This window comes from Castor canadensis, chromosome 8 (genome assembly GCF_047511655.1).
Source record: "Castor canadensis chromosome 8, mCasCan1.hap1v2, whole genome shotgun sequence".
In the NCBI taxonomy this organism is placed as follows: Eukaryota; Metazoa; Chordata; class Mammalia; order Rodentia; family Castoridae; genus Castor; species Castor canadensis.
In genome coordinates, this window is record NC_133393.1 from 19032974 (window position 1) to 19154869 (window position 121896).

The 121896-nt window shown below is 48.3% G+C and overlaps 4 protein-coding genes across 19 annotated transcripts; 1 reads left to right on the forward strand and 3 right to left on the reverse strand.

The window, feature by feature from the left end:
* Positions 1–8753: 8753 nt before the first annotated feature.
* Fgd2 (FYVE, RhoGEF and PH domain containing 2) lies at positions 8754–30684 on the reverse strand. 5 transcript variants are annotated; one of them, XM_074082309.1, is made up of 16 exons: positions 30264–30671; positions 27358–27589; positions 26098–26175; positions 25371–25519; positions 23925–24081; positions 23637–23775; positions 23107–23165; positions 22761–22907; positions 22494–22586; positions 18603–18682; positions 18491–18521; positions 17972–18064; positions 17362–17493; positions 14599–14745; positions 14114–14260; positions 8756–13750 (listed from the first exon to the last, which is right to left on the reverse strand). In XM_074082309.1, the coding sequence occupies exons 1-16, from the start codon at positions 30443–30445 to the stop codon at positions 13535–13537; spliced, it is 2082 nt and encodes a 693-aa protein (XP_073938410.1). In that variant the 5' UTR covers positions 30446–30671; the 3' UTR covers positions 8756–13534. The 5 variants fall into 5 exon arrangements, with proteins under 5 accessions (XP_073938409.1, XP_073938408.1, XP_073938410.1 ...); XM_020170513.2 differs by having other exon boundaries at positions 8758–13750; positions 30378–30662; XM_074082308.1 differs by having other exon boundaries at positions 8754–13750; positions 18491–18682; positions 23107–23162; positions 30264–30684.
* Positions 30685–39990: 9306 nt separating this feature from the next.
* Mtch1 (mitochondrial carrier 1) lies at positions 39991–56305 on the forward strand. Of its 3 annotated transcripts, none has more exons than XM_020170508.2 (12): positions 39991–40326; positions 43800–43884; positions 46598–46704; positions 47000–47077; positions 47399–47456; positions 47767–47818; positions 49123–49182; positions 51915–52059; positions 53817–53864; positions 54042–54109; positions 54348–54423; positions 55503–56305. In XM_020170508.2, the coding sequence occupies exons 1-12, from the start codon at positions 40006–40008 to the stop codon at positions 55572–55574; spliced, it is 1170 nt and encodes a 389-aa protein (XP_020026097.1). In that variant the 5' UTR covers positions 39991–40005; the 3' UTR covers positions 55575–56305. The 3 variants fall into 3 exon arrangements, with proteins under 3 accessions (XP_020026097.1, XP_020026098.1, XP_073938417.1); XM_020170509.2 differs by having other exon boundaries at positions 51915–52008; XM_074082316.1 differs by lacking the exon at positions 39991–40326 and adding an exon at positions 41544–41567.
* A 3030-nt stretch (positions 56306–59335) lies between these two features.
* Positions 59336–68429, reverse strand: Pi16 (peptidase inhibitor 16). Of its 5 annotated transcripts, none has more exons than XM_074082313.1 (7): positions 67906–68427; positions 64725–64946; positions 62852–62961; positions 62480–62568; positions 61248–61913; positions 60899–61041; positions 59336–59579 (listed from the first exon to the last, which is right to left on the reverse strand). In XM_074082313.1, exons 1-6 carry the CDS (start codon positions 68074–68076, stop codon positions 60926–60928), a joined length of 1374 nt encoding a protein of 457 aa, XP_073938414.1. In that variant the 5' UTR covers positions 68077–68427; the 3' UTR covers positions 59336–59579; positions 60899–60925. The 5 variants fall into 5 exon arrangements, with proteins under 5 accessions (XP_073938414.1, XP_073938413.1, XP_020026100.2 ...); XM_074082312.1 differs by having other exon boundaries at positions 60909–61041; positions 67906–68426; XM_020170511.2 differs by lacking the exon at positions 59336–59579 and adding an exon at positions 60087–60522.
* Positions 68430–82198: 13769 nt separating this feature from the next.
* C8H6orf89 (chromosome 8 C6orf89 homolog) lies at positions 82199–120524 on the reverse strand. 6 transcript variants are annotated; one of them, XM_020170504.2, is made up of 9 exons: positions 120386–120524; positions 114097–114308; positions 109406–109613; positions 108528–108741; positions 95043–95197; positions 94788–94927; positions 93558–93687; positions 90565–90688; positions 82199–87373 (listed from the first exon to the last, which is right to left on the reverse strand). In XM_020170504.2, exons 3-9 carry the CDS (start codon positions 109592–109594, stop codon positions 87279–87281), a joined length of 1047 nt encoding a protein of 348 aa, XP_020026093.1. In that variant the 5' UTR covers positions 109595–109613; positions 114097–114308; positions 120386–120524; the 3' UTR covers positions 82199–87278. The 6 variants fall into 6 exon arrangements, with proteins under 6 accessions (XP_020026093.1, XP_020026089.1, XP_020026090.1 ...); XM_020170500.2 differs by having other exon boundaries at positions 114097–114186; positions 120386–120509; XM_020170501.2 differs by having other exon boundaries at positions 82199–87426; positions 114097–114186; positions 120386–120509.
* Between the last annotated feature and the right edge of the window lie 1372 nt (positions 120525–121896).

Sequence of the window (121896 nt, forward strand, 5' to 3'; positions counted from 1 at the left end):
CGAGAAATGTGGGAGGGGCTGACGGGACGCAGGGATCCTGGGCGAGGGTGGGACATCCTAGGGATGGCGTAATGCTACCTGGACAGGGCGGTGGCAGCACTTGGCGTCTGCTTACTCAGGTTCCCTGCAGCCCCTCGAGCCAGCCTCTAGCGACCTTGGCCTGTGAAGGACATTGCTCCCAAAGAACCTTCCTGGCATGGTGCGTGGGAGGAAAGACAGGCCAGGGTTCCTTTTCAAGTCATCTCAGCTGGAAATACTAAATGGCCCGTTAGGCACGTTTTGAGGTGGCATGCATCCCACTCCTCCAGCACTGCACGAGCTCCGCACAGGGGAAGGACAAGGCTGGTGCTCAGTCAAAGCCAGCTCTTGATTTTGTTCCCAGAGAAAAGAAATCTGGACATTTCTCTGGTGGACAGAGAGGGTGAGGAGAGTTCAGAGGCAGAGGAGGCCCCAGCCCGGCAGTCTCTGTTCCTGTCCTGGCAGTAGCAACAGGAATGGGGTGACCAGGCCAAGGCCAGGGTCAGACAGGGGCACAGGGGGAGAGTGCCTTTACCCTTTAACCTGCAGAAGCTCACTGTTGCCACAGGCCCCAATCCAGGTGGCCGGCAGCCCAGGACAGAGCGAGGACAGGACAGGCAGAAGAAAAGTGGGCAAAGTGCCTTGGCTGAGAAGTTGGTGGTCCAGGCGAAGGTCAAGACATGGCTGTGTGAGGCAAGGCAGCCAGCCATCTTGGTCCCCTGAAAACGCCAGGCTCCATGTCACACCTGTGTGTCTGGTGAGCATTTAACAGCAGCTCTTTGATGGCGGATTAGGGGCCGAAGGGGGTGATTTGCCAATGCTCATGTTCGCCAATTTCTGTGGTGTAAATACATCCACTGTGGTCAATTTCAGAAGTGGGTCCTGGAAGCCAGCTCCAGAGGAGGGATGGGCAGCTGCAAGGTGAGGACAAAGGTGTGGGGTCATGGACAGAGTTAGGGAGCCTATGCCCTGGATCCTGCAACGCAGAGAGTCACTATACGACCTCAGACACATGGTGTCACCTCAACAGAAGAGAAGAGGACCTGGTGTGCCTGGGACTGGCAGATCTAGCGTGATCCAGACCAGGTCTCCAGTGAGGAACGGCTGCGGCCTGGCCCTGGACACAGCAGTGAAGAGGCCCTGTCCTCCGGAACTTGCATTTTTAGTGGTAGAGACAGATCCTAATTAAATAACAAACACAGATCAAGCAGCGTACTGTCCAAGTCAGGGAACAGAGAGTGGCAAAGGGTGCTTGCTAGGAAAGGTAGCACCTTTCGAGGCAGAGGCTGAGTGAAGGGGGGGGTGCACTATGCAGATTTCTGGGGGAAGAGCGTCCAGGCTGAAAGAGCAGCAGATACAAAGGTCCTGAGGTGAGCATGCACTGAGGGAGAAAGGATGGGACAAGGAGAGGCATCCAGGGGCCAGATCACAAAGGGCCCTGTGGACTGTGAGAGGGAGGACCTCTAACCTTGATGCCTCCAGAGTGTAGGGAGCTGGCCACTGGATGGCATTTCAGATTTAAAAAGAACTGTGTTTCATGAAAGGGCAAATGAATTGAACAGGTAGTCCTAAAGGAAGAAGTACAAGCGGTTAATAAAGACATGAAGCAATATTTGACATCCTTAGCTATAATGGAAATGCAAATCAAAACCACACTGCGATTCCATTTCACCCCAGTCAGAATGGCTGTCATCTAGAAAACAAACAACAAATGCTGGTGGGAGGGGATGGAGGGGAAACCCTTATTCACTGTTGGTGGGAATGTAAATGAGTGCAGCCTCTATGGAAATCAGTGTGGAGGTTCCTCAAAAGACTAAAAATAGAACCAGCATATGACCCTGCTGCATCACTTCTGGGCACACACTTGAAGAAATGTAAGTCAGCACACAAGACAGACGCCTGCCCACTCACATTTATAGCAGCACTGTCAGCCAAGCTGCAAAGCCGCCCAGGTGCCCATCCACCAACCAATGGACTAAGAAAATGTGGGGTAAATTACATGGAGTATTACTCAGCCATAAAGAAGGGTGGAGTCATGTCTTTTGCAGGAAAACGGATGGAACTGGAGATCATCACATTAAGTGAAATAAGCCAAACTGACAAAGACAAATATCTCATGTCTTTCTCCTATGTGGAATCTAGTCCTTATAAAAATGAATGACAGGAGTGTAAAACGGGGACTGTCTGGGGGTATGAATGATTGGGGAGGGGTGATTGCAGACTATACACTGTATAAAATGTATGGAAATTGCTTAAAAAGGGAGAGGGACGAGATAGAGTAATAGAGGGGAGAATCTGATCAAACTATGTTACATGCATGTATGGAAACATCGCAAGGAAACCCCTTTGTGCAATTAGCATATGCTAATAAAAACACAATAAAAAACGCACAAGGGAGTGTGCGAACAACGGCACGCAGGGGGCGCGCGGGGCGGGGGACGCGCGGGGCGGGGGGCAGCTGCGGTGATCGGCTCGGACCGCGCTGCCTGCTGTGGGACCCGCGCTGCGGGACTCGGGCAGGCTGGGTGCTGCCCTCGCTTTACCTTCTTTGGTTTTCACGCCAAGCCCTGCACCGGCTTTGCTCTGCCAAGTGGCGGTGAGCAAGTGGCGGTTCACAGGGTGAGGTGACAGTGGCCAGGGTCCCTCAGCGACACACAGCACAGCTGCAGGAGGCGTCAGACTTCAGCACGTGCAGGTGCAGCAGGTGCTTCGACGTCGCCGCTCAGAGTATAGTCGCTCTTTAAGCCACTTACTTCCTAATATTCATAATTTTGGGGCGCGGTACTGGAGTTTGAACTCAGGCGCTCTACCACTTGAGCCACTCTGCCAGCCCCTTTTGTGTTAGGGTTTTGTTTTTGTTTTTGTTTTTCCAGTACTGGGGTTTGAACTCAGGGCCTACACCTTGAGCCACTCCACCAGCCCTTTTTCTGTGAAGGATTTTTTTCGAGATGGGGTCTCTTGAACTATTTGCCCAGGCAAATCCTCCTGATCTCTGCCTCCTGAGTAGCTAGGATTACAGGTGTGAGCCACTGGTGCCGGGCTATACTCATAAAATCTTAAAGGGTTGGGAGCACTACACACTCGCCAGAAAACCTAAATTTTATAAACAACAGTGTGTGGTGGTGCATACCTGTAATCCCAAATCCCAGCACTCAGGAGACTGAGGCAGGAGGATGGATAGGTCAAGGCTAGTCTGTGCTACAGTGAGGTCTTGCCTCAAAAAAAAAAGAAAAAATAGGGGTTGGAGGTGTGGTTCAAGTGGAAGAGCACCTACTTTGCAAGTTCAAACCCCAGTCTCACAAAAAAAAAAAAAAAAAAAAAACAAAGTTGCCTGTGGTTCATACCCGTAATCCTAGCTACTCAGGAGGCAGAGAACAGGAGGATCACAATTCAAAGCCAGCCTGGGCAAATAGTTTGTGAGACCCCCATCTCGAAAAAACCCATCGCAAAAAAAGGCTGGTGGAGTGGCTCAAGGTGAAGGCCCTGAGTTCAAGCCCCAATACTGCAAAAAATATATAAATGAATAAAAATTAAAAATAAGAAACAAAACAAAAAATCTGACCACATCAAATGCTGTGTGCAGCAGCACCACTGAGACACTGCTGGTGGAATGCAAAATGCTTCCCGGTGTGAGGAGCAGTTTGGTAATTTTTGTTTTAGAGTTTCTTTGAGACAGGGTCTCGCTATGTAGCTCTGGATGACCTTGAACTCATGATCCTCCTGCCTCTGCCTCCAGAATGCTGGGATTATAGGTGTGCATCACCACACGTGGCTTGAGCTTGGAACTTTTTGATAAAATTAGCCATACATTCACTATCTAACCCACTGACCCGATTCTAGGTGTTTATCCTAGAGAAAAGAAAATGTATGCTCACAGAAAAACCCAGACATGGATATCTACGGCTCAAAGCAGCACTATTCATTGCCCCACATGGAAATAACCAGTGTCCCTCAGCTGGCAAATGGACAGACAAGCGGTGGTGGCCCACTGAGGAAGGGGGAAAACACTGAGCCCTGACTCACAGAGTTTACACTGGAGTCTCAAATTCTCAGATGCCCCACGGTGAGCAAGGGAAGCCAGGCTCAAACGCCACCATGTCATACACGTGACACCTGGCAGGGCCAAATTACAGGTCAGAAAACAGGTCAAGAGTTGCCAGAGGCAAGAGCTGGAGCCAGCCACAAAGGTTGGCATGGAGGACTTGGGAGGAGAGGGTGCTGCTGGCATCTATGACTCCCGCATCCCCCAAATCTATGGAGCCACGCTAGAGAGGGTGGGTTTTATTTCCTATGAGTTGCAGCTCACAACACAGAGGTTGTATGGCCCCCCCTTTCCTCTCCCCTACTCTCTTACACCTCATTTAGCTGTGTATCGAGGCCCCCTCTGCATTCCCTGCCCGTGTAGGCTTGGCCCCCTGAAAGAGCTTGGGGAGCAGCCCTGAGTCACTGGGCTGCCAGGCCCAGCCTGGGGACTCTGATGGAATGGATGGAGACCATAGCTGGGCAGTAGGATTTTCCCAAGGGTCCTAGAGGCCCTGGTTCCCAAAGAACAGAACTATGATTTATTCAGTTTTGTATCCCCCGATAATAAATGTCTGTGTTGCAGCAAGTGGAGGCGGACAGCAGTGTGACTGCATTTGTGTAACCACAAATGCCTGCCAGGCAGTGACCACTTATTCATTCAGTCCCCAGGGAGGTAGGACCACGTGAGGAAACTCAGTGAGTACTCAAGAGTCTTGGGCACAAGGACACCGCCAGTAATTGGCAGGGCTGTCCTCTAACCACTGGGATGTGCTGCCCCCTAGCGCCGGCTGGGGCCACACCTTGGAATCAGACCCGTCTGGCATGAGTCGGAGGTCATTACTGACAGGTTGGTGACCTTGGACAGGTTAGCTCACCTTGCTTGGTTTCACCTTCCTTCTATGTTGGCTCCAGACCCTGGATTGCTGGGGACACCTCCAGTCCTTTACAGGGAAGGACTTTTGGTAGTGAAAATCAGCAGCTCTCAGAGTCTCCCTGCCCACTGAGCCCAGCTCAGGGTGCCTGGTGTCATTGGAGGGAGAGAATCCAGGCCAAGGTGTTCCAGTCACTCAGCCCAACCTGAACCCCAGTGCCCTCTGCGCTCACACTTGCCCCAACCCCCCATCCAGGGAACATGACCTCTGGCCCAAGCTGTGGTGCATGCTCAGTGACAGGTCAGGTCCAGGGAAGGAAGCAGGGCAGGCAAGTCTTCCTTGGTTCCTTCCCTTATTTCCCCCTGAACATGGAAAAGGCCTTTTTCCCCTCTCGGGATTGTGGTAGTGATACATGGTGGCCACGCACAGTGGTGCATGCCTGTAATCCCAGCACCCAGGAGGCTGAAGCAGGAGGATCATGAGTTCCAGGCCAGCCTGGGCTACATAGTGAGAACCTATCTCAAAAAAGCCAAATGAAAAAGGGCTTGGGGTGTAGCTCAGTGTACAGTGGCTGCCTAGCATGTGCCAGGCCCTAGCTTTGATCCCCAGAACACAAATTAAAAAAAAAAAAAAAAAAAGGAATACCTAATGCTGAAAAAAAAAAAGTAAATCCCATGGAAGCCTAAAGAAGAAAGCAAGGCGACCGCTGAGGGTGCCGTGTGTCCCTTTAGATGAGGCGGATGTAAAAGGGGAGACCCCAGGGCAGGAGTGCTGACTATTCTGTGCTCCCCCACACTGCGTGGCCACAGCAAGTTACTCAGCCACCCACACGTCAGTACCCACTCCCCCACATCTGTGATCAGAGAGTCACACAGCATCTGTTCCCGCACGATAGGAAGGATTAAATGGAATTATCTTCACCAAGGTCTGAACACGGCGCCTGGCACACAGTACCTGTTCAAAAATGTCAGCTCCTTCTGCGGTAATCTAGAATACCATAGTGTCTTCCCACGCCCTGCATTCAGCTCAAAGGCTTTTGTGGTGGTTGTTTGTTTGTGGCGCTGGGAATGGAACCCAGGGCCTCACAAACGCTGGGCGGCACCCCAGCCCCAAGATCTAAGACTTGCTGTTGAGTATTTCCATAGCTCTGCATGGAGGCACATGAGTTTATCTAATGCGCTCCTGTGGATGGGTCTCTCTCTCTCTCTCTCTCTACTTTCTTCTTTCTTTTTCTTTTTCTTTTCTTTTCTTTTTTTCAGTACTGGGGCTTGAACTCAGTGCATACAACTTGAGCCACTCCACCAGCCCTTTTTTTTGTGATTTTTTTTTTTTCAAGATAAGGTCTCATGAACTATTTGCCTAGGCTGGCTTCAAACCATGATCCTCCTGATCTCTGCCTCCTGAGTAGCTAGGATTACAGGCGTGAGACACCAGTACCTTTCTCTCTCTCTTTCTTTCTCTTTCTTTTTTTTCTGTCTCTCTCTTTCCTTCCTTCCTTCCTTCCTTCTTTCTTTCGATGTACTGGGGTTTGAACTCAGGGCCTCACACTTGCTAGGCAGGTGCTCTCCCACTTAAGCCACTCCACCAGCCCTAGCCTCCACACCCCCCTCCCTTTTTTAGCAAGGGTTTTTTTTCAAAATAGGGTCTATTTGCTCAGGCTGGCTTTGAACCTCAATCCCCCTGATCTCTGCTTCGTGAGCAGCTGAGATTACAGGCATGAGCCCCTGGCGCCCAGCTCAGGTATACCTTTATTAAATGAGTCTCTTTTTGGTGGATGCCCATGCCATTTCCAATGTGGGAGCCATTGTAGAAAAGGTGCAAAAACACCCATACACAAGTCTGTGGCACCTGCCTATTTCCTGGGGGTGAATTTTCAGAATTGTAACTACAGGTCAAAGGAATGCAGGTGGAAAGCCAGGGGGCTCATGGTGAGGATGCTGGGTGCGCAGGACCCCTTCTTTCTGTGTCATTCACACTTGAATCTCTCCAATTGGATGGCAGCTCCCACGTTTACCACCCCAGCCCAGCGCTGCTCCCTGAGCTCAGATACCCAGGCCCTTGCTGGCTGTGAGCGGGCTCCTCAGCTGTGTCTTGTCCACCTCAGAGTTCCATTGTGTGCTGCCCCAGCCTGCTCCTTCCATCTGTCCATCTGTCATCTTGCCTCTGTCAGGGCAGCTCCATCCTCCCTGTGCTTGGGACAGAGGTGTCTCACCACGTTCATTTCACACCACCTTCCAAATAAACTCCTGTTTCAGGCCCTTTGCTCCCTCCACTGCCATAACCTTGGTCATAGCCACCATCTCTCTCACCTGGATGGTTACCACAGTCTCTTACCTGCTCCATTCTCACCTCCTTTCAGTTTGTCTCAACAAGAGGGGTGTGTGTGTGTGTGTGTGTGTGTTCCCTCCAGCCCACCCCAAGTGCTGCCCCTGTGGACTCCCTCCTGCTCACTTTGCTCCTGCCACTCAAACCTCCTCTCACTGTTCTTTTCATGGACCAGACAGACTCTACCTCAGGACCTTTGCACCACTGCTTCATCCACCTGGTGCACTGCTCCTCCAGTATCTGCATAGCTCCCTCCCTTTTTCACTGAGGTTATTTTTTCAAACATCAATTTCTTAATGAAGCCTTCCTTAATTTGCCTTTTGCTCCCTCCTCCCGGCCTCCACCTCTACTCCCTTTCTCACTTTTTTTCTCTTCTGCTGCTGGGATGATCCCCTGTCCCAGTTTGCCTGGAATGGAGGGGCTTCCTGGGCTTAGTGTGCTTAGTTTTAAAACTAGGAAAGCACAGGATGGTTGATTACTTTACTTAAGCAGTCACCATTCTGGTATGCTCTATATTTTATTTGTTTTCTTAACTGTCTCCCCACTAGAATATAAAGTTCATAAGGGCACAAATGCCTGTCTGTCTGTCTTGTTCACCACTGCAACTCCAGTACAGGAGCAACATTTGGCTCCTGGTAGATGCTCAATGTTTGTTGACTGAATGAGCAATGGAAGGAACTCAATTCATGGCCAGCCTGGTCCTCAGAGAGGCTGTGCCAATGAGGTTTTGTTAGGCCTTTAAAAACACCCTACAAGAGGGGAGTGGCCTCAGGTTCAAGGCAGGTAGATGCTGGGTGGGCAATAGGCAGACACCTGTAACCTGTCTCTTTGTATTGCATCAAGGTAGAACCTGTCAAAAGGAACACTGAGGGTGTCCTCCTCCCCAGGAGGGGGCCACTGTTGACCACTGCCACCCCCTGGTGGTCTGTCAGGGAAAAGCAGCATCTTCCACCAGTTGGTGGGGAGCAAGTGCCCCACTTCTCCCACCTTCTCTCACCTGTCTTCCTCTCTCTCTCTCCTACCTTTTCCTCTCCCACTCTCCTCCCCTCTCTTTGCCTTATTCTTCTGCTCCCTGATGCAAGAACTTGACTTAAGTCTGCTGGGTTAAAACCTGGCTCTGGCATCTGCCAGCTGTGTGACCTCAGGTGAATAACTCAGTCGTGTCCTCCTCTGGAACATGGGGATTGTGACTTGTGATGATAAAAGAGATAATGCACATAGGACAGCTGGCAGTACCTGGCCCGATAGCGTTCACTGTCATCCCTGCTATCACGCCTGGCACCAGGCAGGTGCTCAGTCATGGGTCGCTTGCTTTCTGTCTTCCCCAGACTGCACATCAGAGTCCTCAAAATACCTGTGCACTCCGTGTGTGGCACACGCCTGTGATCCCGGCACTCAGGAGGGTGAGGCAGGAGGATCAGGACTTCTAGGCCAGTCCAGGGTATAGAGCAAGACAAAAAGGAAGAGAAGGAAGGAAGGAAGGAAAGGAGGGAGGGAGGAAGGGAGACAGAAAGAAAAGAGAGAGAAATAGAAAGTGTTGCGGGAAAATCACCAGCCAGCGAGAACAAGACAAACCCAGGTAGATGGAGGAAAGGAAGGTTTATTACGCTAGCGGGCTAGCACCCAGATATCTCCAAAAATGGCACCAGCCCGGGCTCAGGGTGGTTGGGGTTTTTATATCCAGGAAAGCAGCAGCAAGCAAGCTGGGAGTGCAGAAGCAGACCTGGCAGTTAGCTGTTCAAGGTTACAATAGATCATGTCAGCACACCTGGGGACAAAGGCCATCTGCAGTTTCTGGTGGGATAGCTGGATGCAGGGGCTCAGCAAGGGGGAAGGGCTTTACTCGTCTTTGATCCTCTCCCCGGCTTTGATCTCTCTCTGGGTTTCCTTATCATTCCCTCCTCTTCTCCATCATAATAGGGAAGTCATCTAGGGGCAGTCTTTGGTACTGTCTCACTGACTGTAACTTAACAGTGTCCATCCGGTTGCGAATGAACCTGGCGAGGTTTATCACACAAGGCCCTAGGAGCAATGGTAAGAGTAACACAGTGAGTGGGTCCAGCTTCTCCGCCCCGCCCCGTACTCCAAAATGTTTCCCGGTTTTTTGCCTTGATTCTTTCTAGCAACTGGCGAGCATCTTCTCTCACTATCCCTGGCTGGTTTGCAAAGAAGCAACATTCCTCCCCTAAAAACATGCAAATTCCTCCTTTTCCCATAGTAATGAGGTCTAGGCCCAGGCGATTTTGCAAGACCACAGCTGTTAATGAGTCTAACTGATTTTGCAGGGTGACAATGCTCTGTTGTACTAATCCTAAATCCTCATGGATTTGTTCCGATAGCTGGCTATGCTGGACTTGTTGGAGACCAATGGCAGTAGGCCCCCATGGCCGTTGCTCCTGTTAGGGCGACTCCCTGAAGTACCGGGAGGAGGACGGGTTCCCATCAGAAGCGGGTCCGACCGTCAGTCTGCTAGTTCAGGTTCTGAGCAACCTCAATCCCAGAAAGTATGTCCAGGTCTGGGACTAGGAAAACTAAGGCACAGTCCCCCCTGGATAACAGGTATGGATCCCGCTCTGGCAGGCAAAGTAAGTTCCGTTGGGCGCCTTGGCTCCTTTTACCAAATTAGTGTAGTTTTTCCTTTTGTCAAAGCATTTAGTTTCTCCAACTACTTGGACAGCCGGGCCCGTGAGGCAGGTATTGTCATGCTGGGTAGAGTTGTCCAGGCCTAGCCTATGTACTTCTGATATGTTAGCCAGGCCACCCCGGCATATGACATTTGACTGGCCCTCAGGCAAATCCAACAGTCTTTACCTAGTTCAGGGTCTGCTTGCTGTATTAGTTGATGGCTGCTGTTTGTTAGGGCCATCATCTTAATGAGAGGGGTGTCAGGGCATAATGGGGGCCAATTAGTTCCATCCAAGGAAGGAGGAAGGATGGCCCCTGCACCCAGGGGTCCAGGGAGTTGGCTTTACTGACTGAGAGAGAGTCATTTGCTGCTTTAATCTCAAGTCTAAGGGTCTTTAAGAACGCTTGACTTTCCCAATTACGTTCGAGGGACCATCCCAGTCCAAAGACCCTAGTTCCCCATCGTTGGGGTTCATCTATTGTTAACTGGAAGAGTTCTCCTTTCCCTTGCCTTGTTCCTTAGCTCGCTCCTCTTTGTTGCTTGAGGATAGCCTCTGAATAGTGACACCCGGGCATTTGGTGGTGCCCCCTCCCAAGCCCCCGAGGAGGCAAAATCAACACATGACCATATTGTAAAAAGGACCATGAGGGTCCCCCAGTCATTCCAGGTCTGTGGTATTCGGCCATACACATTGGATAAGCAATCTTTGACTTGGCCACAGCAGACCAGGGTGGTGGGCCCTAAGTGAGCTGTTGCTCTGACTTCCAAGCTTAGGCAGTACCTAAATAAGACACCACAGGGCCCGACAAAGCACAAGTGATGCAGTTAATTAATGTTGTTCCCTCTTGTCCTTCCCAAGAGTCCGGCCTCCCATACTAGCTTATGGAGGATCCCAGTAGGGCCTGGAGGCCTCACGTGGGAGTCAGTCATTATGATCACAGTTGTCAGTAGGATCAGTAGGTCTCATTGGAGCTTCCTCGGGTCAAGGTCAGTTTTAATGGCTGGTCTCGATTGGCTTGAGATCTCCACCCCTGGCCTGGATCCTCTGCTGGCTTAGCATGTGTGTGATGGATCCACGGCTTTCGTCCTGCAAACTGAAGGAGTAGTTAGAATGACTTGGTAAGGTCCCTCCCATCAGGGGTCTAGACCCCCTCTTCTGGACAAGTAGTGGGGGCCTGGGCTCCTGCCCTGGGTTGTGTTGGGTACAGCACAGGCAAGACTTGCTGGCCAACTGAGTTAGAGTCGCCAATTGTGGAATGGGTAGATATTTTTGTAACAATCCCTGTAGGGAGGTTTTGCCCAAATGGGTGATGTCATGTGCCAGCCTTACCAGGCCTGCAGCTGCCTTTTCCAGCATTAGGCTCCTTCCCTCCAGGGTGATGAACAAGACTTCTGAGTTTTCTTTAGCACCTGTGTTATGGGCCTGTTCTCTTTCTTGTGGTCTGTACTCTGACTGGTCCAGGAGGACAGAGAGGGCAAAGCATACTTTGGCTGAAGTAGCATCGTTTTCTTGGACTTTTTTTTGAGAGAGGTACTTCCTTTGCTGTCCTATCTGCCAGTCCATTTTCCTGGCTGATCTTGTCTGGTCAGTTAGTATGGGCCGGATGGTCGATGACTGCAATGGCTCGGGGTTTCCAGACTGCCTCTAACAGTTGCAGGATTTGCTGGCTGTTTTTGATTTCCTTACCTCCAGACATCAGAAGGCCTCTTTGTAAATGGCCCCGTGGATATGTAAGGTGACAAAGGCATAACGGGAGTCAGTGTAGATATTGGCTCTCCTCCCGTCTGCTATGGTGAGGGCCTGGGTAAGGGAATATAATTCTGCCCATTGAGCTGACCAGTGGTCTGGCAGCCACCCATGTTCCACAACTTGTGTGATGGTGGTCACTCCATACCCTGTCCTGTATCCTCCTTGTAGGCTCCAACTTCCATCAGTGAAGAGCTCCAGATCAGCAGTGTCCACTAAGTCAGGCTGGGAAGAGAAGACCTCACCTAAAACTTCCTCACAGGAATTTTTCCCTTCTCTTCTGGTAAATATGTGGTTAGATTGAGAGTCCTCACTGCTTTGACTCGTATCCAGGGGTTTTCACCCGATAAAGCCTGATATCTGGCCACTCGTTCCCTGTCATCCACTGACTGGCGGTGCTGTTGAGCAGAGGTTACTTGGTGGGGACCCAGAGCGTGATGTTTTATCCCAGGGTCAGTTTATCTGCTTCTTGTATTAAGAGGACTGTCGCTGCCAGTGCCTGGAGGCATGGGGGCCAACCTGAGGCCACAGAGTCTAGCTTCTTGGACAGGTAGGCTACCGGTCGGTTCCTTGGCCCCAGTAACTGGGTCAGGACACCTAATCCTACACCTCCCTCCTCATGGACGTAGAGGTGGAAGCGGCGAGTGACATCACAGGGCCAGGGCTGGTGGCTGTGCGTGATGTTGGCTAGGAGCTCTATCACAGCTTGTGGCTCATATGAGTATGCGGGGTGTGCTGTCGCCAGTTCAGGAGGTTGGTGGTGGTGAATGGCTGATACACATATTGCATGGGTACAGCCACATATGACCCATTTGCCTGGCGTAGTGGTGGCCCAGGAGCCTGACGGAGGGAGCATAGCACCACTGCTTACTTGTCAGCCTCCCAGAATTTGGTGACCTTCCCCAGTAGTTCATCTCTTCTTGTGAGGTCACTGGAGGCAAAGGGGGTTATAATGAGGAAACCGCTGAGTAACATGGGTGGGGGTCCAGGACCAATGTTCCCTCCTTTCCATTGGAGTCCCCTGCATTGGACTCAGACCTCGGGGAGGCCAGAGTGGCTGAGCACACTGGAAGGACATATGGTGGCTGATCTGATGACTCAGGTTCTGAGGTGTGGTGGACCTCAAATTTCTTTTCTTTTACTTTGCCATTAACCAAAATGGCTGTGTGCCTCTGGGGGGCATGAAAACAGAGCCAGTCAGGCCAGCAGGCGGCCAGGATGTACCAGGAGTCGATGTAAAGAAACTGGTCTGGATGGCCGGGGTCTCCGAAGACTATGTTCCTCACGTGGGCGGTAATAGCCACATCTAGGGTGACCTCTGCTGGCCATCCTGCATTAAAGGCAGGCCATTCCACTTCACAGAATCTCCAAAGCTTGGCCAGTTTCATCTTAACCCCATAGTCACGTGAACAGCCTTCCCTAAAGTTAGCAAGGACAGTCTGGAGCACTGCCAGGCGCTCCCAGGGGAGCCCGTTTTATATGTGCCTAATAATTGCCGATGCCACAAGACAAGCAAAGGAGGGGGTGCCTCCCAGTGAGGCCACACAGACGCTCACCTGGTTACAACTCCAAACAATGAGGTTGAGTGTGACTTAGCCATAGTGGGTTCAGCCCGACAGGGTGACTTACGATCAGGTGCTAGCCCAATCCCACCATAGACCATAAATCGCAGGATGAGCTGACTCAGACTCCGTAGGCTTCAGGGGACCTTAAGGGTGCCCAGCAGTGGAGCCACAGATTCGAGCTTGAAATGCCAGCGAGTCAAGCCACTCACTCACACACCATTCACTCAGAGTTTAAAACAATCAGTCCCTATTTATTTCCCCTAAAATCCTGGCTTGCTCCAAACTCAGTTGACTGGAATCACATCGGTCCCAGAGGAAGGGGCTGAGTAACAGGGGATGAGTAAGCAGCTGGCATGGCTCAGTCTGACAGGTCCCCGAGGTCCGGCTCCCCGGGGATCCAGCCACTGGCTGCCCGCTCCACAGCCTTCACCCAGCGGCCCCTCAGCTCCTCCGTCTCTGCCTTAAAGGTGTAGAGCTGGCCCGACTGCTGCAGCTGGAAGACCCGTGAGTCCCCCTGGGTCCCAGAAGTCACTTGGTAACCCAGCAGGGGGATGGAGGTGTAGGCCCGCGTGTCCTGGGGGAGGAGAGAGCAGTGGGCCTCTGTCCCCCCCATTTTGGCCACTTCACCCCAAACAGTCACGTTGAAAGTAAGAGTCACACACTTCTGCTCACAACCCAAACCCCTGTGAAGGAGATGGGCTGGCAGAGGCTGGAGAGGAAGTGGGGGAGACTCAGCCTCCCTGGAGGCTGAAGCAGCTGGGAGCTGCCCCTGGCCCAGCTCCGAAACTCACTGACCTCCAACTTGAAGGCACCTTGTCCTCACTGGGCGTCAGTCTCCTTGTCTGCCACACTGAGCTAACGACAGTCACCCCAACCCCTCTTTCTTCCCCCACACTGTAGAAGGGGCAAGGCTGGGTAAGGCAGGTGGCAGCAGTACCTGAGGGGCACCATAGATGTAGAGCACCAGGGGGTCATCACGGGGGATCACACACCAGCCCCGGGCGCCACTCTTGCCCCACTTGTCACCAGTCAGCTGCAGGAAGCTGCACAGCAGACTCTGGTCAGGCCCCGCGGAGGCCCCCTTCTGAAAGCAGAAAGGGGGACAGAAGACAGAGTATCCACAGTGCATGGGGGAGACCATGGGATATGAACTGGAACTGTCCAGAGGGACTGTGCTAGATGGGGATGCAGAGCGGGGGTGGAAAAGCCTGGATGACAGCCTGCAGCCAAAAGTTGCTTCTGTGTGGTGACAAGCCCTATGCTGTGTGGGCTGTGGGCAGAGAGGAGGGAGTGGGAGGGAAAGAGTGACCATGGTGGCTTGCCTCTCAGCACCTAGGACAGAGCCAGCTTGGGTGTGCACCCAGTCCACACTCCCTGAATGGAAGAATGGTGACAGATGATGGCCATGGTGGAGCCCCTCACCTCCAGGATGCCCCTCCTCTTGTCCTCCTTGTCCTCGGGGAGCACGCTTCCCGTGAGGAATGTGTAGCAGGTGAGGCAGACACGGTTGGTTCTGTTGTCATCATATTTCAGCTCGGCACGGTAGTCAGAGCACCTGGCACAGACCACCTGGGACGGGCAGGAAAGACATGGAGCCTGTGGTGAGACATACGTGCCCTGCGTGGGTAAGTGGGTGTGAGAGCACACTGTGGGGAGGGAGGGAGGGAGGAAGCCTGGTGACAGCATTGGACACAGGGTGGGCTGGTCCCCACAGTCCAGGCCCTGACTGCTTCCTTCACAGCCCCTTCCTTGGGGCTGGGCCCTGGGGGACTTGCGCCGGACAGACCCTAGCAGTCCACCCACCTTTCCCAGCTCCCTCTGCCAGGCCACAACCTGACTCCCCAGGGCTGTGTCAGTGCAGGGCAGGATGGCCCAGAGGGGGCAGTGACTCGCCAAGCCACACAGCTAAGTGGCAGCACAGCCCTGCCACTAATGGGGTGTCTTTAATGTCCCATGGTGTTCTAGACTTTATGCAAATTTGGCATCTGCTCCATGGCAGGGCATTGTAATACAAACACAATAGGGAGACATGTCCAGAGGACCCTGTGCCAGGAGGAGCCCCCAGCCCACCGTGGGAAGCCCCCATAGGCGGGATTGTGCTGGCAAGATGCGTAGAGCACGAGGAGGTGAAGGCAGGAACATGGGGTGCTGCCAGGCATGATGTCGAGGATGATTGGTGCATCTTGGGCAGCACAGGAGGAGGTGGGTGCAGAAGGGTGAGAGAGACAGGCAGAGGGAGCAGGTGCCAAGTACAGCAGCTCAGGGACTCACCTAGGTCCCCACCCAGCACCCTACCTGCCCCGCCCTGCCAGGGTGCCCTCCTGGCAGGCGAAGGAGACAGAAACTGGCATCTGGGCCACCGAAAGAATGATTCACCACCTCCCAAGCCCAGAGATGTGCACGGGCATGAGAAACCCCAGGCTAAGGGTGACCCACAAGGTCCCACAGGGAGCATTTTATTTTTTTATTAAAAAGTTTAAATTGTTTAATATAACTAGCTAATATTTATTTCTTCTTCCACTAACTCTTTCTCTCTCTTTCTCTCTGTCTCCCTCCCCCTCTCTCTGTGATTTTATGAGACAGGGTCTTGCTATGGCCCAGGCTGTCCTTGAACTTGAAATTCTCCTGCCTTGGCCTTTCCAGCACTGTGAGAGTGCACAACCACTCCAGGCTTCTACCAACTTTTAATTTTGTAATTTTTTGTGTGTGTGGTACTGGGGCTTGAACTCAGAACCTACACCTTCAGCCACTCCACCAGCCCAATTTTTTGTGAAAGGGTTTTTCGAGATAGGGTCTCGCAAACTATTTGCCCAGGTTGGCTTCAAACCTTAATCCTCCTGATCTCTGCCTCCTGAGTAGCTAGGATTACAGGCGTGAGCCGCCAGCGCCAGGCAGTTTTGGAATATCTCAAGTGTACAGGTGAATCAAAAGAGTCATATGGTGCCTCTCACCAAATTCTCCAACTGTAAACACTTTTGCCACATTTGCTTTCTCTCTCTCTCTGTCTATATATGCATATGCATATTTTATTCTGAACCATTCGATTATAAATTAGTCATCATGACACCTCACCCTTAAATTTGCAGCTGGCATTTTTAAGAACAAGGCATTTTCCTACCTGTCCACGTCTTGGTGACACATGGGAAACTTAACATCGAGACAAAATCATTATGTGATTATTCAAATCACATTTCCCTCAGTGGGCCCAATAAGGGTCTTGGTGACTTTGTTCCCTCGTCCCATCCAAGATCCAAGCAAGGATGATGTATTTCATTTAGTTGTCAGGATACTTTCTCAAGCTGTGGGGCAGGTACCTGGGTGTGACTATTATTTGTGTCTGTTTTTATTCTGTCACTATTTTTAATAAGTTTCTTTTTTGTCTGTACTGGGGATTGAACTCAGGGCAAGTGCTCAGCCATTTAAGCCACACCCCTGTTCTTTGCTTTTAATTTGTTTTTCAGATAGTTGTCTCAGGCTTTTGCCTGGGCCGGCCTCCAACCATGATCTCCCCACCTCCCAACTGCTGGGATGACAGGTGTGTGCCACAGAGAATACTGCCCCTCAGTGCAGTAGGGGCTGAAAGTGGCCTCTGGTGACAGGGGGACAAAAGGAGCAGACCTAACCTAGTGAGGAGGAAGGATGAGGAAGAGAGTATGGAGGAGCCTTCCTTCTTCCTCTAAACCTCTCTCCCACCTGGAAACCCAGGTGAGCAGATGCAGGCCTGCCCCAGGCAGGCAAAGTTAGCCTTAGAACCTCCATGTGTCAGTGAGCTGAGGGCCTGCAAGGAAGAGGAAGGTGACAGGATGTGTAGTGGGTTGGGGGCTGGCGAGGTCAGGGACAGTATGTTCCACCCTGGGACAGAGACCATCTTCTAGCTCTGGGCCTGGGGCCTGGGGCAGTGGTCAGAAGGCTGGTAAACGAAGGCCAGCCTGAGGGGGTCTGTTTACCTCTGTGAGCCTTGTTTTCCCATCTGTAAAATGGGAAAACAGCAGCCCTGGCCTCAGAGGTGTGCAGTGAGGCCAATGGAGGCCACGCCCACTTGGGCTGAAGCCAAGCAAGTGCCCAACGTGGCTGGGCAGCTCTGGTTGAAGCTGGCAGTGCTGGAAGGCGGGTAAGCAGGGCCTGAGCCCGGGAAGTGCAGGCCGGGGTGGGACAGGCAGAGGCAGGGCTCCCTGCAGCACTCACATAGCCACAGGCCCGGCAGTGGTGGCGACGGCGGGTCAGGGCGTTGAAGGTCTCCTGGCAACGCATACACATGGTCACCATCTTGTCGCGAACCCACTGCGGGGCCCGGAGGCCCAACTCCTCGGACTGCAGCTGTGAGTGGAGGCAGAGCTGGCTAAGGAGTGGAACATTGTGGCCTCCACCCAGCTGCATGGGACAGAGGGTCTGTGTGCTGGGCTTCCCTGGGCTTGCCACGCAAAACTGAGTGAGTTACTAATATTCTCATTCTACAGTTGAGAGGTCAAGTGACTACGCACAGTCACCCAGCAAGCCAGAGTTCAGAGCCCACATCTGACTCAAGTCCAACCCCGCCCACCTTCCACCTTCCCTGGTCTCCTTGCTCAGATGATTTCGAATGCAACACCTCATGCCTGGCCACCGCAGCCACCACTACGGAGATCCCAATTACATGGGACTGTGTTGCCCATCGGGGCTCTAAAGACAGATCAGTCACTACCTAGGGCAACACTGGGTGGAAATGCTCCCCAGTCCCTCCACACCCTCCTGGTGGGGGACACTGTGGTCCCTGAATTCAAGCCTGGATTATGAGAGGGGGCAGAGACTTCCTTACCTCCTGCTCCTGCACGTCTCCCTCAGGCCCCTGGGCTGCAGCCTTGAAGGTTTCATTCCGCTTCTCGATCTGGTCGATGGCTGCCTGGCAGGCCTGTGGTGGAGGTGAGGGGTAAGAATGGGGCTGAGGGGGTGGGCTTCTCATCTGTGCACCAACCATGCAATCAACAAACACTGCTAAAAGCCTGTCCTTGCCCTGGATTCTAAACACACTCATGCTGATTTAAGGAAGGAGAAACCATTAGCCCCAGATTACAAATGTAAAAATGGAGGCTCAGAGAGGTTAAGTGACTTGCCCTAGGTAGCCCAGTTAAGCAGTGAAAAGTGGCAAGCCTTGAACCCAGGGCTGACGCCAAACTACAAGACAGCAGCACCTTAGGAAGAGCAGGGAACAGGCGTGGCAGAGTCACACACACAGACGTGCACACACATGCACATTGCACACATGCGTGCAGGATGCACAACCCCTTCCTCCCCTCCACCTACTATGCTGGGGTCAGAATCCCAGAGTGTCCCATACCTGCATCCAGGAAATCATTTCCTCCTGGGACCTGTGGGAAGGAAAGTGAGCCCAGGGGCCGAGGGCTGCTGCCCAGTTCCCGCCTGCCCATCGGCCCCAGCCCGAGGCCCACCTGGCCTGCAGCTCCAGCGTGCGCTGCTTCCCTGACACCAGGAAGGAGTGTGGGAACTCGGCGTCAGTCAACTCACGCACCTGCCAGCGAGGAGGAAACTGGCTCAGCCCATCACACAGGCTGTGGGCTGAAGCCATGTGGATGGCGCCCAGGGGAAGTCCTGGGAGCCAAGCCCATGTCCCCCTGCTGCAGCCCTGTGTGAGGTGGAGGGCACAACCAGAGGCTGGAGCCGGACTCAGGTGGGAGAGCTCCTGCCCAGCAACCAGAAGTCCTGGCTTCCCACCCGAAAAGAAAATCGGATCTCACAGCTAGAAGAGTGAGTGAGGGTGTACTGTACCATTTTCCTGGGTTAAAAATGTCCCTAATAACAAGCTAAAGACAGCTGGGAGTGGTGTGCACTAGAAAGACTGAGGCAGGAAGATCAGAAGTTCTAGGCTGGCCTGGGCTAAGTTGTAGAACTAATCTAAAACAAACACCCCCCCCAAAAAAAAAAGTGAAAGAAAGAAAATCATCTTCACAGCAATCTTGGAAGGCAGTTATTATCATCCTTGTTTAGGAGACAAGGACATGGAGGCTCAGAGAGGGCAAGACACTTGCCTGAGCTCACCAGCATTTAAAGGGCAACATAAGGATTCCAGCACAGAGCACACAACCACAGAGGCCCTTCCAGAAGGAAGGACTAGCTCCCAGGGTCATGGACAGAGGAGGAGGATGTATCTGTGGTCAAGCTGTAGAGGAGGTGGCAGGCCACCCAGACAGCATGCAAAGGTCTGGTCCCCTCACACATGGGCTCAGTGGCCACAGAGCTCCCAGACAGGTGCTCCCTTGGCAAGTCTGTGCACTGTCTGGGGGAAGCCTGGGCCGACCGCACTCTGGGATGGAGGAGATAGATGTTCTTTGACCCTTAACCTTGAGGACTGAGCCCCGTGAGCACACAGAGCCTCTGGCTCCCAGTTAGATTTCAGGAGGACAGTGCCTGCAGCTCTTCTGTGCCAGGTCTCAAACCGGTCAGGGCTCTCCAGGTCTGGGTCAGCCCTGAGCCCTGCTGGTCCACACCCTGCCTTTGTGCTCCTTGGCAAAAGACAGGCATCCTCAAAATGCTTTTCTGACATCTGTTGGCTAACTGGCAGAATAGCCAGATTTTGTTAGAAAAAGACATTTGACTGCCATCTGCTGGACAATCCTCGCTCTAAATACACAACTGTGATACTGTATCATGGTCAGCTAATCTGCAGTCCGCTGTGGATGGCACACTTTCAGATGAGGTATCCTTGTGCAGCACACGACCTGCACAGCTGTACATGGAGTCCCTGCAGGAACCCACATCCCTTCTTTCTTTGCAGTGGGTCCTGTGCAGAATGGCAAACTTTAAGATCAGGTGAGACTGTAGGGAGAGTCACCTGATGAATGAAGCCTCCCTCACACCCAGAAACGAGGAGGCCAAGGGGCCTGAGCCCCATAAAAACAACTGTGGCAGTCAAAACAGTTGCCTTCCAAACCTCAGTCGGAATATGGCTCCCGCACAGACACCAAGCTTTGCGCAGCTCTGCACCTGCCATGCCTGTGCTGTGTGGCCACTAGCTTATGAGATTTGCTCACCTGGTGACAGATGGCCAGGACCATGACGTGCACACACTCTCAGCGCCTGGTGTGCCTGTTTCTCTGCACAGTATCTCCTTGATGCTGCGGATGAGCCAAGGCCTTGTGCCTGTTAAGCACAGGCTCGAGCACCGAGCCACCGCCAGCCTCTGCGTGTCTCTGGGTCTATTTCTTGGCTTTCTCTCTGTCACTCTCTGTTTTGTTTCTAGGCCTGAGTCTCTGCCCCTCATCTGTCTCCAATTCTCAGTCTGAGGCTCTCTGTCTACCTCCTGGTTTTGCTCACCAAGGACCTCTCAGAGACACGCTGCACACCCCTGGCCTGTTGGACATTCTGGCCTTGCAGGATAGAAGTTAGATGCTCCAGGTGGGGCTGCACTCCTAAGAGACCTCCATCAGCTTGGGGGGGGCCTGAGCCGTGAACCCCCAAGTGGTACTCATGGTCTCCATAGGCCTTCCTCATGGGCAGGCTGTGCCCACTCCAGGCCGCCCCACTCAGAAGCAGGGCAGGGCTCCCCGTGGTCTCCTGGGACCAGGGGTTCCAGAGCAGGGTGCCAGCAGCTCCCTCCTGGGCTGATCTGGCTGGGGGCAATAGGGATGGGCAATGGGGGAGAATGGGAGGGAGAAGGACAATGAGAGGCCAGACCAGACCCCTGCTGTTCCAGCCCTGCCCTCAGGACACACTGTCTCAGAGCCTTGGAGAAGGCTGTATTTGTCTGCACCCTGATTTAGGCACTCAAACCAGGGGCTGTGGTGAGCCTCCCAAGCAAGCCACTTAAAACTTGGTTTTCCCATTCTTTCAAGTGTGGTTAGGGATGAATGGATGGATAGATAGGTGACAGACAGACAGGAAAGCTTACACACAGACCCAGCACAACAGTCTTTTCCAGTCCCATGCGCAGAGCCAACAACCGAGAACCATCTACTCTACCCCAACGTCACTGTCTATCCTCAGGGGTGCCATGCAGCAAGGCGGGGGTGCTCTCTGTGCCAAGTGCAACAAACTCTAGGATCTGGGTTAAAAAGTAAAGCACAGAGGGCTGGTGGAGTGGCTCAAGTGGTAGACCACCTGCCTAGCAAACGTAGCACCTGAGTTCCAATCCCAGTACTGCCCCCCCAAAAAAAGCAAAACACAGAGCCTGGGGAGTGGGAGAGAGGGGGGGAGGGGGAGGAGACATGGTCCAATAGATGTATACACATATAAATTAATGCATAAACAATAAAAAAATGCAGAACCTGTGTCCACTGTACTGCTGTTTAGGGCACAGGGAGGAAACGATTGTGAAGACCACAGTGGGAGGCTCACAGGAGCAAAGGCCGCCTTCAGGAAGGGGAATAAGGACCATGTGGTGTCCCATGCCTGTCATCCCAGCTATATGGGAAGCATAAATAAGAGGGTTGTAGTCTAGAACCCCCAGCCATAAACACAAGTCATTAGAAGAACAACTAAAGCAAAAAGGGCTGGCAGAGTGGCTCAAGTGTAGAGCACCCGTCTAGCAAGTGTGAAGCCCTGAGTTCAAACCCTCCTAGCTCCCTTTGAAAAAAGAGGAAGTATGGGTGGGGAAGAAGGAGATGAGGAGGAAGGGAGGAGACTGTTCACTGTCTATGTTTTTATGTTGCTGGATTTCGGAATATGTAATATCTATATTGTTCAGTAATAAAATTATTTTTAAAAGATAAAAAGTAAATTGGCCAGGGATGAGAATGGCTCCATCACAGGGCTGTCACCAGCATCCCACAGATGGTACAGGCCCCAGTCTGTGTGGCTGCCCAGTCACTGGGCTTCCTGATGGGGTGCTGGCCCCACATTTCACTGGCTGGGGCCACACCGAGCCAGCAGCTGAGCCACACCGCAGCCCTTTCCTCTTCAGATACGAGTGGTCAGTGCACCTGCAGCACTAGCACCGCCCCACACACACACACACACTCCTGGGGGGCCTGGAAAGGTAGGACCCCAGGGCTGAGCTGTAGCTCCATTGCAGAGCACCTGACCCACCTAAACCAACTTACTCAAACCTGACGTCAACCTACTCGAGGCTGGCCTACCCATCCCAATTGAGCAGCAGTGTGGACGGCAGGGAAAGGCGAGCAGGGCCCCCTGGGTCGTGCATTGCCCCACAGAGCAGGCCAGGCCTGTGAGAGGGGAAGGGCCCGGCAGGTCCACCCTGCCCAGCCATGCCCACCTTCCGCTCTCCTGCCGAGATCCTGCTTCTGTCCCTCCTGCTACTGCCCGCCCTTGAGCCTACCCTGGATGAAGCCCAGAGGGGCGCGGGGAGGGGGAGGCGGGGGCCTCACCTTCATGCCGGCCACATCGATGCGGGTCCGCACCTGGAAGCGCGCGCCCATCTGAATGACCCTGGGCACACAGTACAGCAGCATGTTGTTGAACTGAAGGGGACATGAGCGTGAGTGTGGGCGGCAGCCAGGACAGTGGCCCAGGGGCTTCCCGGGCTGGGCTGCCCGCCACGGATCACCCTCTCCTCTGGCCACATTTACTGCCCCTCCTGGAACACCAGCCAGAGTCCTGGCTTCCCTCCTCTGTGGACGCCCAGCAGCTCCTACCAAGAAAAGGTACCGCTCTATGGGGTCGCTGCGGCGGAAGGATATCTTGAGCACGGGGCCCTCGCGGAGCAGTGTGTTGGAGGGGTCCACTATGTTGGCCTCCAGGCCCAGGCGCTGGTACACCTCCCACAGGTCCTGCAGCCGCTCCTGGGGACGGGGTACAGCCTCAGCCCAAGCAGGGCAGGGCCCTCTGCTCCGGGAAGGCGTGCTTTGTGGGGACAGGGACAAGGACACACACAGGAGCGTGGCTGTGGGACAGGTGCCCTGGGCAAGATCAGTGGATATATGGACCCAGCGACTAGCTAGGGGAGGCCGAGGCCGGTGGGAGGAGGGCTGGGCCGCTCACCATCTCCTTGATGGCTGCGTTTGAGTGCTGAGCGGCGGAGAAGATCATGTCGAGCGCTTCTGACAATGAGACAGGGCTGGAGTTATGCCCGGAAACTCTGGGGCAGATGGCTGGGGGAGGGGGGCCTTCAGACTTGACAAAATGGCCTCAGGACCTGCTGCAACTGCCCCAGAGCTGTCCTACCTGTGCAGCCCGTACGTGGGTGTTTGGATGGTGGGAACCACACAGGGTGGGAAGATTGGAAGCCATTTGGCTTCAATGACTCACTTGTCCCTGAACAAAGTCAGATCTAGAGGGCCTGCCATCCTACAGGCATGGGTTCAAATCCCAGCCCTGTTCCTTTCTGGTTGTGTGATCTTGAGCAAGTCACCTAATCTCTGTAGCCCTGATGTCCTCTGTAAACAGTGGCTGGGGTGTGGGTAACGTCTATGAAGCGCCAGCCATTGATACTGATGACCAATGGCTGTCCTAATCATTTGGGGAAGTGCTCGGCTCTCCCCCGCCCCCTGGGACCCCAGAGGCGTCCTCACTCTGGGCATCTGCCCGATCCGGAGCCTGGGCTGGCAGCTTCTGGACGTATTCCTTGAGCAGCAGCTCATAGCGAGGGATTCTCTGCACAGGCTCGAGCATATGGTGCTGTAGGGTCAGGCTGCCTGAGGCCTCGCTGCTCTTGGGGAGGAACGGGGACAACAATGGGGGATGGTGAGAGTGGGAAAGTCAGGGGATGGGGCAGGGAGGTGGGCACTGGGACTGGAGATGCCCCAGATCATTTGGGGAAACTGAGCCGTCGCACTCAGGGCTGGTCGTGCAGCCCTCACCTGGATGCGGGCGATCACCTCCTGAAAAGGTGGAGACTTGTCAGTCCAGGCAGCCAGCAGCTCGGCAGCCCGCTCAAAGTTCTTGACGTACTCACTGTACATCTTCAGGAACGGGGCCAGTTTCTGGATCACATCCCCAATGCGGGGTGTGGCTGTCCTGCACAGGAGCACAAGGAATAACCCTCAGCCTGCTGACCTCCCCTCCTGACTCCAGACATGAACTCCCAAAGCAGCCTTTCCGGTGCACTTGTGGGAGTAGCTATGGCAGGGTGTCACCCCATGTGCATGTGTCTCCCCTTTAGACTGAGCCTGAGGGCAGGTGCGAATCCACCCACTCTCTGCGTCCCCCCCAAAGCAGTGACAGGTGCTTGGTGATGCTTGATGCTCGATTACACAGCAATATAAGGCCACACACTGAGTGCCACGCTGTGCGTGTCTCTTCTGGTTCAGTTCCCACAACCCTGCAGTGGGATGGGCACTAGCCCATCTAGAGTTCAGTGGGATGGGCACTAGCCCATCTAGAGGTGCAGAGGGGTCAGAACGCATCCAAGGCAGGGCTGGGGTTTTTTCAAGCCCGGGACAGTGAGAAGCCCCATTCAGAGCTGGCCTCCTCAGCCTCATTTCCAGCCATGCCAAACACTTCAGCTCTATGCCATCAGCAACCCACTTAGCCTCTCTGTACCCCGTATTTTTTCTTGAGGCAGAGTCTCATTATGTAGCCTAGGCTGACCTGGAACTTATGACCCTCCTGCCTTGACCTGTGGGTCACGGGTGTGCCCCACCACATGGTGGCTTGTACCCCAGTTTTCTACTCTGAAAAAAATGGGGATGATGGAAGGTGATCTTGTAGAGTTGTTCTTTCTCTTTTTTGAAAAACAATTATGAAAAATTTTAAGGTAACAAAGAATGTAACAATGGGCCTGCTGTATCCATCACTTACTGACATTGTTCTTTGTCAAAGAATGTTAAAGTCACACCAGATATCATGGCATTTCTTTGGAAAAATATATAAATCAGGTAATTTTATCATGAAACTCTTCAGTGGCCACCTCTGAAAATAAAGGTTTCTTGTGTGATGGTGATGTGATCAGCACGCAGCTGGCTGAACTGAAGACTGAGTGTGTTTAATAGGTACAGAGTCCAAGGCCAGGGAAAGTCAGCACTGGTGACTTTCACTGCCACCTTCAGTCCTCAGTCCAGCGGTGACCGGGCCCAGGACACAAAGACCACAAAGACACACACGCGCGCGCGCACACACACACACACACACACACACAGAGATATACATACTCTCTCTCTCTCTCTCTCTCTCTCTCTCTCTCTCTCAGCTTGTTCATCTAAGCCCCTGATGTGCAAGGGAACCAGCCCAGAAGGAAGCCTGTCCTGGCCACATGGCCCCCTCCCTTGGGCTGCCCCCCACCTTGGCCAGGGCTGCTGTGACCTCACCAGTCCTCCAGGCGCCGCTGTAGCTCTGGGAGGAAGAACTGGGAGTGGAACTGGTAGATGGAGGAGAGGTTGGAGAAGATGAGTCTGACCACGTCCTCGGGGAAGGCCTTGCTGCTGCGGGCCTCCCTCAGCAGCTCCTGGAAGAACACCTGCGGCCACCAGCCCGTCACTGTCACTGGCTGCCTCACAGGAGCCGCCTCACACCTGCCCATAGGGGATGACACAGCCCCAGGGGGGATGGGGCCTCCCAGGTTTACTGAGGACTTCACTTCCTTAATCCTTGCATCCCTGCAACATTCCCAAGGAGAGATAGACAGGCAAGAAAGATTGAGGTCTGGACTTTACAGATGGGCAGGCCCTACAGACACAAGGACTCGGCCAAGTCTCGAACTTGCCCAGGCAGAAGTCAGGTGCTGATGGCTCATGAGTTAACACTCCAGCCTTAGGGCTCCTTGTAAAGTGAGGGCCTCAGGGTCAGGATAACAGCTGAGGAGGTGGTGCTGGGCCTGGAGGCCTGGCTGGTCCACACTCTGCTGTTTGTGAGGCAGGCCAGAATGAGGGTGGAATGGGAAAGAAGCTAAGGCTTTACCCCGACCCCGTGAAGGGATTAATGGGACGAGGCTCCTGGAGTCAAGCCCAGGAGCGGCTCTGGTGAGGCAGAAGGGCAGCAGAGCAGGAGAGGGGAGACAATCGGGTGCTGGGACTGGGTGGGATTGTAGCCACTGGCCTGGTCCAGCAGGTGCAGACGCGCCACGTAGGCCTGCTCTGTTTCCAGAAGCTCCTGGACGATCCTCTTCTCAGGCTCCTGCCAGGTAAGGGAGGGGAAAAGGAAAGACTTTGGCTCTGTTTCCAAAGACACCCCAAGAAGCAGACCTCCTGATGTTCCTACTCTCCCTCAGTGCATCTGGGCTGACCCTGGACGGTTTTCACAGAGAATGGGCAGAGTGAGGCTGATCAGTTTTGAGGCCTGGCGGCTTCTCCCTGTGCTCTCTCAGGAGCAGGAGCCAGCTGCTGACGGAGGGACTTCATCCTCCCAAGAGGTAAGGCTGGAGAAAGAGGGGCTGGCCTGGGCCTTTAGGGAGGTAATTAAGGGTAAATGAGGTCATAAGGGTGGGACCCTAAACTAGTAGGATTGTCATCCTTATAAGAAGAGGAAGCAATGCCACGGGTACATGTGCTCAGGGGAAAAGCCATTGGAGAACACAGCAGGAAGGTGACCATCTACAGAGCCAGGAACAGAGGCCTTCCCAGAAACAAATCTGCAGACACCTTGATCTTGAACTTCCATCCTTGGGAATTATAACAAAATTAATTTCTGTTGTTTAAGTCACACAGTCTGTGGTATTTTGTCATGACCACCCCCAGCACACTCAGTGCAACTGAGACCAACAGGAAAGCTGTCCAGTAGCATCCCAGACAAGCCAATAAATAAATTGTTGCCTTAAGCCACTAGGTTTGGGGGTGGTCTATCATACAGAAATGGATAACAAAAACACACTGCTATGATCATCTTTTGTGAGGCACAGAGAGGTTAGAGTGACTCCTGAGGTTGCACAGCTGGTAAGAGGAAGAGCGATATGAGCCCAGGGACTGGCCATAGGGTGCACAGTTTCCTGGATCCTCACCCTTACACTGTACAGACCAGGAAATAAGCCCCAGAAAGTGGGTCACTATTTTGAGCTTGGGATTGGTGCTTCCTCCAGTGGGTAAACTGAGGCAAAGGGTAGCAGGTTCACAAGATGAAGATTTCCAAACTTCAAAAGCAAGTTCCTGAAGCCTCAAGTTCCTGGCCTACGAGACTCCTATGGTGAGGGATATGGGAACTAGTTTGGCTAGTGAGGCAGTGAAAGTCAATCAAAGGCTGCCGAAAGGGATAACCTAGCTTCTGGCAGGTCTCTAGATACACAGGACCCCCACCTGGGGGACTGCTGGCTTTGGCAAGGGAACATGGTGGGGAGGAGGTGGGGAAGAGGACTCCAGGTCCCACCTGTGTCTCTGGCCCCGGATGGGCCCCAAGCTGACAGGACTTCCTCCAGGCCCCACTAGACAATTTGTTCTTCAGAGAGCTGAGATACTGCCTGCTGACTGTCCTGGGTCCAGACCCCAGGGCCTCCCCACCGTGGGGCAACTCCCATGGCCCTGGGGACCCAGGAGGTCTGTGCTCAGGACTGTGATGTGTGTCCTCCAGCCAGTGGGCTTTGGATGGTGCTCCTGGATTCCTGAGGAGAATAAGGCAGACTTGAGGGTTTCCTTGGGGGGAACAGGGAGCACAATGTCATTTCCCTGTGGGGATTTGGGGTGCCTGGTGTGAATGACTGGTGTGCCAGTGGCCCCTGAGTGTCTGGCACTCTGTAGAAACTTGCCAAGTAAGACTTTCACCTTTCTCCCTAATCCCTTTCTTGGAGGGAACTCCAGGCTTCAAAATTAGTCAGTGTGAACTGTGTTTTATTCTCTGGGGAACTACATACTTCCCTGTTTAAAATGCCTCCATACCAATAAAATAAAATGTAGCAACTTCTAAACAACCCTATGGCTTCTTCCAGACCACCTCCACCTTGGACCCCACCCTGTTTTAATTTCTGTACCAGTAACATGCACTGAGGGAAGATGAGAGCCATGCTGTAATCTAAAGTGAGGGCAGAGCTGCTAGATCAGCATGCTGGCTAAATTCTGTAGCTAGCAGTGGTTTGGGCTGTGCCCATTCCCCTTGGGGTGGATAGTCTTTGTGGTGAGAGCCTAGGACAGGCATTCTTTATGAGAAAGCCAGGTGGGGGGAATGGAGAGCCAGACAGGTGCAAAGCATCCAAAATTCTAAGGGAGAGGATTTTGTTACTCTCATTTTGCAGTTCTGAAAACTGAGCTGCAGAGGGACAAGAAACTTGTGGCCTGAAGTGCTGTAAGGGGGATTCATGTTAGGCAGCCTGGCTCCTGAGTCTGCACTGGCTCCCAAGGTGCCTTTCCTCCTTCCGGTACGGGAGAAACAGGTCCAGAGAGTCAAAGCGATTGCCTCATATCACGCAGCTGGCTCATGGCTGGGTGAGCACTGGGCCCCAGCCCCAAGCTGCTGTCCCCGGGGCTCTGTCCCTGCTCCCTGGCACCCCAGAGCCTGGTTCCTCGGCCCGTGCCTCTGCAGCCCCATGGGAGAACTGAGTCTTGGGTTTTTTGTTGTACATTTGGTTTCAGGTTCTGCATTTCTCTCTCCAATGCACAACCAGCTTCTCTTTCCTCTCTGACCCTCAGTTTCACACCAGCTAAGGCGCTGAGGATCCCAAAGAGAAGCCCACGCCCAGGCAGCTGGCCTGGAGCCCCTCGCTCAGGACTGGTGTTCATCCTCTCGACAGTGTCCAAGCCGGTCCGAGGACCACTCCTCCTGCCAGGGTGTGGAGGTGCTCCACCCACATGTGCCTACTCCATGCCTGGCACACTGGGTGAGGTGGTGCTGGTGCCCCACACCTTACCCACAGGGGTGGTGGGCCAGGCTGGCGGGGTCTAGGAGCTGTCCTTGGTGCTGGATGGGATGACCTGGGCCAAGACCCCGGGAGGCGAAGGTTAACATCTCACTGCTCAGGAAGTTGAATTGCCCTTCCAGGTAGATCTGTGACACCTCCACGTGGAGGCACATGAGGGGCTTCACCTACCCTGCATGCTCCCAATACAGCACCTCGGATCCCGCAGGACAATTACTGTCCACAGCCTTGCAAAATGGTTAGCATCCAGGGACAGAATCCTTGCCCAGCATCCTTTCTGGGTCCTTCAGGGGCTGTACTGTGCCACCTCCAGGAGGAGGTGCTCTCTGCCCTCCCCCAGGGCTGAGGGGATTGATCGCTGCAGGTTACTGGTAGAGTCCTTTCTGGAAACTGTTCTCTCTGGAAGAGCTGCCTCACCCAACACCCAAATCTAACAACTGGTTCCCTGAGATAAAAGTACCCAGGGCTTTGGGACAGCTGAGGCACGACCCCTGGAACAGGAGGAAGCTCAACCTCTCCTTCTGCTCCACCCTGTGAAAGCCTGGGCTTAAATGTCTGCTGAGAAGGGTCACGTCACACACCCTATGATGGCCACAGTGACCCTCACACACCTGACCCGGCCTTTTCCCTCCCAGCATTGTCCCAAAGCACTTGGAATCCTTGCTTCTCAAAGTGTCCCTTTCTTCGCTGTAAGATGGGAGTAGAAACCAGGTGCAGTGGGTGTAATCCCAGCTACTAGAGAGTTGAAGACTGGGAGGATAGCAGTTCAAGGCCAGCCCAGACAAAAAGGTATTGAGACCCCCATCTCAACCAACAAACTAGGTGTGGTGGGACACATCTGTAATCCCAGCTATGAGGGAAGTGGAAGTAACAGGATCTTGGTTGGATGTCAGCCCTGGGCAAAAATGCAAGATCCTACCTTAAAAGTAACTAAAGCAATAAAGAGCTGGAGTGTGGTTCAAGTGGTACAGTGCCTACCCAGCAAGCATGAGTCCCTGAGTTCAAACCCCAGTACTGCAAAAGAAAAAAGGGAATCGAAATATAGCTCATGATTACATAAGGTAAGGAGAGAAAAGAACCGAGAATGGTGCCCATCTGTAGGTACAATGATCCTGGTTTGCCCACCATAGACCCAGCTGTACCTGAGCTCGGCTCCCCCCTAATTTTATTTTAATGGCATTCATTTTCAGTTTCGCTGTGCTCTGATTTGAATTATTAAATCTAGGCTTGGTAAGGATCAGCTATTATTTCTGCTCAGTGTTGGAGAAGCAGTGGGTGGAGTCTTGCCCACCCAGAGCCACGTGCACTGGGCTCTCCGAGACACCTGCTTTCTCTCACCCTGCCCAGCTCTACACCCAAATGGAACTCTTCTGTGCTGCAGGGAACCGGTGAGGGATGTGGGTGCAGCCCAGGTGGGAGAAGTTACCTGGGGCAGGACCCAGAGAAGGCGGTGTTCACAGTGAGCCCCAGGGGTTCCTGTGGCTGAGGAGCTGGAGGGCTGCCTGCCTCTGGTGACCCTTCCTTCCCAGCCACCTTGTACCTGCTGTTCTCAAGTACAGCCACCAGGTTGCACACGGACGCCAGCTGCTCCTCACCCGCAGACTCCATCGTGCAGGGTGTCCCTCAGCTATGCTGAAGCAGAGAGGGAGGCCTCGAGCCAGCACACTCAGCCACCCTGGCCTGGGGACACAGTCGGTTAGGACATTCTGGACTCTGCTCCCATCTTTCCTGAGGGCTTGGCAGGCCTGCTACTGGCTGCAGAGTGAAGAAAGAGGAAGTGGTCCCAGAGCCTGGGGAGGTAAAGGCCAGTTTCTCCCCACAGTGGGAGGAAGCTGCTTGGCCCCACCCACCCTCAAGGGGGCTGAACATTTGCTCCTGGAGACTCCCAGTTCTAGAAGCCACCTGCAAGGGCCAGGGGGCTCAAAGGTAGTTTCTGGAGCAGACCCTTGGCTGGCTTCTGTCCAGCCACACTTTCTCCCACTCAGGAGTTAGGGGTCTCTTTTTGGCCCCTTTTCCAGCATCTTCTTTTCTGCATCCGGCCCTGCTCACTGCTATAAGGGAACAGCTTCCTTTATTAAAAATAGATGACAACTCTGTGAAGGGCCAGAAAGGAGGGGCACTGTGGCATCCTCACCCCCTCATTGGTGACATCTTACTGGCTGTCTTCAGCCCCCGGGGAGGGTAGCTTCCTCTTTGAAACTCTGATGATAATAATAGCTAGCACACACACTTTTTAGTGCTTTGTGAGCCTTTTCTTGTTTCATCCTGCAATTGCCTTCAGAGGTGAGTCTTATTACCATCCCCACTTTCCACAAAAACAGAGGATCAGACAGATTAAGTAACTTGCCTATGGTTACCCAGGAAGAACACAGGAGAACTTAAGTTTCCAAAGAAAGCTAGCTAAGGTGTCCTACAATTTCAGCAAAGACATGCAGGGTATCTGGAGGACCACCTTTTTGCTGCTCAATCCGCACTCTGGGTAGTCTTTTCCTGATGTCTTCTGAGCCTCCTGGTCTCCCAGCCCTTTCAGAGCAAATGACTACTGCCTCTATTCCCCTCATTCAAGCCTGGCAGGCTGCTGGGTTCTGGTGGCATGCATCCTGAGTCAGGGCCCTCCAGTAAGCTTGTTCTTTGTCCTGGAGTGTAGGGGACCAAGCCTGAGTCATCCTGGTGTCTGAAGCGCCTGGTACAGCTTCGCACTGCAGTAGCTGTGAGCCCCAGGGCCTCCAGTCTAGCCCATGGCCGGGCACCCCAGGGCTTCACCACAGCTGTTTCTTCCACCAGAGGTCTGCCATCCCCAGTCCAAAATCCCATTGTTTTTGCTTTTTATTATGAAGAATTTAGGACATATGCAGAAGTAGACCAAAGAGTAGCATGTACTCCACGAACCCACAACCCAAACCCAGCCATGTGGTCATAGCCAGTCCCCTGTCCAACTGCAGCCGTGTCTACTGTCCTTTCTCTTGTCATTGTGAAGCAAATGCCAGACGTGTATATTTCAGTGTGTACCTAAAAGACAAGGACTTGTAAATAAATAAAATATAAATGTGTACATACTTGTAAATGTATACACATGCACATTTGTGATCACAATATTGCGTTACATTTTACGTGTGTTGTGTGCATGTGTATTATACCCTAAGAGACATTTTGTGATGATTCCTCAGTGTAACTAAGTATCTAGAAAATAGAGTGTCAATTCCTCATAAATGTCATCATTAAAAAAAAGAGTCAGGCTGGGAGTCAGTGGCTTATGCCTGTAATCCTAGCTACTCGGAGGCAGAGATTGGGAGGATGGTGGTTCAAAGCCAGCCCCGGGCAAATAGTTTGAGAGACCCTATCTTGAAAAATAGCCACCCCCCACACGCACAAAAAAAAAAGGCTGGTGGAGTGGCTCAAGTTGTAGAGTGCCTGCCTAGCATGAGGTCCTGAGTTCAAACCCCAGTACTGCTAAAAAAAAAAAATCAGGATCCAAATAAGGTCTACATGTTCCAATGAGTGGCCCTGTCCGTGAGTCATTCACCTTGTTCTTTTTGTCTTCCACACAATACTGTGTGATGGGACACTGGATGGCTGGCCCCATGAGTCCCCTGGCTGGGACTTTGCTCATTGCAGTGCTCTGTCCTGGGTTTCCCGATAGTGGTAGTTAGATCTGGAGCTGGACCAATCATCCTTAAGAGCCACTTCTTCCTGGATGCCCCTGGTCTGGAGTAGCCCCCACCTTCAGCCTCCCACCAGGCTAGAGGGAGGGTCTGGGTGCTGGGCACCTGTGCTTCCTGGCTGGTCCCTAGCACCATGTCCCCACACAGTGGAGCCTCCGAAAGGGTATGGAGTGCAATACACAGGTGCCACATCTTAAGTCCCAAAGGAATGTCTCATCTCCTTCTGCCTGCTAGGGCCTTCTTGAGCTTCCAAGGGTCTGGTCAGGGCCTGGAGGGGGACAGGGGACAAGGTACCATGTCCCAGGTCCTCCTTTACTCCCAAACCTGTTTCCAGCCTCAGATAAATACACAGCGCCTGTGACAGCCAGGCCTGTGACAGCCAGGCCTGTGAGGAGGGACATGTGGCTCCAGGGAAGGTGCAGGCAGCCAGCCAAAACCTGTCCCTCCCTGACCCTGTCCCTGCTGAAGTCCTTGTCTCCTCCCGCCCACAGGTGTTTGGGAGGCTCTGGTGGGGGCACTGTCAGGATGCTCACATGGTGGGCAGAGGCCACACAGACAGTGCCATTGTTGGGGGGCAAAGCAGCCAGTCCCTGGCCTTGAAGGGGGGCAGCTAGGAGAAAACCAGCCTTTCTCACAAACTGGTCCTGCCCAACTCCTCCTATTATAACCAGGATTTTTCTGCTCTGTTCCTCTGCCAGAAATTCAATCATTTCTTCTGAGAAGGCTCTGAGCTGCCTGCCGGCCTTCCCCGCTCAGCAGGTGTGGGCACCTCAGTATCTTCCTGATGTCACCTTTTCCAGGAACTTTCCTATAGTTTGGCTGCTGTATAGCCCTGGGTCTTTGTGTCATTGTCAATCTGGGAGGTGTTACTGTTCAGAGCTGCTCAGCCCTGGTTAACAGGATGGCAGAATCCACCTGTCTCCACTCTTGCTGCCCAGGTTAGGATCTGCTTGCTCTAAGACTGTAAAGATGGCACAGAGCCAGACCACAAGTGTGTGGCAGTCCTGACGTGGGTAGCTGGAGGACGTCAACCAGGCACATAAACAGCTTTTCTTCTTCAATCTGTGAACTATCTAGTTTCAAAGCTGACGTTAGCTGAGACTGGGCCAGGCTGTTGCCAGGCCCCGTGACCCTCCCCTTAGTAGGGAAGGACTCAAGGTCACCAGAGGAAGCTCCCAGGAAAGGCCCGGGGAGGCAGTCTGGGCACCCCAGTTGGAACAGCAGCACCCCAGTTGGCTGGACTAGCAGAGAACGTGCAGCCTGGGAGAAGCACGGGAAGACATTGTGTTTCCAAGGGAAGAGGGGACCTAGCAGGGCCAGGGCTGGTCCTGAGCATGGAGGTGCCAGAAGGGAGCCCATGAGGCAAAGCTGGATCCCAGGGAGGTGACAGGCTGTGTCTGGGAAAGCTTCAGAGTGTGAGCAAACAGCCAGCACGTGGGGTCATCACAGCCCAGAGCAGGCTCCTCTTATCTCCCACACAGAGTCTCAGGGAGAAATACGAGTGGCTTTGAAGAGAGTCACCAGGTTTGCAAGTGGAGGAAGAACAAATTGTTCCTGCATGGCCAGTAGGCAGCCTTTCTTCCATACCCCTCTGAACTGCGCCATCTCCTCCCTATCTTCCCACACAACAGCTAAAGCTATCCTTGGGCATTGTCCCCATAACACTCCATCTTTGTTACTAAGTCCTTCCTTTGTGGTCTTCATGGCCTCAGGGAGAAGCTATTAGGTAAGCAAGGCAGGAGGCCAACCAAAAGGCCAGTTTCTTTTCTCAGTGGCTGGAGCATAGCTCAGTGACAAGGCATGCTGAGTTCCATCCCCAGCCTCGAAGCCTATGTCTCTAACCCCTAGCTTCCTTCCCTGTCTCCTCCCTGCACGAATCTCACCTATCCTCAGTCCTTAAAGAACCTTGCTCATTCTTCTGTGTCCCCAAAATTTAGCACACAGCCTGCCACACAGCAAGCCCTCCACGAACCTTTCTCCAAACGGAGACAGGAAGTAATTGAAAAAGGTTCTCTTCCCTCCAACTCTTGCCCTCAACCTTGGCCTTCACCTTGACCAGGTCCCAGCAAACCTGAGAGCTCTGTTGCCTCTCCCAGGCCAGGATGGGCCCCTCAGGGATTACAAATGTTCTTCTGTTTTCTATCATTTCAAAACTCAGTGTTCCAGTGAGACACCACCCTCCCCTGCCATAGTCACAGTCCCCTGTGGGGCAAATCAGCCTCAGTTTCCTTTTTCAAGGGTCCCATCTTCTGTCTACATCAAGGGTATGCCTAGTTTATACCTCAATGGGTGTCTCAGCCAAGTCCGTCTGTAGCCAATGCCCAAGTCCTTGAGCTCATTCTGGCCCCTCTCCCTCTGACTTGGCTCCAGGGTGTGGCTTTCTTTTTGCCTTCCAACCTACCAAACCCCCACTTCAGGGCCTTTGCACTTACTATTCCACCTATCTAGAACTCTCTTCCTCCAAACATCTTCATGGCTTACCCTCTCCCCTCCTTCAAATCTTCACTTCAATATCACCATTTTACCAAAGTCTCTGCTACCCCTACAGACCCCATATGGCAAGATCACCACATCTGCAAAGTTCCCTCCCCAGGCCTGATTCTCATCTATTACTCTCACATGCATTGGCCTGCATTATTGTCTGTCATCTACACTAGACTACAGCTCCATGAGGCAGGCGTTTCTAACCGTTTGCTTATTGCTACCTTCCCAGCATTGACAGTCCTGCCATAAATACTGATTGCAGGAACACTGGCTGAAGGAAGTGGGGGATATCTCTGTCCCTCCTGAGCTCTCTCAGGGAAGAAGTTTTTTAATCCTTTGGTATTTCTAACATGCAGCCAAGAATGCCCTGGCTGGTTGGTAGTGGCCTTTGGTGTTCAGTGGGCACCCTAAGATACCAAATTTGGTGCCTCCAACCGTTGGCACATTCAAACACACACTCTCTCACACACACTTATGAAATTCACACCACACTAGTTCTCAGAGACAGCACGTCTAAACCAGGATTTACAAACTCAAATGCCAACTAGAAATCACACAGGTAACAAAACTGTTTGCTGGAAGTGTGTTGTAAAAACACAGACATTAGTTAGACATGGCAAAGAATGTCTGTAATCCCAGCCCTTAGGGGGGGCTGAAGCAGAAGGACTGAGAGTTTGAGTGAGGCCAACCTGGGATATATATTGAGACCTTGGCTCCAAAAGAAAAAAAGAAAAAAAAGTGAGGTGCAGAATCCATCATGACCTCACAGGAGCAGTTTTTGTCCTCTTATGACCTATTGGGACCTATTGTTTCCAAGAGGAGATGCAGGCTCTGTGATGCCAGATTTTCTTCTTTGTTCTCCCAAGAGAAATTCATAAAATAACTCAACTTTCATGAAAAATCTCAGTGCTATCAATAACTTGCTGAGCTCAGCTATACCCTCTTACAGTATTCCCTATGTTCTCTATAGGGCAAGGCCAGTTCCTTCCCAGCCAAGCTAACAGGAAACGGCTATTCTTTCCAGAGCCTAAGGACTACTCTTCCAGAACCACCAGGAATCCCTAAAATCCAGTCCTTACCAGCCCACCCTGCCCTCACCCAAGGCAAGCAGGTGAGCAGGTGAATAATAGCACAAACTAGAACATTCTCACCCAGACCTGAAAAGCAGGAGGCCTGAAATCAAACAAGCCCATCTGCTTTACACTGGGGATGGCTCTCTTCACGCCTGAAAAGCCTCCCCTGCTGAGGCCTGAGTTCTCGCCTTCAGATTCCCTTCTGACCTGGTGGGTACTGTTTTCTCCTTGCAACTAGTTCTTCACAGGATCGCAGAGACCTGGGTGCCCTATACACTTGTTCTCAAGATCTACAAGTCTTCTGTTTATCCTACTGCTTAGGGCCTATAGGACTGACTAAAGTTTTAATTCCTTAAGTGATGCTACCATAAATGTGTATTTTGTGTGTGTGTGTCTCTGTGTGTGTGTGTGTGTGTGTGTGTGTATGTGTGTGTGTGTGAGAGAGAGAGAGAGAGAGAGAGAGAGAGAGAGAGAGAGAGAGAGAGAGAGAGATGGGTTTTTTTCTAGATAGGCTCTTGTGAATTAATTGCCCAGGCTGGCTTCAAACCTTGATCCTTCTGATCTCTGCCTCCTGAATAGCTAGGATTATAGGCGTGAGTCATTGGTGCCCAGCTAACTGTGTATAATTTTTTTTAAGTAGTTTTGGCCAGGTATGATATGCATGCCTGAAATCCCAGCACTCAGGAATCTGAGAAAGAAGGATTTCAAGTTCCAGGTCAGTCTGGGCTAAATAGCAAGACCCTATCTCAAAACAAACAAGCAACAAAAACAAAACCCAAAATATTTCTGCTTATTTGTTCATTTCTGCTTATTCGTGCCTTGGTAGGCACTTGGGTTCCTACCAAGTGCCACGCTTGGGTTTCAACCAGGAATAGGACAGCCCCAGCTGTGCAGGAGCTTATAGACCAACAGAAGAGAATGACAAGAAAACAGGCAGCCCCAGTGCAGTGTGGTCAGGCTGTGAGGCAGATGGAGCTGAGCATAGTAGGACCACAGTGAGGGCACTAACCAGCCCAGAGCTGACTTCTCTATAATAGCTCTGCAGACGTGTGTCACATGGCTCAGTGAATGTTGAGCAAGAGTTCCTCTCATTCAGCTACTATAATTTTCACTTCTACACGTTGTTTGGTTCCTTTTCAAATATACCTGCTTTTTTTTTTTCATAACGTTCCATTCGTTTTTAAAGTGTTTCCTAAATAGCCAAGATGCCCCACTACTGACAAATGGATTAAGAAAATGTGGTATTTATACACAATGGAATTTTATGCAGCCATGAAGAAGAATGAAATGTTTATCATTCTCAGGTAAATGGATGGAACTGGAGAACATCATTCCGAGTGAGGTTAGCCTGGCCCAAAAGACCAAAAATCGTATGTTCTCCCTCATATGTGGACATTAGATCAAGGGCAAACACAACAAGGGGATTGGACTTTGATCACACAAAGGAGGTATAAGGATAGGTAAGACATCCAAAAAACTAGATAGCATTTGTTGCCCTTAACACAGAGAAACTAATGCAAACACTTTAAAGCGACAGAAGCCAATAGGAGAAGGGGACCAGGAACTAGAGAAAAGGTTAGTTTGAGAAGAATTAATTTAGAAGGTAACACATATGTACAGGAAAGCAATGCAAGTCAACTCCCTGTATTGCTATTCTTATCTCAACTAGCAAAAACCCTTGGTCCTTCCTATTATTGCTTATACTCTCTCTTCAACAAAATTAGAGATAAGGGCAAAATAGTTTCTGCCTGTAAGTGAGGGAGTGGGGGGAGAGGGAGGGGGTGGGGTGGTTCAGGGAGGGGGCAGGGGGAAGGGGGGAGAAATGACCCAAACATTGTATGTACATATGAACAAAAATAAATAAATAAATAAAATAAAAAAGTGTTTCCTAATCTTTATATTTGTCTTCATTTCAGATCACTTAATTCATCACTTAGAAACAATTTACTGATTACTTACTGTCTGTACATCCCTATACTTCATGCTGCAGAGATAAAAAATCCAGTGTATTCCTTGCCTGGAACCAGTTATACACAAGGTCCAGTGGTGAACAGTCAAGTTCAGAAGGAAACACAAGACAGTTGGAGAAAAATGGAGAGGAAAAGCCCAATGAAGGAAAACATTTGCATGAGGAAGTGTCAGAAAGGCAAGGTAAATCAGCCCTACCACCACCCTAAGCTGGAAACCTGTGACCTCTTCTCCTTGGTACTATTGCTATGCTATGAACTTGACCCTTATTGAAAAAGCCCAATTGATGACTCTTACTGAGAAAGCCAAATGAGAATCCAGGCAAAGGAAGCCCCTGAAAACACTCCTGAAGAGGGTGAGAGGCTTGATAAAGAAAAAGCTGTTTGAAGGAGTGTAAGGTACTGCCGAATTAAGACCACGCCACATGTGGAAAGGAAAGATTTATTAAGATCCAGACTGCATGGCTGCCCCCCCCCACCCCCAGGTCAGGGAGCAGTGACTTGGGTGAATTGGGTAGTGGGCTTTACAGGAGGGGCCAAGCCATGGTGGAGGGAGAGAGTCTCTGGTTTCTGATTATCTGCAATCACCAAATGGAACAGGTCGCCATGCGTGGCTTGGTGAGTAACTGGAAGTTCCTGAGTTGTTTTGCAAGCCGAGAAACAATCAGGCAGAGAGAAACTAGCAGTCATAAATCAGGGGGTCTGGTTTTAAGGTGTAGACTCAAGTCCTTCTGCCTGTGCCAAGAATGCCAGGGACCTAACAAGGAGAAAACAGTAAAATGGAAAAGTCAAGGGGGCTATGCAGTGATTTGACTTGGACAAGCCCGGGTTTGGAAGGCCAAGGTGAGGGGCAAAGGGATGGAGCCCACAGGCAGAGGAGGTGGCTGGTCTGTTTTAGACAGGAAAGTGTATACAGTACTTGTTCTCAATTGTGGCCAGAAGACAGTGGCTTTTAAGAGGTAAGGCAGGATGAGAACCCTAAGCGACCAGAGGACCCAGGTTGAAGACCTCTCAACAAAGAACCTAGTGACAGGATAAGTACAGGCAGTGATCAGGCCCCCCAAAGCTGTGTCCCTGCAGACTCCAGGATCCATCTAACAAACTTTTTATTGTGCACCCCATGTCTAGCGTGGCTGTTATGGGTGTTGTAGGGATAGAGCACCAGGACAAACAGGAACAGGACTCTTCCTATACTTTCCTTGCAGGATTCTTGTGAGGACTATAGTTAACACATTTAAAGCACTTTTTTTTTGGAAAGCGCTTAAAAAAATGCCTGGCATAGAAAAGTGCAATTTGAAGGCTATTTACCTATTTCTTGTATCAAATACGGGCCCCTAGCACCGCATCTGCCGTGCTCACGTGGAAGGGCTGATTAAAACCCTTCAGAGCTGGTGAGGGAAATGTGCAAACCACTTTGGAACAGAACAGATTTTATAACCAGGACTGTAAGGCTGCCATCTGGGGAGGGTGCACGCTGGGGGCTCCGCATCGCGGTCCAGGGGACAACAGAAGGGTATCTGGACCAGAAGCCGAGACCTGACCAGGAGGCCCGACTCCCACGAAGGCCGCGGTGACCCGGATCTGGGCCGCAAAGGGGCGGGCCCAGTGCTGCGGAGAAACTCCCGAAGCCAGGGAGGGGGCTTGCTAGGGCCTTAGACCATATTGGGGGCGTCTGGCTGCCTGGACCAACGAGCCCCGCCCCTTCTGGGACTCCCAGGGGGAGCGCCCGGGCCTGCGATGAGCTCCACAGCTCCGGGGCCCGCATCTCCGATCACTCCCGATCACCCACCCCCAAGCCTGAAGCCCCGCAATTCGATCGGCCTCTGTCTCCGCCCGGGGGCCACGTCCGGCGCGCACCATCCTTCGTGCCACGCTCCTGCCCTCCCCCGCGGGCGCAAGTGGTGCGGTCCGGCCCCGCCCCTGCCGCCACGAGGGGCGTGGCTACCACCACGTGATGGGGAGTGACCTCGCCGCCCGGCGCCATGGGGGCTTCGGACCCGGAAGTGGCGCCCTGGGCTCGCGGCGGTGCCGCGGGGATGGCGGGAGCCGGAGCAGGAGCAGGAGCTCGCGGCGGAGCGGCGGCGGGGGTCGAGGCCCGGGCTCGCGATCCGCCGCCCGCACACCGCGCACACCCGCGCCACCCTCGGCCTGCAGCGCAGCCTTCGGCCCGCAGGATGGACGGCGCGTCCGGGGGCCTGGGCTCCGGGGACAACGCCCCGACCACCGAGGCTCTTTTCGTGGCGCTGGGCGCGGGCGTGACGGCACTCAGCCACCCCCTCCTCTACGTGAAGCTGCTTATCCAGGTGAGGGGCCAGGAGCACCGCAGGAAGACGGCAGCCTAATGTGAAGGTTGTGACAGGCCGGTGAATTGGGGCCGGTTGGGGGGTGAGACCGATGGCGACGGATTTGGAGAGATGATGAGGACGATGGATTAGGGGGATCGAAGTGATGGGAGAGCAGGGAAGCGGTGAGAAGTTTGGGGGTACAGGGGCCGGGGTGCAGGAAAGGGAGCGACAGACCTGAGCGACAGATTGGGGGGAGGAAGGAACTAGGGATTTGGGGAGGGGTGCAGGAGACGGGGTGATAGGATGGAGAGACACGCTTGGGAGATGAGGGGAATCGATGGACGACGGATTTGGGGTAAGAAGTTACGTAACTTGGGGGGAGAGGCGAGAAGTTTTGGCGAATTGGAAGAGGGCTGGGGGAGCACATTTAAGTCAGGACAACGAGGGTTCTGGATTTATAAAGATGGATTTAAAAGCGGCTTTGGGGGACAAAGGAGTGGGCGCCAGGGTTAAAAATTTAGGAGGGATATAAGGGCATCAGACTCGGGGAGGAGAAGTAGGTACTGAATTTAGTGCGAAGGCAAAGAATTCAGCAGGAGAGAGCTATCGGCTTACAGAAGAGGGGGGCTCTGGGTTTGATGGCGACGACAGATTTGGTGGGAGGAGGGGTGACGCGTCTGCGGGGAGGGAAGCATGGGAACACGCGTTGGGGGAGTGGAGTGGTGGCTGAGTAGTTTCTGGAGAGGGAAGCCAGGAGGAGGCTTTTCGGAGGAAGGAGATGACGCATTTAGAGGAGAAAATGGGATTACATTGTGTGTAGGGGTGAAGGGGTCTGGGAGTGGTGGAATTGGGCGGAAGGAGCAGAGTAGACAGAAGGCAGGATAGGTAGGGACTGGTAAAAATTGAGACCTAGGTAGGGTGCCTCTGGACTGCAAGGATGCTTGGGCGCTTAACATGGTTGGTGGTGGCCAGCAATGCGGTATAGATGAGGTGGCCTGCTTGAGAAAGGCAGAGGCCTGTGTGGAGGTGTCCAGTGGCAGAATTAGGTGGGTGTGCCCGGGGTGGGAACAGTTTTGGTGGGCGTGGTTCAGGCTGGACTGATACCTGAAGATGTAGGCCAGAATTTTCCAGTTTAGAAAAGTAGAGGGTGGGAGGTGGAAATTGAAATGGAGACCCAGCAAGATTTGAGGTTTGATTTGAATTAAAGCAAAGTGGATGTCAGATTGTACTGTTTTTATGATGAACCAAGAGACTGTCAGGTATGTTTGGGATGAGAGGGCCTTCAGAACCGGAGTAATTGAAATCTGGGTATGAGGAGTGGGGTAATAGATTTTTGGATGTGACCACAAATATGACAAGGAATGAGGAGATTCGGTCAGGGGCATGGAGGTGCCTGATAAGAATCTAATTGTGACTGACATTTGGAAATGGCTGATGGGAAGGTGGAGACCACGACTGACATTTGGGTGGGATTTAGGAGCAAGGGGTGCTTTGCTTATAGGGTTAGGATTTGAAGCAATGGGGAAGATAGGTTTGGGAGACAAACAGGTGCTTTGGAGGTGCCTGAGGTGAGAAGTGAGGGTGCTGGGAGCTGATGGAGTGAGATTGAGTGAGGGCTGCATTTTAGGGTGACAGGTGAGAGAGACTCTGGGGTGGAGGCTGCTGGAGTGCCAGGAGTGGGTAGGCTCCATGTGAGGGCAGTGGGCTTCATCACTGGCACATTGATTTACAGGGTTGAAAAGAAAATTGAAATGTAGGAACTAGGGAATGAGGGAGCCCAAAGGGTGAGAACTAAATGATGGGTGGGAAAGGATGGTGTGCCCAGTGGGGGTGACAGCCAGTGCTGAGTGTAATACACTTCAGGGTGAGGTTTTTTGAGTACAACTTACTCTTGAGTAAGAGTGCAGTGCCTTAGATCTGGGAGTGTGGGTGTTGGTATTGGGGTGGTGGAGATTTTAAGGTATTGGACAGGCTCTGCCAGTGTCTGATACAGGGCCACAGTGCTGGTTGTGGTTAGGAAAAGTTTAGGGATACAGTTAGTGAGCATAGCTTGTGAACAAACAAAGTAAAGCTCGAATGGGAGCCAGAGTGTCTTCTTTGATACCAGAGTGGAAATTAAGAAGACAGACCATAGATTTGGAGTCCCTGGGGATGTGGGTGAAGTTGGAGTGGACAAGACTAGTGATTAGACTGGTAAGACAGCAAGAGCATAACCCTTAGTCCAGCTGGGAGCAAAAGCGCGGCTTTAAGAGGACAAATCTAAACACCAAACCCACAAGGGGAAAGGTCTAGAAGGGGAGAGAGAACTGCCTGCATCTGACTCTTCCTTTCCCTGCCTAGCTCCCCTGGGTGAGAGAGACAGAGACAGAGACAGACAGAGACACACACACAGAGAGGAGAGAGAGAGAGTGAGTGAGAGTGAGTGTGTGTGTGTGTTACTATTACTGGGGTTTGAACTCAGGGCCTCCAGCTTGGTAACCAGGCTCTCTACCAGTTGAGCCATGCCTCCAGGCCTCCCCCTTTTTAAAAAACAGTCTCCTTATTGTGGGGTTTTTTTTTTTTTTAATTTACAGTCAGTAACCTGTCATGTATCAGAATCATATCCACAAAGGACAACCTGAACTTTCAAACATTCTTACCTAACTTAGAGGAAGAAGAAAGGGCATGAACTTGAGCCGAAAAGTGCTCAAAGCCTATCTTAATGTGTTTGTGAGGCAGGGCTTCCCAACCTGCTGTTTGCTGACTTCTTCCTCTGCAGCTTTAAAGGGGGGTGCCCCTCTGATCAGAAGCTGGCCTGCTGTTAGGTTTTGGGGCAGGTGTCCTGCCCATTGCCAGGGGTGGGTGGACCTTCTTGCTCCCCGCTTAGGGATTGGTCTTCACACCTCGCCTCCTACCTAATAGCACAGAGAGTCCTCATTAATTGGCTGGCTCCTACCTAATAGCACAGAGAGTCCTCATTAATTGGCTGGCGTGGGTGTGACTGGCTCAGTCCTTTACCCACCTGCAGCTTTGACAAATACTTGGTTATAATCCACTTGTATGAAGCAAGAATGCTTGCAGCCCTGCTATGGACTGTTTGAGGTTAGAGCACAGTTGAGGTTGCATTTAAGAGCAAGTAGAATGGAGAAGACAGTTGCTAAGCCTGGGACTGGGGGGGATAGATGGGGAAGAGTTTGTAATAAGCTGGGTAAGACGTGTGACAGTGGAGGAACTTGGGGCTGGGTGACTTAGAGCTAAGCAGTCTGGAGCGTTTCTGCTGGGACCATCTGGGACTTGAAGGTACAGGTACTAGAGAGGATAGACTGTGGTCAGGGTGGGAGCTGGGTCTGAGCTTTGCCAATTGTGGGGAGAGCTCGCCATGCTGGGATGTTTGAATGGAGAGAAAGCAGCATTAGGATTGGAGGGGAAAGACTTAGAGGCCTGGGAGAGAGGGGACACAGTGACACTGAATCACCAGTGGAACCTTCCTTTTGTGTCTGTTAATTCTGAAGGTGGGTCATGAGCCGATGCCCCCCACCCTTGGGACCAATGTGCTGGGGAGGAAGGTCCTCTATCTGCCAAGCTTCTTCACCTACGGTGAGTGCGTGTCCCTGCCAGGAAGCCCACGCCACAGGCCGTAGCCCCAGGGAACTGCTGCACGCCTTGACACCCAGAGTTGGCACCTACCAAGGGAATTGAGATTGGTCATAGGCGGCAGGGTGGCGGGCAGGGACAGGTGAGCATTACAACTTTGGTCTAGAGCCCTGCCTGCAGCTGCCAGCCACCAACCCAGTCAGCAGGGGACAGACAGGTGCCTAAGAGAAGAGCCATTCCAGGGTACTAGTCCCTGTTGCGCCTGCCACCCCATGCTTTGCCTTCTGACCAGCTCTTCTGCTCTTTGCTACTCCAGCACGAGGTCTTGGCTGGCCCTCAGGCAGTGCCTTCTGTGCCACCTGGCTGTCCTATTTTCTCTGCATTCCCCGGCACAGCACCCACTCACTCTGGTGGCTCCAATCCACTGCTTATAGAGCTTCATGCAGAGTCGTAGCTTTGCTGCTTGTGTCCCTACTTAACCGTGAGCTCCGACAAGCACCCACCTTCTCTGGTCCTGCAGCTCCTTGTCTGTGAAATAAGGTCAGCTGCTCATGCCCAAGTCCTTCAAGTCCCCTCCTACTGGCTCTCCCTTCTGGGAGGTCTGTCCACCAGATGCCCGCCTCACTGTCTCCACTGCCCTCACCTGGCCCACAGGTGCCAGCTGGCCAGGGCCTTTTCTAGTCTACTATAGCTGTCTCTGGCCCAGTACCCACCCTTGCCAGGTGACCATGATGGCACTTCTATAAACATGCCCTTTATCTCCATGTTCACATTAGACTTGTCCACTTTTGGTCAGTCCAGCATGTTCTCTGAATAATGTGGGGCTTTGCCACCATGTCACCTTTTCCACTTTACACACTAATTGTTAGCAGAATCATATTTCTTTTCCAGTTTCATTCCCTCCCCCCAATAGATGAGTGCAGAGTTGGGCCAGGGAGAACATTGTTTTCTGGAGAAACGTGTTTGTGTTTGTTTATATTTTAAAATTGTGAGTGTAGAGGAGCGGAATCACAGAAGAAAAATGCCCAGCCTCGCACAGGGAAGCCAGTAGACAGAGGTAACATTAGGTGTGTGGGTAGCCAGGGCCGACGGCCGCCAGCCCCCACATCAGCGTTTCTCACGTCTGCTACATGTGCTGTGCGTTGACAGAGACCATCTGTACTCACGTCACACAGCCCTTCTGAAGGCTTCAAGATACAGCCATCTTGACCTCCATCTTAGGGCCAAAGAGGAAGTGAGTTCTGAGTGTCCCCCTGTTTCAGTCCACATATGAGCAGATGTCCATTGAACCTTCTGGACGCTGTAACCTGCTCTACAGACAGAACTATCTGGACAGACAATATCTTCTCCGTCCTCACATTGTGGGGATCACTACAGTTACCCTGCAGTTCTCTGTGTAAAAGCAAGACTTCCTCTGGGTTTCCAGGCCCTGCAGAAAGCCCTGGAAGTGATGGGACTCTGGCTAGCTCACAAGGGCCTCCGTAGACATTTCTGCATGTTTTCCTTTGCTCTCACTTGTCCATGTTTCATCTGTGAAATGGGAGAAGGAGGGGTCCTGGCTTCTTTTGTGCTGTGGGTGGAATGCAGTATTTTTCCCTCCCCTTTGCTGACTAGGATCACCCTCCTTCAGACAGAACCTTCCTCTGTCCATCTTTCATGTGGCGGCAGTCCCACTCCAGTGTCTCCTTACATTATAGCCCACCCCTCTCAGGAATCCACGTGTGCAGGTAGCAGGTGTGCCCCACCCGCCCAGTGGAGACCTTTCCTGGCTGTGATGTGGACTTGCTGGGCTGGCAGACATGTTGCAGAGAACAGGATGCATTTGCTTGTCACTACCTCTGTGTGGTGCTAGAGAGCTGACATCATGGGTCTGAAAGAGGGGGTACCCATTGTCCGACAGAATATTCTGCTAGCTTCCAGGCATGCATTTATAAAAACACATCACCTTTTAAACACTTTAAAATGTAAAATAAAAAGTTCTGGATGTTAGATGTTCCAATTAGATGTAAAGCACAATGGTGGGACATGAAAGTCTCGCTGGCAGGAAACCCTAGCGAGACCCACGCTCACCAGGCTGCTCTGGCTCTTGACCACCTAGGATCCTTGGGAGAATTGCCCATTGCTGCTTCTGTTTTAACCACTGATAAGTGCCAACAGGTGCCATGTGTCTTGAGAGCGGCACAGTAAGAGGGCAGATCTGTCTTGGTCATGGTGTGGTCAGAGGGCATTCTCAAGCCTATCCACACAGCCTCAACCCCCTTCCTTTTTTTTTTTTTTTTTTTTTTTTTTTTTTTAGTGATACTGGGGTTTGAACTTAGGGCCTGTACCATAAGCCACTCTGCCAGTCTTTTTTTGTGATGGTTTCTTTCGAGATAGGGTCTTGCAAACTGTTTGCCCAGATTGGCTTTGAACCGTGATCCTCCTGATCTTTGCCTCCTGAGTAGCTAGGATTATAGGCGTGAGCCACCGGCACCTGGTTTTGTTTTTGGTTGTTTTTTTTTTTTTTTAATGACAACAGAAACTGGTTTTGGATCAGCACTTAAGTTGCTGAGTTGAGAAACCACAGCTGAGTTTGCCAAGTAGCTTTGAAAGCTACAAAAGAAAAACGTATGAACTTGCTTATCAGAAAAATGTTCTGAAGGTTTTATGGAAAGAAACAAGCTAGATTAGCTTCGAGGCTCTAACGGATGCTCCCTCTACCTCTGCTCTCTTACAGCCAAATACATTGTGCAGGTGGATGGGAAGATAGGGCTGTTCCGGGGCCTGAGCCCCCGCCTGATGTCCAACGCCCTCTCTACTGTGACCCGAGGCAGCATGAAGAAGGTGAGCCTGGGGTTTCCCAAACTCTTACCTGCACCAGAGGCGGCCCGTGTACCCTGGTCCTGCTTCCCCCTTCTGGACCCCAGCGCCATGGCTGGGCTCCAGACTCTGGTGGCCAAACCCCCAGTCTTGTGCTTGGGAGCCCCCTGGCCCAGAGTCTTCCCTCTTGTCCAAGTTGGGACAGTGGCTGTCTCTCATCCTGCACTCCAGACCGAGAGTTACCTGAGTGTCCTTCAGAGTTACGTCTGAGAGGCTGGCGGTACTTTGCTCTCTGCCCACTTTGCGTTTTGTGTGTCAGGTTTTCCCTCCAGATGAAATCGAGCAGGTTTCCAACAAGGATGATATGAAGACCTCCCTGAAGAAAGTCGTGAAGGAGGTGTGTGTGTAGAGTTGGTGAGGAAGAAGGCCAAGTCTGGTTATTTCTCATCCTGAATTACACGGGTCTTTGTGCTTGCCCAGGTAGATGGTGTGTGGAAGGAGCCCCAGCCAGGACACCACAGGGGATCCCAGAAAGGGTCTGCTGCCCTGGGCCTGGCTGCCTTCCTGGGGGAGGAGGGCAGGAGCAAGGGGTGAACAGCACCCTTGGCCAACTGACCCTATGTGGAGTCAGTTTGAGTGACCCATGGGCGTGTAGCTCCCCATAAGAGCCTGTCCCAGATGTAGGCCTAAAGGCATCCCCACCTCTGCTCTCTTCTAGACGTCCTATGAGATGATGATGCAGTGTGTGTCACGCATGCTGGCACATCCCCTGCATGGTGAGCCGCCCGGGACACTGCCTTTGTGCCCTGAGTCCAGGGTGGGTGGGCAGGGTGTGGGATGGCCCTCCAGGCTATAGATGGGCAGTGGGAGGTGGTGGAGATGTAAGACTGGTCAGGGGTCCTTTCAAAGATGGTCCACTCTTTCCATGCAAAGGTGGGCTGCTGTGGTCCAGGGTTGAGAGGCCCATTCTCCTGGCCCTGACATGGCCTGTGTTGTATAGTGGCCTCTGCATTAGACACCCCATGGCCAGGCTGTCATGACATGACATGTCACCAAGTCACCTCTGTGTGTTTTCTCCTTCCCCAGTCATCTCAATGCGCTGTATGGTCCAGTTTGTCGGACGGGAGGCCAAGTACAGGTGGGTATTTATTCTTAGGACAGGCCACAGGGCCATGCCGGGTCAGTCGCTATACCTTTTCTGATCTCCTTCTATGATAGTTTGGCCTGCTGTCTCATATCAGAGGAATGTAGCAGTGTCTTCTGTGGTCGTGCCCAGGGGCATTTTCTCTTCTCCAGAACTGATTCTGCCCCTTAGGACTGAGCTGGGATCCCCTCCTGGACCCCCTACATTATGTCCTGATGGTTTCTGTGGCTTTTAGTTGTTCTAATCTGCTCAGTTGTCCACCTGTGAGCTTGGGGCTCATCTACTCACTTGTATGCCTCACTCCTAGATCTGCTGCTTTTTGAGGCACTATGTATTTCCTGTTCCTCTAAGGCTCCGTGCAGGACAGGTGGCAAGTCCTGGAGGCATGTGACCCAGGGACACATCTGAGTTACTCTTCTTCTCTGGTTATCATTTTCCAGGGTTAGCTGTTTTCTGCAGCTGTCCTGTGGTGTCACCGCTGTAAAAAGTTCAGCTGTTATGGTGCCTCATTTTGGGTTCACTCATGGGAGTTAGTGGCTTGTTGCTCTAGTCTTCCACCCCAGCAATGACTATGCAGCTGGAACCACATGGGACTGTTGTGAGAAGAGTAGTGGATGTGGTAGGGCTGGGGCCCCAGGACCCACACTAGCCAGGGTTTGGGCTCAGCTCTCTTCATCAGCTGACCTGCCCCCTTCCACCTGGGCATGGCCACTGACATTCCTAGCTACAGGTCGCAGCTGAAATTATTGACACTCCTTTGCATGTCACATCTAAGATACCACAGCGTGTTCTCACAGGCTGGAGTGGCAAGGCCCGGTTCCCCAAGCTCACCACCAAGGGAGCCACGTGCCTTTTCCCAGGCTCATCCAGGATTCCCCAGCTGTAGGGTCCTTTTTTTGCCCGGGAGGGTGATCTTTTCTCCTTCCCAACCCCTCCTCTACCAAAAGGTTGCTTGGTCACAGATAAGCCCTGGGGCCAGGCAGGAGAAGGGCCTGCTGCTGCTGTACTGGGACCCATATGGAACTTCACTGCTAAATCACAGATTCCTTGGAAGACATTAGGAGAGGGTTGCCAGGTCTTCTGTCCCTATGAGTCATTAGGTTTCCTGTCCCCCTGAACTGTATAAATTTCCATCACCCCAAACGAGAGCTTTTTCTTCTTTTTGAGTTGGGTTCTTCCTGAGGACAAGACTGGCCCTTCTCAACCTGGCCAGGACTGACTGGATCTGAGTGGGGATGGAGGGTGGGCTTCTGCTAAGTGACCAGGTGACCTGCATCCCTGTCTTGTCTCCTTCACAGTGGTGTGCTGAGCTCCATTGGGAAGATTTTCAAAGAGGAGGGGCTGCTGGGATTCTTTGTGTACGTGAGTTTATAAACCATCCCATAACCAGCCACAGCACGACTCTACTAACAGGCGTGTTCTTGAGCTCTCAGACCACAGCTGCTGTCCTCAGACCACCCACAGGTCTCTGCTGCAGCCTGAGTAGTTGCAGCCCAGCTTGGTAGCACTTCATAGCATATTGGAGCTTCCTGGCCCTTTTCAGGTCACCACACACATAAAAATGGAACTGGGCTGGAGGTACAGCTCATCGGCAGAGTGTGTACTCAGTATGCACACAGCCCTGGGTTCTACCCCAGCACCACACACACACACACAAAGGAACTGTTTGAGCCAGGCACCAGTGGCTCACATCTGTGATCCTAGCTACTTGGGAGACTGATATCAAGAGGATCACAGTTAAAGGCCACTTGGGGCAAGGTGTTTGCAAGATCCCATCTCAACTTCTACCTGAGCACAGTGGCACATGCCTGTCATCCCAGTAATGGCAGGAAGCATAAAATATGAGGACATATTTGTCTAGGCCAGCCTAGACAAAAAGTGAGATCCCAGTCTCCAAAACAACCAAGCAAAAGGGCTGGTTCAAGCGGTAGAGTGCCTGCCTAGCGAGTGTGAGGCCCTGAGTTCAAAGCCCAGTACTGCAAAAACAAAAAAACAATAACAGAAAAACAAACAACAAAAAAAGGAACCATTTGTCCTGTTCACTGGGAAATAAACCATCCAGCCCCTGCCAGGCCCCATCTGTTCACTCCAGGGCTGTGAACAGGCAAGGAGGTGGTCTTCATGAACCCAGGGTTCTGCACAGTCATGGTTTCACTGCCAAAAATGACAAGAAATCTGGGACTTGGACTGGGGGTTGAGCGTTGGCTACTCCAGGCTGACTCCAGCCAGTGGTTTCTGTTTTGACAAATTAGTTAACATGTGACATTCAAGATATTTCATGCAAAAATCTGTATTTCTGGCTTCTCTTGAAAAGTCAGAAAGTCTGGCCCTGCTGGGCCTGCATTTCTGTAGAATAGCTGTCAGCTGGGGCCCGGGGGCTATGCCTCTGGCAGGGCAATCAGTCTCCTGATGGCCACAGGTGCCTGCACCCTGTTGTCTCAGGTCCAGTTACCTTGCCTACTGACAAGACTTGAGAAAGAGTAAGCCACAAACAACCCAGAAGCCAGGCTTGACAAGTGTGTTTTTGCGTGACGCACAGCTGTTGTGTGTGTAGTGTGCTGGTGTTGGTTTTCCAGTTTGCCAAATGGTTACTTATGATCCCTGTTAAACCAAGAAACAGCTATTGAGTAGGATGTGTATGTGAGTACACAAGTAGGCATGAGTGTGTGCATGCCTGTGCGTGTATGTACTTCTCTACAAGAGGTGGTTTGCTCCCCAGGGAACATTGGCAATGGAGGGGATCCTGTGGCTGAACATGCCACAATAAAGAGGACAGCCCTATGACACAGAATTACTCAGCTCCAAATATCATAGTGCCAAAATTGAGAACTCCCAGTTCATGCTCACACTTACATGTGGACATACACACGTATGCATGTATGCAAATGTATGAAGAAGTATTTGCCCATGAACCTGTCTTGAAAGAGTGATCGGCGCCCTGGGACCTGATCTCTGGCATCTTTCACACTGGGTAGCTCCATTCCACTTCATGCCGTCTAGCTCTGTGAGTGTCTGTGAGTGGGATTTCTGCCTAGCGTGAGGTTTTCTGAATGGGTCACACGTGTTATAGTCTGTACTCAGTATGCACCGAAGGGCAGGTGTGCATAGTCAGTCTGCACACAGGCAGAAGCAGCAGGAGAGGAAATCACTTTCACAAAGGTTCATTTTATTGATAGTTCTCAGAACATAGCTGTTATGTACTCTTGAATGCTTCATGTGCTTTGTAATATGACTTTTTCTTAACCCTTCAAAAATAGTAATTCTTTTCCTGCCAAGGGACAGCCATTCTTCTAGAGAGCCTCTGTGGGCACTGAATACCCACCCAAGCAAATAAGCACCTTTTAGAAAGCACAAGGGGCACATGGGGACTCCAGATCTCAGGTGGGCTTGTGCCCTTAGCACTGTGTCTTAGGGAACCTTCCCAGTGGGCCTTGTAGAGCTGTTTGCCCTAAAGATTGTCACTCTGCAGGGCAGCCCTCCTTGCAAACAGTCGCATGGAATAGTGTCCGTGGAACATTCCATAGTGAAGAGAACAGATGTTTTGAGCAGTGCTTTTGTGAGGCAGTTAGGTAAAGAAGCCAGGGGGAAGCTACCAACATGTCACTCTTTCATGGTCTGCATTTGAAAGTGCCTTATGTGCTGGGCATGGTGGTGCATGCCTGTAATCCCCCACCCGGGAGGCTGAGGAGGAGGATTGTGAGTTCAAGGCCAGCCTGAGCTACATAGTGAGTTTGAGACCCTGTCTTAAAACAAGCAAAACAAAACAAAAAGAAAATCCCAGATGTGACAACATTCACACATCTCAATGCCGGGCTTCTGTGGTTTAAAAACTGCTAATGACACCACTAACTAATTTATTAGTTATTATTTATGCATTGGAAGTGGCATCTAACATCTCCCTGTGTGAGGGACACTGCCTTTGTGCTAAGGGTGGCTACTGGTGCCCGTGGCCCTGCAGGCTCCCCTCCAAGGGCTTGTGATGGATATGCTGCTGTTTTGAGCTTGGAGCATCCCTACCTGCTTCCTGGGCCTGGAGCGCAGGAGCTCTCTCCTCCGCCCCCACTCATCTTTGCTCACCTTGTTTTTTTAGTGGCTTAGTCCCTCACCTCCTGGGCGATGTGGTTTTCTTGTGGGGCTGTAACCTGCTGGCCCACTTCATCAATGCCTACCTGGTGGACGACAGCGTGAGTGACACCCCAGGGGGGCTGGGGAACGACCAGAACCCAGGTTCCCAGGTTGGTTGGAACAAGGACTTGTCTTTCTTTCCTTGTACTCCTGATGTCCGTACTCTGGGGATAGGCTTGAGAACTTGGGGGGTTTCTCGTCCCAAGGGTGTAGCCAGCTTCACCTCAGAGGAGATGAGATTCCATGTTGGTGCCCTGCCTGGGAGGGGACGATGGAGTGTGTGCTTCTGGGCAGCCCTGGAGAGACTGCAGTTTCTCTGAGCTGCTTTAAGGCAGAGGCCCACTAGGGCTCAGGAAATTGATAGATACTAAGAGCCATAATCCTTTAACTTAAGCTTCATATTTTATGCTTTCAAAACCTTCTGTGGCTGCCGGGATGGTAGATGCCTGGAATCCCAGCACTGAGGGTGCTGAGGCAAAAGAATCGAGACCCAATCTCAAAAAAACAAAATAAAGCACAGCACCCTTTCGTGAGCATCCTGCCCTTCCCTATGACACTGATTGTCAAGGGAACGGACAGCTGCAGCATCCTGGTTCCAGATAACAGAAATCGAGGCCCAGAGATTAACCGGGCCTCAGAGTCAGCCCGAGCACGCCACAGAGGACTCAGTCTTTCACTGTGTCAGGCTCGCCCTGTTTTTGGCAGTAGTGGTCTGTGCAGACCAGGCACAGGATGGCCTGGTTCTTCCTGGCACTTACTGAAGAAAGCGCCTGGGCACCTGACGGGTTGATGGGTTCTGATGGACCAAGCTAAGGGTTTAAGGAGCCGCCATGGGCTGGGATGCCTGGAAGGATAGGTGAGGGGCCTGGGGACTTGTGTGCCAGAATCACCTGGGGGAGGGCTTATGGCCCACATGTGTCTGTTGGCCCAGTCTGGTGACTGGGATTGGGGTGGCCCCAGATGAGAGCCTCCACTCGCAGGGAGTTTGACCTCCCTTTGACTTGGGTAGGTGAGTCAACTGGCCCTTCAATGTCAGCAGATTAAAGTGCTTCCTAGACACCCCTCCCACCTACAATTACCGGGACAAGCGCCTACAACTCGGCCTTTCTCGGGGGGCCTTGTGGGCAGGTGAACTGCTGCTGTCACCTACAGAGCCAGGCTGTGACTTGCAGAGGTGCCTTGGCATGGGGAATACTGGTTGACGGGTTTCTTGGGTCCAAGTGGGCAGCTGTCTGCCCAGAGGCAGGTGCTGTGAGAAGTTTGAGGCTAAGATGAGGCCACCAGGCCTGCACAGCCATCCAGCAGAGGCTGAGCAAATCCCTCCGTAGGGTGCATGACCACTTCACAGGATGCTGAGGGACAGGTGATCACCTATCGTAGGTAGAGGCCATTTCCAGAGCAAAGTCAGTTTTCAGGAGCTGGGGTCTTGGTTTCACCCTTCACTAAGGGGTAGAAGCTTGGTGAGATGGGGGTTGCAGTAGCCCAGAGCTTCCCCACCCCTTATGCCACAGGGCCAGACTTTCATTTCTGGGTAGTAGACTGGGGCTCTGTCCTTCCATTTGGGAATCCCTTGCTGAACCCTAACTTTGCCAAGCCCTGGGCAGTGGTCAGGCAGATGTAGGCCATACCTGGGGGCTCACAGCCCTGTGCAGTTCCCAGCAGCAAGTGGTCCTGCGTCCGCAGCTTCATCATGGAACTCCCTTCAGCCCAGTAACCTGTTCCACCTCTGAGCTCTTCTCCTGGCTCTGAGTATGAGTCACAGAGGCAGCTGGCCCAGGAGGGTGCAGAGGGTGAAGTGCGGGGCTGCAAGCAGATGCCTGCCCCTGAGGTACTTGCAGCAAACCATGCTTCCTTTCTGTCCCCGCAGTTCAGCCAGGCCCTGGCCGTCCGGAGCTACACTAAGTTTGTGATGGGGGTAAGTCAGGCCAGCTGCCCTTCCCTTCCCTTTCCTGTGGGCTTGGGTGGGCTCAGGAGGCCACCCCTGTTGTGGCTAGATGCAGGTCCTGGTGTGTGGCATTGGCACAGTGTCTCTGCTGGCCCCAAGTGTGCCAGCAGTGGGTGGGATGCCAGCACTCAGGTCTCTGGGTTTCAGATTGCAGTGAGCATGCTGACCTACCCCTTCCTGCTCGTTGGAGACCTCATGGCTGTGAACAACTGTGGGTACGTGTGCACCCCACCACTTGGTCCCTACCCCACCAAGATTTCTGGAGACACCTGGCTGAGCAGTGCTGCCCCTCCCTGCCACTGTGTGTGGCTTTGGGATTCATCAAACTCCTGAGTGGGAATCTGGTCTCAGGACGTGGGCAGGTGGCGACTCCAAACCAGTGCGTTGACGTTACCTTTGTCTCGGCTGATCTCTCACTCTTCTCCGGGTCTCACCCGCCCCTCTTCCCTGCAGGCTGCAGGCTGGGCTCCCCCCTTACTCCCCAGTGTTCAAATCCTGGATTCACTGCTGGAAGTACCTGAGTGTGCAGGTAAGCGAGTACTGGAGGGAGGGGCTGCTCCCATTCTTTGCCACCTGGGTCAGAAGAACTGGTTTTCTAGACTCCTCATTTCCTGGGAGGACAGGGGCCTCATGGAATTGAATCATGGGAGCAGGGTGCATAAAGAGAACATAGATACTTGCTTTAAGGCATTCACATTTTCATCTTGTCTTATTTCAAAAGGATCTGAGGTGGCCAAGTTGGGATTTATTTAAAAGTTATGCATTAGATTTGATCCCCAGTACTAAAAAAAAAAAATTAATTAATTAGTGGTCTGTCCAGCTTCTCAGGAGGCTGAGGTAGGATTTACTTGAACCCAGGAGTTCAGGGCCAACCTGGGTAACGTAGACCCTGTACCTTTAAATAAATAATAAAAATTATACATCAGATTGAGCCTTCTTTTTTCCTTTGGGTGTTAAAGACTCTTAGGACAAGGAAAAGGCTGGTCCTGTCCCCACAGTAGGTCATACAGCTCAAGAACAGCTGGTGTGTTGGAGGCTTAACCTCTTACACACATCCCAGGGCCCAGCAATTCCTGAGGGTGGAGCTGGGCCTGGTGGGGAGCAGCCTTGGGTTCTAGAATCTTGTGCTGAAGCCATGTCCTGCTGGCTGGAGCTCTTAGGCCCAGGGACAGGCTTCTGGGCCCACCTCACCTTTTTTTGGTCTCGGTGTGCTTCACATAAAATGAGGTATTGACCTGGGGAGGACCCAGAGCACCAAGTGGCCTCTAAGTTAAGAGGAAGATGGAAGGGAGGGGACGAGGGATGAAGAGACAGACAAAGCCCCCCCTGCCCACCAGCACCTCCAGTAGCCTGCCTGCATCGCTTCTCCACTTGTGTTACGAGTTCTGAACCTCTTGGGCTTTGAAGCCAGAGAGCAATGAGTCCCTCTTTGGGCTTGGGTTCTAGGCATGAAGTGAACCCCTCCCTTCTGCTGTGGTGCTCGCTGATTTTGACCTTAGCCTTCCCCATTCCTCCACCTCTGCCTTGGCCTCTGAGCTCCTACTGCCTGAGGGTAATAAAGAAACATAGCCTCCCCTTTTACTGGCTCTGCTGTACCTTCCCACCCAGGGTCAGCTCTTCCGTGGCTCCAGCCTGCTTTTCCGCCGGGTGTCATCAGGATCCTGCTTTGCCCTGGAGTAACCTGAATCACAGTCTCAGCCTGGCCCTGGGGGAGGCCCGCTCGTCTTGGGACACCTGCAGAGCAACTCCAGTCCAGCCACAGCTCCATTTGTTCCAGCCTAGCTGGGCTTCAGTTTTCATATCGCCGTGTGTCTGTCCAGGTGTGGGGTCAGAGGGGGTAGGCTGTACCTAGTGGAGGGGCTACCTGTTAGACCTGGGGAAGGTGGGGTTGGGGTGTAGTGCTAGGGATGGAACCCAGGGCCTTCTACATGCTAGACAAGTCACTGAGCGACACCCCAGCCCTGGTGTTGTAGGATTGGGGTGGAACCCCCTTCCCAGGTTTGCTGAGTCTCCCTTGGAGAAAAGCTGGAGGCCAGAGGTGGATGAGGAAAGGCTATTGGGGTCAGGACCCACCCCTCACACCCTCCAGGCAGCCCAGCTCTCCTGCTTTGTAGGCCACAGTCATGTCTAGAAGGCTGATGCTAGGCTCCGCCTTCGTTTTCTCAACACTACTTTTCTGATAGTGGATGCGGTACTGTCTGAATGGGAAATCATGTGACTCCTCAAAATGTATCCCTCTCACCTGCTTGTTTGTGTAATGGTGACGCCACATGTCAGAATCTGGTTACCTGTGCTGTTGTGAATACACAGAAGTTAGGCAGATCAGTGTCTCTAGTCCTACCCAGTTTTAAAACTTCATGGTAAGATTTCATCCCATTTCCCTCAAATAAATGTACTCGTGGTGATTTGGAGTTTTGTGGGGAGGCTCTTTCTTGTGTGGGTGAGCTTAAAAAATCTTGGAGTCTTTCTCAGCTTTCACGTTCATGTGACACAGGGCTGTCAGGCAGCAGGACTATGGGCTGCCCTGCCGGAGATGAGAGGTGCCAGGTGTGGGGTGGATCAGTCTCGGGGAGGTCAACAGTTCTAAAATGCCAGTCACAGAGCAGCAAACGGTGCTGAGGCCTTTACCAGGGAGGCAGACCTTTCAGAGTGTTCCAGACTCCCAGCTAGCCACGCAGCACCTTTAAAAGATAACCTTTTTTTTTTTTTTTTCTGGTGGGTCTAGGGTTTGAACTCAGAGCTTTGTGCTTGCAAAGCTGGTGCTCAATCACTTGAGCCACACCTCCAGTCCATTTTGCTTTGGTTATTTTGGAGATAGAATCTCTCAACTATTTGCCCAGGCTGGCCTCAAACCTTGATCCTCTTGATCTCAGCCTCCTAGGTACCTAGAATTCCAGGATGAGCCACTGGCACCTGGCTATGCTCAGCTTATTGAGATGGGGTGTCACTCACTGTATTTTTGCCCAGGCTGGCCTTGAGCTGAGATCCTCCAAAGTAGCTGGGATTACAGGCGTGCACCCCCGCCCCCAGCCGAAGATAACCTGTCCTCAAGTTTTCTGAGTTATTTGGTACAATGGCTGCATGAATGTAGCAGAAGAGGCTGACTCCCATTTATTTCTGCCCAACATGGAGGTGTGTAAACAGAAAAAATGCACAAACATTTTGGGGTCCAGTTGGATTTCCTCAGGTGTTTCTCTGCCCTTGGTCCAGGGACCTGGGTTATGAGAGTTGGGGTCTGATGACTGACATACTTCCCTTAGAGGTGTGGGCTGGATCATCTCTAGGGAAGGCCCCAGGATGCTTGTGCAGAACTGTCGCCCAGTGGCCTATGACAGTTGATTCCCAAGGATACAATGACACCTGTGTGGACGTTGTGTCCGTGGGCAGTAGTTGAGGTCAGTAAGGTTTCATAACTTTGTAAGTCATGTTCCCTTTTCTAGGTAGACTTACCTCCCACAGCTGAAGTGGTGGGAAGGAGAACACACATCAGGGTCAGCAGGCCACACCTTAGTGGCACCATTCTTTACAGCAGACAGGGCTCAGGTCCCCCGAGGGGATTCACCTCATGGCCTGTTAGCTTTCTCTAGCTCAGCCTGGTTTCCCACAGCACTGACTGCTGTACTGGGGTAACTTCTTCCCCTTGTTCTGCCCTCAAATCCCACTTTTGCACTCATTACTTCCTGTGGTTCCCCAGATTTAGGGGCACTTGTATCTCCGGAGCTGAGCTGAGATGGCCCTCCAGAGCCACTCCCTCTTGACAGCTACATCCTCCCAAATACTGGGAGAGGCCACCTGGGCTGAGATCAAGGCTGTGGGTGGACTTGGCCTTCACCTTGGGAAGGCCAGTACTGGCTCCAATTTAATATCCTGGGGTTTCTGAATCTCAGGTGTTGCCTGTCATTCCTGGAACAAGAATGAAGGGTCCTTACCTGAGAAAGGAGATTTGGTAGGCTTGGGGCAGGAGGGGCGCTGATGTCACCAGGAGGAATGAGGGAAGTGGACATGGCATTGACAGGAGCCAACCACCTTCTCCCCCTTTAAAACCTTATTCTGATAGGCAAAGTGGGAAGGGCCTTTTGCAGGCCTTTTGGGGTCCCTCTTGTAATGAAACCTGAGGGCTCTGCAGCAATTCTTGTCACACGTGCCGACCCCCAGATGCCTAGAGCCTTGAAGCACAGTATTGGAGACCACTCCCCACTCTGGTCCTCAGGACCTCTGAGTACCAGGCCCTCTGTCCTCTGTTTAAATATGTCTTAACGCACAGGCCTGTGCTGACATGTCCCCTCCTGCCTGTCTCACTGTCACCTGCCCTTTTGTCACAGCCTCGCCGCACTGGTGTGGATACCATGCCCTGTGTTCTTATATTTCCCCAAAAATAAACTTCCCCAGGTCACTGCTCCAGATTTTAGAGAGCCTTTTTCTTATGATGGGTTTCCTACGGGCTCCAACAAATGCTCTTGCTTTGCAAGAGGCAGGTAGAGCCACCCCTAAACTAGGAAAGATAGGTTTGGGTGTCTTTGGGTCCTCCTTGGCCCAGAGGTTCTGGTACCTGAGCCCTCCATAGTCCTGGCACTCGATCAAGAAAACAGACCTGCCAGGTGCTGGTGGCTCATGCCTGTAATCTAGCCACTCAAGAGGATTGTGGTTTGAAGCCACCCAGGCAAACAGTTTGAGAGACCCATCACCAAAAAAAGGGCTGGAGTGGCTCAAGGTGTAGGCCCTGAGTTCAAAACCAGTACTGCAAAGAAAAAAAGACCAACAGGAAGGGATCTCTTCCCCTCCCAGGAGTACAGAATACAGTTCTATCCATGGATTGAAAACCAAAGCCATGTGAGCAGTTTAATAGAGAAAATGTCTTTGACATAAGTCAGCACCCCTTCATGATAAAAACATCAGAAGACTAGGGCTCAAAGGGAACTTTCATCTGTGAAAAAACCTACAGTTAAGATTAAACCAAATGGCATAGTGTTTCCCTAAGATCAGAAGCAAGACAAGGATGTCCAGTCTTGGCCACTTCTGTCAGCATTGTATTGGGCCTAGCATGGGCAATTAAGCAAAAACGAAATAAAAGAGTAAAATTACCTCCACCTATAGATGACATGGTCTTATATATAGAAAATCATAAGGAATCTACTAAAAGCCCATATAATCAGTAAGTTCAGCAAGGTTGTAGGATAGAAGATTAATATAAAAATCAATTTTTGCTAGGTACAGTGGAGCACATCTGTAATCCTAGCTATTTGGGAGGCTGAGGCGGGAGGATTGTGAGTTTGAGGCTAGCCCAGACAAAGATCTTACCTCAAAAACAAAATACAAACAAAAGGGCTGGCTGGGGATGTAGCTTAAGTGGTAGAGCACTTGCCTAGGATGTGCAAGGCCCTGCATTCAATTCCTAGCCCCACAACAAAAAAAATTTATTTCTATACATTGAATAAACCAAATGAAATTAATAAAAGTTTCATTTATAATAGCATCAAAAATTATAAAATACTTAGGGATAAATTTTGCAAAAGAATTGTGAATCTTTTCTTTTTGCTGGTGGTGCTTGAACCCATGGCAGCAAGTGCTGGACTCCTGAGGATATCGCATGCTCATGGATGCTTTCATGGTAAGATGGAAGATTACACAGTCCGCATCAAAATCTCAGCTACTTCTTGACAGATAGACAGGCAGATCTTAAAATTCCTATGGAAAATGTAAAAGACCCGAGTAGTAAAAACAATCTTGAAAGAGCAAATTGGGAGGCCAGCACCCAGGCAACCCTGTCAACCTGCCTGCTCCCTTCTACTTGGGTTTTTTCCTAGCCCACGGCACTGCTGGACAGTCCTGTTCTGCCCCTGGGGAAGTGTCTGAGGCTCCTCAGTACTCCTCCAGCACCAGAAATGGGTACAGCTCTGCCTAAGGCACATTTCTGACCGGTGCCCCAACAGGCAGCAGCTGTATGCCATCCCTTGATACCGAGCCCCAAACTCATCTACACCACTCTGGTGACTTACAAGGCTGGGAGAGCCAGCCCCTGTCCTCACCCTTCTTCTTGGCTCTTTCCACAGCCTCTACAACCCCCTGTGGCTGGGATGGAAGGTGGGGGACTTCACAGGAAGAAAACTGATGGAGTGTTGGGATGGGGGATGGGGATAGTGGCAGAGCTGGGATTCTGGTGGCCCCCAGAAAGCACTCTGACCACACAAGCACTGTGACTCAGCTCTTAGGCTTTATTTGGGAGTCATGGCTGCCTCCCCACCCTGGTCCCCACCCTCCACCCACAGAACCCCACTTGAGTGGGGCTTGTCCTTTATCCACCCATCACAGTCCCCCTTCCCAGCTGTGCAGGCACTCGGAGAGCCCTAGCCCTGAATGCTGTGCTGGCAGATAGCTCCTGCCCCTGTTCCCGCAACCGTCCTCTACAGGACTCCACTGGTAGGGGGAGGAGGGATCGAAGGTATGCAATCATCAGATGGGCAGCCCCCTGGGCTGGCAGCCAGCAGATGCTGTGGATGAGGCACAAGCCTTGTAGCAAGCCTTGCAGCCTTTCCCTTCCAGAGGGCCTTCAACCAGGAAGCATCTTGTTTGAGGGCTGACAACAGGGTAGGGGGCACAGCAGTTGGGCAGCTGACCTCTTCACTTCATCCTGGGAAGGCAGGAGGCACTTTTGGGGACAGCCCTGGATTCAGATGGCTGGAGGAAGATACTAGGGGACTGGAAGGGGCCCAGGGGTTCCTGGAAGCCTGGGAGAGCAGGCCTGGGGCCATAGGACAACTGGAGACTGGGCACAGGTGGCCACCAGAAGGCATGGGCCTCCCAGAGGAAGAAGCACTCCTAGGGTAGTGCCAGGGGGTGGCTTTGTAGAAGCCTCCTGAGTGCACAAGAGTGCTGGCCTGGAATCTGGCTGGGTGCTAGGGGGAAGAAGGGGTTGCTGGGCCACAGAGCAAGACCTGCCCAGGAAGCTGTGGCCTCCTACTTGGAGAAAGACATTTCAGAGTGGGCAAGAGGCCAAGTCCCCCTACCAGGCCTTGCCTTTGTGTGGTGTCTCCTCAGAAGATTCCAGCCATCACCAGGGGAGGCAGCAGCAGTAGTCCTGGGAGAGGGCCCCATGAGTGACCAGAATTCAGCCTCACTTCCCCGCCAGGCCTTTCAGGGCCGTCTGCATCTGTGAGAAGGAAGGGGCCTGGGCTCAGCCTTGAGACAGCTATGCCTGGCCTCCCCCACACACCCTACCATGCAAGGAGGCAGGCAACAGCCAGGGAGAAAGCGCCTTCTCAGCCGGTGCATGCTCCACCATGCCCTACAGCCTATGCTGGGCAGGATGCTGCTATTCTGGAGCTGGAGGGGAAGGTAGGGGGCCGCAGGCCTTACCTGGCAGAGATGACTGCAGGGCCAGGGTACGCCCACCCATGGCTTTAGCCGAGTCAGAGACATTGGGGAAATTGGGCAGGGACTTGAAGGAGGTGTGCCCCATGTGGTCCAGTGTGGCCTGCGGCTCACCTGGCTTGTCCTGGGCTGGAAAAACTGAGGCCAAGACCTCACTGGGAGGCAATTCAGCCTCTGCCTCAGCCTCCTCGGGGGCATGGGGTAGGGAATCTGTCCCTGTCAGGGACATCTTGGGGTACAGAGATCTCTCTGGGCTCATAGAGGCTGCGCTTGTCTTGCTGGCTACTTTGTCCACAGACTTTGGGACAGGAATATGGGTGGATTTGGGGAAGGCAACTGGTCTTTCATCCAAGGAAAGCGGGCTGTGAGTTGTCAAAACGGGGGCTTCAGTGGTTAGGGAAGGCGGATCCTCCGTTGCCATGGAGGAGGTGTCTTTCGTTGCTAAGAACGATGGGGCCTTTGTTTCTACAGTAGGCGGGGCCTTCGTTGCCAGGGAGTCTGAGACCTCTGTTAGGGAGACGTGTGGAACGTCTGCTGCTAGGGGTGGAGTAGCGGTGTTCCTAGAATCTGAGGCTTCAGTTGTCAGGGTGGATGGGGCCTCGGTTACCAGCTGAGGCAAATCCTGCGCCTCTTCCGAGTCCCTCGTGGGTTCTGATACAATAGGCAAGGCCTGCCATTAGTGCTGCAAACGGGACCCCACATCCTGCAGCCCACCGCAACAAGCCTGCGTCCATCTGGGACGCGCGCACACCGCGCCACACGGCTCTCCAGCGCCATGGAGAAAACCCACGATAACCCACGTTACTGTTTATTGACACAGCTGCTCCTGCACCCACCTCCTCCGCGTTCCCTGCACCAGCCCTAACCTTTTCAGCGGACGACAGGATCCCCGTGCATGACACGCCCACCGCATCGCAGGCCCCGCCCATTCGCGCCCCAGACCACGCCCACTGTGGCGGCACCGCCCTCTGGCCACGCCCACCTCCCTGGGCGCCCGGCTGCCCCGGGACGGTGCTTTGCTCTGCTTAGGGGCCGAAGGTTGAACTCTGGTCACTCGGAATGTCAAGACGCCAAAGTGGCCGCGCAAGGAGGGCAGAGAGATCCGCTAAGGGCCCCTGGGGGTCGCATCCCGCTCGTCTCTGCCGCGCACAGTGCGGGGTCCAGAAACACTGTAGACCTCCCGGAGCCCCCCTCCGCGCTCTCACGCGCCGACTCACCGCAGAGGGCGTTCTCGCAGTGGTAGCCATCCGGGCACTGGGAGCACGGAGGCCCCTCTTGATAGGGCCTTTGTCTCTTCACGTTCCCCCTGTAGGAGGTGAGGACGATGCTGAATGGGGGGGGTCGTCCCTTCCAACCGCTGTCCCCATTCCCATATTCGTACTCGTCTGCGTGTACCTCTGGGTCGGCTGAACCTCTAAAAACTTGCTGGGAGAACTTGGGCTCCCCTGGCTCTCTCTGGCTAACGAAAGCAGACCCCATCGGGGCCCTCACAGCGCCCTGGAGGGCACAGGCCCCAGATTACTTACGTCTTTCTTCCTTAGGTGCTGCCCAGTCCCGCCTTCCCCATCCCCGAGGTCCCCAGCACTCACGGGGGCTCGTAGTTGCACACCAGTAATTGGATGTTGGTCTCTTCTACTCCCTGAAGCTTCTCGCAGAAGTGAGAACCACAGCCGATCCTCTCTGTCTTGCTCCAGACCACCTGCAGGAGGGCAAACCCTGCAGCTGAGCCCTGAGCTGGGTGGCACGCCCTCTTACTGGTGTCCCTCTACGTCAGCCTTCTATGGGTGGGAACAGGAGGCATGAAGTTTCAGGACAATATTGAGCAGGGGGATGGTGGGGGGGGGTCCCCAGGAAAGCAATAGGGAGGGTGCTGCAACCTCACCATTTCTTGACGTGGGTGGTGTTTGTTGGAATACCTACCTTTCCCTAAAAATTAGCGCTAAAAATACCACCCAAAAAGAGGTACAGGAGGTGTAGGTGCAAAGGCGGTTGGATTCTTTTTCTTTTGTTTGTCAACAAACAAAATAAGCATTGGGGAAAAAAGAATTCAGTTAGCACTAACATTAACTTCCTTACACACAACTTTCAAAATGCAGTGAGAGGGCCAGCTGTAATCCAGCAGAGATCTGGAGGATCGTGTTTCAAGGCCAGCCTTGGGGGGATAGTGAGACCCCATCTCAACTAATAAACTGGGTGAAGTGGCAGGTACACAAGAAGCATAAATAGGGTCGTGGTCCAGGCTGGCCAGAGCATAAAAGCGAGACTTTATTTGGAAAATAAAACAAAAAGGGCTGGGGGCATGGCCGGAGTGGTAGAGCGTCTGCATAGCAAGTGTCAGGCCCTAAATCCACACCCCAGTACCCACAAACAAACAAAAAACCAGCAAGAACCCTGTTATAAGCAAAAAGTAACTGAGAAACAGAGCCTTCCTGGAATGGGGACAATTTTTCTTTTTTCATACATAGTTTTTTTCTTTTTAAGCAAAAATTAAATAAGATTGACTACTTGGTTTTTCAGTCCCTGACAGAGAAGCAGCAGTAAATTAAGCCCGGCATGGAGGCACGCCTGTGATCCCAGCTAAGGAAGCATAGGTAAGATTACGGTGGACTTCAGGCAAAAACTCAAGACCTTACCCGAAAAATAGCTAATGCAGAAAAAGGACTGGGGGGCGTGGCTCGAGCGGTACAGCACCTGCCCAGAAAGCGCGAAAGCCCTGAGTTCAAACCCCAGTACTGCCCAAACACAAAGTAGGCGTCATGATAAATGTCGAAAGCGACAGTGAGAGAACAGAGGGAAGGTGCGGTGCATCTGCTGCTGGGGCGGCCCTGCAGGTTTCAGGTGTTTGGGACGGGACAGTGCAGCCTAGAGCAAGGCACATGGCCGAGGACAGTAACTACCGTCCATGAAAAGGGCTTTCTCACACCGTCTCCTCACTATCAGACGGCCAAAAGGGTGGGCTAGGTTTTCAAACGGGGTGGTTTGTTTTTTTTTTAAAAAAAGAGTGAAATGAAAATCGCTTAGGCAGTTTAAGAAGCAGTCTTCGTCAGAGGCCTAGAGAGTTCACTAACTGCTGCTCAGAGACGAGTTTCATAAAGCATCTAAGGGGGCTTAGAGTGCAGACCAGCTTTTCTGAAGCAAGAAGGCCCTGAGCGCTCCCGGGCGGAGAAGAGTTCGCCCCATCCCTCTGTGCCCAATCCCGCCCATCCTGCACGTGGCCCCACCCAACACCGCGAGGCCCCGCCCATCCTGCACGTGGCCCCACCCAACACCGCGAGGCCCCGCCCATCCGGCACGTGGCCCCACCCAACACCGCGAGGCCCCGCCCATCCTGCACGTGGCCCCACCCAACACCGCGAGGCCCCGCCCATCCGGCACGTGGCCCCACCCAACACCGCGAGGCCCCGCCCATCCTGCACGTGGCCCCACCCAACACCGCGAGGCCCCGCCCTCTGGGCCGCGCACCTGCGTGTAGTGGCCGCACATCTGGCCAGGGTCGCAGGTGGCGGCGCTGAGGTTGTAGTGCTGGTGCTCGTGGTACCACTCCTGCATGGCCAGCGGCACGTCCATGCCCTCGTCGGTGATGGCGAACAGGTTCTCGCCGCGCCGCCCGCGCTCCTTGTTGTGGCCCCACACGCACTTCTGTGCGTAGGCCTTGGCGAAGGCCGCCAGCTCTTCATCCCATCTCTGCAGGGGAGGTGGGGGAGGGAGGTGAGGAGGCCTCAGGCTTAGGGAAAACCGAAGAGGAAGGGAAGGAGCCAAAGTTCTTTGGGGATGAGCAGAAGGTTGAGAGTGTCCTCGGGGCCTCAGGAGGCCAGAGACCTGTCCACCCAGCAGTCTTGAGGGAGGTGACACCTGGAGGTGTCACCTGCTCCTGGAGGGCTTCAGTAGGGAGGCAGGAGAGTGCCAGCCCAGGCTGTGGAGTCTGTCAACCTGGGGACCATTTCCTAACTGCGCGACTTGGGCCTAGCCTTTCTGAAGCTCGGGGTGCTGGGAAGTTTGAATGAGAGGATGCTTGTGGGCGTGGACAAGGTCATTGGCGATGTCCCTCTCAGGCTGTTGGAAGTACTCAACAAGCTGAGCAGTGATATGCAGAAGGGCTGGGTTGTTTTTTTAGTCCCTTTCCCTCCTCCCACCATACTAACTTGGGGAACTGCATCTCCATGCCTTTCTTTGCCTTCCAGGCTTCTGTGACAGGTGCTCTTCCTGTCAACTGACAACTTCTTCCCCAAGAAAATTGTCTCCGTGTGACACTACCCGAGCTTTGGGAACCCAGCGCTGTCAGATCCCAAAGGCGATGTCCCCAGGGGGCCCTCAGGTGAGACCCTGGGAGGGGCATTTTAGGTTGGAGAGTCCCTGAGGTTCTGAGTCTTTGGCTGGGAGGACAGACCCGAGTGTGGGTGGGAAGAAGGATGGATGAGGCGTCTGACCCAGAAGGCTGAGCAGGGAGGCCTGGATCCCATTAAACCTTGTCCTTGGCCTCTCCTGGAAATGGCTGGCTTTGCAGCAACTCTTGCTCCACCCTCTGGGGGCCCAGCCAGCTTTGAGAGCCAGACAGCGGTAGAGCGGCAAGAGCTTGGGTGACCCTTAGGGGCCGTGCAGCCACACCCACTCCCCGCCCACTCGGGGCTTTCAGGAGCAGCTGCCTGGAACTGGAACAGGTCACTGAGCTAGGATAGCCCATTGCCGTGACCTGGGATGGGTCTCTCTTCCTCTCTGGGCATTTTTGTTCCAAATCACTGGTCCCTGAAGTCCTCTCAAATCTGGCAACAGTAGGGGTGGGAAAGGCACAAAGTGCTGGAGACCAGGCTCAGGGTGTCTGGGATGACCTGAAGGGCTCCAGGCTGAACTGCAGGCTCCTTGGGGGAAAGCAGTGGTGTATCCCAGAACTTGGCAAGTCTGGCACCATGCTGGCATATTGTGGGTGCTTAGCAGATATTTGTCAGCTCTCAGTGACTGAGACAAGCTCCTGCTTACTGCAGTCTCCCTGTGGAGCGCTGGTGTCATTTCTATAAAAGCCATTGCTTTGGGTCATAAGCTTTCTCAGTCACTCAGCCAGAGTCCCTGTGGAGTTGCAAGTCATGACACCCATCCACATGGTCACTACCTGGAAGCAAGTTCATTCATCCTTTCATTCAGTCATCCTGGGCACTATGCCACACTGAGGCATCGATCAGCAAGAACCAAGGGGAAAATGGCACACACAAAGAGTACTACAGGGCACAAGGAGGGCATTCAGCCCAGGTTGAGGGCAAAGAAGGGGGCACTAAGCTAAGTGTTACAAGGTGAGGCATCAGCCAGGTGAAGGTGAAAGAGGATCCTGAGCAGATGGCACGCACTGGGAAAGGCATGGACTGGAGGGTATCAGGGATCCACAGATGGGGAAACTGAGGCCCACCAGTGAATCAAGGCCTCAATCAGGTCGCCATTGGCAAAGCTGGTACCAGCATCTGAGGCTTCTGATTTGTCTGCAGTTCCTAGCAGCTAAGGCCAGCAGGGCTGAATGGTGGCAGTGCTGGGTGGATGTCTCACAAGTCGTCCTGTGTGACCCACAGGGTGGGGATGGCCAGACACATCTTTCCATCAGGAAGCAGGCCTTTGAAGGGAAAGGGACCCACCCAGAGTCACTTAGCCACATGACACAGAACTGAGGCTAACCCTTAGGTCGTGGGACTTTGGGTTCACTGCTGTGTCCCCCAAGTGTGACTTTGCTATTGGGCACCAGCATCAAGGGTTTCTGGACACTGCTCTCCAACCTCCCAGGCCACCTAAGGGTGACTGGGGTCATGGGCAGCTCAGACTTCGAGGGCGTGGGCAGGAAGGGAGGGATTCTCCTTTCTCTCCCTTACTCCAGAGCACAGACATCCTGCCCCAACCCTGCCACTGAGTAGCTCTCCTCCCTGATGGAGCCCCCACTGTCTACATCTGGCTCCTGTCATCTGGCTGCATGTACACGTGTGTATTCTACACCTGTATGCATTTCTCACTGCCATGTACTAGTCTATTTATATTTGTAATTTTTTTGAGATTTCACCCCCACACACAACAATATTACATCTGTGAGAGTCAATCTATATTGGTATATGTATATACGGGCCTAATTCTGACCTTATTGTACACATGAGAAAGAGAGAGTCCACAAGGTTATAGGATATACTCCAAATCACAGGTTGTCAGTGAGGGAGACAGAATTTGCACTGTGGGGTACAGAGCCTTTTGTGCTTCTGGCTCATGCTCTCACCACCTTCTCTCCTCACTAACTTCCTCCGACCTGGTGCCCAGCCCAGCCCTGCCACCCTCTTCCTCCTCTCATCTCCTGTGGAGCCTCTGAGAGACTTTCACAAAGATGGTCCCCTTCCCAGGGTCACATGTGTTTTAGATAGCGCTAGGAAGGAGTCATTGCAGTGGGAAGTGAGGGCTTCTAGCTTTGTCTGTACTGGGTGTCTGAGCCTGAGCAAGTCCCTCTGAGCCTCGATTCCCTCATCTGGATAATGGGTCTGCTTATCGGAACCTATGAGTTATCTAATGTCACTGACTAGAGAGGCATGTCTCAGAGAGCTTTGGCATGGGAACGGGGAGGAGGGCTTGTGGTGGCCCCCTGTCCAGCAGCCCTTCAGTCCCAGCAAGTAAGAGGGGCCACACTCACCATCCGCAGCATGTTGGAGGCAGGTGGGGACACCTGGGAGCGGTAGAGGTTGTGCAGCTCCACCATCGCAAGCTTCTCGTCCTCCTTGAGGGCTCTGGCAGGACCTGTGGTGGCCACCAGCAGTAGCAGCAGCAGCGGCAGCAGCACTGGGAGGCTGCAGGAGCTATGCATGGTGGCCAGCCCTCTCTGCCTCTCCCGTCCAGGGGTCTGGTGGCAGGATTTAAAGTCTTTCCCACACAAGCACCACCCTGGGTGGGGTGGGGTGGCGGGCTGTCTGGAGGCCCAGCCCGGCTCACACAATGTCTCGGGGAGGGCTGGGTGCCTTGAGTCCCGACCAGAGTTGAGTCCACTCCCCTGGAGTCCTTGGCAATTGCCTTCTTGTTCTCGGTAACAGGGGCTCAGGCCAAGAGCTGTGTGAGCTCCACAGTCCCTCCTGAGTGAGGACAGAACCTCAAGGGGCAAAATGACAGGAACATCTGCAGAGCTGTGACTGTTGCATCCAGGTCACACCCACTGAGTGCTGAGGACAGCAAAGAGCAAATGACACAGATCTACCTCCTAGGGTTGGGTAAAATGCGGAAGCTAGCTGTGCCTCTGAAATAACAGGAAGACGAACCGTGTTTGGTAAATGGTTAAGAACAACCTAAATCTGAATTTTGGCCCTGCCCATTGCTTTCGGTGTTTCTGGCAGAACTGAATTAGTGATGATAACTGACCCTACCTCCCGGGGTTGGAAAGAGGATTACTTGAGATATAACGTGACCAGCACATTGTAGGTGCCCAGTGACAGTAGGCCACAACCCTCTGCACATGGCCTAAACAAGGGTTTGTGGGAGGAGGGCCCAAAGCGTTCACTCCATAGCTGTACCCTGGCATTAGGCTTTTCGCTGTGCCCTCTGTGAATGCAGGTGCTAGAGGTGCTGACTCAGAAATGGGTGCTCTGAGCATGTAGAAAATAGAAAGTGAGAGAGCCAAGTGAGCCCATGATCTGGGAGCTCTGAGTGGAGCCCAGCAGCCAAGCGCAGACACTAAGAGGACAGTGCAGGGGCGCAGACTGAGGCGTTGGCCTGCAGGAGGTGGAAACTGGCACCGGTACTTCTGACACAGGCTGGGATCCTTGAAGCCTGCACCCTCAGTGAATGAGGACCTGGAAAAAACCTCCCTACTGGTTTTGGAAGATTTCAAGAAAGCCTGGCCCTGCCCAGGCCCCCAGGTAAAGATAAAAGCAAAAGCAAACACAACTTGGATTCCACTGGAAAAAAACAAAAAAGCTGTCAGCACTAATAAGTTGAGAAAGTTGCAGAGTACACAACCAATCACAATACACAGAAATCAGTTCTTTGTACATACTACCAGTCAATAAGTAATGGTGAAAACAATTGCATTTACAATAGCAACAAAAAAATAAACTTTGGACTGTGGATGTAGCTCAAGAGTCGAGCACTTCTTACACACAGACTGAAAACTACAAAATGTTGCTGAAAGAAATTAAAGACAAATTTTGTCTTTAATTTTGTGAATTAGAAGACTTGGTACTGTTAAGATGTCAGTGTGACCCTAAACAATCTACAGATTCAGTGCAAAGCCTATCAAAATCCCAAGAGTTTTTTTGTGGAAATAGAAAATCTACCCTAAAATTCACATAGACTCTCAAGGGACCTCAGTAGTTAGAAAAAAATCTTGAAAAATTGCAGAGGTGAAAGTCTCACACATTGGGCTGTCAAAACTTAACAAAGCTACAGAAATCAAAATAGTATGGTACTGACATTCAGACAATGGAATACCTAGCACAGAAATAAATCTTTGCATATATGGCTAAACAACACTTTTTTTAACAAAGAAAAGGAGCCAAGACAGTTCAGTGGGGGAAAGGACAGTTTTTTGTTTTTTTTGTGTTTTTTTCCAACAAACTGGAATAACCACATGCAAAAGAATGCATTTGGGGCTCGGGCTACATAGCTCAGAGGTAGAGGACATTTTTTTCCTCTTCCTTCCCTCCTATCCTCCTTTCTTCCTTTTTGACAGGGTCTTGCTATGTAGCCTAGGCTGGTCTCAAATGTAATCCTCCTGCCTCAGCTGCCCTCATGCTGGGATTACAGGCATGTACTACCTTGCTGCCACCCCCCTGGGTTCTGAAGGCTTTTTTCTTGAGAATATGATGTTTGGAGTTGAAGGTACTGGCTATCCCACACATCTGTGCTATTCTTGAGGGTGACAACTTGGGAATGAATATCATTTAAACTATTCATGTAAGCCAGGCAGATCCATCATCTCTAAAAATGACCCTAAAGCAAACTGCTTGAAAAAATTAGGTCTGCCACAGTGCCTTGCCAGTACCACACTATTCTGGTTTGAGGAGTCACTCCCTGCCTTTGCCTCTGTGCTTAGCTACATCTTTGCCTCCCCTTACCCCATCACCCCACTTGCCCCCAACTTTTCCTTCCTGTCAGCCTGTCACAAGCTCAAGGTGACATGTTTGTGGAAACTCTGTGGCGCTTTCAAGTTCTCCCTCCCTGAGGCAGTTTTCTGCATTGTTGTGCAGTCTCTCCTGTGATGGTGTTGCAGGTAGTGGGAGATGTCCTTGAAAAGGAAGCATCATGGGAGGGGGCACCTGGCTCCCATAGCATCACACCTCAGGGACCCCTGGGAAGCCCACTTTCTCTGTGTGGTGAGTCATCTTTGTGTCCTCCCAGGGAAAAGGGAGACTCAGGACAGAGCCCAGGTCTTTTCCTTTGGGGATTCCCAAAGCCAAGGAAGATGGGCAGCATATAACCCTGGCCCTGAAGCCTTTTCCAGACAGTGCTAGAGCTCTTGCCTAGCACGCACAAGGCCCTGGGTTTTATCCCCAGCACTGCGAAAACCAAAAACAGCCAAGCAGAGAAATTTGAATTTTAACTAAAAGAAAGAAATTAAAATGGCTCATCTTGTTTAAGAGTAAGAGTGGTTGGTTTAAACTTGACTCAATAGATGAGACTAACACATTAAAGTCCCAGCTGCGGGCAAGGAGGAGTGGAGGAGGAGGAGACAGGAGACTGGGCAGGGATGGGAGCAGGCGGAACCAAGCCAGACCTACTAGGCTTTGTCACTCCCTAGCTGGACAAATTATTTACCTCCTCAAACAGCCTTTGTTCATATGTAAAATCAGAGAATTGCTGGTAAAATCAATGTCAGACTATTAGCACCTGGTAATTGTTTGAACAGATAGAAAGAGGCAGGCAGTTCCCGGGTGCCTTGAAAAGGGCAAAATGAGGTCTTGCTGCCCTCCAGGTTTGGGATCTATGGCTTCTGGATAAGATGTCTGATTGATTCTGGGGACAGGGCATCATCCCATGCCTGGGGCCTCTGGGGACAGTCCCCAAGAGGAGAGCCTGGCTGCCCAGTCATCCCTGAATCCTAAATAGGTCCTGTCTCTTCACGGCTCAGTAGGGGTAGCAGAGGCCTCTCTCCCCACTGAATTCCAAACTTAGCCAATATCCACAGCCTTTAGCCAGGAGCTCCTTGGCCTGTAGGGCTGCAAGCCTGGCCCAGAATTCCAGGGACTTCTGCGATGCTGACTTCCTCTCTGGTGTAGACAATACTTGACGGAGCACAGCTGTCAGGGACAAAGTGATAAACTGCCCCCTTCTAAGGACTGCATGGCTGGGCTTGAGTCTGGAGCTAGGGTGTGGGAGCCCATGGGGTGGGCTATGTGTCAGACATGGTTGTGACTGGACAGTCAGGAGGGACAGCTGAGAGTGTGTGCGACTGGAAGGAGGCCAGCCTGAGTTTATGTTTGTGTCTGATTTAGTGTAACAGCTACCTGACAGCCAGGTAGCCATGGCATTGGGGACCAGAGAAGAGTGTGAAGATGCAGGATAGTGACTGTGACAAAGGAGCAGCTGAATGGCAAGATGAGCAAAGGTCAGATGTCTTCAGAGATCCCTCTGCCAGTCCCCCAGGCAAGAAACTGAAGCCATTACGGTCTTCTGCCTGAGCTACAGGAAGTCCTCATCAGTGTCCTCATATCTGGCCATATCAAAGTATAGATAACTAAAAATAGTTTAGATAATAATCTGAGCACTCAGTTTAGGAGGTAAAGCATGGAAGGCACAGCATCCCTCCCAGATGGAAGCTATCTGAATTTGTTTGACCTTTGCGTGGTTTCTACTGTACTCTCACCAGATACCCCACATCCAAACACAACATGTACACTGTTCTCCAAGTCTTACGTCACCAGCGATGCCCAACAGAACCCTGCGATGGCGGCAATTGTTCTGGGTCGGAGCGGTCCAGTACTGTAGCGCTAACTATGGCGGCCGTGTGACTGAGGAAAGGCACTGTCAGCTTTAGTTTATTTAGGTTTAAAGAGCCTCATGTGGTTACTGGCTAGTGGCGGCCACATTGGACAGCACAGTCTAGATCTTTCTGAAGCCCCTTTTTTTCTTTTTCTCATTTTTGAGATTTGCTGACATCAAGGCACATAGTTCTGCACTGCGCACTGTATACATTCCATTTTATGACTCTACAGCTGCCTCTTCACCCATTTGAGTCTTGGTGGACATTTGGGTTGCTTCCATTTTTTGCTAATACAAATGATGCTGCAGCAATCTTTGTAACACGTCTCTGCGTGCCTTTCCTAACTTCATTGCCAGTGCCCACTGCAGTGGGCAGTTCCTGACCCCAACCCTGGGCTCCTTGTAGCCTTCAAGCTGCCTCCCCAGTCTGGTCTCTTCCCTTCTGCACGCCCACTCCTCTCCTGACATCCATCAGCCCACTAAGCCAAGATGGTGATTCTCAGGACCCACTTCCATTCTCTTTCCTTCCAGGAATCCAGAATGGCTCCCATGGCCTGTTGCATCTGAGTTCAGCTCCTCCCTTGAACCTGCACCCCCACAATCTGGTCCTATCCTCGATTCTCTGTGTTTTCCAGCATCCTTTGCCTCTGCTAGGTCACCTCTTTCCAACCCTCTGCATGCATCACACTGTTGCTACCTTTGTGTCTTCATTTTCAATGTCTTGTCTTCTTTCTTCTCCACATCTTCAACTCCTTGAAGATCTCTTGGGGCCTGGCCTGGGCCTGGCCTCCACCAGGGTACTTGTCATTCTGCAGCATTCATTCAGAAAACACTCATGAGGAGCCTACTAAATGCTGGCTCTGGCTTGGCGCTGAGCTTAGTGGGAGCAGGACAGACACAGCATCTGTCCTCATGTTGTTCAGAGCCTGGCCTTCACTGGTGACACTGACACCAGTCTGCCTCAGGTCCCAGTTCTCTGCATTTTCCCTTGTACCTTAGTGTGGATGAAGCTCTAGAATCCAGAGAGGTGTGGTGTGATGTCAGGGTTCACTAGGAGAGACAGGAGTGGCTGGCTACTAGCAGGCCAGGAAAGGGGCCTGGGAGTGGGAAGATGCACTCCAGTGCAGACCTGGCCCACTCCTCACAGCATGACTATCGAGGCCCACAGGTGCTCACTCCTCCCTAAAGCTCCCAAGAGACTGACTCACAAAAGCAGAAATGTTAGTATATATGTTTATTTATTTATTTTTAATTCATTATTATTTTTAATTTTATTTTTCATATGTGCATACAAGGCTTGGGTCATTTCTCCCCCCTGCCCCCACCCCCTCCCTTACCACCCACTCCGCCCCCTCCCTCTCCCCCCCACTCCCTCAATACCCAGCAGAAACTATTTTGCCCTTATTTCTAATTTTGTTGTAGAGAGAGTATAAGCAATAATAGGAAGGGACAAGGGGTTTTGCTGGTTGAGATAAGGATAGCTATACAGGGCATTGACTCACATTGATTTCCTGTGCGTGGGTGTTACCTTCTAGGTTAATTCTTTTTGATCTAACCTTTTCTCTAGTTCCTGGTCCCCTTCTCCTATTGGCCTCAGTTGCTTTAAGGTATCTGCTTTAGTTTCTCTGCGTTAAGGGCAACAAATGCTAGCTAATTTTTTAGGTGTCTTGCCTATCCTCACCAGTATATATGTTTACACATACTTTAGAAAGTTCTCGTCTATAAGCTACTCTTTATGGTATTTTGTTATAGCAGCTCAGACAGACAAGACACAAACTTACTAACAGGTTGCTTGGTGAGAAGGAAAGCAGAAGTCACACTTGCTGTAAACAGCGACCCAACATCAGCAGTCTTCAGCACCATCAACAGGAGTCAACCTGAGTGGCTGGGGATGCTTATGCCAACACGGGGACTCTGTGCCCAATCAGATGGGTACTGCCAGCCTCTGGGCTTCCATTGGTGGTCACCCACCCTTTCCTGACAGGCACAGTCAGAATGGCTGTGTTACATTTCCATTCCCACTACAGTGAAATCTGTAATCATTAAGGTGACTTTGGTATCTCTGTTCTGATTTTTTTTTTTTTTTGGTGGTACGGGGGATTGAACCCAGGGCTCGTGCATGCTCAACCACCCAGCCCATTATAATTCATTTTGATTTTCAGAGAGCATCTTACTTCCCAATGTTCATTCTTAAAATGTGCCTTACACTTGCCCCTCATCTCCATCTTCTCAGAAAGGTTATAAAATTTCAGGAGGCCCAGAAAATATTATTCTCTGTAAACCTAAAGCCAAAAGCTGGGCATCTAGACAAAAGTCTGATATGTACCCCCTGGTACTTTGCCCAGCTCCAGACTTGAGATGTCCAGCATATTGGCAGGGGCAGAGCTGCTGGGCATCAATGGGTTGAGTGAAAATAAGGGTGGCTGGGGGCCAAGAAGTGTTTCTTGGACCAGGACAGCTCTCCCCCACCCCCAGGAGGCCTCCTGAGCTTGTGGTAGAGATGGTACGAGTTTCCAGAGCTTGGTCCTCAGCCAGGAAGGAGAATGTAGCTGCCCCGGGCCTGGGCGGGCCACAGGCCCCCCCCCCCCAGAATGCTGAAGGACCAGGAGGAGCAAGAGATGGCTGGATTCACTGAACTTTGTCCTCATCCCTAAACCCAGGCCTAGGGGTGAAGGAGGCATTCAGTATTGGGAGTCAGCAACAAGGACGAAGGCTGAGCTCGGTGTGATTTCATAGAGGGTTCAGGATGAACTTGGCCTTAGGGGAGCCAAGGAGCAAGCTAGCAAGGGAACAGGCAGCAGAAACAGATGTATTTCCATAAACTTGGAGCAGAGTGAGTTCTACTTCTGAGTCAGCCACCAGCTACGGCCTCTGCTCCCCCAACTCTTCATAGAAAAGGAGAAAGGTTGACAGTCTTTGGTCTGGTCCAGCTCTGCCACTGGTGGATTCAAGGGTGGATCTTGAGGCTAGAGGGGGCCTGTCCACAGAGGAGAACAGAAGCAAGGCCTCAGAGGGAAAGGGCACAACTGTCACTGATTATCTGCTCTGTGCTGGGGCAAGCTGGGCACTGCCCACACGTGGCCTCAGGTATCGGTGCTGGAAGGCATGAGGAAACCAAGGACAGAGAAGGTGGCAGAGCTCTACAGTCACTCTTTCAGTACACAGGAAATGGGATTTGTAGGGAGGTCTCTGGCTCCCACTTTGGTGGGTGGGCTCCTGAGGAGCAAGGTGGCCCTGAGTGTGGGTGTGTGCCTGAGTGTCTGGGAAGGAAGGATTTACTGAGTTGGTTTTTAGATGCATTTTTTACATTGTTTTTTACTAGTTTAATTTTTAGTACCTTTTCTTTGTGGGGATGAAAAATAATCTTTTTTTTTTTTTTTTGGCAGTACAGGGGCTTGAACTCAGGCCTGTCGCTTTGGTTATTTTTATGATAGGGTCTCACTTTATGTCCAGGCCGGTCTGAACCTATTTGTGTTTCTCTACATAGATGAGGTGACAGGTGTGCCCCACATCCAGTCATTGGATGAGATGGAGTCTCATGAACTTTTTGCCTGGGCTGGCCTTGAACCATGGTCTCCATCTCCTGGATTTTTTTTTTTTTTTTTTGGTAATAAGGAAAGATAGAAGATGGTAGGCAGTTAGGAAAACATTCATTCCTGAGCAGGACAGAGTGAAAAAAGGAAGCATGAACTCAAGGTCAGGAAGGGAAGAATCTCAGTTGTTGACCAGGCAAGGAGACTCCTTGGTTATGAAAGAACAGAGATAGGGTCTTCTGTCAAGTACTAAATGGGTTATGTAAATCTCTCTCTATATATATGTTTACAAATACATAGAAGACAAAATGAAAGACAAAAATATGAAAGACAGGAACATGCATGTAATTTATGAAAACCAAGTCTAAAATAAAATGTAATCCAAGGAACAGAAAAAAAATTGTCCTATTCTGAGCTACAGAAAAATTTAATAATATGAATTTAAGAAAGTAAACAAAGATTAAATGGCAGAATGAAATAAAGAGAGCATTCTGAGGGTAATTTCATAAAACCAGCAGAGGAGAAATAGCAAGAAACGGAAGAGGTAGATAGCTGGAAACAAAAGGAAATGAAGGAAGGCCTGAAGTAATTGGAAAACATGGGGAAAAGGGGCGAGCACTTTAGAAAGGATAGGCCATAGTTATAAAAGATCATGACAATGACACAAAATACAGAATCTAAAGCAGAGCACCCCACACTGTAAAATAGAAAAGGAATTATTAAGGAAATACAAGCCATCTTCCCTACAATGAAGAATGGGATTGCAATTCAAAAGAACATACTTTCTTCCAGGAAAAATTGCTGAAGATCAAGAAAGATGTCATTTTTTGGGCAAGTAGATTAAAAAAGTAGAGCGAAGAGAAGAAAAGGTCACACCTCTAGGAAGACTATGCTGGCCTGCCTTCCCTGTGAACAGTCAATGCCAGATAAGAATGGAGAAATGTCTCCAAATTCTGAGCAAAAGAATGAGTGATGCAAGAATATGTTACTCAGCCAAGGTGTATTCAACTATGAAGACCACAGAAACATTCTCAAACACAGAAAATACAGCACTCATGAGCCATCCTTGAATCATTCTCAATGATGACATTCAGCTGATCAAAGTTTAAAAACAAAAGCTGGGTGTGGTGGCACCCGCCTGTAGTCCCAGAACTTGGGAGGTGTAGGCAAGAGGATCAAGAGTTGGAGGCCAGCCTGGGCTACACAGTGAGACCCTGTCTCAAAAAGAAAAAAATAATAACTGAAAAACAACAACTCAGGAGTAAAGAAGTGATAGCAAAAGTACTTGGTTGTGCGCCACAAATGATTTTAAATATAAAGTGAAGGACACTGTGACATTAGGGTTTCGGAGTAGAAGGAAACAAACACATTGGCTTTGTCCATGTCAAAACAGAGGGAATTGATATGCACCAAGCTGAGAAAGAGATGAGGTGGGAGAAAGCAAGGTGTTTCCTTATCTCAGAGCCCTGAACCAGGCCATCTGAAAAGGAACCCTTGGTAAGGAAAATTCTAGTGTTTCTTACTGTTTCTCATCATCTTAGTTTCTTTCTTTCTTTCTTTTTTTTGTAGGACTGGAGTTTGAACTCAGGGCTTCAATCTTGAAGAGTAGGTGCTCTACCACTTGAGCCACACCTCCAGTCCATTTTGCTCTGGTTATTTTAGAGATGGGGTCTCGAGAACTATTTGCCTGGGTTAGCCTCCAACCTTGAACCTCCTAATCTCAGCCTCCCAAGTAATTAGGATTACGGGTGTGAGCCACCTGCATCTGGCTCATCTTAGTTTCTTTTAGAACCTAAGATTCTCTGTGGGAAAGAAAACACCTACTTCAGTTTTTCTTCTGTTAGATTCACATAAAATTAAAGTTAGAGTTATAACTTTTTTTTTTTTCAGTATTAGGGATTGAACCCAGGGCCTCGTACATGCTAGGTAAGCACTCTACCACTGAGCTACACCTCCAGCCCTTTTTACTTTTATTTTGAAACAATCACGATAAATTGTCCAATCTGGCCTCAAACTCCAAATCCTCCTTCCAGTCTCTTGGGTAGTTAGGATTACAGGTGTGGTCACCATGCCCAGTTCTTTTTTTTCCCCATGGGCCTGGGCTGAGGTTATATGGGGGTAGGTTTACTTTGCCTCCTCTTTCTATACAGTCACTAAAAGAACACAGCCTGCCAGATGCTGGTGGCTCACACCTGTAATCTTAGCTACTCAGGAGACAGAGAGCACCAGGATCGTGGTTTGAAGCCCAAATAGTTCAAGAGACCCTATCTCGAGAAAACCCATTACAAAAAGGGCTGGTGGAGTGGCTCAAGGTGTAGGCCCTGAGTTCAAGCCCCAGCAACAAAACAAAACACAGCCTGTGGTAAGCACCAGGAGGCCCAAGTTCTAATTTTAATTTTTGAGATATTAGGAACAGTCTCATTTTTAATAAAATCACTTACATTTAGCCTTCCATCTAGATATCTCATAGAAATGTCTATAAATGCAGCTCACCCAATATTAGTTATTACTGGGTGGAGCTTTTCAAAAGATCACCTAAACTGTCTTCAGTTTTTTATAATAAGAATGTATCATTTTTATAAAAATAAAGTCATTCTGAAAAAAATAAGATTGGTGAAGCATGTCTTCAGCATAGTGTCTAGAGGCTTATCAGTGTGGTGTGTTAGGACAGTCTAAAGGACATGTGTCATGGAGGAATGTGCAGCCATAAAATGGATTCACACTATGTAAAAAGGACATTAGAATTCAGAAATAGTATCATGGGATGGGAATTACAGCTTCCAATAAAAAAAGCCTAGAGGCTGGGATGTACCTCAGTGGGAGAGGACTTGACTGGCATGTGTGAGGGCCTGGGTGTCTGCTCTCACACACACGCACACTAAAGTAATTTTAAACAAGAAAACAACCTAGATACAACTTGGTCTACAGAGTCAATATAATCCCAATCGCAATCAAGATCTCAGCAGTTTATTTTGTGAATATCAACACACTGGCTCTGAAGTTTGCATGGAGGGGCAGAAGACTCAATCTCTAACTCAACACTGAAGAATGAGAATGGAGGACTGACATTACCTGACTTCAAGACTTAGTATAAAGCTACAGTCATCACAGTGACATGGGACTGGGGAGAGAACACACAAGCAGATCAATGGAACGCAATATAGGGCCCAGAAACTGACAAGAGAGTAGGAGCACCTCAACGAGCAAAGGTAGTCTCTTCAACAGATAGTGCTGGGCAACCAGAAAATGACATGCAGAAAAATGAATTTGGATACAGACCTACACCTGTCACAAAAATTAATTCAAAATGGATTTGAATATAAATGCAAAATGCAAAATTATAAAACTGAAAGATAGAAGAAAACTTGGGTGACCTTGGGTACAAAGATGATTTTTTAATATAAAATACCAGATACATAATCCATGAAAGAAAAAAAAATTAGATAAACTTCATTAAAATTAAACATTTCTGCTGGGCACAAGTGGCTCATGCTATAATCCTAGGAGGCAGAGATTGGGAGGATCAAGGTTCGAAGCCAGCCCAGGCAAATAGTTCCGCAAGACCCTATCTCGAAAAACCGTATCACAAAAAATTGGGCTGGTGGAGTGGCTCAAGGTGTAGGCACTGAATTCATTAAAATTTCTGGCCCAGGCATGGTGAATCACACCTGTAATCCCAGTACTCAGGAGGCTGAGGCAGGATGATCAAGATTTTCAGGTCTACATAGTGAGACTGTCTCAAAAAAAAAAAAAAAAACAATAAGGAAAAAATTAAAAACTGCTCTACAAGGCAATGTTAAGACAATGAGAAGGTGAGCCAAAGACTGGAGGACATACTTACTTAAAAGACACATCTGAATAAGGACTGTTATTCAAAATACACAAAGAACTCTTAGAACTCAGTAATAAAAAACAAACAATTAAAAAAAAGGGCAAAAGACCTGAACAGACTCCTTACTAAAGATATACAGATGGCAAGTAACAAAAACACTCAACATCATATGTCACTGGGGAAATGCAAATTAAAACAGTAAGACATCACTGCACACCTGTTACAATAGCCAAAATCCCAAACACTGACATCAAACACTGGCCAGGACGTAGAGCGATGAAATCACTCGTTCACGGCTGGTGGGGATGCAAAGTAGCAGAGCCACTTTGCAAGACAAGTTGATGGTTTCATATAAAACTAAACATACTCCTGCCATGTTATCCAGCAATCGCACGCCAAGTAAACAGCAACCTTCTACCCACACACACCTGCGTGGGTATTTATAGTAGCTTTATTCCTAGAAACATCCAGACTAGGGATTCATTTGCCATAACCTGGAAGCAGCCAAGATGCCCTTCAGTAGACGAATGCATCTGGTCTGGTACATCCAGACCGTGAATTATTACTCAGTGCTAAGTATAAATCATCGTCAAACAGAAGAGACGTGGAAGAAACTGTCTATTACTAAGGAACCAGTCTGAAAAAGCTACATACTGTTTCACTCCTACTATATGACATTCAGGAAAACACAAAAAACTACAGAGACTGTAAAAAGACAAAAAATAGAGTAGTTGCCAGTGGTTGGGGATAAAGAGGGATAAAAACCCAAAGCACAGATCTTTAAGATGATTCTATGATGGTGTACATGTTGTCATGTATTTGTCCAAACCAACAGCAGGTGCAACATGAAGAGTGGAGTGAGCCTAATGCATACTGTGGGCTTTGGGTAAGAAGGACATGCCAATGTAGGTTCATGAATTGTAGCACACGTTCCACTCTGGTGCAGAGCTGTCAGGAGAGGAGGTTCAGGAAGGGAGTCGTGAGGATCACAAGCCAAAGGAGGGAGAGATTCTCCACAAGCTAGTGTCAAATACTATTGGGGGGGATGAGAAACAAGGGGACTGAAAACAGGCTATCAGGCTACTTCGTCACCCCTGAACATGGAATCAAATACTAATTTTCTGGGGGGGGGGCAAGATTTGAAGTCTAACTTTCAAGCAGGTAAATGAATAGAACTGTGGAGTGGAATGATGTTTTTTGTGATACTGGGGTTGAACTCGGGCCCTCGCACTTGCTAGGCAGGTAAGCTGCCAATTAAGCCACGCCCCCACCCCTTTGGAGTGGAATGATTTCTGAAGAGCATACCTGAGTTGTAACAAGGACATATATTTTGTAAAAACAAGTATTTTTAAAATCACCTCCAGACTTCTCAGCATATAACCCAAACCATCATACAAAGGAATAGGAATAAACAGGAATAGTTGAATAAACGATGCCACACCCATGCCACAGGATGTTAACTATTATCAAGAATGAGCTATTGCCAGCTGACCTGCAAAGGACTCTGTCAGGTATTGAGTAAGAAAAGCAAAATGTAGAAAGCGCCTGTAATAAGGTCCCATTTTTGGTAAGACAATGACAAAAAAAAATTATGATTATGATTAAAGAGAATGGAGGGAGGGCTGGAGGCATGGCTCAAGTGGTAGAGCATGAAGAGTCAGGTGCTGGTGGTTCATGCTACTCAGGAAGCAGAGATCAGGAGGATTGAAGTTCAAACCAGCCTGGGCAAATAGTTCTGTGAGACCCTATCTCGAAAAAACCCTTCACAAAAAAAAGGGCTGGTAGAGTGGCTCAAGGTGTAGGCCCTGAGTTCAAACACCAGTACTACCAAAAAAAAAAAAAAAAAAAAAAAACCAGCATGGAGGAAATGACATGGCAGGGTGTGACTGTGTACATACAACCTTACCTTGCCAGGGAAAGGGGAGGGGTAATGTGGGAAAGAGGGAGGATACAGCAAATGTTAAAGGAAAATGAAATAAGACACTAAACAGCACATAAGAGATGATCCTGTTTGTGGATTCATAAAACTGTGGACATCTAAGAAAGAAATCACAAACACCTAAATATGAAATCACAAAAGCTCAAATCCATACTGAGTTAACTGAATGCTTAAGAGGGGCTTGTTGTCTGGTGGCAGCCCCGGGGAGCCAGCAGGGGCCTGGAGTGCTCCACCTGAGCCCAGATGAGGCACCACTATGGAAGCACCTGGTCACCAGCCAGCTGGTGAGATGATCAAAGGAATCTCAGGGCTCATTTGAATTCTGGGCAAGTTCAAGAACAGGGTGAGCGTTAGCAGGAGGACTAAGATTTGAGAATTTATAGGAAGAGCGGATCAGAAGCCACTGTGGGCAAAGGTTGGAACAGGGATAAAGAGTTTGTGACCAGAGCTGGGGATGTGGCTCAAGGGGTAGAGCATCAGCTTAGCAAGTGCAAGGCCCTGAGTTCAAATCCCAGTACCATTAAAAAAAAAAATAGGCTGTGCATGTGAGCAAGTGCAGTACCAGGCGAGAATGTCAGAAGAGGCTAGTGCCAGTCAGAGGCCCGTGACCCCAGTGAGACCTGCCTCGAGCGGGATGTGCATAGAAACCACCTGAGTTATAGAGAAAAGGAAACATGAGAAAACAAGAAATTAAAGAATGACACAAACAGCAAAGTTCTTACCAACTAACATAAGTAATTTTAATTGCAAAAAGTAAAAACTTCCATTATGTAAAACTTTAATTTACATATTCTTTACGCGGCAAAGTCTTTACAAGTTTGAATTACTGTCAACATTCTCCACGAGAACACATACGAATGCCTCAGACCATTCCAACAACGATGTTGGGGCAGGTGCCTACCTCCCCTGCTCACTGGACCACCCAGACACCCCACTTCTGCCCCTGAGGATGGCAGAAAGACACTGCACGCTGAGCCTCTGGCTTGCCTGTGACTCTCTAGTCTTCTCTTCCTCCACCCTAGGCTTCTGTCACTGGCCTTTTTCCACAAAAGGGAGGGAGGGACTGGTGAGGAAGACCAGCCATAGTTCTGCACTGAGAGTTATGGAAAAAAGTGTTGAGGGAAAGCTGCTGTCTGTGATGAGACGGGGCTCTGGGAATCCAGATGTCCATTGGTTCTGTTACTGATTCTCATAGATAGGGAAGAGTTTGTCCCTAAAAGGCCTAAAGCGTTCTGCAGGACTGTACTTAAGTGACAGGACATTGCTGTGCTGGGGGTAAACATGGCTTCCCAGGAAGATCCCACAGTGCTGCTGTGAAGAAAAGTAAGGTAAATGAAGCCTGGCACATAGCACATACCCAACTCCTTATTGTACTTGAAGCTCACAGCCGGGTTCCATCCTCTGCACGGTGCTGGCAGCTGTGGCTCACTCTTGAACTGCTGACCACTGCCTGACTGACGGAGGCGCTGAGCAGAGGCAGAAGGGTCTCCAGCCCAGCCCTCCCACACTTGCAGGCCACTGCTCAGTTATGTAACATTCCTTCTCCCCACACGTCTGAAGAAGTCTGGACATTTCAGTCTCCAGAGAGAGGAAAATGACAGATGTATTTAGCACTAATGCTCAAATTATGCAGGGCAGGGAAACCAGACATCGAGGGGCCTGGACAGCAGACAAGCTGGCTGGAGGGCTTCTCCCAAGGGCCAGCACTTAAAGCTACATAGTGCTCAGGGAGCGCAGGCCTATGTGGCACAGGGTGGAGAGCATCTGTCCACCTCCTTGCCATGCTTCTATGGAGGAAACTGCTGTATATCTTGGGGGCTGGGGTGAGGAGGACAGGGATACACATGCTGTGGGGAACCTGGCAAATTCCCAGAGCCTTCCATTTTTCATTTGCTATAGGACTGTCTCCATAAGTGCCCTCACCTTCCTCACCTCCAAACATGGGGAGAATCTCAACCAGCAGTACTATGCTAGAGCACATCTGATACTCTCTTCCCTAGGCCAATTTTGCTGGGTGAGAGGACACCACTGAAAGGTAGACTTGGAACTTGTGTTCTCGGAAATTTTGCCTCCATCGTCAGAAGAGCTCAAAAGCCTAAAGGCCCCTCTGCTTAGTATGTGACTCCCCAGAGGGAGAGAAAATTGCCCCTCCATTCAACCAGACCTGTGGCGGTCCCTGCCCGCCACCCCCGGCTTGGCCTTTGCCTGCTGGGCAAGGAGATACTGAGAAGCATTGCTTTTAGTCTGGACATTCACCATGGCAGCGACTGCAGAATAAGCAAACTCATTCCAGACTACATTGAAATGACTTGGGTCAGCACCTGTGGCCATGGAACTTGAGACTTTATTTTAAAATAATTGTTCCTACACTGAGACCTATGCTGGATTTTGGAAGAAGCAAATAGAAAACTGAGAACTGAAAAACAAGTGATGTAACTCCGAGGGGACCCACAACTGGAAATGGGCAGAGCACCTCCTCTGGTCACACATCTGGAAATGTGGTGATGGGAAAGTGGCTGCACACAGTTGTGTTCCAGCTACACTCACTGTTACAAAGAGTTTTCAAATGGGGAGGGGAAAAATGAAAGGATTTTTATAAAAATCATATGGTTAGATTCTTTCCTCCTCCATTTCTGTCCAGAGGAGTTCTGAAAACAAACCCTGCAGAGTCCCTGGCTCACAGGTCCTCATTCCTATGTTCTCCAGGCCGCCCCTCAACAAAACCCAACTCTCTTCCTGGGCACCATAGGTGATGCAGCAGGAACCTGTCAGTTACCTGATTTACGCCCTAGTTTCCTAGTGAAGGGAGGAACTGCCACCTCCTCTACAAGACTGGGTGAAGATTAAAGAGATCAAGCATGCAGAAGCGCTCTGTCAGATGGAATGGACTAGACAAATGTTACCCTTCCTTTCTCTGAAAAAATGAACCACATCTGCCCCTTTCAGCAACTGCTTTGTATTTCACCAAATAGGTAGATTTGTTTTCATAAATCACTATTTTATTCCTTCCCTTCCTACTAAGACAGGATGGGGTAAGGTTAAACTCTGCCTCTTCATAAAGCAGGATAGGTGTGGTGTGCATTCAACACTTGACTGCTGGAAAACTCAGGGTAACTGGACATAAATACTTCAAACTAGCCCCATAGCAGCCTGCTTCCCCAGAGACTTGACTTCTGGGGACACAAGGCTCTGTGTTGGCAACCTATAAGAAGGTGAATCTCACCTGTGTATGGAGGTCACCATCATGTCACCTCCTAGTTAACACTTCATAAACTTGTGAGTGAGTCCCTCTTTTTTGGAGCCCTGTTTTTGTTCCTACTGTGGCATGGAAGCAGTGACTTGGTTAGGTGATCCTATCATGCCTCCTAACACTATTTCCTCATCTTGATCACCCTCTTTCCACACCAGGTCACACAGAGAGACTTCTGCTACTTTTGTCTACAGGCCAAAGGGTGGGGACATCCCACAGCACCCTACACAAAGCCTTGAACAAGAAAGGGACTGGCTGGCAGCCTTCAGCCATTCCTGGAGGACTGGCAGCTAGTAGAGGCTTAAGTGGTAGAGATCCTGAGTTCTGAGTTCAAACTCCAATACCACCCTCCCCCTCCCCAAAAAAGGGTGAATCACTTCTATGCATCTGGTAATTAAGAACAGAAAACACTCTTTGAAGAATTTCTCCCTTAACACAAATCTGTATTCATGTCTTAACTACAGATGAGTAAAATGAGTAGAATATATACAAGAGCCTTTACTGCTCTTTAGCTGGAATCATTTGTTGCTAAGCTGAGACTCAGGGACTTTCCAGAAGATGCCTCCCAAGGCCAACACATGCAAGGATTTCTTCATTTTCAAGTTGAGTTGGAGTACTTTATGGACATTTAAAATGTGAAAGGCAGAAGTAAAATGAGAGCACAAGGTAAAGATCTCAATCATCAAAACAGTCGCTCTACTCCCCAGGCCCCTCCTTTTGTTAACTCAAAGGGTCTATTTAAGAAAGTTCTGTGAGGCCTCTGAGAGTCTGTTTACTCACCCTGCCCTGTATGGCACAGGACACTGAAGAAGCTCTAAGAGCTTGCACAAGGCTGGCCTCTAGATGATCCTCTGATTTCAAACCTCTTAAATCATAACCGCTTAGCAGCATGACTTTTACATGTACAAAAGTTTTGTTTTTCCTGCACTCAGCCACACAAGGAGCTGATTCTTTTAAGGAAAATTCCCTCAGGTACAACTCATCCTAGTTTCATTTAAGCCCATAGAGAAAGCTCTGGGTGTCTCCTCCCTGAGCTCCGTGAACTCTGCTGTCCTCTACAAACCCATAAGCAGGCCATTCAAGCACTCGATGGTCCCCATTGCTCATCATGAGATATGCAAGGAGAAGGTGTACAGGGCTCCTCCAAGGATGAAGAGGACCCACAAAAGGTGACCCATCACCATTGTCTGATTTGGGTCTGTGACTCTGATATACACAACAATGTGCAGCCATGTGACTTCCACAGTTCAGAACCAGAGGCCACAGTGTGGCTTGTGGAGGCATGACCAGTGGTCAAAGATCTAGCAGTGTCAATAAAGGACCAGTAAAGTGGGGGAAAAGGGAACAAGATGACAGTGTCCTTACTGATTAATGCATACCATAAGAAAGTGGGGGAAACAATGAGCACAGTGAGTCATCTCATCAAAGCAGTTTCTTATCACTACAAAAATAAGAACATCTCACCTTGTCTCCCAGGACAAAGAGGGAAACCATGTCAGGACAGAGGATCACAAAGTCAGTTGTATTCACACCCAGCTGGCAAACACTTTGAGCCTGAAGCTCCTCTCCCCCACCACATTACAACATCAGCTTTGACACATCTGCAAAACATCTCTGCAGAAAGTCAGACCCTAAAGATGAAACTCAGGGAGGCACCCTCTCTCCCTAGGCCAGCTACTCTAACTCATTCCCCTCTGAAGACACAGTAAAGGCAGCCATGGACAGGGGCAGTGCTGCCTCAGCAATGACAGCTCTGGCCCAGTCAATGGAGAGACCAAGGAGCTGAGATTCTGAGAAACCATCCAGAAGATGGGTGGCGGGGTGGGAAAAGTTACCTTGGGAATTACTCTTAGGCTTATAAACACACTCCAGCCTGGCATTCCTAAGACTCCAAGATCTATGGACACTAGGAAAGAGATCTCCATACCTCTTCACAGTGCTGGAGATCAAACCCGAGGTCTTCCATATGATAGGCAAGTGCTCTACCAATGAGCTACATTCCACATTTCTTAAAAAGGCAATTCAGATTATTTGATCTTTTTTCTGCTTGACAGACTGCAGTCATTTCTTTAATCAGGTATGGCTTTCCAGCAAAGTACAGTGTGATGTGACCAGGAAGACAGCAGATGAGCAAGGCTGTCTGGTAAACGATGGCTCTGAAGTCGGGACCTACTGAATGCTCTCTTCACTGCCAGGAAGCCAGCAGAGCAGACCATACCACACAGTGCAAGTAGAGGAGGGCACTGGCCCTATTTCCTGCCTGAGGAACAGCTTCAAAGCTGCAGTGCCCACAGTCTCTCACAGACGGGTGCTGGCAAAGTCCTGGGCAAACAGCCAGGCTGGAATTCTTCCTGAGCCATCTGAAGAGCAGGAGGGCTAGGCTCTGGTCACCGTCTCAGTACACCGTTGGCTCACACATGCATGCCAAGGGCAGATAACTAAGTAACCAACCCCTGGAAAGTAATTTCATCATTTTTGTTTTATTTCCCCTCTCAACCTAACCTGGTTTTCAGCTCTCCAAGCTGTGCCTTATATAGTTCTGTTTCTACAGTTCCGAGAGAGTAGTTCCATCGCAGATGACCAAAGGATTGGCCCCTCTGGCTACAATGTAGACTTTCCAGTGGGTAGAATCAGCATAGCCTTGAAGGGAAACAGCAACAGGAAAGCAGGTGACTGTCCGGGACTGGGCACACCTGTGGGTAGAGCCAGGTAGGTCTGCCAGAGTCGACCCTGGGAGTGCACCCAGGGCTGACCCAGACCTCTCAGCTCTTTGTAGTGTAAGTATCCCTTACTATTACTAATTCCCTGTTAACAGGGCCCACTTTTAGCCTATATGCCTTCTCCCCACCCTCCCCTGGGCAGCTCAGGCATACTTCAGCAGGTTTGCAAAGGCAGGCTACTCTAGATGATTATGGTGTGGGCTGTCAATTTTCAGGCTGTTCTCAAGCTTGCTTGCTTTCTTATTTATTTCTTCATTCATTCATTCAGACAGGGTCTCGCTATGTAGCCCAGATTGTCCTCAAACTTGAAATCCTCCTGCCTTTGCCTCCTGAGTGCTAGGATTACAGGTGTGCACCACCACATAGGGCTTCATCTCAGACATTTTTAACAAGACAGAATGGGTTCTGAGGGATAGAAAGACAACTATTCATTTCTCCTGCGCTTATCTCCAATGTGGTTTCTTTTCACACATCCAGATTAACCTAAACATTAGTGCTCTACATGGGCTGGCAGAGGGGCTCAAGTGGTAGAGCACCTGCCTAGCAAGCACAAGGCTCTGAGTTCAAACCCCAGTACTGCCAGAACAAAACATAACAAATACTGTCCTATAAAGTATTCCAAAGAATACTAGGTTACTCTAAGCCTTTTCAGAGCCCTTGATACAGTTTGCACTGTGTATTAATGAAATGGGTATTTCCAAAGTCCACTGACTCAAGGACTCTGTTTGCCACTGGCTTTTCCAAGGGGGCTGTTCCCATCCCTGGGCTCATGAGTGAGCCAAAGAACTGTTTAGGAAATGCAGACATGTATCATTTCTGGGGGCTAGGAAGGTAAACCTAAACCCTTCAATACTTAAATCTCATGGTGCTCATCACTATGTCTAAGGTTAGAAATACTGTCCAATACTTTAAAAAATTTTTTAAAAGTAGATCTATACCCAGATGTGGTGGCACATGCCTATAATTCCAGCACTCAGAAAGTTGAGGCAGGAGCATTATGAGTTTGAGGCCAGCCTGAGCTACACAGCAAATTCCAGCCCAGCCTGGGCTATTCAGTGAGACCTTGTCTCAAAATCAATCAATCAATCAATCAAATAAGTAGCCCTTGTGTTAGATTTTTTTCTTTGAACCATAATACAGTAAAATTTAAAACCAAATAAAAAATCTTAATGAAACATATTCTCGAGTATGATGGCCCCACCTGTCTTTAAACTGAGAGCACTGGACAGCATTAAATCTTTACTTAGTGGCTTGGGAAAGGTACAATGCGCAGTGGCTGTACTGAATAGTGATGGCAGATGCTGTGCCCAACCTATGTCACCCTTGAAAACATCTCTACTCCAAGGTTTTCTGGTGAACTCTAACCCACTCTCCTCCACCTCCACAGGACAATAAGTATTTTGCCAAAAATCACAGAACTGGCTTGTCACAGTGCTATTTTTTTTTTTTTTTTTTTTTTTTAGTAAAAGTAAAGTTTATTAGGAGAGGAATGGGGGGAGAAAAGAGAGAGAGCGAGAAGCATTTCCTGTTCCCCATGCAGGAAATAGGAGCAAAGATCCTCACAGTGCCATTCTTACGTGTCCCTAAGGGGACTGGACCTGACACTGAGTTATCCTTCTCCATTGTCAGGCCACACTCCTGCCCTACTGCAGCAGCCACAGGCACAGTTCTATTCCTGCCAGGGCTTCAGGTACCTACTGTCCTTCCACCTTCCTTTCTCTATTCTCCCAGGCATGCTCTTCTCTTCAGTCTTTCGTCCCTCCTACATACCCCCACCATGTGACTGGCCTTTTATTCTTTTTAAATTTTACAGTTGGCATTCTGGATGCTGTGGGAGCTAGAAATTTGGAACTGAATAACTAATGTGTTTCTGTAGCTGTCTGAACTGTGAGGCATTTGTAAACCATAAAACAGAACCTAAATCCAAACATGCAGTATGGATTTTTTTGATAGTCACCCCTAGTATAAGGGTCATTCCCCTATAGGAAAATAGGTTTAACATAATTTCCATGTAAGGATCCTTTCTCATAGGAGTCTCACAAGGGCTGGACCAACTGTGCTCCATTATCAGTTAACGTTTAATTTGTACATTATTTTAATTCCTAAATTGAAATAAAGGTTATATAATTTAAATTAAAGCTTGGCACAATTTGCAGTCTGCTCCCTATCCCTAAGTGAGATGAGAGGTTTCTAGGAATTCAGGGTCTTATGAATGGCCAAAATTAAACAAAATCAATTGAAAAATCAGTCTGGGTCCTGTGGGGACACCTGGCCTCACCCGGGGTTGGGAGGCAGGGTAAACAAAGAGGTCAGTGGTGATACTTCCTGACATATTTGCTTCTGCCGAGAACACTGCTGTCAAACTGATTGGTGTTGACAGTGGCTAATACAAACCTGCTTCTTTGGAATAGATTTTTAGGATATAAGGCACAGAACAAGTCTCAGTTGGGAAAACATGGAGCTAGAATGAAGATGAGTCATTGATGTGAGGCCGAGACTTGGCTGTAGAACCCACACAGGAGTTAACTTTTTCCTTGTGTAACTGTTACCCTTACATATGGCTCTGCACTGTTTTATTTGCAATATAGGTAAATGAAGGCTTTCCTTTAATCTTGAATTATCTTTCCCTTGGCATACCTAGCTCAGGCAGACACATGAGACTTGAGGCTTTGCCCAACTGTTATTGGGGCACTGAGGAGTCACATCTCTACCTCCTCATTTGTAAAATGGGGGATTGGCCTAAATATTCTCTGAAATCCCTTCTAACTTGAAGTTTCTATGACCAACAGACATATGCATTCTAAGTGCTGTTTGTACAAGACATTTCTCTCTAATACATTAGTTGTTTTTTCTAAGCATAAATACATTGACCCCATTAATAAAATAATGCTATTTTTTATTCAACTTAATAAAACTTTTGTGAAGGCAGAATTTGATGCTTAGAATATTTTCTGAGTTAAAAACTAAAAAGGGACTGTAGGTGTGGCTCAAGTGGTAAGTAAAGCACTTGCTTTGCAAGTGCAAAGCCCTAAATTGAAACCCCAGTCCCACCAAAAATAAAAACCTAAAAAGATCCCTCAGCTGCCCCTGCCCTCCTGGGACCCTACATACCAATGTCCCCTGACTCTATCGGCATGGCCATGGTCTGACAGTGTCTTCGGCACTGGAAGGGAGGGATGAGCTGCAGCATGGCTTCACCACTGCCAACGGCAAAGAGCTCATGTACCTTATGCATCTAGAAGAAAGAACAAGGGTAAAGAAAGGAAGGAAAAGAAGACAGAAATAAAACCTGGGGCAATTAGTACACAGAAATCCTTACACATAGGGCTTGACTTTCCTACCAGTCTAAACAAAGGAAAACAGAACCAATAATAACATTTACAATTCTGTCCAAAAGACAAAACAAACTAGTTTCTCCCAAGCATGGCATCACCCAGTACTGAGACCAGGGTAAAATCTCTTGGATGGATTCTTCTAAAGAGACACTGTATGATTTATGGGCAACATCAACAGTGATAGTCCCAAAGAAAATATTGCATGAGCTTCATAATTTGCAGCTATTTTGAGTCACAGCTTCAAAGCGAGACAAAATATCTCATTGCGACTTTTTCTTTTTTTGGTGTTGGAAATGAACCTGCTCTCCCACTAAGCTACACCTCTGAGTCCACTCATTGACTTCAACAAAGCGGTCCTAGCAGAGGCCAACACATGATGGTCTAAGTATACAATCTTCTCAGGGTCTAGTTTAAGGAACTTGTTAAATAAATAGTCTGCATATCACTATTAGGGTTCTTTTTTTTTTTTCTTTTTTTCTTTTTGCGGTACTGGCATTTGAATTCAGGGCCTCATGCTTGCAAGGCAGGTGCTCTACCACTTGAGCCACTTTACCAGCACACTTTTTGGGCTCTGATAAGAATTGCACAGTGGCAAATTCAAGTTTACACTCTTTGGCAAGATTCAGGTAGGCAGATATGCCATGTTACTAATAAAAACCAGTGACAGTAAGCCTGGCCTGTGATTCTGAAAACATGAAGAACAAGCAGGACATGCACCTGCACAGGTAGCTGCTGCCACCACTTGGCATTGAGGGAATCCTGCAATGTGCCAGAAAAGAGGCTGTCTGTGAGCCCTGGGCCAGGGGCTGACACAGCAGGGAATAGGACAAAGGGAGAAGTGGGTCTTGCTCAGGCTTTTCTTCTCAGATTCATGGTGAGAGAAAACCTTAGAGTCTCCCCGCCCTCTCCTCCTAACTCCTGTCCTTCAGGGAAACCCTGTCCATAAAAAGCAGAGGTCACAAGTCTGACTCCCTGAACCATGTCCTGATTTTTTCTTCACTACTCTTGGCCTCTGGAACCTTAGGTTTTGGCTTCATATTCCCCTTTTCCTAATACTGGTCAGGACTCTGGCAACAAGAGAGCCATTTCACTGGTGACTATAGTGACAGGAGGTGGTCTGGTGCCTTGAGCTATCCTACAGCTGACTGGTACTAGTATCTGCAGAAGTTCTGACAGCTGTAGTCTTGAAAAAAATCTCACAAGACCAAAAAACAAGTGGCTGTATCACTCTTCTGTAGGCCTAAGGGGGCAGGGTCACATTCCTCCATGACTAGGATATAGAGACAAGAGGAGGGCTTGGGCCAGCTCTAGGCAACACTGTGGAGTGGGAGAAGGGGGTCTTGGGGCCCCAGACCTTTTTCCCCTGTGCCGTGTAATAACCAGATTTCTACCTCTTATCTTCTATTCCAAGGATGCCTTGGAGTGCTGGGCCCACAGACTTTACTAGGGCCTGGGGATGGGGAGGTGGACAGCAGGGTGGAGTAAGGAGACTAGGAGAAAGGAGAGCTGAGGCCAGGGTGGGTAAACAGATGCTCCAAATAATCAGACTCCCAGGATTTTTGTCTTTGGAGCCACTCCCCTTCTCCAAACATCCTTGAGAACCACACAGGATAACTTGGATAAGCATTTCATTAATTGCATTTATTCCTTTGGCTGGGTTCCTTGGTGTTGAACAGGATGGTGAAATTAACTTCAATATTCAAATGGGAAAATCAAGATAAAAATGAAGGCCCTCGCCCAGAATTATATCATAATTGTGAAGATGAAATCATATCAAAGTTCTAAGTTCTAGCCGAGACAGCAGGATAAACTCCCGTAGTCTGAGGCAAGAGCCCAGCACCTCCCGACTGCTGGCAGACAAAGTTCTTACTTCTAGACAAAGTGATTATTTTTATAAGTTCTTAAATTCCTTCAACACAATTCAGCAAATTTGGAGCCAAGTAAGAGTATCAGGAAGTTGAAGACACAACCCAGAGGTGGTAGAGGGTCACAGACTGAGAAATGCAATTTTTTTTTTTTTTTGTACAAAGAAAAATTTATCCTTTTAAGTCTCCCAAACCAATCAAGTTCAAAACCTTTCCTCAGGAATGGGACTCAACAAAGGAACAATTCAGACAAAAGTAAACAGACACAAACACAGAACAGCTTTTCCAGGTCCACTGTGGGAAAGCATGAGGTTGAGGGGCTGCCTCCTCTGGCATATGCCTAGCAAACCCTCCCCATGCTCCCAAGCTTTTTCCTTTTCAGTTCTCTACCTGAAGTTTCTTTGCCTATTTCTGGAAGGCCACCTGGAGGTGGGAGTTGGAGAGTCCCATTAATCTGCTCTGGGTCCTTGGGCAAATCATTTCATCTCTCCACTATTCTATTTCCTTATATACAAAATGAAGAAGCTGGACTATTCATTTACTTACTATTCATTTATAGCCTGTCTACTTTCAAATTTGAGGCAGAGAAGTCAAACTATCTGCTCATTCAAGTCCCTTTAAATTTTAGGATTTACTACCTTAAAGGCAGAAAAGTAGCTTGTCTCCATGTGTTAATGGAAGGAAACAGATCTGCAAGGTAAGGCAACTTTCTAGAAGCATACCTTCACAGTAGGGTGAGCCATGTAGGTCTCCTGTACAGCAGCAGGAGGGAGAACTCTAGATTCTATGGGTGTTCCCTCAATTCACTCTCTAAATCAATATGCAGGAAAGGCTCTGATTATGACATCAGTCCAGTTCCCACATGAGGAAAATTCTAGATCCAAGTCCTCTCAAAATGTCCTACCTTACTCCCCTCAACAGGTCCTGGGTGAAGAAGGAAGCACTTCTTTAAGACAGCATCTTTTGGAAATGGCAGGTGGGTAAAAACAGGAAAAACTTCATGTAAAATTTCTGATCTGTTCAGTGGTCGTCTCCTGTAACGTTTGAAACAGAAAAAAAGTCACTAAAAGAAGTGAGCCAGTCTATCTGCCTGAAACACAAGGCAAAGCAGGGGTGGGGAATGGAGTGGTAGATAAAGGGGGGAAAACAGCAGAACAATGTCTTAAGTACTAGGTCCACAGAGAATGGTTGTCTGAATTAATGAATTATAATATGCTCGAGCACACACAAATCAAATCTACAGCCACCATTTGTACATGTGTGTGGAATGCTTATAAAGTCCAGCTAAAACAACATATAGAGGAAGGAAAGAAACAATCTATTTTTTTTACCTTAGAAAAAGAGACTAACGTTACAGCAGCCATGAAGGGGAAGGAAGGAAGGAAGAGAGAAGGGAGTGGGACACAGTTGGAAGCCTGATAGCTTACTAAACTTAGCATTCTATCATACAAATGAATGGCAAGTTTAAAGAAAGGTGGAAGCCTTAAGAAATCCCCCCAAAAAGCCTGGAAAGGCGATGTTAGCTCTCCTTTGAAACAGTTCTACATGGAAACTGGCTGTCTTTTTCTTGCTAGAGAGCAAGGAATGAACCATATTTTCTTTAGGTCACAGGAAGGAACTAGAAACAAACAGATTTCTATCCTGGCTGGGTGAGCTTGGGTAAATTACTTAACCTCTTTGATTTCTGATTTTCTGATATGAAAAATGACAGTGATAACCTCTACTTCCTGGAGCTATCATTGATGAGTGTCACTAATGAGCAACCAGTACCAGGCCACACTGCCTGGCACAATCAAGTGCCAGGAAATGCTTCTCCTTCAATCTTCTTGCTCTCTTGAGCCCTCAATGCTCAGGCCCATTCTCCACAAGCATAAATGCTAAGCACATACTTAGAAGTAAATTATGATTCTATCAGGCAATCTAGTGTTTCCCCATGGTGCAACCACCCGCTTTCAACACACCTGTTCCATTCTTCCCCTTCATCTCTCACGCTGGTTTATCTGTGAGCTCCTCTCTCTTGACTTAAAATGAAGGCTAGGCTGTGAAGTGACCATGCCAGGAGCTGAGTGGTGGCCCTCACTATTTTGACATCCCTCTGTCCCTTTCCTAAACATAAGTGCCCTGTCACACTCACCACGGGTATGGGAACGGGAACCACCTTTCAGGAAAGCAACGCCACCACTTGGCGAAAAACCCTTCAGTGAAGCCTTCTGTTACCTCAGGGTACTGACACAAAAAATGCTGAATCTCCTCAGACAACAGGGATTGTCCCGTCTTGGTGAGGCAGAAATGAAAAGAAAAACAGAGTTTACTATCACAAATTTCATACAGCTTGATCTAACCTTTAAATGGGTAGCCAGCCCACAGGAGAACTGGGCTTCATGCTTACCTTGATCACCATAGGATGGAGTCTCTCAAAGTTTTGGGGGGTGTCCTCTGAAAGCATTACCTTGAGGGGTAATTTCTGAGCACAGCCAGTGCAGTTGGTAGGAATGGGGTCTGTCTCATTCTGTTCACAGTCGTTTGTCCACCAGGGGTCAAAATCTGAGACAGGAAATGTCACAAATAAAGCAGATAAGCAAAGGAAGGACAGCTAGTAAGCCCATAAGGTCCACGAGCAAAAGCAGATGTTAGTTCTCCTTTGAAACAGTTCTACATGAAAACTGGTTGTCCTTTTTTTGCTAGAGAGCAAAAGTAGACAAGAAAGGTATCATAATTTTTTGCAAAGATACACACTGGAGACTTCTGAAAAGGTGCATGTGAAATAGCCTTTGAGGAGGGAGCAGACAGCCCAGGGGACAGGGAGGGAAGGAGAGCTATTTTTCTCTGTATACTTTTCTCTTCTTTGTGGAAACTATCTGTTAACATGTACATCTATTTCCAAAATCAAACCAATAAATAAAGCATAACAGTGGGGAAAAACATACAGCAATAGAGCTCTCCAAATGTTTCCTAACCCATAACCCATGCACAGGAAATGTCTACAGTACACGGGGTGAGGCAGGTGGAAAGGGTGTTCCCACACCACTGATACACCCTGATGCACATCTTCTTGCATACTGGTGTGCACCTTGGTTCACAAGCACAAGCGGGGCCCAGAACATCTCTGAGAAAGAAGAGTGAGGAAAGGGCACAGAAGAATGAAGGGACAGAAAGAGACAGGATTTTCAGGAGGCCATCTTTGGTGTACAGTGAATTGCCTCTGCCCATAAGACAGTGTCCACCCCAGCTCAGAAGGGATGGCACTACTACCAGTGTTTCTAACCCCAAGGTCAGTAGGCTGGTGAGAGGTGGAAGAGCCCCCAGATCCTGATGTGAGTGCTAGCCTACTTCTGACACCCTTCCCTGGGTTGGCAACTCCCTGGGTCGGGTCCTGTTTCTCCACAGCCTTTCCCAGTTTCTCTCTGTTCCCTCTCTCCAACAATGTCTTGTTTATAATGCTGTTCGTTATTTCGTGTTTACTTTTTGTTCCGTTTTGGGTTTCATCTGTGTTCTCTAAGAGCTGTGTTTGTTTTAAACTCTAATTTGAATCTAAAACGTTTCACAAGATGGTTCTGATTAAAACCCAGTGGAAATCAATCAGGAGAGAGCCTAGAAAAAAAGGCAACAGACAACCAAATGTGGTCAAAACACAGAAAAAATTTTAAATGAATTAAATTCTCTTGGAAACTGACTCTTACTCACAAAACATTTTCTGTAATCGGAATAAACATTTTGTTTTCTTTAAGGCAGTGTGGTGTGGTGGGGAAATGGGGGGCTGGCTGCCTTTGTTCTCTGTTCCCCCCCACCCCCACCCCCTGCATCTCCTGCAGACAGCACCTGCACTTCCAGTTGGGGTCTGCAGGCAAATTGTCAACAAGCGAACTACTGGGCACCCCTCTCCTGAGAGGGGATCTTTCCCTCACAGAACTCCAGGACCAGTCAAAAGCCCTCTAGTGCCACCTGTTTTAATGACACATTGAGACTGCAAAGTCATGTACTTTTTCCTCCTAGAATATTTTCACATGTTCCTTATGAGGGATCAAATATGATGAATTCTTGCAAAATACAAGAACTTTGTGCACACACAAAGAAGCAAAACAATCACAATAATATAGCATTTCAGTTTCCAAAGCAGCTGTGGGGGAAGGGAAGGGAAGGAAGCTACTGTACTGAGTGCCAAGCCCATGCTAGTCATCTCTGAAGACCACATTGTTTAGTGTCCATCAGGGGTCACTGAGAAGGTGTCCTTGATGAAAGTAGAGTGACAGAAGTTCCTGAGGAGCCTGAGTGTGGTGGGAAGAGATGGAGGGTAAGGGGACAGGGCTGCACAGGAAGAGGTGAGGAGGGCTTCTAAGGGCTGAAGAACATGACTCTCCTGAGAGGAAATGAAGTACCATCATTTTCAAAAGCCCTGTTTTGTTTTATTATAATTTCTCTTATTCTTCAATTTTCTTTTTATTATTCCAAATGGAAATGTATTATTTTAATCATCCATCCTCAACTTTGGTTTAATGTACTGCCATCTCCCCAAGACATGAAATTTCAGAATCTTTAGTATTTTTGGAAAACTAATTCCATGTTACTAGGTTTAACAAAACTGTTTAGGTTTTAAATTCCACTCTATTTTCCTGAAATCCCAAGACAGTTGCTGATATAAATTTTAATATTTAAAAAAGCACTGCTTTTGAGTAGGGTTTTGCTGATATTTGAGAAAAATTATTCTGGGCTGTGATTAGGGTGTCCCAAAAGAGAGAAAAAAGGTTTGGTTTTGTCCTTTTTCCAGGGAGAAACACTGGCAAGGAGCGAAACATAAAGAATCTAAACTAGGCAGTAGCTTGGGAAGAAAGGGACGATGCAGGGGCACTGAGGGTGAGATCTAGAGGTCTGAGCGGTGCTTCTGTGAATGAGTATACAGGCTCAAGGACAACTCATGCACAGCATGCCAGCATGGGGCATTTCCTATGGCAGCACATCCTTTTCTAACAGAATCAGTTTATTACGCCAATCTTCCCAGGAGACCAGGGTAAAGAGTCAGAAGAAAGGGAACCTTTCTCTAATCTGTACAAATGTGCTTCATGGACCAGCAGCAAGCAGCTCTGAATGTTTTAGCTGTGACTTAGTTGCTGGTATTTGTTTTTGTGGTGCTGGGGACAGAACCCAGGGTCTTGATAATGCTAGACAAGCACTCTACCACTCAGCTACACTCCCAGGTCTATAACTCATTTCATTTTAATTTTACTTTGAGCTTCAGATAGTCTTGGGATTTCCAGGTGGAAATGTCTTAGGGAGAAGACCCTGGGAAGGAAAATCAAGAAAAAAAGAATAGGACAGTATCTTGGGAATGAAAATAAAAACATAGGCTGGGGTGTGGCTCAAAAGGTAGAGTTCCTGACTTGCAAGTACAAGGCCCTGAGTTCAAACCCCAGTACTGCCAAAACAAAAGAAAGAAAAAGAAAAATCTGGGGATAGTGATCCCTAAAGGTCTAAGTAACTCAAGGGAACAAATGTTAGTAGTAAAAAGAGAACTTAAGATAAAACGATATAAAATTCAGTATCTTAATACATAAAAATCAACAGCTTCCTAGACAGGCATGGTAATTGCACACCTGTAATTCCATTTGTTTAGAAAGCTGAGGCAGGAGGATTGGGAGTTTGAGGCCATGCTAGGCTACACAGCAAAACCTCATCTCAAAAAAATAAAAAAGAAATTAGTAGTTTTCTTACTCTACTAGCCATAATCAGTTAAAGATCTGATTCATAATAACTAGCAATAAATTTAGCAAGAAAGATAAAACTATGAAGACCTGAATAAATTAAATAAGGCCAGGAGCCAGTGACTCACACCTGTAATCCTAGCTACTCAGGAGGCAGAGATCAGGAGGATCATGCTTTGAGGTCAGCTCGGGCAAACAGTTCTCAAGCCCTTCTCTCAAGATAACACATCACAGAAAAGGGCTGGCGGAGTGGCTCGAGGTGAAGGCCCTGAGTTCAAACCCCAGAACTGCAATAAATAAATACATACATACATACATACATACATAAGTGTGCTATAATTCTGGGTAAGAAGACTAAATATAAGGATAGCAAGTCTCCTCAAAATTATACACACACACACAGACACATATGAATAAATTTCATGTAACTTGAACAGGATCATCTGCCTAAGATATCCTGAGCAATGCAAGTGAATTCCAAAGTACGGTCACTGGCTACAAAGGACACTCCCTCCAGGCACAGAAACACAAAGCATATTGTGTGACAGACTGGGCACATGATAGACCAGAGGATCCTCTCCTGACTGCCCATGGGTTATAGTAGATTGGAGCCTCCCGCCCACACCAGACATAAGGAGGTAAGGACTGGAAAGAGTGTAATTTTATTTTCCCTACGCAGTTAGTCAGTACATTTTAAAAATTTTTGGTGGGACTGGGGTTTGAAGTCAGGGCTTCATGCTTACAAAGCAGATACTCTACTGCTTAAGTCACACCTCCAGTCCATTTTTTTCCTCTGATTATTTTTGAGATTGGGTCTCATTAACTAATTGCCTGGGCTTGCCTTGAACCATGATCCTCCAGATCTCAGACTCCCAAGTAGCTAGGATTAAAGGCGTAAGCCACCAGCGCCTGACAATAAGCAATAAATTCTTAAAAAAGAAATGAAGGGGCTTGCTTAGCCAGATATTAAATCATTCTATAAGCTACTGTAATTAACATAGTAAAGTCAATCCTCATTATTCAGATTCCTATTTGCAAATTCACTACTTCCTAAAATTACCTTATATACCCCAAATCAATACTCAGGGTGCCTTTGTAGTCACTGTAGAGTAGCAAATCCCAGCTGAGGTGGGACTAGGCAAAGCTCTGCCTTTTTGTTTCACTTCTTACACTGTAAACAAATATCCCTTTTCTTTCTGTTTAGTGCCACGTTTGGGGGGCATTTTTGTCCTTTTTGTTGGTGATTTTGCTGTTTAAAGGAGCCCCCAAGGAAGGGAAGTGCATGCATGGGTCAGAAGGCATATGATAATTCTCTGTTTTTCCCCACTCAATTTTGCTGTGAATCCAAAACAGCTCTGAAAAATAGTCTATCACTTTATATCCCAAGTATATTACTAAAGCACTGCTAGTCTTCCTGAGTGCAAGTTGGCTGTAATGTGCCTTACAGAGAAAATATGTTTGATATACTTACTGTTGTTGATTGTGAATTTAATGTTAATAAATCAGTAATATATATTAAATATGGGATCTTTAAACAGAAACATACATAAAACAAAGTTTGTTGACTGGCTGTAAACTGTGGTAAAGGTTTCCAGAAGCCTAGCCCTGTATTTCCTCTAAGGACAATGATTTATAGAACATAACTATCACAAGAAATGAGAATCAGATTTAGTGTGTATACATATACTGACATGAGTAATTTGTACCAAAGACAGATTTTAATTCAGTGAGGAAAGGATAGATTCAGTAAAATATTTTAAGGACAAGTGACCATCTATTTGGAAGAAAATTTAAAGTTTGATTTTTACAACCTTTTAGTATATAATGAAATAAATCTAGATCAATTAAAGATACGAATGATAAAAAAAATTTAAAGAATAACCAAAGAAAAATATAGGACATGATTTTTTTTTTTTTGGTGGTACGAGGGTTTGACCCAGGGCCTCGCATTTGCTAGGCAGATGCTTTACTAGGACATGGTTCTCATAACTATGGGAGCAAAAAAGGCTTCCTAAGAAAGACAAATAACAAAATGACACAAAGAAAAATGACAGACAGACTTAACCAATATTTGCATATAAGAGACAAAGAATTTAAATCTCTGATGTATAATGAACTGCTACTTGGTAAGAAAAAAATTTAAATGAGGAAAGAACAGGAACAAGTACTGGGGCTTACACTTGTCATCCTAGCTACTCAGGAGGCAGAAATCAGGAGGATCACAGTTTGAAGCCAGCCTGGATTCGTGAAACCGTATCTTGAAAAAAACGATCACAAAAAGGGCTGGTGGAGTGGCTCGAGGCCCTGAATTCAAACCCCAGCATCGCAAAAAAAAAAAAAAAAGGAATAAGTAATTTACAGAAAAATAAATATAAATGGTCTATGAAGTACATGAAAAGAAATCCAACTCCACTAATAACCAAAACATGCAACTTGAAATGAGAGGCTATTATTCAGTCTTTTAACTGACAAGAAGCATGACACCATCAAATGTTGACCAGCAGCATCTGCTGTTAATGAAAGTATAATTTGGTATAAACTTATGAAGACAATTTGATAACATTTATTAAAATTGAAAATGCACATGCCTTTTGGATCACCTAGTCTACTTCCCAAAATGTATCCTACAAATAACAGGATGTGTATCTAAAGACATGTGCATATGAATGTCCCAGGTACATTTTTGTCTGTTTTATTTTATTTGTGGTACTGGGGCTTGAACTCAGGGCCTACACCTTGAGCCACTCTGTCAGCCCTTATTTATTTATTTATTTATTTTTGTGAGACAGGTTTTTTTCGAGATAGAATGTCTCAAAAAATTTGCCCGGGCTGGATTCAAACTGCTATTCTCCTGATCTCTGCCTCCTGAGTAGCTAGGATTACAGGCATGAGCCACCAGCACCCAAATCAGGTACATTTTTTCTAATTGCAAAACAAAACCAAACCTGGAAACTACTTAAATTATGGAATATTCTCAGAATGAAACATAAACTCCCTCAAAATTACATACTGGATGGAATAGTGTCTACACACACACACACACACACACACACACACACACAATTTATGTTCTTTCTGGAGCTCAGTCTAGAAGCTTATTTAGAAATGTCTTTGCAGATGTAATTAGTTAAGATGAGGTCACATAAGATAGAGTGGGAGCTAAATCCAAACTGAATGCTAAGAAAGGAAGAAGACATGCATACGGCCATGTGAACATGGAAGCAGAGAGCAGAGCCACAGCCACAAATTGTAAAGGATCATTGCCAGCCACCAGAAGAGGGAAGAGGCACCTAGAGCCTTCAACAGGGAACACGGCCTGACCACACTCTGATTTCAGACTTATAGCTTGGAAAGAATGGACTTCTGTTGTTTTTAACCACCCAACCTATGGAACTTTGTTTTGGCAGCCTTAGAAACTAATGTAATACATCTACCAAAAGCCCTTTTATGTGTATGTAAAACTGAAAAGTATTTGTATATACAAAGCATATCCATATATATAGACATGAAAAACTTCAGAAATTCAAATTACTGCTAGTGTCAGGTAGAAGAGTTAGAGGAATAGAGGTTAGAAATTTTATTAAGAGTATTTTTAGGGCTATGGGTATAGCTCGTGGTACAGTGTGTGCTTAGCATGTGTAAGACTATCCCCAACAACAACAAAAAAAAACAAGGCAGGGGGAAGAAGGAGGGAGGAAAGAGAGAAAGAGAGGAAGAGAGAGGGGGAGAAAAAGAGGGAGGGAGAAGAAAAAGGAGGAAAAAAAATTTTAAAAGCTAAATTTTCTGTCCCTTTATTGTCTTTGTGTGTGTATGTTTTGTGTATCTTCCAAGTAAAAATGTCTTTGGAAATCATGAAAATATAAGCTAAGAATATCAACTTTGCATTGCTGAATTGAGTCACCTCAGAAGGCAGGCCCAGGAAGAGGCACCTGACAGGAGCAGAGCCAGTGGCAAGGCTGCTGGCCAGCAAAGGAAGAGGAGAAATGATGAGAAAAAAAGGATAGCTGGAATAGGGCCTATGTCATCTAATTTCAAGAGGAAGAACTAATTTTACTCTCACCACGTGGAGAAGGACTATGCTTATATTTTCTTGGAGAGGCCTGAGAAAAGAGAAAGCCGTGGACTGCGGTGGAAGTATTGGAGGACACAGAGATACGAACAGTACAGGGCCCTCCCCTTCCCACAGAATCCCCACAACAGAGAGAGATGTAGCCAGAGTACAGCTGAACATCCATCTCTCTGCAAAGGCTTTGTCTTTGCATAACACAAAGTTATTTGTACTATTGGCAGGGGCCATCTTGCCACAGTGACAGAAACTTTGTACTGAAAAACAGGCAGCAACACACAACCTGGCCACCCCATGCCACCTGGCTCACCACCTTTCTTCAGCTCCCTAATATGCTGCATCCTGCCTTTTTCCAGCCACTCTTCCTGCAGCACCAGACATAAAAGCCAGTGGAAGCACAATACCTGCCTATCTTTCTGTTAATTTTCAGGGCTTCTTTACTCTAGATATGCTACTATAACAGCTATTTTTCTTTAAAAAAAAAAAAAAGGTGTGGCAAAGAAACTGCATAAGAGTCCAATTAAACTCACAGCCTATACTCCAAATTCTCACAATGACTTGGAATCATTTCTGTTTCCAATGTCAAAAACAAAGAAAGAAAGGAAGGAACAAAGCCAATGTTGGTTTTCCAAGAGGCAGGGGTTTCTGTGTTGCTCAACACTCTGTTGAGAATAGCACCTGGCATCAGTAGGGTCTCAATAAAAAGAAAAGAGGGGTACCACCCCTGACTTTTCAGAATCTTTGACTATAGGACCAAGTGGGAGAAAAATCAAGTGAGCTGCATGGACCCAAAGAAACCTCAAAATAAAGATGAAGTAAGGCCATCCTCATGATTTCTCATATTAGAAAGATGCCCAGGAAAGCCTGAAAAGCCTATGACAAAGGCCACCTAACTCATGGGTGTGCACTATTTTAATCAGGTTACTTCACGAAACTCATGTATTCCAGCAGCTCAGGCATGAGACAGAGGTGAAGCTTGGTGGTGAAGGTGGGCCTTTACCAGGTCCCCGGGAGGGACAGAAGGAGCCCAGTAAGTCATTTGCCAATAGCTTCACTTCTAGGAAGCAATGTATTTGAACATTTCCAAACCATAGAGTCCTCATGAGTTCTCACTATCTTCATGAGTTCTCACTTGCATAAAAATTTGTCTGCAGAGCTGAGACCTTAGGTAAGTTAAGTCAATCCCTTACACATTAGTTTTCTCATATCGAAATGGACGTAAACATGGTAACTACCTCATGAGAATGACTGTGAAGGCTGAGAAATACAAAGTACATGTAAAGTACACTTGTCACAGTGCCTGGCACAGAGTAGGTGCTTCTCAGGGCTGTTATCAGAGAACATAAACTTATATTGCAAATAAAAGAGTAGAGTTGGGGGTGTAGCTCCATGGTAGAGCACTTGCCTAGAATGCACAAGGCCTTGATTCCATCCCCGGTATTAAAAAAAAAAAAGAGTTAAGATACTCCTTGAGGTCCAAGTGTTTCATATTGGACTTGGTCTAGACGCTAAGTCTAATTAGTTCCTTAGTTCTAAGTCAATGTATGACCTGATATTTCCCAAAACTCCTTGATGTTGCTGGATGCACTTCATCCTTCCCTTGAAAGTCCACAGATACATAGGGCTCCACTTGTGCAGTACAGAGAACCAGCTCTCATTGTGTCTGACAGCTTCCCAGGCCTTCTCAGTATATATAAATGGGTGTTTTCAAATTGGCCAGAAAAAGCCCAAAGTAAACAAAATAACTGGGTGTACCATGCTGGAAACTGGCTGTCTGAGGGCAGAGGTGACAGACAATAAGTATGGCATAAAGGACAGAGTGCTAGAACAGTGTTAAAAAAATTAGGACTCCAGGGCTAGGGGCATGGCTCAAGTGGTAGAGTGCTTGCCTACCAAAGCCCTGAGTTCAAACACCACTACCACCAAAAAAAGGAGAGGAAGAAGGAAGGGGGGGGAGGGAAAGGGGGGAGGGCAAGGAGGAAAGAAAGAAAGAAATAGGACTCAAGGGCTAGTTTGCCACTTTTAACTGGGTAAACAAGTTTCTTTACTGTTCCTGGTCTCTTTACAAAATGGAGGTAGTACCAGATTAACTCTAAGGTTCCTTTTTTAGCTCTAAAATTCAAATGACTCACATCAGAGGTTAGGACCTCAGTCTCTGAGGACAGGCTGCCTGGAACTCCAAGACTTACAAGACATGGGACCTTGGACAAGTGATCTAACCTTATTGTGCCTCAGGGTCTTCATCTGTAAAATGGGCATAAGACCTGAACCTACTTTCCAGGGATGTTGTAAAGACTCAGCGAGCTAACAGATGGAAAGCATGACAGGGACCGGTACTTGTGCACTAAATAACAGTCACCTTAGAGCTGGTGGTGCACACTGGTAATCCCAGCACTCAGGAGACTGAGGCAAAAGGATCTGAGTTTGAGGCCAGATGGGCTATACAATGAGGTCAAGATCAGCCTGGGCTAATCTGTCATAAAAAAAAAATAATGTTAGCTTATGTATTTTCTGTGGCAGAGTGTGTTGTTTGTAAGACTCTGCAAAGTCACTTCATTCTCCTCATCAAGAAGATTTATAGGCAGGATTTCCTACCCAAGGCTGAAGAAGAACCCCATTTCTGTTGCCTTCTTGCTACATCGGAGGGGTTAGGAGGAAAAATCACCAATGGTCAGAAGGAAAGCCTCTATAGTGGTAGTGGTACTCTAGTCCATCCAGGCTCCAGTTGCCCTCTATCATCCCCAAGTTGCCACTGCAAACACCAGATGCCCCAGAGAGACAGGCAGGCCAGTACTTCAGGAAACAATGTGCTCTCAGGTTTTCCTTTGGGATATCTGCCATACCATTCTCCCCCTGCTAAGTAACCCTAACTTGAAGACAGTTCTTTTGGGGGACCAAAACATTAAGAACGACAGACATGCCAGGCACCAGTGGTTCACACCTGTAATCCTAGCTACTCAGGAGGCAGAGATCAGGAGGATCTCTGTTCGAAGCCAGTCCGGGCAAACAGTTCATGAGACCCTATCTCGAAAATACCTAACACACAAAAAAAATGGCTGGTGGAGTGGCTCAAGGTGTAGGCCCTGAGTTCAAGCCCTGGAACTGCATAAAAAAAAAAAAATGACAGACACATTTTTACTTTTCCTGCCTTCTTACAAGCTCACAGGTTTCCACTTGTTACACCCAAGTCTATTTTCCCCTGATATCATTATGCTTTCTTAACTTTCCTTTCAAGTGCTATGCAAAAGTTTTTACATGTCTACAGCTTCCCAGGGTATCACACAGAGGAAAATGTGTATTCATATCCACATTTACAAGTAAAACCAGCACTTTATAGAATCAACAACTTTAGGAATTACAACCACACCCTTCCAATGCTCTCTTCAAGACTCAGTGCCAAGGATTCGTTTGATTCCCATCTGTAAGGAAAATACTAATTTGAAGAAGACCAAATAATCTGGATTGTGGACAATACACTAGAATTTCTTAAACTTTAAAACTATGATTTAAAGTAGGAGCAATCATTATCCCTTGAGTATACAGATTTTTTTTTTTTGGGCACTGGGGTTTGAACTCAGGGCCCACATGTTGAGCCACTGCACAAGCCCTTTTTTGTGATGGATTTTTTCGAGATAGAGTCTCACTATTTGCCCAGGCTGGCTTCCACCCTTGATCCTCCTGATCTCAGCCTCCTGAGTAGTTAGGATTACAGGTATGAGCCACCAGCACCTGGCTGGCCATAATTTCTTAATTAAATGGCCTATAGAGATTTCCTTTATAGGGCAGGGGAAAGAAAGTAAATACCATCAACCAGGTCCAGCTGACTTCATCCCCTGTGCCAAAGGGCAAAAGTCAGGCAGGAAGGGACACTGATTTGTCTGAGGAAAACAGCACAGGCTGACCTCACTGACAAGGTTCTCTGGCTCCAGACGCCCTGAACTTTCCTGATAGGAGTTGGAAACTTCATTATTTGAGTTCTGTTGACATTTCAAAAACAATCCTCCCAATAAACACAAGAAAGTTCTATCTGGAATTAAAGCTAAATACATAAGCTATTGATTTGTGAAAAAAAGAAAAAAAAAAACTCATGACACTGAGTTCTTATCTTACAATGCTCCTTTCCTCTGATTTTGATATAATTTTGGAAATCTTTTCATGACTTCCTCAAGTGTACACAAATAGCTTTCAAATGGAGAGCCAATCCAAGAGATGATTTTTATGACTGATAAGGTCTTTCTTTAAAGAATGACATTATTATTACAAAACCTAAGGCAGCAAATTTTTTTTGAAAACACATTTTCTAAAAGTTATCTTGGATCCTAAAGGTTCCAGAACAGCGTCATACAAAGTCTATAATCCAGCTGGGCACTGATGGTTCATGCCTATAATCCTAGCCACTCAGGAGGCAGAGATCCAGAGGATCTCAGTTTGAAGCCAATCTGGGCAGTTTGCAAGACCCTATCTCAAAAATACCCAACACAGCCAGGTAATCCAAGCTACTTAGGAGGCAAACATCAGGAGGATAGCAGTTCAAAGCCAGTCCAGGCAAATAGTCCATGAGACCCTATCTTGAAAAAACTTGTCACAGAAAAGGGATGGTAGAGTGGCTAAAGGTGTAGGCCCTCAGTTCAAGCCCAGTACTGCCAAAAAAAAAAAAAAAAAAAAAAAAGCCTAGAATCTATCTGTGATCTTAATTCCTCCATGTGACTAATAAGATTAATACCACCAAAAAAGGGGTTGGATGGAATTCAGTGGCAGAGCACATGCTGAGGATGCTTAAGACCTGGGGTTCAATCCTCACATCAAAAAAAAAACTTCCTCCAAACTCCCTAAATCATATCCTTCTATTCTTGCTCAAAAAATAAATTTCAGGGTCAGCAGAGGGTTCAAGTGGTAGAGTGCCTGCCTAGCAAGCTTGAAACCCTGAGTTCAATCCCCCAGTACTAAAAAAAAAAACTATAAATTTCAAGTCTAATCCCATGCTTCACTATTCTTGAAAGCAAACTCCTTAAACAGACTGCCAGACTAAGGACTCCCTGCTATTGATGCAGTTACTAAACTTTAAGTGTTTCTTTTTAAAATTTCTTTCCCCTTTTTTTGGTGACACATGGGATTGAACTTGGGGCCTTGTGCTTGCTATGCAAGCCCCCAGTTCTTTTTGCTTCAGTTATTTTGAGGATATGATCTCATGTTTAAGGCAGGGCTGGCTTGGGCCTCTATCCTTCCCACTTAGCTTGGAAGACAAGTGTGTATGTACCACCATGCCAAGCTATTGATTAAGATGGGGTTTTGCTAACATTTTGCCCAGGTGGCCTCCAACCACAGTCCTCCAGCTCTCTACCTCCCAAGTAGCAGAGGTTATAGGTATATACCACCATGCCTGGTTATTCTCAAGATATTTTTTTTGCCTGGGGCTGGCCACAGACTTTAAACCTACTACCTCTGCCGCCAGTATAGCTAAGATTATAATCATGCATCATCATGACCAACTTGTTCTAAGATAGCGTCTCACTAATTTTTTGCCCAGGCTGGCCTCAAACTTTAATCTTCCCATCTCTGTCTCCTTAATAGCTAGGATTACAGGCATGAGCCATTATGCTGGCCCTGAATTTAAATATTTCTTAAATTACTGACAAAATTGATACACTTTTCAGTACTAAATTAAGTGAATTGTGGCAGAAAAAAAAGACCAAGTTGAAAGTGTGAGCTATACCTGGACAAAAAGCTAGCCTACTAGGCTAAGGATTGTTAGAGAAGCTGATTAAGAGCAAGCAGGACGCAGACCGTTTCAGCAAACTGATAGCTATTTATTAATTATCCACTATGGACAGGGATCACAGGAGAGGACAGAAAAAGACACACTCATCCCTAACATGTGCTCTGGAATGAGGGAGTTTGAATATGGCTCCACCAGACGTGTTTCTCTGGCAAATTTCTTAATTTCTCTGAGCCTCAATTTCCCTATCTGCAAAATGTGGAAACTCCATTTCATAGAGTTTTACTAGGAACTGAGGAAATATGTCTCTCATTAGATATCAATAAATGTTATTCCCTTCCCCTCAAACACTGTCAAGAAATCCCTATCTCATAAGTAGTAAACGTAGTGTTCTACCTGGAAAGGGTCTGTCTTCATCACCCCCTCCTGGGGGGACTCCCTTGTTTTCTGGCATGTACTTCTTGGTAATGGGCAAGGACATCAGCCGAATGTGACGGATGAGTGAACGCCAGCTGTGAGCTCCAGAAAGGGCAGGTTCAGGTGCTAATGGGCTGAAAGGTTGAATCACAAAGTAGGCAGAAAGCAAGATTAATCCCAGAGTTAAGACGACCTACAAGGAAAGACAGGAAATGGATTAATAACTTTTCAAACAAACAAAATATCTTAATGCCAAGACAAACAAAAAAGCTCTCTTCTCTTACTTCCAGTATGCCTTAAGAATGAAGTTATTTTCATAATTAAGCCATTTCCTGTCACCTCTGAAGGCAATTAAAGTTTGAGAACTGCCAGGCGCTGGTGGCTCACACCTGTAAGCCTAGCTACTCAGGAGGCATAGATCAGGAGGATCACAGTTTGAAGCCAACCCAGGCAAAAAGTCCATTGAGACCCTATCCTGAAAAAACACTTCACAAAAAAGAGCTGGTGGAGTGGCTCAAGGTACAGGCACTGAGTTCAAGCGCCAGTACCACAAAAAGAAAAAAAAAGTTTGAGAACGATGAGGACAACAAGGCTCACCAAGCTTCTATCATACAATTAGGGCCATGTCCATCATTAAAAAACACATACACAAATATAGATTAATTCTAAACATACAGCTTTCATCTATGTCAATTAACAACATAGGCAAATTTCCTAGTAATATATGGTAACAAGAGCAAAGGCCAATTTATACATAGAAAAACCAAGGTTCAATGGTGGAATCAGTTAATTGTAACATTCTGGGCAAGTGCTGAAGCATCTGTGTGCTAAGTGATTTCCAAGCAATACATTTTTACCTTATATACAGCTATAAGGAGAGGATACTGAGGTGGCCCCCTCTGAGGTTCATTCTTTTCCAGCAGCTGTCTGATAAATTTTTCAATTGCCTTCTCTGACATACCACATTGATGGCCTGTCTGTCTCACCAAATCAACAGTCTCTGAAAGTTTGTCATAAATGCTGATCTCATTAGCAGCAAGATCCATGTCTTCTAATACAAAATCCCTGAGAGAGAGAAAATAAACGCAAAAAGAAAGATGGTTTCTTTAAAGTACTTCCTCCTCAAAGCTACTTCCTTTAGAGCAGTGTTTCTTGACCCTCTGAGGGAAGGATCAGTTTTGTGGTTTTCCCTATCACTGCAAACACTTTTATTAAACACAATGCAAAACTGTCAAATGTACGAGTTTTTATTTTTTATTGATTTTGTTTTGAGATGCTATCAATGTTGCCAAGCTGATCTCAAACTCCAGGGCTCAAGCAATCTTTCTGCCTCAGCTTCCAGGTGGATTACTGGTGTGTACCACCACTCCCAGCTTATTATAAGTTTAAAGTATTATTTAACTGTGACCTATCAATAGTTCACACACCAGCACTGGTTCCCAAACACTTTAAGAAGCACCTTCTGGAGTATAATAAGTTCCTACTGTGATTGTGAAGCACTACTAACATCTAAAAAAAAAAGATTTCTGAGACCAATTACAGATCTGCTACTGGTCATTTACTAAAATAAAAATAAATGGAATATAAACAATGATATTGACCAATTATTTCTTCACAATCATACCAGATATTTTTTAGCAACACGAAAGGAAGAATGGTCACTAAAGGTAAGATTTACATGAGGGAACATGCTGATGAGCTTTGTTTGGGGCCAGAGCAAGGATTTTGGACAACACAAAAACCATAGCATGCAGTCCTTGTGCTTTTCCACAAATATAATTTAAGACAATAAAGGACATTTTGTTTGTATTTCACATACTTACAAAACCAAAGATTTACACTAATTTCCTTATTCAATTTGTGCATTGAAATAGTTATCTCGAAGTCAGATTGTTTCAGAGTGGCCACAGAATAAAAGATTCAAAACCAAAGAAGAGCTGGTCGCAGGTGGCTCACACCTGTAACCCTAGCTACTCAGGAGGCAGAGATCAGGAGGATCATGGTTCGAAGCCAGCCTGGGCAAATAGTTCACAAGATCCATCTTGAAAAAAATCGTTCACAAAAAAAGGGCTGGTGGAGTGGCTCAAAGTGTAGGCCCTGAGTTCCAGCCCCAGTACTGAAAAAAATAAAACAAAGTAGCAAAGTAAAGCTCTGTATTATTTGCGAAATGAACTTAGATACCAATTCTTTTCAAATATTTGTCTTTATACAGAATGAAGAACAATGCTTAGGGTTTATGCTGTCATCTACTGGGCCTTTTTTTTTTTAATGTGGAAGGTCCTCTTATCACTTAACTCTTCAATTCCTAAAGTACTTTTTTTTTTTTTTTAAACTAGGGTTTGACTCAGGGCCTCACGCTTGCTAGGCAGGTGCTCTACCACTTGATCCACTCCACCAGGCCCCCTAAAGTACTTCTTACCACAAAGAGCACTGACATGTTATGCATGTACACAAGGTACCCTTGTGTTCTTTTGGGAAGAAGGTGCTGCCACCTGTAGGGTAGAGGATAAAAGCCATGTTGCTCCCATAGAGAAAAGAAGGCCTGAATTTGCCACACAGGTCAGCTTTATCTCTTCCAGCAGACCACTTCCCAACAACTCCTTTGGCTCTTACTCAAAGTGGCTTTTTTTTTTTTTTAAGACCACATGGGCCTTTGTTTCAGGGTTCTGATTAAACTCTGAACCTGCATTTCAGGTTCAGAATCTGGTACAAATTTTATTTTAAAATATGTATCCTGGGCTAGAGTATAGCTCAGTGGTAGGACCTTGCCTAGCATGCACAGGTTCTGGATTTAATGCCCGCCACTACAAAAAAAGATGAAATGACAACCACAGAATGGGAGAAAATATCTGCAAATCTTATGTCTGATATGGGAGTGACATGCAGAATACACAAAGAATTCTTACAAATCAATAATAAAAAGACACCACCATAAAAATGGGCAAAGAATAGCTATTTCTCCAAAAAAGATCTACAAATGGCACATGTACACATGAAAAGACACACACCATCATTAGACATCAGAGAAACGCCAATCAGAACCACAGTGAGACACCACTTCACACACACAGGGATGGCTGCAACCAAAAAGTCAGGTCAGTGTTAGTGAGGACATGGCACAACTGGAACTCTAGACTGACATGGAAGTCTAGAGTACACATCAGGTCAGCACAGCACAGAGGTTCTGATTTAATGGGTGTGTGCAGGTATGAACATTAAATAAAATCTCTCTAAGTGATTCTAATGTGCAGGCCAAGTCAAGTTTAGTGAACTGTTTACAGGCATAAAGAGGTCAAACAGAAGAAGTCATTGGGAGGCTGAGGTGGGTGCTATATTGTGACATTTCAAGCCTCCTTTTCAGGACATGACTGTGGTCCTCTCCACGGCAGGTGGCAGTATATTCTTACTGAAAGAACTCATGTATACCATCTTTGTGATTTTTGAGGTAGGAAGCACTATGAGAATGAAGTATGTGAAATAAAAAGCCCCTCTATATTAAATTAAAAAATAGCCAGGCACCAGTGGCTCACACCTGTAATCCCAGCTACTCAGGAGCAAAGATCTGGAGTATCACTGTTCAAAGCCAGCCTGAGCAAATAGTTCACAAGACTATATCTCAAATTAAAAAAAATACTCAACATAAAAAAGGGCTGGCAGAGTGGCTCATGTGCTAGAGCTCCTGCCTAGCAAGCAGGAGACCCTGAGTTCAAACCTCAGCACCAAAAAAAGGAAAGAAAAAAGTCCAGCACACTGCTGGTGGAAATATAAAATGGTGTACCAATGTGGAAAATAGTTTGGCATTTCTTCAAAAAGTTAAACAGAGTTAACATATGACCCAGAAATTCCACTCCTAGGTAAGTACCCAAGAGAACTGAAATATATGTCCATATAGAAAGTGTACATGAACACTTATAACAGCACTATTCATAATAGCCCAAAATGGAGGCAATTCAAATATCCATGCACTGATGAATGCATAACAAAATGTTGTCTATCCATTTAATGGAATATTATTAAGCAATAAAAAGGGATGAAGTACTGATAACTGCTGTGACATGAATGAACCTTGAAAACCATATGCTAAGTAAAGGAAGACAATCACAAAAGACCACATATTACATGACTGAGTTGGTACGAAAAACCAAGAATAGGCAAATCTGTAGACAAAGTAGATTATTTAATGGCTGCCTTGGGGAAGGAGTGGAAAGACTGGAGAGTAACAGGTAATAGGTACAGGATTTCTTTCTAGAGTGACAAAAATGTTCTAATTTTAAACTGCAGTGATGGTTACACAACTTTGTGAATATATTAAAAATTACTGAACTGTACATTTCAAATGGGTGACTTTGTGGCATATAAATTATATCTCAAATATTTTTAAATATTTAAATTATTAAATAGAATTTAAGCTAATTCCTGTTACAGTGTTTATCACAGTATACTATGTCCCATCCCTCCCACTGCCCAGCCACTAGAGTGTAAGGTCTATGAAAGCAGGAAATATCCTATATATCCTTACTATGGTACAGTGCCTGGCATGTAACAGGTATTTGAATATATTTGTTGACAAAAACAATGATAAACTGGGTAGGAGTTACTGAAACTGGTATTACAAAAGGATTCTTTTAAAAATCCAAAAGGTTGTTTCCAATATAGACTGCCTTAACACATGTGCTTGCCAACCACAAACTACTTGCAACTCCTCATTACCACTATAAAGGAAGACAGTCATTCTAGTTCACCCACTTCAAATGTCTTACTTTCTGGTGGGGACATGACTTATTGAGACCATCCAATCAGTTGTCACCTGAGCCTCATCTGGACTCTTTTCACTAAGCCATTCCTGATTAGGAGCCAGGAGAAGGGATTGCAAAGTATTGAGAGCCAAAAAGCAAATCGAAATAAAGATGTAGCATCTCCAATGAATAAGTCAAGAGAAGATGATGCCTGGGAGTTCATAGCTGATTTTATTTTTTAAGACAGGGTCTCACTATGTAGGTGGCCTGGAACTTGCTGTGCAGCCCAGGCTGGCCTTGAACTTGCAATCTTCCTGCCTCAGCCTCCTGAATGCTGGTATTCTAGGCGTGCACCACCATGCACTGCCCTGATTTTCATTTTCTTTGTGCTTTTTCCTATTTTCCAAGCTTTTCCTATATTAATTTTGTAATTACAAAAAAATCCCACAGCTATTGTTAAGGAACATCACTGGTCCAAAAGGAGTCAGAGATGTGCAGCAACGGATGGCCACGGTACTCCATGCCACCAGTGATTCTTACAAGAAGAGTAGAGTGATAAGTCATTACAATATTTCTCACAAATTGGTTGTGACCAAGGATTCCAGAGACAGCATTTTCCCATTTAAATTGGACACATTTTTAATTGTCATATGGAGGTAGTCTATTGGCATGATACTATTAGTTCGATATAATGTTAATTAAATAACAAGAAAGCCTGTACTTTAAAAAAAAATCAAGTACCAAGTTATGGCTTAAGTGTCAAGTATGAGGAAACAGGGAAATCAGCTGAGACTTGATGGTGATCAATTTACCTCCAGAAAGAAGGTCCAACTCTGGCAGAAGTGAGCTTTGCCACAGAGGGAAGTTCGGAAGAATGGCTTGACTCTAACAGTGGTTTAAACCTGAAAGGGCACAGGCAGGATCACCAGTGGAGTTCCGACATTCAAGGTAACATGCACCAGCCTGGACATACAGTAGTCTCCCTTTATCCATGGGGTATAAGTTTCAAACCCCCAGTGGATGCCTGAAACCACGGACAGATAGTATTGAACCCATACAGACCATGTTTTTCCCATACATGCACACCTATGACAATTTAATTGATAAGTATAGTAAGCTATTAATAATAATAAAATAGGACAATTGAAATCATAAAAGTATAAGTTATATGAATATATCTCTCTCAAAATATCTTGTATTATACTCACCCTTTCTTGTGGTGGTGGAAGAGGATAAATGCCTACGTGATGAGATGAAGTGAGGTGAGTGAGCAGCATGAGGCTACTGGGTTAAGAGCACTGCAATATTGTGACAATCTAACAACACACACGGCTATTCTGTGACTAGCAGGAACTGTACATAGCGTGGACACTTGAAAGAGGGACGATTCATAGCCCAGGCAGGTCAAGGTAAGATTTTATCACACTACTCAGAATGGCACACAATTTAAAATGTATGAATTATTTCTGGAATTTTCCAATTAATATTTTCAGACTGTGAGTAACTGAAACCAAGGATGGGGCGGGGGGAACTACTGTACTGAATGGCCAGAACTTCTAGGAGTGGAGTCCAAGCATAGAAGCTTTCGAGACTTTTCCCTGTTGACTAAAGGCACACTCCATTTAAGAGACACTGCTTTAGAGCAGTAGTTCTCAACTGGGTGTGACTCTGCTATTCAGGAGACATTTGGTGATGTCTGAAGACATTTTTGATTGTCAAAACTGGAGGAATGCTGGCATCAGTGCACAGGACAGCCTTCCACAACAAAGAACTGTCCTGCTTAAAATGCTAGGAGAGCTGAGGGTAAGAAGCCTAGCTTTTAAAAGAGGCCTATAGGAGGTAAGCCAGGTTGCTGATTCACTTCTGAAGGAATACTTCAGGAACAGAGCAAGTGACTGCTCTGATGAGACAGACATTCTCCACAACTGGTCTCAGTTAACAAGGAAACAAGGCAGGAGCACAGCTAATAGAACTCGGGTAGAACTTGTCAATAAAAATGTTTGTTTAAAGCAGAAAACAGCTGAAGAGATCAGAATAACTATAAACTTCACCTCTGCACTGTTTAATACAGAATGAACTCCTCTACTGACATAAGTATGTCCTGATCACTAATATGACATTACTCTGGAGGCTCTCAATTTTTTGAACAGCTGTGCCAACTAGCAACCCTAAGATCCAAAATGGATTCATTTAGCTAAGAGACAAAAGGGGAAATGCTACAGTTTAGCAAGTTTTAAGAGCCTATCTAAAGTTTTAAGTCACAATCTTCAACAATGGGAGCAATATCCAGAGTAGCACTAAATTCCTTTTTCTCCTGCCTGGTTCTTTAGTTTTATACTATCTGGTACAGTATGCATTTTTTAGTGTTACAAATATATTCTACTCTATTTTATCCCATGATTTCCATTACTTTTAGATATGGTCTACTAAAGGGGAAATGTGTCCCTTGGATTATAATAAAAAACTACTAAGAAAAAGCAAGCATCATATTTATAGTAAAATAACTGATAAAATATTAAAATGATTAATATGATTTAAAATAATTTAAAACTAGTAAGTGCTTAAAATTTATGACTAAAGTTGGAGAATCATAAATTGGTACAGAAAACATGAAAACAGCATGGAAGTTTCTTTAAAAATTAAAAATAGAGCCAGGCACTGGTGGCTCATGCCTGTAATTCCAGCTACCTGGGAGGCTAAGATTATGAGAATCAAGGTTTAAGGTCAGTCCAGGCAAATAGTTCACAAGACCCCATCTCCAAAATAACCACAGAAAATGGACTGGCAGTGTGGTTCAAGCAGTAGAGTGTCTGTTCTGCAAGCCCTGAGTTCAAATCCCAGTCCCATCAAAAATTTAAAAAAAGAACTACCATATCATTCAGCAAACCTACTGTGGATATATATCCAAAGGAAGTATATAGCTAGAACCTGAAGAGACATCTATACCCCATGTTCAGTGCAGGATTATTCATAAAAGCCAAGACCAGAAATAACAAAAATGCCCAATGATGAATAAATGGAATCAATTAATTAAACCAATTTAGAAAATATAGGGCTAGTAGAGTGGCTCAAGCAGTAAGAGCACCAGCCTAGGAAGAATGAGGCCCTGAGTTCAAACCCCACTGCCACCCAAAAAAAAAAAAAAAAAAGAACCAAGAAAATGGTATATAAATACATAAAAAAAGGAGGAAATGTTGCCATTTGTGACAACATGGATGGACCTAGAGGACATTATGTTTCATGAAATCAGCCAGGACACAGAACAAATACTACATGATACCATTTACATGATTGATCTAAAAGAGCTACACACAGAGCCAGAGAGTGGAATGGTGGTTGCAGGGGATGGGGGCCAGGAAGTATTAGTCAAAAGATTACAAAGTTTAGGTTATAAAAAGTGACTAAGTCTATAGATCTACTACATATTATAGTGCCTAAAGTTACATACTTAAAATATGAAAAGGTAGATCTTATATATAAAGACAAGACAAGGAAAAAACTTACAGAGGTGATGGAGAGGTTGATGGAATAGACTGTGGTGATGTTTTCACGGTTGTGTACTTAGCTCCAAACTCATCAAGTTCTAAACATTAAGTATATACAGCTTTCTGAATGTTAATCATATCTCAATAAAATAGCTTAACATTTTAAAAAGTGTACAATCAAGGGAATTCGAGTTTTTTGCACTTTATTATCATTTTAATCTATCAATTTTTTTGCGTTTATCACCATCTCTTTCTGGACATCTCTATCCAGTGAGACTGGAAGAGTTCAGAACTTTCTTTACGCTCTATTAATATGCCCCTCCCTAATTCAGAGAGAAAATAGACACCACGTGAATGCATTCTCAAGCCTATACTTTTCTCCAAACTTTTTGAAAAGTTTCAAACTCCTGGAAAAACAGAAATAGTACAACACACATTTACATATCCTTCGCTGAGATTCATCAGTTGTCAGTGTTTGTCCATATCTGCTCTGTTTTTATCAGAATCATTTGAAAGTTAGTTGCAACACATCATGAAATAACTTTCTAAATATTTCAGCATGAATCTCCTAATAAGGACATTTTCTGTATAACTATTGGCATTATCATTTCCATTAAAATTAGTAATTCTCTAATGTTATCTAATATTCAGCCCATAATCACACACACACATATACACACATATCATATACCTCTTTTAAGATCCAAGATCCACAAAGTATACTATATACATATATGGAAATATCACAATAAAATCCCCCACACTATACAATCAATATGAGCTAATAAAATGTGAAAAAAATCCAAGATCTAATTAATGATTACATATTGCATTTGGCTATTCTCTGTGATCTACTTAATACAGAACAAGTTCTGGCTTTATTTATTTAGGTCTTTTGTGACTTTGACATCTTTGCAGCAGAAGTCTCCACATTTTAAAACTTATCTCTACCTGCTCCTATCCTCACTTTTTCCAGTCTCTAATATTAAAAAAAAAAAAAAATCCTTCCCTTCTAGATTTCCAGAACTCTATCTCTCCCTCTCTTCCTTCAGAGACAAGCTGGGGACGGGGGTGGCGTTCACCTCACTTACTATCTTGCTTCTCAGGTCTCCATTCATTTATTAACCTGCTGAAATCATCTTTCTGTCCCATCACTCTGATATTGCTCTAAGGTCACCAATTGCTTTCCAAATGCCAAGTCCAATGGATATCATTCAGTTATAATTTTAGCTGACCTCTCTGAAGCAGCTGTGTTACTACCCATTTTTACCCTCAAGTGTTCTCAAACTTTGGCACAATTCTCTTGTTCTCCTGCCAAAGGCTAGCATTCATCACAGTTGTCCTTGACTTTCTCATTCCTTTCATGGTTTTAACCACAAACTATTAATGATTCCCAAATCTCTACTTTAGTCCACAAATCTCTCTGGAGCTTGAAACCCGTCCACTTATTTAAGTACCTACCAGACACCCTGATCCAAATTCCCCAGTTTCTTATATGAAATGTGTCTATAACTAAACTTACTATTTTTCCTCTTCAACCAATTCCTCCTCTTGTATTCACCAGTCCTCCAAATTAAAAATCTCTCCTCTTTCTACCTCATTCCCACCAATATCACCTCCTTTACGGGCCATCACAAAGATAAAGTTATTCCTTCCAGCCCTCCTTCCCCTCTACCTTGTCCACAAATTATTTTTCTGAAACACGTATTGGTTCACATTAAGTACCTTCCAAGACTCCCCATCTTCTGAGGGGCATAGTTTAGCACAGTGGTCAAGGACACAGTCCTAGAGCTACAAAAAGCTGCATGCAACTCTTCCGGTTTTCCACCTACTGTTTAGCCACATGTCACTACTTATCTTCTCTAAGTCTTACAGTTTCATTTATAAAATGAGGAACATTTGCACAATGATAAGAGGATTATAAAAATGATGTGTAAAACATTTGTTCCAATATCAAAATAAATTACTCAAGAATAATTTTTATAAGATGAAGTCCAAATTACTTACTATGGTTCTTCATGAACTAATCATTGTCTACCTGTCCAGTCTCATTTTCCATCAGTCCTTCCTCATCGTCTACACTCATGCTTTTTTCCACATCTTTCTGCTCTTGTATGCACAATTTCCTCTGTCTAAAATGCCTAGTCCCCAGTGCTTTGTCCAGTAAGTGAACTCTATGGTTACCCTTCATTTTGCCCTTTGAACCTTATACAATGCTATCACTTTGTATTACAAAGGTACTCCCCACAATAAATTGTAAGTTTCTTCCTCTTTTCCCTTTTTTTTTTTTTTTTAAAGATGGGGAGGGATTGAGACAGAGGCTCTCTATGTAACCCGGGCGTCAAACTCATGATTCTCTATCCTGTCTCCTGAGTACTGAGATTAGAGTGCACCACCATACCCAGCTTAATTATGAGCTTCCTGACAGCACAGATGAATGGAGAAAATAACAGCAGAAACACTAAGAATGAATATAGGAATTCACCTCACACATGGACCTGATCAATACTGAGCAAAGTTATACAGAGAGCCTAAGGTTACCATTCTGTTTGCAAACTGAATGTAACTAATGGTTTATTCACGTTACTTTTCTTTGTTCGCCTTTTTCTTTTTTTAATGCATCAGTGATGAGAGTTTAGTGAGCAGGTTCAGAAGCTAGCACTTGTACTTTCTTCTAGTGTTGTAGAGTAGGCATGGAGGTACACTGGTTCTTCCTTTCAGTCTAACGCTTGTCAGGGCAAGCAGCCTCTTTCTGGTATGCAGCTGGGCTATTTGAATTTGTTATCACAATTGCAAGACAGCAAAGGTGAACGCAAGGGTTGGTTGGCTGGTTTGTTTTGGGGGGAGGGAGGCATATTGCTCCCTAGAGGAAAATTACGACAACTCAAATTCAAGTAAACGAACCTATTAAGGAAGAAATGTCTGTAGGAAATTCCACCGTGGGAATTACGAAAGCAACCAGAAAGGTCAGAATACTAAGCAGAAGGGAATAGTCTCTATCACAAGGTGAATGACGACTTTAAAAGAAACCTATCTTAAAATACCAAAGCTATGCAGATTCAGACCTGAAGGTGTGGCCTGCACGGTTAAGTCTTAAAACCCTAGGGAACGCGAAGCAGGCGAACTTCCATGTACTTTACAAAAGACGATCAGAAAAGCTCACTTGCCCGTGCCAGCACATCGCGACATTCCTTTCCGAAAGGAGACGCCGCGTTGTGCACACCAGTCTACGCTTTTTTAAAGAACTATTTTCCCCTGAGCAATTATTAGGGAACCATGCCTCGGAGGGGGGCGGGGACTGGACTGTCAAATTTGTTGTACATATAATAAAAAGAACTCTGCGCAGGACAGTGACATCGGGCTTGGCTGCACCGCGAGCCAAGTTCAAACAGGGTCGACCTCGTTGTGGTCTCCTCGGCGGAGCCAAGGAACGAGCGAGGTCTTACGGGAGTCAACCCCGAGGGAGCCGCCAGCAAAAGAGGAAAGGCCCGGCGCTGGGGTAAAAGGTGGCGGCAGCGGCGAGGGACGGGCTGCGCGAGAATGTCACAGACCGACACGGCGGCGAGGCTGTCGCGGACCGCCTCCCCCTTCCCGGCCTCGGGCCCCAGTCACTCACATACGAGCCCGCGCCCCCTCGGGCTCCTCCCGCCTCGGGAAACACCAGCCGCCCAGCGAGGAGGACGGGCCGACAACTTCCTGCTTCCGGGAGCGCCACCCGGAAGAAGCTTGCACGCCACAGCCTAAGCCGCACGCCCTGCTCTTCCGCCAAAAACAAAGCGCGTGACGCCGCGGCGCGCACGGAAACTCTCGCGATAGCTGGAGAGCGTTGGTTTCTCGCGCCCCCTGGCGTCCATCCTGGGATCTGCATCTTCTACCTGGATTGACACAAACTTGAGGGCTGAAGTGCTTCATTCAATTAGCATTTATTGAGTTCTTCACTGCGTTGGGAGCGGGAGGGATAAATAAATGAAGAGCTCCTAGTCTGAGGGAAAGACAAACAAATCACCTAGATTTACAGTTAGAACACTCATTTATTATTTATTGAGAGCTTACTTTGTGCCAGGCATTACTAAGCACTTGACGTTCATGACAACAGCCAAACTTGAGATTTATGGAGCGGTCAACTTACTGGAGAGTTCTCTTACAAAGCGTGAAGGGGTCCGCATGTGAGCCCAGACTCCTTCTCCTGCCATGTCTGTAATGTCAAAGGTCTTAACTGCTTTCTACACACAGATTACTGTTGGGTTCAGACTAACAATGCCACAGCCCCAGAGGCAGCGTGATGGTGGTGCCCGGGAAACCGGTGAGACAGAATAAGGAGCCCAAAGCAAAGCCACACGTCTAAGGAAGCTTGATTTATGACAAAGAGGCACAAGGGAGGAAAGGATGTTTTCAACAGTGGTGCTGGGTCAGTTGTGATTGATACCCATCCAGCAAAAAATTAAATTTGACTACTACCTCATGCCATACAGACAGATTCTAAGAGCACTGTAAATCTATAGGAGAAAAAAATAACCAAAGCTTTAATGCTGCTTGGGTCCAATACCACTGCTGTGCAAATGACTGGTGAGCCCTGGAAATGTGGCTGTCAGAATTAAGATGTTCTGTGAGAAAATTAATACATTGGACTACATTAAAATTCTGATCATCAAAAGACACAATTAAGACAAGAGGAAGAGTGAGAGAAAATAAAGAGAGTGTGTCCAGGATATATTAACAATTCCATAAATAAGGGGTTGCGGGTATGGTTCAAGTGGTACAGCGCCTGCCTAGCAAGTGGAGGCCCTCAGTCCCACAAATAAATAAAATGGAATTCTACAAATAAGAAAAAAGCAGACACCCAAGCAGAACATTGGGCAGAACATTTTAATACAAAAAGACAGTATCACAAAGAGGGTAGAAATCTGGTCTTCATGAGGTGATTACTCCTGCTCCAGGGTACATCCTCTTCATTAGAAGTCATTGTCCTCATTTGGGAGGGGAGGGGTCTGTCCTGTGAGGGCCTGCTGTTCCTTCCTTGGGAGGTTGTTTTAGCTTTTGTCACAAAGATATTATTGATCAGTCCTGTCTTTCCTGGAACACAACATAATTACAGAATAGAGAGACTCAAAGTAAAGGAGACAGATG

Coding starts and splice junctions, on each gene's coding strand:
- C8H6orf89 (XM_020170500.2), bottom strand. Junction 95,198..108,527: donor TGAAGACAGACCCTTTCCAG/GTAGAACACTAC, acceptor TTCCTGTCTCAG/ATTTTGACCCCTGGTGGACA. Junction 90,689..93,557: donor GACCTGTTGAGGGGAGTAAG/GTAGGACATTTT, acceptor TCTTTCTTCTAG/ATGCATAAGGTACATGAGCT.
- Fgd2 (XM_074082307.1), bottom strand. CDS start 30,445: ATGGAGTCTGCGGGTGAGGAGCAGCTGGCGTCCGTGTGCAACCTGGTG. Junction 23,776..23,924: donor AGGTGATCGCCCGCATCCAG/GTGAGGGCTGCA, acceptor TTCCTCCCCAAG/AGCAGCGAGGCCTCAGGCAG. Junction 17,494..17,971: donor GAGACGTGCAGGAGCAGGAG/GTAAGGAAGTCT, acceptor CTCCACTCACAG/CTGCAGTCCGAGGAGTTGGG.
- Pi16 (XM_074082313.1), bottom strand. CDS start 68,076: ATGCATAGCTCCTGCAGCCTCCCAGTGCTGCTGCCGCTGCTGCTGCTA. Junction 62,962..64,724: donor TGTGCGGCCACTACACGCAG/GTGCGCGGCCCA, acceptor GCCCTCCTGCAG/GTGGTCTGGAGCAAGACAGA. Junction 61,914..62,479: donor CTGCGAGAACGCCCTCTGCG/GTGAGTCGGCGC, acceptor CTATTGTATCAG/AACCCACGAGGGACTCGGAA.
- Mtch1 (XM_020170508.2), top strand. CDS start 40,006: ATGGGGGCTTCGGACCCGGAAGTGGCGCCCTGGGCTCGCGGCGGTGCC. Junction 43,885..46,597: donor GCCAAGCTTCTTCACCTACG/GTGAGTGCGTGT, acceptor GCTCTCTTACAG/CCAAATACATTGTGCAGGTG. Junction 53,865..54,041: donor ACACTAAGTTTGTGATGGGG/GTAAGTCAGGCC, acceptor TCTGGGTTTCAG/ATTGCAGTGAGCATGCTGAC.